We start from the raw sequence: 141,884 nt of genomic DNA on the forward strand, positions 1-141,884 counted from the left end.
GGTGAGATGTTCCTTGGGCTGGTCAGTCTGAGGACCCGAGGTCATAGGTGGATCTTTCTCATGGGGCAAAGAGCAGGAGGACAGGGGATTAATCTCCCAAGGGAGGTCCCCCGATCCGAGTCATGGCACCAAAATTTCACTCACATCCGTGTGAAGAGACCACCAAACAGGCTTTGTGTGAGCAACAAGGCCGTTTATTTCACCTGGGTGCAGGTAGGCTGAGTCCGAAAAGAGAGTCAGCGAAGGGAGATGGGGTGGGTTTTATAAGATTTGGGTATGTAAAGGAAAATTACAGTCAAAGGGGGGAGGTTGTTCTCTGGCTGGCAGGAGTGGGGGTCACAAGATGCTCAGTGGGGGAGCTTTTGAGCCAGGATGAGCCAGGAGAAGGAATTTCACAAGATAATGTCATCAGTTAAGGCAGAAACAGGCCATTTTCACTTCTTCTGTGGTGGAATGTCGTCAGTTAAGGCAGGAACCGGCCATCTGGTTGTGTACATGCAGGTCACAGGGGATATGATGGCTTAGCTTGGGCTCAGAGGCCTGACACTAACCATTGTCTGAGCATTAGGGCCATTCATTTCCCCCTAAAAATCATTGAATATCACGCAAATTGCCATATTTCCCCCATGTCCCCTTCCCCTGTGAAAAAGGCTATAGAAGTATCTGTACCCCATTGGGTTATTGGGTAATCATTCTCCTCTGAGTCCCCTGGGCAATGCACATTAAAAATACATTTATATGGCCAGGTGTGGTGGCTCATGCCTGTAATCCCAGCACTTTGGGAGGCTGAGGCAGGTGGATCACGAGGTCGGGAGATCGAGACCATCCTGGCTAACACACTGAAACCCTGTCTCTACTAAAAATACAAAAAAAAATAGCTAGGCGTGGTGGCGTGTGCCTGAAGTCCCAGCTACTTGGGAGACTGAAGCAGGAGAATGGCGTGAACCTGGGAGGCAGAGCTTGCAGTTAGCGGAGATCGTGCCACTGCACTCCAGCCTGGGCGACAGAGTGAGACTCTGTCTCAGAAAAAAAAAAAAAATTGTATGCCTTCTTCTACTAGTCTGCCTTTTGTCACTTCATTTTCAGTGAACCTTCAGAGGGTGACTGAGAATGTGTTCCCTCTTTGCCCCTACACAGCCAAAGTGGTTAACATCTCCCCCAAAATCCTTTACAGGCATACAAAAATCATACTACAAACCCTCTATTCCACCCCCAGTTCATACCCCAGCCACCTCCTCTATCTGACCCTCACGCATCAATCTGCCTAAATCCCTTAGGGCCAGGTACTGGACCACTGAAGACCAGCTGTGCATTCTCGAGCCTCTGACATCATTCAAAGCGGCCAATCCTGAGCTGTTTCCCCTTCCCTGCCTTGCCTTATAAAGGCCCTGACCCAGTCTTTCCCTCTCTCTCCTGCGTGCTGACCGAACCTGGTGCTTTCCCCTGCATGGCGTTGCATGCTCCCGTCTCTCAGGGAGTGTAGGTAATCAATTATCTTTCAATGCTATCAACTTCACGTTGTCACTCAGTCACTTCCAGAAGATTAAATCTCCTAAAGGCCGGGCGCGGTGGCTCACGTCTGTAATCTCAGCACTTTGGGAGGCCAAGGTGGGTGGATCACTCCTGAGGTCAGGAGTTCGAGACCAGCCTGGCCAACATGGCAAAGCCCCGTCACTACTAAAAATACAAAAATTAGCCAGGCATGGTGGCACGCACCTATAGTCCCAGCTACTTGGGATGCTCAGGCGGGAGAATCGCTTGAACCCAGGAGACTGAGGTTACAGTGAGCTGAGATCATGCCACTGCACTCAGCCTGGAGCTAGACTCCGTGTCAAAATAAACAAATAAGTAAATCTCATGAGAAGAACTGAGACAACTCCCACCTTCCTCTCAGCATCTGCTCCCTGTAGGAGACAAGCTGATCCGAGAGATTGATCCAATAAGTAATCATATTAAGGATAACAGAAACCCGGGTTAAAACTATAAAGGCCAGGCCAAGTGCAGTAGCTCACACCTGTAGCACTTTGGTAGGCTGAGGCAAGAGCATCACTTGAGCCCCAGAGTTTGAGACCAGCCTGTGCAACATAGTGAGACCCTGTCTCTACGAAAAGAAAAAGTATAAATTAGCCAGGTGTGGTGGCATATGCCTGTGGTCCCAGCTACTCAGGAGGCTGAGGCAGGAGGATTGTTTGAGCCCAGGAGGTCGAGGCTGCAGTGAGCCGAAATTGCATCACTGCCCTCCATCCTGGGAGACAGAGTGAGACCTTGTCTAAAAGAACTTTAAATTATGTGATGTGAAATGTTTAAAACAGTTTCTGGCACATAATCTTTCAATGAATTGGAGATATTAGTATGTAAAATCAAGCTACTGGTGCTGGCTGTGGTGGCTCACACCTGTAATCTCAGCACTTTGGGAGGCCAAGGTGGGCGGATCACTTGAGGTCAGGAGTTTGAGACCAGCCTGGTCAACATGGTAAAACCCTGTCTCTACTAAAAATACAAAAATTTGGCCGGGTGCTGTGGCTCACGCCTGTAATCCCAGTGCTTTGGGAGGCCGAGGAGGGTGGATCACCTGAGGTCGGGTGTTCAAGACCAGCCTGACCAACATGGAGAAACCCCGTCTCCACTAAAAATACAAAATTAGCCGGATGTGGTGGCGCATGTCTGTAATCCCAGCTATTTGGGAGGTTGAGGCAGTAGAATCACTTGAACCCAGGAGGCGGACGTTGCGGTGAGCCGAGATCGCATCATTGCACTCCAGCCTGGGTGACAAAGAACGAAACTACGTCTCAAAAAAAAAAAAATTCACTGGGTGTGGTGGCACCCGCCTGTAGTCCCAGCTACTTTGGAGACTGAGGCAGGAGAATCACTTGAAACTGGGAGGCAGAGGCTGCAGTGAGCCAAGATCGCGCCACTGCACTCCAGCCTGGGCGACAGAGCGAGACTCCGTCTCAAAAAAAAAAAAAGGAAAAAAAAAAGACAAAGAAATCAGACTACTAAAATATGTAGCCAGTGTGACCTTCATATGTAAGTATAGTATCAGAGTCTTCCTAATTTCTGCCACGAGAGGGCGTGTCAGGCTTAGTTAGGGCTTGGCTGCCAGCAGCTCCCAAATGATGGTCTCAGAACTCCTTAATTTTATTATTATGATTATTATTAGTAGTATTATTTTGAGGCAGGTTCACGCTCTGTTGCCCAAACCAGAGTGCAGTGGTGCAATCGTGGCTCACTGCAGCCTCAAACTCCCGGACTCAAACGATCCTCCCACCTCAGCCTCCCGAGCAGCTGGACTATGCTGCGTAAGCCACCACGCCGGCTAATTTTTTCATCCTTGATAGAGATGGAGGTCTCACTATGTTGCCCAGGCTGGTCCTGAACCCTTGGCCTCAAGAAATCTTTCCACTTTAGTGTCCCAAAGTGCTGGGTTTACAGGTGTGAGCCACCGCCCCCAGCCGTTTGGATTTTTGAAGTGACATATCTGCTGGGCACAGTGGCTCACACCTGTAATCCCACTACTTTGGGACGCTGAAGTGGGAAGATTGCTTGAGCTCAGGAGTTGGAGATCAGCCTGGGTAACAGAGCAAGACCCTGTGTCTACAAACAATTTTAAAAATTAGCTGGACGTCGTGGCGTGCACCTGTAGTACCAGCTACTGAGGAGGCTGAGGTAAGAGGATCACTTGAGCCCAGGAGGTTGAGGCTGCGATGAGACATGATCACACTGCGCCACTGCACTCCAGCCTGCGAGAGAGTGAGACTCCATTAAAAAAAAAAAAAAAAACCACATGTCTATGGCACATATAATGTAACACCCCAACTGGGTTCAGGATAGTTCCTGGAATCAAACACATCAACATTTATGCAATGAAATGAGGGCTATTCACAGAAACAAGGAGTAAATACAGAAGATTGCCAAAATAGCCTTCTGTTAGTTCAGGTCAAGTTTTGCCACCAAATAAGTTATACAACAATTTCTCCCTTTTCAGTTATTTGGACCTTGGAATTGTGTGTGGGTGGGAGGGGTGTTTGTTTTGGTTTGTTTTGTTTTGTTTTTTGTTGAGACGGAGTCTCACTCTGTCGCCCAGGCTGGAGTGCAGTGAGTGGCGTGATCTCGGCTTACTGCAACCTCCGCCTCCCAGGCTCAAGCGATTCTCTTGCCTCAGCCTCCCAAGTAGCTGAGACTACAGGCGTGCACCACCATGCCTGGCTAAATGTCATATTATTAGTAGAGATGGGGTTTCACCATGTTGGCCAGGCTGGTCTCAAACTCCCAACTTCAGCTGATTCACCCGCCTCGGCCTCCCACAGTGCTGGGATTACAGGCATGAGCCATCACACCTGGCTGGAATTGTGGTTGATGAAGAGTGAGCCTCTAATTTCTCATAGATAAGAGGTGTCCTGCCAGGTCAAAGCTTGAATGCAGTTCTGCTCACAGACATACAGAGCCAGATATCCCTTCTTTTGATGAGTTAAAAGTTTGTATTTAAGGTGAATAAGACAATATTCAGTCAAAAGTCTGTTTTTCTTTAGAGTCAACATTTTGAAATAAGAACTAAATAAGAGCATTCCTATGTCTACGTAGACTACGGCAGAAGCAAAGCTGAGTGATCAGCATAGATCATCTGAGATTCAAATACCATGAGAGGGGTACACGTGGGCCATACAATTCTCTGGAGAACTTTCCCAATACCAGCTTCTGCCCGAAAGAGGGTGCTATGTTCCTTTGATCCATGTGTAACAGTTGCTTTCCCAGAAGTCAGAGTATATTAAAATGCTACAGGCCAGGTGCAGTGGCTCATGCCTGTAATCCCGGCACTTTGGGAGGCCAAGGCAGGTGGATCACTTGGGGTCAGGAGTTCGAGACCAGCCTGGCCAACATGGTGAAACCTCATCTCTACTTAAAAAAAAAAAAAAAATTAGCCAGGCATGGTGGCGGGTGCCTGTAATCCCAGCTACTGAGGAGGCTGAGGCACAAGAATCACTGGAACCCAGGAGGCAGAGGTTGTAGTGAGCCCATATCGTGCCACTGCACTCCAGCCTGGGCAACAGAGCAAGACTCCATCTCTAAATAAAATCAAATAAAGTAAAATAAAATAAAATAAAATGCTGTAGCCAGGCACAGTAGCTCACACCTGGTAATCCCAGCATTTGGAAGGCTGGGGCAGGAGGGTTGCTTAAACCTAGTAGCTTTGTTTATTTTCTTTCTTTAAGACAGCAGAAAAGGTGATTTATTTATTTTTATTTATTTATTTGAGAACTACAGGTGCAGACTACAGGAGCGCAGCACCACGCCAGGCTAATCTTTTGTATTTTTAGTAGAGATGGGGTTTCACTATGTTGGTCAGTCTGGTCTCAAACTCCTGACCTTGTGATCTGCCCCCCTCGGCCTCCCAAAGTTCTGGAATGACAGGCGTGGGTCACCACGCCCAGCCTATTTTATTTATTTATTTATTTTGAGACAGAGTCTCACTCTGTCACCAGACTGGAGTAAAGTGGCATGATCTCAGCTCACTGCAATCTCCACCTCCCAGGTTCAAGCAATTCTCTGGCCTCAGCCTCTCGAGTAGCTGGGACTACAGGCATGCACCACGATGCCTGGCTAATTTTATTTTCTTCTTCTTCTCATGCTTGTTTCCTATCAGCTAATTTTTGAATTTTTTGTAGAGACAGGGTTTTGCCGTGTTGCCCAGTCTGGTCTCCAACTCCTGGGCTCAAGTGATCCACCTGTTTCGGCCTCTCAAAGTGCTGGGACGACAGGTGTGAGCCATCAGGCCCAGCCAGAGCCTAGAAGTTTAAGTCCAGCCTTGGCAACATAGTGAGAACCCATCTCTACAAAAAAACAATTTAAAAATTAGCCTGGTGTGATAGCATGCATCTGTGGCCCCAGCTACTCTGGAGGCTGAGGCAGGAGGATTGCTTGAGCCCAGGAAGTTGAGGCTGCAGTGAGCCATGATCACACCACTGCACTCCAGCCTGAGTAACGGAGTGAAAAAAAAAAAGGTGCAATGTTCTTGTTGTTTCTATCTAAGATGGTCTGCCATGATTGTTAACAGATTCTTCCTGTACAAGAGGACTTGAACAGGATACAGGAAACCCCTCCTTGCCAGAGCTATGCAGTGCATCGCACAATGCCTGGAGTCCCTGGCTTCAGCCACTAATTACTGGAAGTTCCATAAGTTTGCAAATACCTCCCAGCTTCCAAGAGCTACTCACTGAGCCCTAAGAAAGGTGCCTGCAGGAGAGGTGAGGGTGCAGGGCCCTGGGAGGGGCCCCTTGGCCACCCAGAGTCTGGAGAGAGTTTCTCCTCCTAGGAGATGCTGAGGCCACCAGCAGGGGACTAGGGCCACAGTCTCCGTCACACCGCTGTCCAGAGCAGTCACCTGCCTCAGCATCAAGTAGACATCAGCATCTGCACAGGGAACCATGATATATACGAGATCTTTGCATACATGCATGTGATGACCATAAACATGAGTTCAGCTTTCAAGGTTTGTTTGTTTGTTTGTTTTTTGAGACGGAGTCTTGCTCTTTGCTCTTGTCACCCAGGCTGGAGTGCAGTGGCATGATCTCGGCTCACTGCAGCCTCCACCTCCCGGATTCAAGTGATTCTCCTGCCTCACCCTCCTAAGTAGCTGGGATTACAGGTGTACACCACAACCCCCAGCTAATTTTTGTATTTTTAGTAGAGACGGGGTTTCGCCATGTTAGCCAGGCTGGTCTCAAACTCCTGACCTTGTGATCTGCCCACAGCGGCCTCCCAAAGTGCTGGGATTACAGGCGTGAGCCCACACCCAGCCCAGCACTCATGTTTTATTAATGGAAGCTGCTCTTCTGTAAAGAACCCCAGTGTGTACAGGTGTCAGTATCAGTCACTATCAGCACCAACATGCGTCCACGTGCCGTCATCGGTAACCATGCTACTATCAAGGCACGCCTAAGGCTAAGACACAGATCTTAACACGATGACATGTACTGACATGTGTAGTTGTCAGAATTCACATAGGTGGATACTGACTTGCGTGTTGATGGCAGCTAGTGACATGACACCTGCCTGTGTGCCATTGACACATGCACGGGCATATATAGATGTGGGCACACACATCTGCACTGGCTGTGAAAGCATCCATCTGAGCCCCATCCATCCATCCTCCAGGCTGGAGCCCTTCGATGGGCTGAGGCCATTCTGATTAAGTTGTGTCCCGGTATCTGGCAGAGAACAGACGCATCATAAACACTTGAATTAGGGCCAGGCTTGGTGGCTCACGCCTGTAATCCCAGCATTTTGGAAGGCTGAGGTGGGCGGATCATGTGAGGTTGGGAGTTGGAGACCAGCCTCGCCAACATGGTGAAACCCCGTGTCTACTAAAAATACAAAAATTAGCCAGGCGTGGTGACAGGCGCCTGTAATCCCAGCTTCTCGGGAGGCTGAGGCAGGAGAATCCCTTGAAGCTGGGAGGCAGAGGTTGCAGTGAGCTGAGATAGGGCCATTGCACTCCAGCCTGGGCAACAAGAGCAAAACTTCATCTCTAAAAAAATAAATAAATGCTAGAATGAGGCTGTGTGCAGTGTCTCACACCTGTAATCCCAGCACTTTGGGAGGCCAAGGTGGAAAGATTACTTAAGTCTGGGAGTTTGAGACTAGCCTGGGCAACGTAGTGAGATATCTTCTCTATCTAATAAAAAAAATTAAATGCTTGAATGAACGAATAAATGGCAACAAATACTTTGAACAGACCAGGGCCAGGCACTGTGATAAGCACTCACATGCCTGATCTAATTAATCCATACCACAGTCTCTATGGGTAAGAACTAATGATCCCACTATACAGATGGGAAAAACTGAGTCATAAAGACAGGGTGTAGCTTTCCTAAAGCCATATGCCATGTAGGTGACAGAGCCTGGATTTGACCCAGGTCTCTCAAACTCAAAAACTAATGTTCTTAATCACTGCCCCATCCTCGTTATGATGGGAAAACCCTCTCTCCCAATTCCTGGGACACACCACTAAACTCCTTCCAGTGCAGGCGCTCAGCAAGCTACAAGAAAGTAAGACAGCCTTTCATCAACAAAACAGAGGAGGCCAGGCACGGTGGCTCACACCTGTGGTCCCAGCACTTTGGGAGGCCGAGGCGGGCGGATCGCGAGGTCAGGAGATCGAGACCATCCTGGCTAACACGGTGAAACCCCGTCTCTACTAAAAATACAAAAAATTAGCCAGGCATGGTGGCAGGCGCCTGTAGTCCCAGCTACTTGGGAGGCTGAGGCAGGAGAATGGTGTGAACCCGGGAGGCGGAGCTTGCAGTGAGCTGAGATTGCGCCACTGCATTCCAGCCTGGGTGACAGAGCGAGACTCCGTCTGAAAAAAAAAAAAAAACAAGAGAAAAGATAGAAACTTTAAACCCAACGAAGCTCAGAAGTTCTGTGTCAGGGCTGGGTGAAGTGGCACATGCCAGTTATCCCAATGCTTTGGAAAACCAAGGTGGGAGGCCAGGATTTCAAGACCATCCTGGGCAACATAGCGAGACCCCATGTCTACAAAATAAAAATTAAAAAATTAGCCAGGCCCAGTGGCATGCACCTGTAGTCCTACCTACGTGGGAGGCTGAGGTGGGAAAATCACCTGAGCCCGGGCAGTGAAGGCTGCAGTGAGCCATGATCACACCACTGCACTCCAGCCTGGGCAACAGAGTGAGATACTGTCTCAAAATGATAATAATAATAAAGAGCTACCTGAAAAAATAAAAATTAAAAATTCAGTTCCTCAGTCACACTCACCACATTACAGGTGCTCAGTAGCCACATGGACAATTTAGATACAGATCATTTCCATCATCATAGAAAGTTCTGTTGGACAGCATGGTCTAGCATGGGTGTCCAACCCTTTAAATGCAAGGACTCTTTTGCTTATCTTTTGTTTATTTGTCTGTTTTTTGAGACAGAGTCTCACTCTGTGGCCCAGGCCGGAGTGCAGTGGCATGATCTTGGCTCACTGCAACCTCCGCCTCCCGGGTTCAAGTGACTCTCCTGGCTCAGCCTCCTGAGTAGCTGCCACCACAGGCATGCGCCACCACACCCGGCTAACTTTTGCATTTTTAGTAGACAAGGTTTCTCCATCCTGGCCAGGCTGGTCTCAAACTCTTGGTCTCAAGTGATACACCCACCTCCTTTTTTGCTTATCTGTGGTAGTAGATATCACGAAAATTATACACAGACCTTTTGAGACAGAGTCTTGCTCTGTCACCAGGCTGAAGTGCAGTGCCGCGATCTCGGCTTAATGCAGCCTCCACCTCCTGGGTTCAAGCAATTCCCCTGCCTCAACCCTCAACCTCCCGAGTAGCTGGGACTACAGGTGCGCACCACCACGCCTGGCTAATTTTTGTATTTTAGTAGAGACAGGGTTTCACCATGTTGGCCAAGATGGTCTCCATCTCCTGACCTCAGGTGATCTGCCCGCCTTGGCCTCCCAAAGTGCTGGGATTACAGGCATGAGCCACCACGCCCAGCCATGGACCTTTTTTTTTTTAAGCTATCACCTATCATCAGTGTATTTTATGTGAGATCCAAGACAATTCTTCTGCTTCCAATGGGGCCCAGGGAAGCCAAAAGTTTGGGCACCCGTGATAGTCTACCCCAGTCTATATATAATCGATTCTTCTTTATGGCATTGTTTAACATATTCCTGTGTTCCCTGCCTTTCCTGTACACCAGTAGTTACAGGTGGAAGCCAAATAAATTCAGGTTCAATTATTTTGGTGAAAATACTTCCTAGGTCTGTGTCCCTCCACCAGGAAACACATCAGGTCTCGTCTTTATTGTGTGAGACACATCCTATTGGCCACAGGAAGTCACATGACCAAGCCTGACATCAGTGGGTCAGGGAATGTATTTGACATACTCAAGAAGACCTGTAAAGTCACATGGTACAGTCATGGATGTATAATTCTATAACAAGGAGGAAGTGGAGATTTGGAAACAATAATTCAAGCTACCATGAGGGAGTTTTTGTTTTTTTTTAATCAAATGCACTTTTCAAAAATGACTTGGCCAGGTGTGGTGGCTCACGCCTGTAATCCCAGCACTTTGGTGAGGCCGAGGCGGGCGGATCACCTGAGGTTGGGAGTTTGAGACCAGCCTGACCAACATGGAGAAACCCCATCTCTACTAAAAATACAAAATTAGCGGGGCATGGTGGGGCATGCCTGTAATCCCAGCTACTCAGGAGGTTGAGGCAGGAGAATCGCTTGAACCCAGGAGGCAGAGGTTGCAGTGAGCTGAGATCGCAGCACTGCACTCCAGCCTGGGTAACAAGAGCAAAACTCTGTCTCAAAAAAAAGAAAAAGAAATGACTTATGCCTGTAATCCTAGCACTCTGGGAGCTGAGGTGGGAGGATCACTTGAGCCCAGGAGGTCCAGACCAGCCTGGGCAACACGGCAAGACCCTGTCTCTACAAATAATTTTAAAAATTAACTGGGTGTGGTGGTCTGTGCCTGTAGTCCCAGCTACTCAGGAAGCTGAGGCAGGAGGATCACTTGAGCCCTGGTCAAGGCTGCAGTGAGCTGTGTTCATGCTACTGTACTCCAGCCTGGGGAACAGAGCAAGATCCTCTCTCAAAAGAAGGAAATAAGCCGGACGCAGTGGCTCACACCTGTAATCCCAGCACTTTGGGAGGCCAAGGCAGGCAGATCACCTGAGGTCAGGAGTTCGAGACCAGCCTGGCTAACATGGTAAAACCCTGTCTCTACTAAAAATACAAAAATTAGCCAGACATATTGGCGCACACCTGTAATCCCAGCTACTCGGGAGGCTGAGGCACGAGAATTACTTGAACACGGGAGGCAGAGGTTGTAGTGAGCTGAGATCGTGCCATTGCACTCTAGACTGGGCAACAGAGTGAGACTCCATCTCAAAAAAAAAAAGGAAATGAAGGAAAGAGGAAGGAAGGGAAAGGAAGAGAAGGGGAAGGGAAGGAAGAGAGACAGAGAGAGAAGGAGAGGAAGGAAGGAAGGAAAGAAGGAAGGGAGGGAGGGAGAGATGGACGGACGGACGGACAGAACTAACTCTATGAGTCACAGAGAGGTTAAGTAACTTGTTCAAGGTTATGCAGCTGGTAAATGATGGGATTAGAATGTAGGCAGCCTGGCTCCAGAGCCCAGGATCCCAACTACTACACTATAGGAAAACATTGGAGCCCACTTAATGGGGCTGTTGTGACATTCCAATGTGAACAGGAATGCCAAGGGCTTAGGACAGTGCTTGGCACAGGACCTGTGCATCATGCTTGGAACTGGTGCTGTTTATTTCCATCACCTGATTCCGGGTTGGCCTTGGCTTGGGTTTGGAGGGATTTTCTGCCCCTGGCAGTGTTCCAGGGGTGGCAGCTGGACTTTTTAAATCCAAGGACCTTAGTCAGAGTTGGGCAAGGGGAGACTGGAGATAAAATCTGATCACAAGAGGTAGCTATGAATAGGTCAGGAGCAATTCTCCCCAGCCTTGAGCAGTAGGGAGGATGAGTCGACAGAAGTGAACTCACCCTTCCTCCTTGTTATAGGATTATACATCCATGACTGTACGATGTGACTTTACAGGTCTTCTTGAGTATGTCAAATACATTCCCTGACCCACTGAGGTCAGGGTTGGTCACGTGACTTCCTGTGGCCAATAGGATGTGAGTCACACACAATAAAGACAACCAGACCTGATGGTAAGTAGAATATCCATGAAGATGTGCAGGAGACCATGGCCAGAAACACTGGCTTGTCAGAATTGGGTTCATGCACAGTTCTGAGTTTTTGTTGCTGAACCGTCTTTCCCTGTTGATGAGACAAGCATTTATTCCCCAGTATCCCAAGGCCGATGACTCCACCTCCAGGCTGCCGCTCATAGGTGGCGCTCACCTGGCACCTGTGGCTGGAACATCTACTTATCACCTTTCCATGTGGCTCCTTGGGCTTCCTCATATCATGGCAGCTAGGTCCCAGGGGCTACGGGACCTAGCTAGATATGGTGCTTCATAGCTAGATACGGTGCTATGAAGAGTGTGGCAGATGACATTTCCTGGAAATGGTCACAGTAATATTTTGAGTCTCACATGCTCTCCCTTGTGGTAGCTTGCCCCTCCCATCAAAAGGCAGAGTATTTTCCTCTTCTTGAAGCTGGGCAGAACTTTGTGATTGCCTTGATAGAGGGAAAAAAGGCTTGGGGGGGCAGAAGTGACACTGCATGCCTGCGTGACTTCCAAGACTAAGTCATAAAAGCAGACACAGCTTCTGCTTGTCCTTTTCCTTCCCTTCCCTTCCCTTCTGTCTCTCAGCCTCCCTCTCCCTACCCCCTCCCCACCACTGGCCTCTGGGACCTAGCTGCCATGATATGAGGAAGCCCAAGCAGCCACATGGAAAGGTCACAAGTAGAAGTTCCAGCCACAGGGCCCAGGTGAGGTCCCAGTTGATAGGCAGCATCAACTGCCAGACAGGTGAGTGAGAAAGCTTCAGATCATTCCAGTCCACAGCCTTTTAAGCCACCCCAAGGGGTGTCAAGTGCAGCAAAGATGAGCCATCCCTGCTGAGCCCTGCCCAGATTGCAGATCTGTGAGCAAAGCAAATCTTTTCATTGGGGTGGTTTGTAAACTAGGGAAGTTCCAGCTGTTTCCTAGTTGAAGACTTTTCCCTTCATTAAAACCTAACTCAGGCCGGGCACAGTGGCTCATGCCTGTAATCCCAGCACTTTGCGAGGCCAAGGCAGTTGGATCACTTGAGGTCAGGAGTTTGAGACCAGCCTGGCCAACATGGCAAAACCCCATCTCTACAAAAAATAAAAAAAAATTAGCTGGGTGTGATGGCGCACACCGGTAGTCCCAGCTACTCAAGAGGCTGAGACAGGAGAGTTGCTTGAACTGGGGAGGTGGAAGTTGCAGTGAGCCAAGATTGAACGACGGCACTCCAGCCTGGGCAACAGAGTGAGACTCTGTCAGAAAACAAACAAACAAACAAAAAACACCTAACTCAGATGTTGCTTTCCTGCTTAAAAGCCTCCCATGTTCCCATCTCCTTCAGCGTAAAAGCCGAAGTCTATACTTAATCTAAAAGATCCTTCCTACGTGATCTGCCAATACCACAGTTTCCTGTCAACATTGACTCTTTGACCTCTTATCCCACTCTCCCCATCCACCCCTCTGCTCCAGCCACACTGGCCTCCTTGCTGATTCTTAAACTTACCAAGCAAGTCCCACCTCAGGGCCTTTGCACTTGCTATTCTCCCAGCTCAGAAGGCTCTTCCCCCAGAACTCTATATAGCTCCCACCTCATGATCAGGTCTTTGCTCAAATGTCACCTTCTCAATAAGCCCTTCCATGACCACACTATTTAAAATTACAACTCCCCCTCCCTCCCCACAAAATAAATCACTTCCCATCCTTATTCCCTGGGTTCCATTTCTGCAGAGCATTTAGCATAATCTAATGCATTGCATAGTTCACTTATGTTTCTTGTGTATCATCTGTCTGCCCAACTACAGTGTAAGTTCCATGAGGGCAGGTGAGGGATCTCTATCTGTCTTGGTCACTGCTGTATCCCCAGTGCCTACAACAGTGCCAGGCATATGTTCACCACTCTGTGAATATTTGTTGGTATAAATGGAAGGAATGAATGGATTAATGGGTGCATATATTGTTGGAAGAATAGATCCAAGGGAAAGGAAAGAGGAGGGTAACAGGAAAAGAGCCCAACTCACCTTAAAAACATGAAGGCTTCCATTTGCCAAAGGCAGAAGATACTTAAAAAAAAATCTTATCTCCACAACCAAATGATCAATCAACTAATCAATCACTCTCCAAACCATGTCCCTCTTGCCTCCTAAACATTTCTTGTTTCTTCCAACATTTTATTATGAGCAATTTCAGACATGCAGAAAAGTTGAAGGATTTTACAATGAACACCCTTACCCCAATCACCTAGACTCCACTCTAAACATTTTACTGTATTTGCTTAATTATATTTCTATACATTTAGCCATCCCTCCATCCCTCCATCCATCCATTACTCCATCCATTCATCTCTCCTTCCATCCATTACACCACCCATCCATCCATCCATCCATTACACCATCCATCCACCCAACCATCCATCCATCCATTTATCCATCCCTCCATCTATCCCTCCATCCATTCATCCCTCCATCCATCCATCCATCCCTCCAGCTTAGTTTTGATGCAGTTCAGTGAAAGTTGCAGACACAAGTACACTGCCCCCTAAGTCCTTCAGAGTGTCTATTGGTATTTGTTTACCATTCTTTATTTTCTATTTTGAGGTAAAGTTTACATACAAGATGTGCAAATCTGAAGTGTGCCATTCACTGAGTTTTGACAAATTCATATACCCATATAACGTAAACTTCTGTGAAGTTAAAGAAGCACTCCCCTGATGTTTTTTCCACTATACATGAGCCTTACTTGTTCTGGAACTTGATTTAAATGAAATCGCATAATACATTCTTTACTGTGTCTAGCTTCTTTCGTTCATCATAAGGTTTTTGAGAGTCATCCATGATATATGTGTATCAATACTTCATTATTTTTTTCTTGCCGATAGTATTCACTGCATGGGCATACCACAAGTTGCTTATCCATTCTACTAATGATGAACCTCAGTATCTCTTCAATCCATCCCCTTTCCTTCATCTCCATGGCCCCTTCCCTGGCCCAGGCATCTCTTCTTTACCCCAGCCCAGCCCCCTTCTTGTTCTCTGATCTCTAATCTCACTCCCTCTCATCCACCTTCCAGAGGAATTTGTTTTGTTTTGTTTTGTTTTTTAATACAGGGTCTCTGTCACCCAGGCTGGAGTAAATGGCAGGATCACAGCTCACTGCAGCCTCAACTTCCTGGATTCAATCAATCCTCTTCCCTGAGCCTCCTGAGTAGCTGAGACTACAGGTGCATGCCACCATGCCCAGCTAATTTTTAAATTTTTTAAAGAGATGGGCTCTCACTATGTTGCTCAGGCTTGTCTCAAACTCCTGGCCTCAAGCAATCCTCCTGCCTTGGCCTCCCAAACCTGGGATTACAAGTGTGAACTACCACACCCAGCTCCCAGAGGAATCCTTATCAGGCACATGCTGTTTTCTGTCCTGCTCAAAACTCGGCCATGGCTCCCCAGTGCTCCCTGGGGAATGCCCGAGATTCTTTAATGGCTTTCAGACTTGGTTTGATGTCACCCCGACGCACCCCTCCACCATCACTTCCCATCTCCCCTCTTTATACTCCAGGCTGCAACCACAGTCTACCTGTCAGTTCCCTCAATGTACCAAGCTCTCTTTTGCCTCCAGACTGTTGTATTATCTTCCCTTTGCCTATAATACGTTTCCCCCAGCCCTCTCATTCATGTATTTATTTATTTTATAGATGAGGTCTCACTCTGTTGCCCAGACTGGAGTGCAGTGGCACAATCATAGCTCATTGCAGCCTCCAGCTCCTGGGCTCAAGCAATCCTCCCGTCTCAGCCTTCCAAGTAACTGGGACTATAGGTGTACATCATCATGCCTGTCAAAGTTAAAAAAAAAAAATTAAGAGATAGAGGCTGGGCGCAGTGGCTCATGCCTCTAATCCCAGCTCTTTGGGAGGCTGAGATGGGCGGATCACCTGAGTTCTGGATTTTGAGACCATTCTGGCCAACATGGTGAAACCCCGTCTCTACTAAAAATACAAAAATTAGCAGAGCGTGGTGACGGGCGCCTGTAATCCCAGCTACTCAGGAGGCCGAGGCAGGAGAATTGCTTGAACCTGGAAGGCGGAGGTTGCAGTGAGCCGAATCGCACCAATGAACTCCAGCCTAGGCAACAAGAGCAACACTCAGTCTCAAAAAATAAATAAATACATACATAAATAAAATAAAAATTAAGAGATGGGATCTTGCTATGTTGCCCAGGCTGGTCTCAAACTCCTGGCCTCAAACAATCCTCTCCCTTCAGCCTCCTGAGTCATTGAGATTACAGGTAAAAGCCACTGCACTTGGGTGTCCCCAACCCTCTCTCTGCTTGCCTCATTGTTATTCCTTCTTAAGTCTGCATCCAAATGCCCCTTCCACAATAAACCTTTCTGACAACCCCGACAGGGTGGGTGAGGCGCTTCAACCAAGCTCCCACAGTTCCTGACAGCTCAGACCACTCTACATTTTAATATTAAAAGGTCTTAAATTCCCACTTAACTTCAGTTCCAGGTACAAAACTTGTCTCTTCAGACAAACAAGAATACATCCTTTAGCAAAAATTGGAAACCATTTTAACGGACACATTTCCCTTATTGCCTTAGCTGCTGGGAACCTCTGAGCGAAGTTTAACGCTAACCTACATCATAGAGAGACACCTGTTGCCTCTCTATATATAAAGTGTTAGTTCCATTTTAATGTTTGTTGAAATAGTGCCAGCTTTTGGGCACTGTAAATCCCTCCAATTGGCTCTCTGCTACGACTCCCTCATACCAAAATCAATGAGTTCTTCTCTTCCACTGAATCTATCATCCAACTACTGCCCCCTCCAAACTCTTCCAACACACTCACTGGAACGCTCATTGCCTTGTTAACAACCACTCCCCTTCCTCAGTTTCTCCCTTGAACATTTCTTCTACCCCATGTCCTTACCTAAACCCTAAGAAGCTCTAAGAACAATGCTTCCTCTGCAGCCCCTTCTACTATTTATTTATTTATTTAGAGACAGAGTCTTACTCTGTCACTCAGGCTGGAGTGCAATGGCATGATCTTGGCTCACTGCAACCTCTGCCTCCTGGGTTCAAGCGATTCTCCTGCCTCCGCCTCCCGAGTAGCTGGGATTACAAGGGTGTGCTACCACGCCCGGCTAACTTTTGTATTTTTAGTAGGGATGGAGTTTCACCATGTTGGCCAGGCTGGTCTTGAACTCCTGACCTCAGGTGATTTGCCCGCCTCAGCCTCCCAAAGTGCTGGGATTACAGGCATGAGCCACCATGGCCGGCCCCCCTTTATAATTCAGACTGCTCCTTTTCTAACATCTCACGTGCCTCCACACTGAGGGTTGAGAGCCAATTTCTCTATCAAGATTCTTTTGGGTGCAAGTATCTAAAATCCATTCAAACAAATCTAAGCACAAAGCAAATACGGCAATAGTGAATGAAGCAATATTTGACAAAAGCAACAGCAAAAAAAAAAAAAAAAAAAAAAAAAAAGCCCATTGTGGGTTTTATTTGAAAATCCAAGCATTAAACTGGATTTCAGGTATGGCTGGATCCAGGCACTCAAGTGCCGGTGTCAAAACTGCCTTTCACAATTGTTCATTTCTGCACAATCTCTTTTGCACTGAACCTCATCTCATAAAGCCTCTCCTCTCTTTGTGGCACTGTGAGCCCCATCTGCTCCATCTGCTCGGCAATTCCAGCAGAAATAGAAAATCCTTTTTCCTAATGGTTGCAGCAAATGTCTCAGGGTTGATTCTCATTGGGCTAAATTAGGTAACATGCCTTCCCTGAACCAATCACTGTGGCCAGGGAAGCAGACTCAACTGATTAGCCAGGTCTGGATCCTATGTCCATCCCCGGAGCTGGTGAAGACAGAGCAGTGGCCAAGCCCTATTCAAATTAAATAGATGAAGAGGAGAGGGAAGTGGTTTCCCAAAAGAAAACAGAGTGGGGAACTGGGGTGAGCCGGGGAGCCGTGTGGATTCCTGGAGGAAGAGTGTTCTAAGCTGTGGGAACAGCAAGTGCAAAGGCCCTAAGGTGAGCAATTTGCCTGGCAAGTTCAAGGTTCAACAAGGCCACTTCTGCTATAGTATCCTCTTCCCTGACGACCAAATCCACAATAGTGGTCCAACACACACACACACACACACACACACACACACACACTCTGTTCCTTATCCAACTGTAATGCTTTCACCCTTGCTTGGTAACTTTGTACTTCTCCCTTCATAGTTGACTAGTTTAAAAAATATATATTTCTCGGCTCTTTTTTAAAGTAGGTGTGATTGAGTTAAAACGTATTTACTTGACATAAGCTTAATTATTCATCAACGGGAACCTGAAAAGGGAGTCAGAGAGGCCAAGAGGTTAGGGTGGAGTAGAGGGGGTAGGGAAGGTAAGCTCGGGTGCAGAGGGTGCAGACTGGAGGAATGGGGGCGAGGTGAGGTATGGGACTGGGGTGGCAGGGAGGGGCTGGGGAGTGAGAGAGAAGGGTAGGTGCCAGAGGGCCAGGGATTGTGGAACTGGGGTGGGGTTGGGAGTTGGGGGGTGGGGAGGGGAAGTGGGGTACTCTGTGAATACCTTAGAAGGTATAGAGGAGGCAGGGCTAGGGGGTTGGAAGGGGTGGGATTGGACGTCAGAGGGGCCCAACTGGGGTTAGGAAATGGAAAGGTGAGAAGAGGTGGGGGTTAGAGGCTGGCGACTGGGGTTCAGAAGAGTACTGGCGTTGGCACTTCAGAGGCTGGGCTAGAGAAGGCGCAGCCAGCCGGCGATGCGGGCTACACTGCCGAGGAAGTCAGCGGCGAGGGGCGTGGTTGGGGGGTGTGTATTACACGGTATCCCCCTCCTTGCCTTTCCAAGTCTTTTCCTCTGGTTCCGCCTCCTTTTCAGGAGTGACATATCTTCGTCCAATCAGAGCCGCGGACCTGGCGCGGCACAGCCAACCCCGCGGCGTGGGGAGGAGCTGGGGAGGGGGCTCGCAAGGCCAGGGGAGGGGGCTAGGGGCCTCCGAGGGCTCCGGAGCGGCGACTGGCGAGCCATGGCGCTGGGGCTGCAGCGCGCAAGGTACTGAAGTTCGGGGGCAGGAGTTCTGGGAATTGGGGGTCTCTCCTCCTGGAGACCCTTGAGCTGGATTGTGTGGGGGGGTTCGCGGGTACGAGCCAAGAACGCCCCGGGGAGCGCAGTTGGAGGCACATCGCCGCCGCACTCTCCAACCTTAGGGACTGCAGGGGTGGGGGATTCCCTACGTCTCCGGCTGCCCCGCCCCTCTGGCCAAGAGCGGCTTCGGGGTTCCCGATTTCTCGCTACCCAAGGCTCGGTTACCCTCCTGGTTAGGGGTGGAACTTGGGATTCCTGATAAATTAGGGGTGATTGCATTTGAGCAGTCCCCAGGCTTCTGCGGGAGATATTCGCCCTCCACATATTTATCCCTCTGGCCTCTGAACCCCCCAAATTGAGAGTGTTCTTTGCCACCAGGTCCCTGGGATCCTAGGTGATATGGGATACCCCTAAATGGAGCCTTCCCACATATAGGGAGTCCCTTGGAATGGCATTCAGCTCCTGAGTTCAACAGAGGAGAGATCTCCTCTGGATAGTACCCTTCCTGACACAGTCTCCTAAACGTTGGGTTTCCCTAGAAATGGGCAGAGGGGAGCCCCTTTCAGAAGCCGTCTGGGACCCTTCCCAAGAGACTTTTTGTATCCTTTCAAAAGCCAGAGTCACCCCCTTAAATAACAGGGAAACAAGCTGGACCCACTTCCCAAAGTCCAGCCCCTCATCTCACCCCTGCACCCCCATCCTGAGAGACAGGAGAGCCTCATCCAAGCTTTATTTTGGGGAGACTCCATGGCGGGGTGCTGTGAGCCTGCAGGCTGTGATGGGAGCGCCCCCTGCCGCAGTACTCAGCTGGGGTCATCCCGAGCAGAGGGTGGGTTTCTGGGTTCACCTCCCAGCAGGTGCAGCTCTGCTGGAACACAGGGGAACCTGTGCCCTGGGGCCGCTGCCAGGGGGTCTTATCTGGCCATGTTCTTATGGGACCCTGGAAAATGTTCTAGGTCCTCAGCTTTCCCTGTCCAATGTGAGGCACCCAGTAAGCCTCACCCCCTTCCCTCCTCCCTGGCTTCTCAGGCCTGATTGGATCTGTGCACACCCCATGTTTCTAACCACCCCCCGCATCCTTCCCCCGTCTCCCACTCTATTCCAGGCCCTGGCTCTGGGCCTACCAGGGAACTCTATCCCACCCCTTTTGGGCCAGCTGTCGTCCCGCCCCTCTCAGCGCCCCCTCCTGGCTGGGTGGGGGCCCCTCTTGGCTGAGCTGGGGTGCCCCCCCTCCCCACCCAAGGCCGGCCCTTTCCTGTGGAGTCATCTCACCGCCCTGCGCACCCACTCGTAACTCGCACCCGGGTCCTGGCTGCGCCGCATCCTCTCCTGCACCCCCTGGATGGCCCTTCAGCCAAAGGGGGCCTGGGTGATGGTGAGTGGGCCCCCCACACCCCCTTTCCCCCTTCCCCCTTCCCTTCCTCTAGCTGGGGCTGGCTGCCATCCCACTGTGGCCAAGGATGCTCTTGAGAAGTCCCTGGTGGGTACGGCTTGCAGCCCAGAATGCCCAGTGACGTACAGTGTTCCCGGAGAAGATAGGATTTTGGGGACCAGCACCCTACCGGATTACCATGTCCTTGGGAGCAGGCAAGAGTCGGGGGGCAGAGAGACTCCCCCAGACCCCCATGCCAAGTCCCTTTGCAAACCCAAACCCTGCCTCTGGTCTCTCAGGACGCCTCTCTGCAATGCCAAGAGGCATCCTTGCCCAGCTACAACCTAAGCCCCCACCCACCAAATCCTCTGTGCTTTTCGTAAGACCCCCCCAATACCCAGCTGGGTGTCAGAATAGAAAAGCCCAGAAGTAGCCCTGAATGTGGGCAGGGACTCCCTGCTTTTATTATGCCTTCCTTATTGGTGGCAAGTTCTTCAGGGCAGGGAAGAGGTGAACTTCTCTCCTTCCTGGTTGGAGGGGGGCACTGGGCCCCAACCCCCATTCTCAGGCCTCACCCTGAGCCCGCCAGGCCCTGGCCCCACCCCCTGTTCTTGGCTGGAACACGGAGGAAGGGTGGCAGGGTTCCAGCTGCACGTCCCAAGCTGGGCAGAGTGCCAGGGGGCTGGACCAGGGCTGGGCATGGGGCCAGCTGGGGCGATCTGGAGGCAGCAGGGGTGTGACGGGGGAAGGGACCGAGGCTGGTAGGCAAAACAGGGGCAGGGCAGGGGCCTCTTGGGTGGTGGGCACACCTGCCAAGAGCACAGGCCCCAAAGACAGGGTTCAAATCCCATCTCACCCACTTCTTGGTGGTGTGGAATTGTGTCAGTGACTGCCGCTGTGAGCCTCAGTTTCAGATCCTGGAAATACGGGCAGGCCGGGCGCGGTGCCTGAGGCCTGTTATTCCAGCACTTTGGGAGGCTGAGGTGGGCGGATTGCTTGAGTTCAAGACCTGCCTGGGCAACATGGCAAAATCTCATCTATACTAGAAATACGCAAATTAGCCAGGCATGGTGGTGAGTGCTCAGGCCACCGCACTCCAGCCTGGACAACAGAGCTGGACCTTGTCAAAAAACAAACAAACAAACAAACAAACAAAGAAAACTGGGTATCACGCTCCCTTTCCACCACCCCAGATCAAGATGAGGAGCCAGTAGTGAGGAAGCAGACGGTGGGGGGCGGGACACCCAACAGGTGTGCCACAAACTGAGTTCAAGTCACAGTAGACAGACCTGGCTTGAATCCTGGCTGTGCTACTAAAAGCTGTGTGGCTTCAGGCAAGTTTCATCACCTCTTTGGACCTGCTTCCTCATCGGGAAAATGGGGAAAGTCATTGTAGGAACTTGGTCGGATTCACTGAGAAGTGGTTGAACATAGTTCATAGTTCAGTGTCGATGGAGGGCGCTGGGTTACTTGGGCTGGGGATGCCCTTGCTCCGAATCTCAGTTTCTGCCTCTTTAAAGGGAGAGATCACTTCTCCTGCTCAATAGGGTAGTAGTAAGGACTTAATGGGTTCTCTAGCTCCGTGAGTGTTCAACACACCAATGCTATCATTATTACAGTATCACTGTTATTTAGTCCTCCTTTTAAGATGCTTGTGTAAAAACCATGTATGTAATTGCATGCACACACCACACTATGGGGCGTGTAGAGTAATCCACAGGTTACTCTAAAGCCCAAGAAGCTCCTAAGCCCATGCTTTCCATCTCTGATACGCACAGAGGCAGAACAGTAATTCTAACCTTGGCTGGGCGCGGTGGCTCATGCCTGTAATCCCAACATTTTGGGAGTCCGAGGCAGGCGGATCACCTGAGGTCAGGAGTTCGAGACCAGCCTGGCCAACATAGTGAAACCCTGTCTCTACTAAAAATACAAAAATTACCCAGGCGTGGTGGCAGGAGCCTGTAATCCCAGCTACTCAGGAAGCTGAGGCAGGAGAATCGCTTGAACCTGGGAGGCGGAGGTGACAGTGAGCCAAGATCGAGCCACTGCACTCCAGCCTGGGCAACAGAGCAAGATTACATTCACACGGCTTATAAGCAGTCACACAGCTTATAAGTAGTGGAGCTTGTAAGTAGTAGCTTATAAGTAGTAAAGTTTATAAGTAGTAGAGTCGGGATTGGAACCCTGAGCCAGAGGAACTAGCCCCCAGTCTGTGTAATGGGAAAGACCCACACTTCCCAGTAGAACATCCAGAGGGCAGGCTGGGAGCTGGAAGGAGGGAGGGTCCCTCTGCAGCCACCAGCTGGCTCCTTCTATGGAAGAAGCAGCCCAGCCACAGAGGATTACAGAGCCCAGCTGCCTGGGAGGTGGGGCGCTGGCCCCACCTCCCTGCCAGTTCCCACTCCCTGTTCCCTCTGTCGGGCCCCTAGCTCCGTGAGGCCCTCTCGCCTCCACCCTCTGGGCAGGAAGACAAACAGGGCTGGAACAGAACAGGACGGAATGTCCTCTCAGGCAGGCAGGACTGAGGCCCCTGCCCCCACCAGCCAGGAGGGAGGGGATGGGGACAGGGGCCGTATCTCCCCTGCTCCAACCCTCCATCCAAACTGCCCCGTTCTGTGCCTCCCACCTGGCCGTACTGAGGATTTTATTTTCCTTCTGCCTCCAGACAGGAAAATATCCCCTTGTCCTGGGGGGTGGGGCCGCAGGTCTCTTGCCTGAGGCTGGGGTTGATGCCATCCCAGAAGCACCCTCTGCTCTTGAATTTAAGAAGGGACAGTGTCCCCTCCTAGAGGTTCTGCTTCCCTCGGATGGGTCCCAAGGAGGGGATGAGAAAAAGCCTGAAGACTGGAAACCCACCGCCCAGATTCAAATCCCAGCTCGGCCAGTTGTTGGCTTTGGGACTTCTTGGGCAAGGACTTCACCTTTCGGAGCTCAGTTTCCCCATTGTAAAGTGGAAGTTTAAAATGCCCCCCTCCGCCGGGCATGGCGGCTCACGCCTGTAATCCCAGCACTTTGGGAGGCTGAGGTGGGCAGATCACTTGAGGTCAAGAGTTCGAGAGCAGCCTGGCCAACATGGCGAAACCCAGTCTCTACTAAAAATACAAAAATTAGCCGGGCGTGGTGGCAGATGTCTGTAATCCCAGCTACTTGGGAGGCTGAGGCAGGAGAATTGAACCCGGCAGGCGGAGGTTGCAGTGAGCCAAGATCATGCCATTATACTCCAGCCTGGCTACAATGCGGGACTCTGTCTCAAAAAAAAAAAAAAAAAAAAATTAAAAATTAAAAAATAAATAAAAAATAAAATGGCTCCCTCCTAGGGGTCCCCTGAGGATTGGATGAATACATGTAGAATACATAGTACAGTGGCAAGCACATAAATGCTTAGCAAATGACAGCTGCCTATTACTAATGGTAATATTTATCAATATAAATGCAGATGAGACTATATATACCATATATTACACTAGATTATATATACAATATAGTAGATGTAATACATCATATAATAATTTTTTGTCTATTTTTGTTAATTTGTTTTTTGTCTTTTTTTGTTTTTTGTTTGTTTGTTTGTTTTGAGACAGAGTCTCACTCTGTCGCCCAGGCTGGAGTACAGTGGCGCGATCTTGGCTCACTGCAACCTCCACCTCCCAGGTTCAAGCGATTCTCCTGCCTCAACCTTTCGAGTAGCTGGGACTACAAGGTGCCCACCACCACGCCCAGCTAATTTTTTGTATTTTTAGTAGAGACGAGGTTTCACTGTGTTAGCCAGGATGTTCTCGATCTCCTGACCTCGTGATCCGCCTGCCTCGGCCTCCCAAAGTGCTGGGATTATAGGCGTGAGCCGCTGCGCCTGGCCTGTTTTTTGTTTTTTTTTTAGAGACAGAGCCTTGCTGTGTCACCCAGGCTGGAGGGCAGGGGCACTATCATGGCTCATTGTAACCTCGAACCTGGGTTCAAGTGATCTTCCGTCTCACCCTCCCAAATTATAGCCGCTTCCAGCTGTAATTTTGTATGAAAGTAAAGAGGCTGGGCGTGGTGGCTCACACCTGTAATCCCAGAATTTGGAGAGGCCAAGGTGGAAGGATCACTTGAGTTCAGGAGTTCAAGACCAGCCTGGGCAACAAAATGACACACTGTCTCTACAAAAAATACAAAAATTAGCTGGGCATGCTGATACACACCTGTGGTCCCAGCTACATAAGAGGCTGAGGCTGGAGGATGGCTTGAGCCTAGGATATTGAGGCTGCAGTGAGCCATATTCATGCCATTGCACTCCAGCCTGGGCAACAGAGCGACAGCCTGTCTCAAAAGAAAAGAAAGAAAAGAAAAGAGAAACTTTGGGTTCAGACAGACCTGGAGTTTGAATTTGAAGACAGTGGCAGAAACAGGGAGAAGAGCTAAAATTCTGGACATAAACCTAGGCCCATAGAGAGAGAGAACATTTCAGAATTTAGGTAGACCATTGTTTAAAGGCAGGCTTCCCTATTTGTGGGCAGGCACTGCACCTCTCTGAGCCTCGGTGTCCTCATCTATTCAGTGGGACGTTATCAACTTCCTTCTGGGTTGCCTGAGCATTAGGCGGGTTAATATAAGTTTCGCACTTGGCACTGGGAGTGACAAAATAGTAAAAGCTGGATAAGTGGCAGATATTTCTGATAAAACGACACTTATTCTTCCAACCCCACGTGCAAAATGTAGGTATTTGAAGTGGATTACAGGGCAGGGTGAATGGTAAACAGAACAGGTGCTTTGCTGTGTCACCCTGGCGGGTCCCTGCCCCTCTTAGGGCCCCTGTTGGTGGTTCGTCGTTAGACTTTGAGATCTATGTTCCAAGATTCACAGGACGGCTCAGTTGAGGGAAAAGGGCAGAGGAGGAGATTCTGGGAAACTGCAGGGCAGGGGGCCTGGGAGGCTGTAGGCCTCTCCTTCGTGGGCCCTCCCTCCTCTGGCCCCTGGCCAGCTCAGCCAGCCCCCTCCCAGCAGGGGCCCTCCCTGTCCCCCAGGCGTCCCTAGCCCGGGAAATAAACTGCAGATAAGTCAGGGAGGGGACAGACCGGCCCTAGGCGCGCCACAGAGAGGAGCGAGGCGCCGGAGGCACCATGGACTGGCAAGACCACAGGTAAAATCAGGGCTAGGAAGGGCTCCACAGTGTAGCCCTTCCAGGCCCAGGGAGCGCCGCGAACTCGACAGGGCCACACATCGAGGCCTGCGCAGCCGTGGCCCAGCAGTCCACGAGCCCCGGCCCCACGTGGCAGCTCCCCACGTGCTCGTCCCGTCCTCCTTTTGTCTTTCCCGAGTCACCACCAGTGAATGCTGCCCATGCCCTCAGGTCGACCACCGAGCTGCGGAAGGAAAAGTCCCGGGATGCGGCCCGCAGCCGGCGCAGCCAGGAGACCGAGGTGCTGTACCAGCTGGCTCACACGCTGCCCTTCGCCCGCGGCGTCAGCGCCCACCTGGACAAGGCCTCTATCATGCGCCTCACCATCAGTTACCTGCGCATGCACCGCCTCTGCGCCGCAGGTGAGCCGCGCCCGCGGGAATTCCCGGCTTGGTCAGGCCCCGCCCACGGAAAAACTACATCCCAGGGAGGCCCCTCCTCCGAGAAGCCTTATTCCGACAAAGCCCCGCCCCCTGGTGACAACTTTTCGGCGGAGCCCCACCCCCCTGGAATCTACTTCCCAGGGGAGGTCCCGCCCCCTTTGAGTTCCTGGCGGGCTGGGAGTCCCGCCCCCTTCAGTCTATCACTTGTGAGGCCCCGCCCCTGGAACGCGCCCTTTGGAAGCCCCGCCTCCTTAGGACTCAGAATCCCCTAACCCTTCAACTTACGATTTGGTCCTCTAGGAGACTCTCCCAGATGGATAGGCCCTGGTCTCTCATAATATATCCACTGGGAGGCTGCGCCGCCCAACTTTTCGTTACTGTACATGAGAGTCCCTTGTCCCTTCCCCACCCCTCTAGTTCTACATCACTTGTTCTCTTAGTAGGCATCTCCTTGAATTTCCACCCAGTTAGAATTGCATCCTGCAGCCGGCTTTGCCACGCACGTGCATGCGCGCGTGCACACACACACATACACTCACACATAAACCCCGTGGAATCCCAGGACCCTGAAAGCGGGGGAAGTAGCGTTATTCTCTGGGAGGCTCTGTCCATTTGACTTCCCTGCCCCATAGAATTTTACTTTTCTTGGAGGCTTCACCCCCTTAGAAGTCTGTTCCCTGGGAGTCCCTGCCTCTCTAGAGTTCTGTCCCTCTGGAAGGTCCTGCCCTCCATGAGTTTTGAACCCCTTCGAGGCTTCCCCCTCAGCTCTATATTACAATTCCCCTTAGTCCCTGGCCCCGTCATATTTTGACCCTGGGGAGTTCCATCCACTTAGAATTCTGTCCTCCTAGGAGGCCCACCCACATCCTTAGAATTCTGTTCCCTTGGGAGACTCCTACTTCCTTACGATTCTGCCACCCTGGGAGGCCCTGCTTCTAATTCCAGTGCTTCTTGGTCCTGCTTTCTTCCTTGGGAATCCAGGTCACTAGGATGTACCCCCACTTCCTTGGGGGTGCATGTAAGTTTCTCTGAATGAGGAAAGGCAAAGGGAGGCTAGCCCAGGGTCAGTCCATAATTCAGTCCATAACTGACTAGAGATGCCCCATCCCCCTGCCCCGGGTACCAGGGGAGTGGAACCAGGTGAGAGCAGGGGGAGAACCACTGGATGCCTGCTACCTGAAGGCCCTGGAGGGCTTCGTCATGGTGCTCACCGCCGAGGGAGACATGGCTTACCTGTCGGAGAATGTCAGCAAACACCTGGGCCTCAGTCAGGTGAGAGGAGCTCCTTGCTCTGTGCCTGGCCCTGTACTGGTGATGCTGGGGATACAGTGGTGACCAGGACAGCCATAGCCCTACCTTTATGGGACTCACAATACAAAGGGGATATAGGTATGTCACTAGACAGGAAGACCCAGAATGGTCAGGGCTGGGATGGGACAGTCTAGGGGGCTGTGAGAGCACAGGGGTGGGGTATACCTGACCCAGCCTGGGTGGGAATGGAGGGCTTCCTGGAGGAAAAGACATCTGAGCTGAAATCTGAAGAACTTAGCCGGTCAAAGGGGTATGGAGAATGGATGGGATCAGTGAAGATCAGGAATGTACATGGCAGAGGGAACAGAGGAGGCAAAGGCCAAGAGGTGAGAAAAAAAAAAAACCAGAATAATTTGGGAAAATAAAGAAGTTGGCCATGTGCGGTGGCTCACACCTGTAATCTCAGCCCTTTGAGAGGCCAAGATGGGAGGATAGCTTGAGTTCAGGAGTTCAGTGTTTCACCTGGGCAACATGGCAAAACCCTGTCTCCACCAAAAATACAAAAAATCCACCAGATGTGGTGGCACACGCCTGTGGTCCCAGCTACTTGGGAGGCTGGGGTGGGAAGATCACGTGAGCCTGGGAGGTGGAAGTTGCAGTGAGCCAAGATCGCACAAGTACACTCCAGCCTGGGTGACAGAGCAAGACCCAGTCGCAAACAAACAAACAAACAAACAAATAAAATAAAATGAAAAGTTTATCCTAGGTGCAGAGTGCAATAGGAGAAGCTGAGAGACAAAAGGCTAGAGAGGTCATCAGGGTAGCCTGTGGCCAAATTTAAGGCCAAATTATCTTTATCTCCAGGGCCCCGGGGAGCTATAGAAGGATTTTAAGTAGTGGAGAGGTTGTGCCAGAAAGGTAGAATCAGATTTACATTTTTGAAAGATCCTCTAGGTACGGCATGGAGGTAGATTTGCAGGGAGTGAAATCAGAAGTTGAAAGATCAGCAATGGGTGGATGCCAATCTCAGGTGGGAGAAGAAGAATAGGGGCAGGGACCATGGGGATGGAAAAATAGGAACAAAAGACATTTAGAAAGTAGAACTTACTTTTTTAATTAACATGGAAGGCTTCATGCATTTGCATATCATCCTTGCGCAGAGGCCATGCTAATCTCTGTATGCTTCCAATTTTTAGCATACATGCTGCCTAAGCAAGCATAGAAAGTAGAACTAACTTTAATTCATCCTTACAGCAAGGCCTACAAGAAAGTTCCCATTCTTTTTTCTATCTCACATAAATGGGCTCCATAGTTGCTATCTGTTCCTTTTCTCTGCCTCATTACCCCACTCCTGGTACCAATTTCTCTGTTAATGTGAGTGAGCTTTTTGGACCCAGAGAGATGAATGTCCCGAGATCCCAAAGCCAGGAAGTGGCACAGCCAGGATTCGACTCCAGCTACAAGAGATGTTGTCAGAGGAGCGAGATCTCCCTCTTTCCCTATTCACCAGCACCAGCACCATTCACATGGTGAGCCAATAGGGTCCACCTTCATCTGTGTCCCCTCCTCCCAGCACCAGGCTCATTCCTAAATTGAAATGAAGAGTTGGGTTTTCGGCCTGCCAGAAAAGTGTGATTTGAATGGAGTCTCATCTCAGGGCCTTGCGCTTACTGTTGTTCCCTCTTTCTAGAATACTCTTACTCCAGGGGGCCATAAGGCCACCTCACTTGCTTTGTTCAGCAGTTTTTTAAAATGTCACCTCTTCAAAGAAACTGTCTAGACCACTCTGTCTAAAGCAGCCTCCCATCATTGTGTCACCTTGTACTGCTTTTGTTTTCTTCATGTTACTTGTTATATTGTTGTTATTTGTTCTTTCATTCACTGTCTGTCTCACCCCACTGGCCAGTAAGTTCTTCAAGACAGGGATTTGTGTGTGCGGTCACCGTGTCCATACCATTTAGAAGAGCCAGGTGCTGCGGCTCCCACCTATAATTCCAGTACTTTGGGAGGCCAAGGTGGGAGGATCGCTTGAGCTCAGGAGTTTGAGACCAGCCTGGGAAACATGGTGAGACCCCCATCTCTACAAAAAAAATTTTTTTAAATTAGCCCAAGAGCTGGATGCGGTGGCTCACGCCTATAATCCCAGCACTTTGGAAGGCCAAGGTAGGCAGATCACTTGAGGTCAGGAGTTCGAGACCAACCTGGCCAACATGGCGAAACCCCGTCTCTACTAAAAATACAAAAACTAGCCAGGTGTGGTGGCACATGCCTGTAGTCCCAGCTACTCGGGAGGCTGAGGTGGAAGAATCGCTTGAACCAGGGAGGCGGAGGTTGCAGTGAGCCAAGATCGCGCCATTGCACTCCAGCCTGGACAACAGAGTGAGACTCCATCTCAAAAAAAAAAAAAAAAAAAAAAGCCAGGTGTGGTGGCATGTGACTGTAGTCCCAGCTACTGAGGAGGCTGAGGTGGGAGGATCGGATCACTTGAGCCCAGGAGGTTGAGGCTACAGGAAGTCATGATCGCACCACTGCACCGCTGCATTCCAGCCTGGGCAACAGAGCAAGACCTGTCTCTAGATAGATAGATAGATAGATAGATAGATAGATAGATAGATGAGGGCCTGGCACTTGGTATGTGCTGAATAAATGCTTTCTCAGTGGGTGGATGGATGGATGGATGGACAAATGGATACATAAATGAATGGGGAGACTGGTGAAATCATCCAGGCTCATGAATTGGAACAGGGGAATGAGGATGGGATGGAGGAGATGGGTCAGAAGCCCTGGTAGACCCCCACTCCTCTCATCCCTGGCAGCTGGAGCTCATCGGACACAGCATCTTTGATTTCATCCACCCCTGTGACCAAGAGGAGCTTCAGGACGCCCTGACCCCCCAGCAGAGTGAGTTCCCTGGAGGCCTCTGTCCCCACCATACAGAGGAGGAAGCTGAGGCTCCACCCCTCCCTCAGCATATCCCCACCTCCTGTGGAATACCAGACTAAGACAAGTAGGAAGAGGAGAGAGAGATGACCCTGCCCTGGGGTCTGTGGGGACAAAGACCCTGCCCTGGGGGGGTCTGAGGGGACACAGCCCTGCCCTGGGGGGTCCGAGGGGACACATACTACCCCTGGGGGACCCTCTCTGGTTCCAGGTCCCAATTGTTGGGATGGAGCTGGGGAGGCCTGAGCAGCCAGGGTGCCGGAGGGCACTGGGCCTGTGTGTAGCTGCCTGTGACCTGCCCCCTGCCCCCGGGCCTCCCCAGCCCTGTCCAGGAGGAAGGTGGAGGCCCCCACGGAGCGGTGCTTCTCCTTGCGCATGAAGAGTACGCTCACCAGCCGCGGGCGCACCCTCAACCTCAAGGCGGCCACCTGGAAGGTGCGCAGGGCCGGGCCAGAGGAGGGCGGGGACGCTGGGGCTGGGTGTGAGCCCCGAAAGATCTCGAAGGGTGCTGGAGCCCAGGCATCTCCTGGGCTGGGGACCCTGCGGGACTGACTCAGGTCAGGTCTAGCGGGTCCTCAGGGCATCGAGGAGCATGGGTGTCTGTGGAGTTGGGACCTGGGGCTCCTGTAAGCTCTCTTGGGATGGGTTCCTATGGGCCTGGGGCTGGGGATCCTCAGTCCCTTTGAACCTGGAGTCTTCACAGGGTTGGAATCTCAGCTCCCTGATGGGCCCTCAGGAAGCATCTTCCAACCCCATGGGTGGTCTCAGGCCCAGAGGCACCACTGCCTTGTCCCCTCATCTCGGCCCCCAGGTGCTGCACTGCTCTGGACATATGAGGGCCTACAAGCCCCCTGCACAGACTTCTCCAGCTGGGAGCCCTGACTCAGAGCCCCCGCTGCAGTGCCTGGTGCTCATCTGCGAAGCCATCCCCCACCCAGGCAGCCTGCAGCCCCCGCTGGGCCGAGGGGCCTTCCTCAGCCGCCACAGCCTGGACATGAAGTTCACCTACTGTGACGACAGGTGGGCAGGGGCCCCCTCTTCCCTCTGCCCAAGTTCAAGTGCTGTTTCCCTGCCCACCTCCACACCCCCACATTTCTCTCTCTCCTTCTCTCTCTCTCTCTCACTTCATCCATCTCTCTCTCTCTTTGTGTGCCTGCCTGTCTCTGAATTTTCTACATGTCTTTTATATCTTTTCTTTTTTTGTAAAAACGCTGTCTTGCCATTTGCCCAGACTGCTCTCAAACTCCTGGGCTCAAGCCATCCTCCCACTTCGGCCTCCCAAAGTGTTGGGATTACAGGTGTGAGCCACCGCACCTGGCCTCCTTTTATCTTTCATTCTCTTTCTGTCTCTGAGTCTTTCTCTTAGTGTCTATCTCTTTTTGTCCCTTTTCTTAAATGAATCAATTTGTGTCAAGCAGTTAGTATGGTGCCCAGCACACAGGAAGCATTCAATAGATTGTCGTTAGGCCAGGCATAGTGGCTCACACCTGCAGTACCAGCACTTAGGGAGGCCGATGCGGGAGGATTGCTTGAGACCAGGAGTTCAAGGCCAGCTTGGACAACATAGGGAGACCCCGTCTCTACAAAAAAATTAGCCAAGCGGGGCCGGGTGCAGTGGCTCACACCTGTAATCCCAGCACTTTGGGAGGCCGAGGTGGGTGGATCACCTGAGGTCAGGAGTTCAAGACCAGCCTGGCCAACATGGTGAAACCCCATCTCTACTAAAAATACAAAAATTAGCTGGGCGTGGTGGCGTATGCCTATAATCCCAGCTACTCGAGAGGCTGAGACTGGAGAATTGCTTGAGCCCGGGAGGCAGAGGTTGCAGTGAGCCGAGATTGCATTCCAGCCTAGGCGACAGAACAAGACTCTGTCTCGAAAAAAAAAAAAAAAAAATTTGTCAGGTGGGTGGCATATGCCTTTAGTCCTAGCTATGCAGGAGGCTGAAGCAGGAGGAATAATTGAGCCCAGGAGGTTGAGGCTGCAGTTAGCCATGATTGCACCATTGCATTCCAGCCTGGGCAACAGAATGAGACGCTGTCTCTAAAAATAATAATAATAATAAATAAAATAAACTGTTATTATTTGTTCACCCTCTATCCTTCCTTTCATCTCTTTTTCTCTCCCCCTCTCTTCCTTCTGTCCTTCTCTTCCTTCTTCTGTCTATTCCCTCGCCCTTGTGTCATGCTTAGGAACGGTGACTCTGGATTCAGCCTGCCTGAGTGTCAGTCTTGACTGTGTGTCCTTAGCCAAATGACTTCACCTCTCTGTGCCACAATTTCCTCACCTATCCTGTGGAATCATAACAGAACCTGCTTTGTACGGTCGTTCTGAGCAGCTCAGTGAGTTTCCCGGTGCAAAGCACAACTATCTAATTTTTAAATCATTATTGTCATCATTATTTTGTTGTTGTTGTTGTCGAGGTGGAGTCTTGCTCAGTCGCCCAGGCTGGAGTGCAGTGGCAGGATCTTGGCCCACTGCAACGTCCAACTCCCGGGTTCAAGTGATTCTCCTGCCTCAGCCTCCCGAGTAGCTGGGATCACAGGCGCCTGCCACCACGCCTGGCTACTTTTTGTATTTTTAGTAGAGATGGGGTTTTACCATGTTGGTCAGGCTAGTCTCGAACTCCTGACCTCAGGTGATCCGCCCGCCTCGGCCTCCCAAAGTGCTGGGATTACAGGCATGAGCCACCGCACCCGGCCTCTCATCCTCATTACTTTTTATTTATTTTCATTCTTCTCTTTCTTTTTGTGTTTTTTTCTTCCCCTCCTATGTCATGCATGTTGTCTCTTTTTCTGTCTTTTCTTAGCTCTTCTTCCCCTCTCCACCCCTTCTCTTCCCTTGTATTAGTTCCCTATTGCTGCTGTAATATATTACCACACAAACTCAGTGGCTCCAAACAACACAAACTCACTGTCTTACTGTTCTGGAGGTCAGAAGTTTGAAATGAGGCCAGGCACTGTGGCTTACGCCTATAATCCTAGCACTTTGGGAGGCCAAGGCAGGAGGATGGCTTGAGGCCAGGAGTTCCGGATCAGCCTGGACAGCATATTGAGACCTCATCTTAAAGAAATAAAAAGAAATTAGAAATGAGTTTTACAGGCCAAATTAAGGCTGTGTTCCTTCTGGAGGCTCCAGGAAAGAATCTGTTTCCATGCCTTTTCCAGCTCCTAGAGTTGGGCCCACCTGCATCCATCTCCCCATACCAAGACTAACGTTAGGCAGGCTGGGCGAGGTGGCTAACACCTGTAATCTCAGGACTTTGGGAGGCTAAGGCAGGAAGATCGAGCCTGGGAGTTCAAGACTAGACTGGGCAACATAGTGAGACCCCCATCTCTACAAAAAAAATGCAAAACGTAGCCAGGCAGGGCACACAACTGTAGTCCCAACTACTCAGGAGGCTGAGTCAGGAGGATTGCTTGAGCCTGGGAGGTCAAGTCTGTGGTGAGCCATGATTGCACCACTGCACTCTAGTCTGCGTGACAGAGCGAGAGCCTGCCTCAAAAAACAAACAGCAAAACAAACAAAAAACTTCTAATGTCATCATATCTACAAAGTCCCTTTTGCCATGTAAGATACCATATCTACAGGTTCCAGGAATTAGAATGTGGACATCTTTGGAGGTCGTTATTCAACCCACCACACTCCTCTTGTTCTGTTTCTTACTCCTTTTCTCTCGATTCCAATCCTTCTTGACATCTTGCTGGCTTTGTTCCTGTGTCCTCTGCTGCTACTTCCCTCTACCTACCCTCCCTCTCATCCAGTAGCATCCTGACCAGACCCCACTCCGCCCCACCCCCAGGATCGCAGAAGTGGCTGGCTATAGTCCCGATGACCTGATCGGCTGTTCTGCCTACGAGTACATCCACGCGCTGGACTCGGATGCGGTCAGCAAGAGCATCCACACCTGTATGTATCCCATTTCCCCAGGTGTGAAGCCAGCTGCCGCATGGCCCCCAGCTGACACCAGGACCCCCCAGCTCCCCACACCCCAGGATGCACTGCCTCCCCACCTCAACACCAGCTCCCTGCTCCCCAAGCCCCAAGGAACTGTCTCCTTCCTTGCCCCCTCATACCCAGTCCCCAGGTCTTTCTTTTCCCATTCACCCCCTTGGCGGCCCTGACCCCTCCCGATCCCCCTCCTCAGTGCTGAGCAAGGGCCAGGCAGTAACAGGGCAGTATCGCTTCCTGGCCCGGAGCGGTGGCTACCTGTGGACCCAGACCCAGGCCACAGTGGTGTCAGGGGGACGGGGCCCCCAGTCGGAGAGTATCGTCTGTGTCCATTTTTTAATCAGGTAAGCAGGAGGAGGGGTTGGGGTGGCTGTGTGTGGGCCTGATCTGCACGTGTGGACAGGTGTATGTGTGTGTGTGTGCATACGAGCATGCATGCGTATCATGCATAAGTGTATGTGAGGGAGTGTGCATGTGTACACATATGAGGAATGTGTGTCACCATGTCAATGCCGGTGTATGTGTCTGCATGGACACAGGTATGTGTATGGGTGTGTAGACTGTTAATTTTTTTTTTTTTTTTGCATGAACCTCTGCTTAAGTGGACTGTTAATTCAAATTAGAAACGGCTCTTTATTTGGCCTGGCATGGTGGCTCATGCCTGTAATCCTAGCACTTTGGGAGGCTGAGGTGGGCGGATTGCCTGAGCTCCGGAGTTCGAAACCAGCCTGGGCAACATGACAAAATGCTCTCTCTACCAATAATACCAAAAATTAGCCGGGTGTGGTGACACATGCCTGTAATCCCAACCACTCGGGAGGCTGAGGCACGTGAATCATTAGAACCCAGGTGGTGGAGGTTGCAGTGAGCCAAGATTGCGTCAGTGCACTCTGGCCTCGGTGACAGAGTGAGGCTCTGTCTCAAACAAACAAACAAACAAAAGGACCCTATATTCTAGTTAAAATAAGAAGTGTAACAGAATCATGGGGTCTTTTTTGCTTTTTAAAATTTGATGTGGCTCACGCCTGTAATCCCAGAACTTTGGGAGGCCAAGGGAGGAGGATTGCTAGAGCCTCGGGGTTCAAGACCAGCCTGGGCAAAGTGGTTAGGACCCATTCTCAAAAAAAAAAAAAAAAAAGCCTGAAAACAAACCAAAAAAAAAACCACACACACAAAAAGACATATGGTTTGCATACGGTAAATTCTCTTTGTGGTACACAGTTCTGTGAATTTCTGACACATGCATGCAGTTGTGTAACCACTATCACAATCCAGCTACTGACCAATTAGTGTGATTATAATAGTGGTTACACAATTACCACGATTTTTTTTTTTTTTTTTTTTTGAGACAGAGTTTTGCTCTTGTCACTCAGGCTGGATTACACTGGCACGATCTCGGCTCACTTCAACCTTTGCCTCTCAGGTTCAAGCGATTCTCCTGCTTCAGCCTCCTGAGTAGCTGGGATTGCACGCAACAACACGCCCAGCTAATTTTTATATTTTAATAAAGAAGGGGTTTAACCAGGTTGGCCAGTCTGGTCTCGAACTCCTGACCTCAGGTGATCCACCCGCCTCAGCCTCCCAAAGTGTTGGGATTACAGGCGTGAGCCACTGCACCCGGCCCATGTTGTGGTTTATGTCAGTAGTTCCTTTGTAAATAGTGAATAGTATTCCATGGTATGAATAGAGCACAGTTTTTTTATCCATTCACCAGTTAGAAGACGTTGGGCTATTTCCAAGTTTGGGTGATTGCAAAAAAACAGCTACTGTAAACATTCTCATACAAGATTTTACGAGATCACATGTTTTCATTTCTCTTGGGTAAACAGCTAGGATTTGGAATGGATGGGTTATATAGTAAGTGTGTATTTAATCTAAGAAACTGCCGTGGCTGGGCAGTGGCTCACGCCTGTAATCCCAGCACTTTGGGAGGCCGAGGAAGGAGGATGGCTAGAGCCTCCGAGGTGAAGACCAGCCTGGGCAAAGTGGTTAAAACTCAATCTCAAAAAAAGAAAAACAAAAAACCTGAAAACAAACCGAAAAAAAAAAACACACACAAAAATATATATGGTTTTCATGCAGTAAATTCTCTTTATGGTACACAGTTCTGTGAATTTTGACAGATGCATGCAATTGTGTAACCACTATCACAATCCAGCTATTGACCAATTAGTGTGGTTACACAATTACCACGATTTATTTATTTTTATTTTTATTTATTTATTTTTTTTTTTTTTGAGACAGAGTTTTGCTCTTGTCACTCAGGCTGGAGTGCACTGGCACAATCTCGGCTCACTTCAACTTCCGCCTCCCGAGTTCAAGCAATTCTCCTGCTTCAGCCTCCCGAGTAGCTGGAATTACAGGCACCTGCCACCAAGCCCAGCTAATTTTTGTATTTTTAGTAGAGTCAGGGTTTCACCATGTTGGCCAGGCTGGTCTCGAACTCCTGACCTCGGGTGATCCACCCGCCTCAGCCTCCCAAAGTGCTGGGATTATAGGCATGAGCCACCACACCCGGCCATTACCACGATTTTTCACACAAAAATATTCTCTTGTAGTAAACCCCTCCCACACTCCCATGTGCCTGGCAACCACTGTCCTCAGACCCCAGAGTTTTGCTTTTTCCAGAGGGTCACATACAGGGAATCGTACAGTATGTAGCCTTTTGGGCCTGGCTCTTACTTAGCTTGATATATTTAAAATTCCTCCATGTTGTGGTTTTTCTTTCTTGTTTTTTTTGTTTTGTTTTGTTTTTTGAGACAGAGTCTCATTCTGTTGCCCAGGAGTGCACTGGTGCAATCTTGGTTCACTACAGCCTCCGCCTCCCAGGTTCAAGTGATTCTCCTGCCTCAGCCTCCCGAGTGGCTGGGATTATAGGCGCGCACCAACACGCCCAGCTAATTTTTATATTTTTAATAGAGAAGGAGTTTCACCAGGTTGGCCAGGCTGGTCTCGAACTCCTGACCTCAGGTGATCCACCCGCCTCAGCCTCCCAAAGTGTTGGGATTACAGGCGTGAGCCACCGCGCCTGGCCCATGTTGTGGTTTATGTCAGTAGTTCCTTTGTAAATAGTGAATAGTATTCCATGGTATGAATGGAGCACAGTTTTTTTATCCATTCACCAGTTGGAAGACGTTGGGCTGTTTCCAAGTTTGGGTGATTACAAAAAAACAGCTACTGTAAACATTCTCATACAAGATTTTATGAGATCACATGTTTTCATTTCTCTTGGGTAAACAGCTAGGATTGGAATGGATGGGTTATATAGTAAGTGTATATTTAATCTAAGAAACTGCCATGGCTGGGCACAGTGGCTCACGCCTGTAATTCCAGCACTTTGGGAGGCCGAGGAGGGCAGATCAGTTGAGGCCAGGAGTTTGAGACCAGCCTGGCCAACATGGCGAAATACCATCTCCACTGAAAATACAAAAATTAGCCAGGTGTGGTGGCACATGCTTGTAACCCCAGCTTCTTGGGAGGCCAAGACATGAAAATCACTTGAACCCGGGAGGTGGAGGTTGCAATGAGCTGAGATCACACCACTGCACTCTAGCCTGGGTGACAGAGTGAGATTCTGTCTCAAAAAATTTAAAAAAAAAAGAAAGAAACAGCCAGGACAGGGTGCGGTGGCTCATGCCTGTAATCCCAGCACTTTGGGAGTCCAAGGTGGGTGGATCACCTGAGGTCAGGAGTTCAGGACCAGCCTGGTCAACATGGTGAAACTCTGTCTCTACTAAAAATACAAAAATTAGCTTGGCGTGGTGGTGCATGCCTGTAGTGCCAGCTACTCAGGAGGCTGAGGCAGGAGAATCACTTGAACCTGGGAGGCGGAGGTTGCAGTGAGCCGAGATCACGCCGCTGCACTCCAGCCTGGGTGACAGAGGGAGACTCCATTTCCAAAAAAAGAAAAGGAAAAAAAACAGCCAAACTCTTTTCCAAAGTGGCTGTATCATTTTGCATTCCCATCAGCAATGTATGGGGGTTCCAGTTGCTCCACATCCATGCCAGCATTTCGCATTGTCTGGGTATTTGGGTTTGGTGTTACTTTTAGTCATTCTAATAGATGTGCAGTGGGAAAATCACGATGGGGCTTTTTTTTTCCATCATGTGTCATAGAAGCTTTTCACCATTTAGAAATGCAGAGGTATCCATGACAACATTATGAGGCAGACTTAGAATTATAGCTTTTCGGTCGTGTGCAGTGGCTCACGCCTATAATCCCAGCACTTTGGGAGGCTGAGGCAGGCAGATGACTTGGGGTCAGGAGTTCAAGACCAGGCTGACCAACATGGTGAAACCCCATCTTTACTAAAAATACAAAAATTAGCTGGGTGTGGTGGCGTGTGCTGTAATCTGAGCTACTTGGGAGGCTGAGGCAGGAGAATCACTTGAACCCGGGAGGTGGAGGTTGCAATGAGCAGAGATCAGACCACTGCACTCCAGCCTGAGCGACAGAGTGAGACTCCATCTCAAAAAAAAAAAAAGACAGAAAGAGAGAAAAGAAAAAAGAATTACACCTTTTCTTTGAAGGTTATCTTATAGGACATGCACCAGTTTTCTAAAGCCTTAGGGGTTTCTTAGGGGTTTTTCTAGATCTGGAGGAATGTTCTGAAATATAAATCAACATATACATATGTATATAAATTTTTTTTGAGATAAAGTCTTGCTTTGTCATGCAGGCTGGAGTGCAGTGGCACAAACAGGGCTCACTGCAGCCCTGACCTCCTGGGCACAAGCAATCCTCCCACCTGAGCCTCCCAAGTAGCTGGGACTATAGGCACCCACTACCATGCCTAATTTTTTTTGTCTTTTTTGTAGAGATGGAGTTTCATCATGTTACCCAGGCTGGTCTTAAACTCCTGAGTTCAAGCGAACCACCCGCCTCGGCTTCCCCAAGTGCTGGGATTACAGGTGTGAGCCCTGATACCCAGCCTATAATTTTTTAAAAATAGGGATGGGGTCTCACTGTGTTGCCCAGGCTGGTCTCAAACTCTTGGGCTCAAGTGACCCTCCCGCCTTAGCCTCCCAAAGTGCTGAGACTGCAGATGTGAACCACCATGCCAGGCCTACAAATCAACTTATGCCTCATGTCTCTACCCTTCTCAGAGCCCTTCTAAAGCTCGCCAGTATCCTCAGGAGAAAGGCCAAGGGCGTTGGCGTGGCTCACCAGGCCTTGTGAAGCTCCTGCCTCCCTCCCCTTCTCACTCACCCTCCAAATCTCAGGGCCTTTGCACAGGCAGTCCCTCCTTCCCAGAATGCTCTCTTCTCTTCCCTCCTCCATTTTCTCCTGAGTCATGCCTGCTCATCCTTCCAGTCTCAGCTCAGACATCACTTCTGGAGACCCTCTTTCCTGAGCCCCTACATGAGCTCAGGTGCCCCCCATCCCCATTTTCTCTCCTGGTATCCTGTACTTTTGCACCAGAGCACTTAAAACCATTTGTAATTATCCTATTAACTTGTGTGTTCAGCCAGGCCTTCTTCGATCACCCTTTTCAAAACTGCAAACTCCCATCACTGCTTTATTTTCTCCGTAGTACTTAATACTATCTTTTTTTTTCTTCTTCTTTTTTTGAGACAGAGTCTCATTCTGTTGCCCAGACTGGAGTGCGGTGGCACAACCTCAGCTCACTGCAATCTTAGCCTCCCGGGTTCAAGTGATTCTTCTGTCTCAACCTTCCAAGTAGGGATTACAAGCACCCACCACCACACCTGGCTAATTTTTGTATTTTTAGTAGAGATGGGGTTTCACTATGTTGGCCAGGCTGGTCTTGAACTCCTGAGCTCAAGTGATCCACCCACCTCAGCTTCCCAAAGTGCTGGGATTACAGGCGGGAGCCACTGTGCCTGGCCCTCCCTAGTATTACCACTGTCTAACCCAATGTTGTCCAATAAAAGCATGATGCCAGCCACATATGTCATTTTGAATTTTTTTTTTTTTTTTTGAGACAGAGCCTTGCTCTGCCACCCAGGCTGGAAGCACGTTAAAAAGGTAAACAGAATGCTGGGCTTGGTAACTCACACCTGTAATCCCAACACTTGGGGAGGCCAAGGCCAGGAGTTTGAGAATAGCCTTGGCAACATAGAGAGACCCCATCTTTACAAATAATTTAAAAATTAGCCCAGCATGGTGGCATATGCCTGTAGTCCCAGCTACTCAGGAGGCTGAAGCAGGAGGATCACCTGAGCCTGGGAGATTGAGGCTGCAGTGAGCCGAGATCGCACCACTGCACTCCAGCCTGAGCGACAGAGTGAGATCCTGTCTCAAAAAAAAAAAAAAAAAAGTAAACAGAAGCAGGTGAAATTAATTTTATTTATTTTTTAAATTTCATTTTATTTATTTATTTGTTTGTTTGTTTGTTTGTTTGTTTTGAGACGGAGTCTCACTCTGTCACCCAGGCTGGAGTGCAGTGGCATGATCTCGGCTCACTGCAGCCTCCACCTCTGGGGTTCAAGTGATTCTCCTGCCTCAACCTCCTGAATAGCTGGGACTACAGGCACATGCCACCACACCCAGCTAATTTTTGTATTTTTAGTAGAGATGGGGTTTCACCATGTGGGCCAGGCTGATCTTGAACTCCTGACCTCAGGTGATCCACCCGCCTTGGCCTCCCAAAGTGCTGGGATTACAGGTGTGAGCCACCGCGCCTGGCCTAATTTTAATAATACATTTTATTTTCATATTCAAGATCACACCACTGTGTAAGTAGCAGAGCTGGGATTTGAACCCAGGCCACTGACTACAGAGTCCTTGCTATGAACCACTACACAGTAGTGCTTGATGAGGATATATTTGTGGAATGATGAATGAGTGAACTGAATGTGTCACATGTGCACATATTTGAGCCCAAGTGTATGGAGCATGTGAGCATATGTGTCCCTGTATGCACTCAGGTACATGGGAGCGCTCCTGTTTGTGCCTGTGTGTACCGAGTGTGTGTACAGGTTCGATTGTGTGTGCTTGTATCTTTCAGGGGAATAAGGGTGGCTTTGATCCAGCCTAAATTGGGATGTTTCCAGCCCAGGGAGGGTTTATTGAGTATGGGGAGAGGTCATAGCTTCTCAAGGAGCTGGTGGGAAGACCAGGCCCACCTGCCTCCTGTCCTGAAGGGGGTTATGCAGATGAGATACAAATGAGGGCCTGATCCTCAGCCCCACCCAACTCTCCAAAAACCAACTTGCCCAGCGAGCATTTAGATTGTCTCTGCAGCCAGAGACTGTGTGAAGGGAGGTGCCGGGGACATAAGGATGTATTTCTAAACCTGTTCCCTTGAATATGAAAAATATCTATGAATAGAAACAGCATAAATAAAATCTTATTCATAAAAATTACAGCCCTATGAATTCTTCCTATTTGGTCATGTAATGAAGACTATGTTAAAATATTTTTTTCATCAATACCTTTCTAAGACTATGTTTATAAGTAAAAATCTATAAAGAGAATATTTAGGTATTCTGAAGCCATTCGCTCACCCCATCTTTGCCCCTGGGCCTCCCCTCTCTGTTCCTAGGTCTCCTCCCGCTTCTGTCTTTCAGTGCCGCCCCCCCCCCTTCCCTCACTCTTCCTCCTCTCTGCCCAGGCTGTGCTAAATGCCAGCTCTTTTTTCTGCCTTTCCTTTTACAGAAGGAGCTTGGGAAGGGACAAACTTAACTTTGTTTTAAAGATGCTGTCAGAATAGGCCAGGCGCAGTGGCTCATGCCTGTAATCCTAGCACTTTGGGAGGCTGAGGCAGGTGGATCACCTGAGGTCAGGAGTTCAAGACCAGCCTGGCCAACATGGTGAAACCCCGTCTCTGCTAAAAATACAAAAATTAGCCGGGTGTGGGGGCATGCACCTGTAATCCCAGCTACTCGGAAGGCTGAGGCAGGAGAATCTCTTGAACCTAGGAGGCGGAGGTTGCAGTGAGCCAAGATCGCACCACTGCACTCCAGCCTGGGCGACAGAGTGAGACCTTGTCTTAAAAAAAAAATGCTGTCAGAATAAAAAGCAGTCAACAAAAATGAAACCCTTATAGGAGACAAATAAATGTGGGCAATTATTTTCTGCAAAACGCACTCCAAGCCCCTGGGCGCCATTGCCTTCTGTAATAGGACATCACCTGAACAGGCTTTCTGGGCTGGAGCCAACGACCCTCCCTGACTCCCACCTCCCTTTCTGCCTTGTACCCCAGCCAGGTGGAAGAGACCGAAGTGGTGCTGTCCCTGGAGCAAACAGAGCAACACTCTCGCAGACCCATTCAGCAGGGCGCCCCCTCTCAGAAGGACACCCCTAACCCTGGGGACAGCCTTGGTATGGGGCAGGGCTGGGGCCGGGAGGGGTTGTGTCCCTAGGGCCCTTGGGAGAAAGCCCAAGCACCTTAACATGGCTCACCAGGCCCTGTGGGACCTGCCTCCTGCCTCCCTTCCCTGCATACTCAGCCTCCAAAACACACAGCCTCCTAAGAGCCCTTGGAACACTCCAGCCTCGTGCCTCAGGGCCTTTGCACATGCAGGTTCCCCAGAATGCTTTTCTCTCTCCTGTCCTCCCTCCCCTTTTGTGGCTATGGCGCAGTTGCTTCAGTCTCTTGCTGGCCTCTGCTCTAAATCCTGCTGTGGCTCCACATTGCCCCCACGCTTCTGCCTCTTCCCTGTTCTGGCTTTGCTGCTCTTTGGCTTCCAGTAATCTCGATCCTCCTAAGTCTGGCTCCTTTCTCCCTCTTCCTTCACTCTCCTGCCATCCTGGATGAGCCTCCCTCCCAGTCTGTCCTTCAAGACCTTACCTTCTCCAAGCTGTTGCTGGCCACCCATGCTCCTGGGTGTGGGGTGGGATTGCTGATATAATATCCTTTCCTTTTCTGGCTCAGAACTGGCTCTGGGCCTTGTCTTAACCTCTGGGGACCTTACAGCCTCCTTGAGGGCTTGGGGCCAGTCTTTTCTCCTAAGGTGAAAGCTCCCCAGAGCTGAATGGCCAAATGCTGTTCTGAGCCACCAATCCCTTCCCCTGGGACCTTTCAGAGCCTCACCACAATCTGGCCACTGAAGTTCATTCCCGGGTTGGGAGCAGTGGTTTATGCCTGCAATCCCAGCACTTTGGGAGGCCAAGGTGGGCGGATCACTTGAGGTCAGGAGTTTGAGATCAGCCTGGCCAACATGGTGAAACCCTGTCTCTACAAAAAATACAAAACTTAGCTGGGCATGATGGCAGGCACCTGTAATCCCAGCTACTCTGGAGACTGAGGCAGGAGAATCGCTTGAACCCAGGAGGCAGAGGCTGCAGTGAACTGAGATAGTGCCACTGCACTCCAATCTGGGCAACAGAGCAAGACTCCATCTCAAAAATAAAAATAAAGTTTACACCTGGCCCAGCAGGGGTCCTCCAGGCCCCTTCCTTACCCTCACACTAAGAACAGTGGCCATCCTGACTTGCTGAAGATGTCAACTGCGTTCCTGGGGTTGGTATGGAGGGCTCTGGCCCTCGGCCCTCAGTCACCAGCCCATGTCCTCCCCATCTCCATGTGTCCTGCAGATGCCCCTGGCCCCCAGATCCTCGCCTTCCTGCACCCCCCTTCCCTGAGCGAGGCTGCCCTGGCCGCTGACCCCCGCCGTTTCTGCAGCCCTGACCTCCGTCGCCTCCTGGGACCCATCCTGGATGGGGCTTCAGTAGCGGCCACTCCCAGCACCCCGCTGGCCACGTGGCGCCCCCAAAGTCCTCTTTCGGTAAGCCATCCCACCCACGTGAGCCCTCAGCATCCAGTGCTCAGTCCTTCAGGTGGTCTTGGCCTGTGACTTAAACCTGACTGTTCTCTGGGCCTCAGCTTCTCTGTGTAGTGGGGAGGTTGGGATGAGATGGGGTTGAGCTTCCTTTAAGACGCAGATCCAGATTTTTCAATTGTTAGACTTCCAGAGTCTGGCTCTGTTTAGGGAAAAACTCTCTCAAGCTATGTTTTTCCTCTGCTCTCCTAACAATGCAACAATCAATAACACAGAAGAAGACTTCTGTGACCAAATGTGGGCAGGTTTTCCCACACACCAAGCAGCAGACACCAGCTGGGTGTCCTCCAATTCAATTCCGGCATCATCTACCTGGAGATAGTGTCAGATTTCACAGGTTGGGCCTCAGTCCCCAAGACTGCTCCTTGCTCTTCAGACACCAGTCACAAGTCTGGGCCTCCAGAATTTCTTTTTTATTTTTATTTTTATTTTTGAGATGGAGTCTCACTCTGTCACCCAGGCTGGAGTGCAGTGGCGCAATCTTGGCTCACTGCAACCTCCACCTCCGAGGTTCAAGCAATTCTCTTGCCTCAGCCTCCCAAGTAGCTGAGATTATAGGTGTGTGCCACCACACCTGGTTAATTTTTTGTATTTTTAGTAGAGACAGGGTTTCACCATGTTGGCCAGGCTGGTCTCGAGCTCCTGACATCAAGTGATCTTCTGGCCTCGGCCTCCCAAAGTGCTGGGATTACAGGTGTGAGCCACTGTACCTGGCTCTTTGGGTTTGATTAATTTGCTGGAGCAGCTCACGGTAATCAGGACAACACTTATTTAGGTTTACTGGTTCATTGTCAAGGATATTGCATGGATACGGATGAAGGGATACATTGAGTGAGGTATGGAGGAATGTAGGGTCTTGGAACTTCCATGCCATCCCTGGGCACCACCCTCCAGAAACCTCTATGGGTCAGCTATCTGGAAGCCCCTCCAACCCAGTCCTCTTGGGTTTTTATGGAAGCTTCATGATGTCAGCATTCCTTCCCCCAGGGTATCAGGCAGGACCCTCTCTGGGGACAGTCTTTTTTTTTTTTTTTTTTTGAGACGGAGTTTCGCTCTTATCGCCCAGGCTGGAGTGCAATGGCATGATCTCAGCTCACCATAACCTCCGCCTCCTGGGTTCAAGCAATGCTCCTGCCTCAGCCTCCCAAGTAGCTGAGATTACAGGCACACACCACCATGCCCAGCTAATTTTTTTATTTTTAGTAGAGACGGGGTTTCACCATGTTTGTCAGGCTGGTCTCAAACTCCTGACCTCATGATCCGCCCGCCTCGGCCTCCCAAAGTGCTAGGATTACAGGCATGAGCCACCATGCCCGGCCTCTGGGGACAGTCTTATGACCCACAATCAAAAAGGCAGAGGAAGATTAGAGACCTGCCTTTGGGCAGGTGAAAGGAGGGCAGAAGAAGGCTGGAGAGGTTCTGTTTCCTGAGGCCTAACACACCCAGTGTTCTAACAAAAGACTGTTAGAACTATTTTATTAGACTGTTCTAATAAAAGACTGTTCTAACAAAAGACAAGGGCCATGAGAGTTTGACCCAGGAACCATGCACAAAATCATATATATATATATGTGTGTATAAAATAACACCACAGGCCCTGTATTAGTCCGTCTTCACGCTGCTGCTAAAGACATACCCAAGTCTGGGTAATTTATAAAGAAAAAAAGATTTAATGGACTCACGGTTCCACATGGCTGGGGAGGCCTCACAATCATGGCGGAAGGTGAAAGGTACGTCTTACATGGCGGCAGGCAAGAGAGAACGAAAACCAAGCGAAAGGGGTTTCCCCTTATAAAACCATCAGATCTCATGAGACTTATTCACTATCACGAGGACAGTATGGGAGAGACCACCCCCATGACTCAATTATCGCTGACCAGGTCCCTCCCACAGTGTGTGGGAATCATGGGACTATAGTTCAAGATGAGATTTGGGTGGGGACGCAGCCAAACCATGTCAAGCCCCTAACCTGGGATGTCTGGAACTGGCACAGATGACCCTCCTCCCAATCCAGCTTGTGACTAAGCATCCAGTTCTCTGAACTTTGACCTCAAAGAGTCAAAATGTCTAATATCCTGATTTATACAGACCTGGATTCAATCCTAAATCTGCCATTTATCAGCCACGTTACCCTGGCTGGGCAAGCAAGTTCTTGAGGCCTTAATTTCTTCACCTATAAAAGAAAGATAATAACATGTCACCACATCATTGGTTATTCTGAGCATTAAGTGAGAGTATTCATGAGAAGCAATCAGTAGGGGACTGGCACCTATTGGTGCTCAATAGATCATACCAGTTACTATCACTATTTGTTGTGAAGATAGTCTGACCTTTGACCTCAGTGGGTCCATATTATCCAGTGTTGACTGTCTTCATCCCCACTCTCCACCCCAAGAAAATATCCTCTCTCCAGAGAAATACAGACTGTGACCTTTGACCTCATCCTTTACCCCTGAGACAGCTGAACTCTCCATTGTTTCCCCGCTAAACTCCAGGCTTCAAGACCTTTAACCCCAGAGGATTTGTTTGAAAGTCTTGGCCTCAGGCTGGGTGCGGTGGCTCATGCCTGTACTCTCAGTACTTTGGGAGGCTGAGGCGGGGAGATCATCTGAGGTCAGGAGTTCAAGACCAGCCTGACTAACATGGTGAAACCCTGTCACTACTAAAAATACAGAAATTAGCCAGGTGTGGTGGTGGGTGCCTGTAATCCCAGCTACTTGGGAGGCTGAGGCAGGAGAATCACTTGAATCCAGGAGGTGGAGGTTGCAGTGAGCTGAGACCACGCCATTGCACTCCAACCTGGGTGACAGAGTAAGACTCCCTCTCAAAAAAAAAAAAAAAAAGTCTTGGCCTCAAGCTCATGTGTATATATATATATATATATATATATACACAGTGTGTGTGTGTGTGACAGAGTCTTACTCTGTCACCCAGGCTGGAGTGCGGTGGCATGATCATAGCTCACTGCAGCCTCAGCTTCCCAGGCTCAAGCCATTCTCCTGCCTCAGCCTCCCTAGTAGCTAGGACCACAGATGTGTGCCACCACACCCAGCTAATTTTTGTCCTTTTAGTAGAGACAGGGTTTCACCATGTTGGCCAAGCTGGTCTCAAATTCCTGACCTCAAGTGATCCACCCACCTTGGCCTTCCAAAGTCCTGGGATTACAGGTGTGAGCCACCGAGCCCGGCCAGGCTCTGATCCTTCTAACTGGAACTTCCATGTTTGCCCCGTCCATCTACATACACCCAGGCATTCTGAGTTTTGAACACCCAGGTTCAAAACTCATCTGCATTTGCCGTTGGACCCCCTTTGTGCCCCAGATGCCTGGCATTTGATCTCCATTTCTACCCTCGAGCTGCAGACTGTCTTACTGTTGATAGTTCCCAGACTCAAGATTTCCTGAAGTTTCTACTCCATCTCTCCACAGGCTGATCTCCCAGATGAACTACCTGTGGGCACCGAGAATGTGCACAGACTCTTCACCTCCGGGAAAGACACTGAGGCAGTGGAGACAGATTTAGATATAGCTCAGGTAAGGGCTGGCATGGAAGGAGTAATCCTCAGCCCTGTGTTCTGGTGATTCACATATGTGGCTTTAGAGAAGGGTAGTGGGATGGTTAAAGGAATGAATGGATGGATGGATGGACCGTTGTATTCATTAGGTGGATGATGGTGGATGAATGGATGAGGTTTAGGCAGATATTTTAATGGATGGGTAGATGGGTGGGTGGGTGGATGAATGTTTGGATGGATATTTTGATAGCTGGATGAAAAATGGATGGGTGATATTTGGACGGATGATTTATTGAGTGCATAAAATGACAGCAGCATGATGTATTAGTTATCTATTGCTGTGTAACAAATTGCCTAAAAACTTAACACCTTAAAACAACAACTATTTATTATGTCACGTGGTGACTGAGTATCAGAAATTCAGGAGCACCTTAGCTGCTGGTTTTTGCTGAGTCTCTCATGAGGTTGAAGTAAAACTCTCAGTCGGGGCTACAGTCATCTGGGGTTAGAGGGTTTTCTTCCAAGCTCACACACATGAGGTTGTTGGTAGGCCTCAGTCCCTCACTTTGCTTTGGCTGGGGGCCTCAGTTCATCATCATGTGAACCTCTACATAGACTCCTAAGTGTCTTCACAACATGGCAGTTGGCTTCCCTAAGGCAAGCAATCCAACAAAGAGAGAAAGAGACAAATGGGGAAGCAGAGAGACAGAAAGAACAAGTCCCAGACTGAAGACAGTCTTTCATAGCCTAATCTCAGAAGTGACAAACCATCACTTCTGCCATATTGTTTTGGTCATATAGCTCAATCCTGCACACTGTGGGAGGCAGTAACATAAGAGTGTGAACATCAAGAAGCAGGGATCATTGGGAACTTCCAATGATTGATGTCTCTCCCTCATGCAAAATACACTCACCCACCTCTCAAGGCCCCCCAAGGTCTCCTGTAGTTTCTTCCCATTACAGCATCAGCTTGAAGTCCAGAATCTGATCATCTGAATCTGGTCTTGGTGCTGGGGAAGCTCCTTGAGTACAATTCCTCTCAACATTTTGGCTTGTGGACTAATGGAGACAAGTCATCTGTCGCCCACATACTCAATATACAGTGGTGAGACAGGAATAGCCACTACTATTCAAAAAGGAGGGGGAAGAAGGGCATGCATATATCCCTGGTCCATAGCAGTTTTGAAATCCATGTGGGCAAATATCAGAAGTTCTTTCATTAGGACTTAAAAAAAAAATTGGGGGCCGGGCGTGGTGGCTCACGCCTGTAATCCCAGCACTTTGGGAGGCTGAGGCAGGCAGATCATGAGGTCAGGAGATCAAGACCATCCTGGCCAACATGGTGAAACCCTGTCTCTACTAAAAATAAACATAAAAATAAAATTAGCTGGGCATGGTGGCACATGCCTGTAATCCCAGCTACTCGGGAGGCTGAGGCAAGAGAATCACTTAAACCAGGGAGACAGAGGTTGCAGTGAGTCGAGATTGTGCCACTGCACTCCAGCCTGATGACAGAGTGAGACTCTTGTCTCAAAAAAAAAAAAATTATAAAAATAGAGACAGGGTCTCAGCCCAGGCTGGTCTTGAACTCCCGGGCTCAACCTCCCAAAGTGCTGGGATTAGAGGTGTGAGCCACTGTGCCTGGCCCGAGGGTGCTCTTCATTGCTCTGAGACCATTTTTTTTTTCCTTTTTTTTCTTTTTTTTTGAAATGGAGTCTCACTCTGTCACCCAAGCTGGAATTCAATGATGCAATCTTGGCTCACTGCAACTTCTGACTCCCAGGTTCACGTGATTCTCTGGCCTCAACCTCCTGAGTAGCTGGGACTACAGGTGCCTACTACCATGCCCGGCTAATTTTTTGTATTTTTAATAGAGATGGGGTTTCACCAGGCTGGCTCAGAGACCACTTCTTAATGTTAGCATCATTTGCCATCTGGAGGGCTCCTGCAGTCAGCCAAATTCAAGGTTAATGGCATGGTTCTCCAGACTGCCAGGTCTGCCCGAGACTTCTTACATCAGACACAAGTTTGAGGGTCCCCAGGGCCACCCTTACTTTAGACCAGCTGCCTACTAATGTGGAGATTCCCAGACTCCTGTAGACTCCCTCAGATTTGATAATTTGCTAAAAGTGTTCATGGTACTCAGAAAGTGCTATACTTAAGATTGTAGTTTTATTATAATGAAAGAATACAAATCAGAAACAGACAAAGGAAGATATTCATAGGTGGAATCTGGGACTGGAGGGTCCCAGATGGAAAGTTTTCTTCTCCTCAGCGACATGTTGTCCTCCCAGCATTGATATGTAGCAATATGTGCAGAGTAATGCCAACTCAGAAAGCTCACCAAAGCATCAGTGTTCAGAGTTTTTATTGGGGTTTCATTGCATAGGCATGATTGAGCAAATCACTGCCCATGTAATTGAATTCAGTCTCCAATGCTACCTCTGCCTTCCCTGGATCTGGCTGATTTTGTGTGGGCCAAAGCCCCAACCCTCTAATCACAATGGTGGTTCTTTCTGCATGGCCAGCCTCCATCCTGAGTTATCTCATTAGCAAAAACTATCTAGGGGCTCACCATGAGTCACCTGGTTAGCACAAACTATCCAAAGGACCCACAGTGAATAGCAAAGACACTGCTATCACTCAGAAAATTCTGAAGGTTTAGAGGTTACCTTCCAGGAACTGGGACAAAAGCCAGACCTCTCTTTGGGTAAAGTTAATTATTCACTACACAAGGAGGTTTAGAATCTTCAAAACCTTCAAGTACTGTCTCCTTCATGTTTAACATTTCTTCCTTTAGGAGAAATATTTTTTTATCTCTCTCTCCTCTTGCCTTTTACTATAAGTAACAAGAAGAAATCAGGCAGCCCTTTCAACACTGTGGCTGGGAATCTTAGCTGGATCACCTAGTGTATTTGTTATATTTTCTACTTTCCACATAACTGCAGGCAACAGTGTTGCTAAACTTTCAGCCACTACAGGAAAAAATTCTCTTTCCTCTGGTTTCCAATGATATGTTTCTCACTTATCTCTAAGCCCTCACTGAGTCTTCTCAATGTTCAGATTTTGACCAATGGTTTCTTTGAGGCATTTAGGTTTTGTTTTTGTTTTGTTTTGTTTTGTTTTGAGACAGTATTTCACTCTGTCACTCAGGCTGGACTGCAATGGTGTGATCATGGCTCACTGCAACCTCAAACTCCTGGGCTGAAACAATCCTCCCACCTCAGCCTCCTGAGTAATTAGAACTACAGGCATGGGCCACCACACCTGGCTAATTTTTTTCCTTTTTTGTGTAGGTGGGGGTCTCATTATGTTACCCAGACTGATCTCTAATTTCTAGCCTCAAGTGATGCTCCCGACTCAGCCTCCTAAAAGCTCTGGGATTACAGGTGTGAGCTACCATGCTTCTGACCCAGTTTAGGATTTCTCTAACGTGTTCTTCAGGGAGTCCTTATACCCATTTTACAGATGAGAAGACTGAAGCTCAGACTGTTGACCACAGGCACAGAACTCAGAAGTGGTGGTGCTGGGACTTCAGCCAAGGTCCCCCCAAGTCCAAGGCTCATCCTTTTACCTCCCTCCTGCTCTCCGCAGGATGCCGATGCTCTGGATTTGGAGATGCTGGCCCCCTACATCTCCATGGATGATGACTTCCAGCTCAACGCCAGCGAGCAGCTACCCAGGGCCTACCACAGACCTCTGGGGGCTGTCCCCCGGCCCCGTGCTCGGAGCTTCCATGGCCTGTCACCTCCAGCCCTTGAGCCCTCCCTGCTACCCCGCTGGGGGAGTGACCCCCGGCTGAGCTGCTCCAGCCCTTCCAGAGGGGACCCCTCAGCATCCTCTCCCATGGCTGGTGCTCGGAAGAGGTGAGCCACGGTAAACGGGGGACATCAAGGCAGCATCGCCTCACCCCGTCTTGCTCCTGCCTCCTGCTTCAGCCTCATCCCTCACTATTTCTCTAACCCTAATCTCTGCTCCAGCCAGGTCCTCAGTGGGCTCAGCACATGCCAAGTTTGTGCCAATCTCTATGCCTTTGCCTAGGCTGTACACCCCTCCTGGAGTGCCCTCCACTGCTCTCACTGTTTATCCAAATCCCACCTGTCAACCAGGGCTCTCTCCTTTGGAACATAGTTATATCTGATCTGGTGACAATTTTTGTCAGAGTTTAGAAGACATTACCGCAGTGTCAGAGAAACTATCTAAGCCGGGTGTGGTGGTGCATGCCTGTAGTCCCAGCTACTTGGGAGGCTGAGGTGGGAGGATCTCTTGAGCCCAGGAGATCGAGGTTGCAGTGAGCTGTGCTTGTGCCACTGCACTCCAGCCTGGGCAACGGTGAGACCAGAAAAAAAAAAAAAAGATAAAGAGAGAGAGAGAGTGGAGAGAGAGGAAGGAAGGGAGGAAGGAAAGAAGAAAGGAAGGAAGGAAGGGAGGGAGGGAGGGAAGGAAAGGAAAAAAGAAAAGAAACTGTATAGAACTAAATTGCAAGCATGTGCTTATTTCGAATCCAGAGTGGTCTTATCCCTTTGGATACATCTTGGTATCTCCCAAGGCTCCCAGCTTGGTACTGGCTATAAAGTGGGTACCTGATAAATACTTATTAAATGAGGGAGGGAGGGAATTATTAATGAATATAGTTGGCACTTTAATGGGTGGACGGGTGGATGGATGGATAGGTCGATGGAAGGACAGATGGATGGATGTGTAGGTGAAAGGGTGTATGTATGTATGTGTGTATGTGTGGATGGATGGATGGATGAATGATAGATGTCTGGGTAGACAGAAGGATTGATGGATGGGTCAACGGATTGATGGGTGGCTGAAAGGAAGGATAGATGGTGGATGGATGGATGAATGGATGGATGGAGGGATGGATGAATGGATGGATGGATAGTTGGATGGATGGCGGATGGATGGCAGATGGATGATGGATGGATGGTGGATGGATGGGTGGATGGATTAATCAATGGATTAATGGATGGATGCATGGATGATGGATGGATGGCGGATGGATGGATGGATGGATGGATGGATGGTGGATGGTTGGCAGATGGATGGTGGATGGATGGCAGATGGGTGGATGGATGGCAGATGGATGGATGGATGAATCAATGGATTAATGGATGGATGGATGGATGGTAGATGGCAGATGGATGGCAGATGGATGGATGGGTGGATCAATGGATGGATGGATGGATGGATGGATGGATGGTGGATGGCTGGCAGACAGATGGTGGATGGATGGCAGATGGATGGATGGATGGATGGTGGATGGCTGGGTGGAAGGATAGATGGATAGATGGAGGACAACTAGGTGGATAAATAGGTGGATGAATGGATGGATGGATGGATGGTGGATGGCTGGCAGACAGATGGTGGATGGATGGCAGATGGATGGATGGATGGATGGATGGTGGATGGCTGGGTGGAAGGATAGATGGATAGATGGAGGACAACTAGGTGGATAAATAGGTGGATGAATGGATGGATGGATGGTGGATGGCTGGCAGACAGATGGTGGATGGATGGCAGATGGATGGATGGATGGATGGATGGTGGATGGCTGGGTGGAAGGATAGATGGATAGATGGAGGACAACTAGGTGGATAAATAGGTGGATGAATGGAAGAATAAATGGATGGAGGTTGTTTGGGTGGGTGGGTGATGGATCATTGGATAAATGAGAAGATGGATTGGTGGATGGATGGACGGACTGGTAGGTGTATGACTAAAGGAATAAATAGGTGCTCAGGAGAGTGAACAAATGCTCATCACCTGCTTACACTGTTATCCACACTTGCCCAGGTTTGCTGTGTCCTGAGATTCTTTCCTGTTTTCCTCCAGGACCCTGGCCCAGAGCTCAGAGGACGAGGACGAGGGAATGGAGCTGCTGGGAGTGAGACCTCCCAAAAGGTCCCCCAGCCCAGAACACGAAAACTTTCTGCTGTTTCCCCTCAGCCTGGTGTGTTGGGGGATTAATGGGATTCTCTAGCCCTCATTACCTAGCTGGCTTAAACCTACTGTTTTATAGATAGGAAACCAGAGAGGGGCAGGGGCTGGTTGAGGGTCATACAGAAAGTCAGTGGGCCAGCTGAGACTAAAGCCTGATCTTCTAGTTTCACTAATGGGTATTAAAAACCTCTGCAGTGAACTGAGATTGCGCCACTGCACCCCAGCATGAGCGACAGAATGAGACCTTGTCAAAAAAAAAAAAAAAAAAAAAAAAACGCTGCAAATACATGTAAGACGGCAGTAAGTCAGCTGGGCGCGGTTGCTCACGCATGTGATCCCAACACTTTGGGAGGCCGAGGCAGATGGATCACCTGAGGTCGGGAGTTTGAGACCAGCCTGGCCAACATGGAGATACCCCATCTCTACTAAAAATACAAAATTAGCCAGGCATGGTGGCGCATGCCTGTAATCCCAGCTACTCAGGAGGCTGAGGCAGGAGAATCGTTTGAACCCGGGAAGAGAAGATTGCAGTGAGCTGAGATCGTGCCACTGCACTCCAGCCTAGGCAACAAGAGCGAAACTCCGTCTCAAAAAAAAAAAAAGGCAATAAGTGCAAAGAAGGAAAAATTAAGCAGCCTAAGGGGAGAAATGGCATGCGGCTGGTATCTGCAGGGATCTTCTCTGCTCCCATGGGACCCCCTCCCCAAATTAGAACAGGTCTTGGCCTTGGATTACTAGTGCAGAGTTCAAAGTGCAGACACTAGAATCAGACTGACCTGGGTTCAAGTCCCAGGTCTGCCACCCAGTAACTGCCACCTGACCTTGGGCAGGTGACATCACCACGTGGAGCCTCAGTTTCCTCACACATCTCACGGGACTGCCATGAGGATTAAAGGAAATTAGGCCCTTAGCTGACACTCAGTGGGCTGACCATAAATGGTGTATAAAAACAAACCAAAGAGCCAGACGCGGTGGCTCACGCCTATATTCCTAGCACTTTGGGAGGCCGAGGTGGGTGGATCACCTGAGGTCAGGAATTCGAGACCAGCCTGGCCAACATGGTGAAACCCCATCTCTACTAAAAATACAAAAATTAGCCAGGCATGGTGGCAGGCGCCTGTAATCCCAGCTACTCTGGAGGCTAAGACAGGAGAACTGCTTGAACCCGGGAGGCGGAGATTGCAGTGAGCCGAGATCCTGCCACCGCACTCCAGCCTGGGTGACAAAGAGCAAAACTCCATCTAAACAAACAAACAAAAGCAGCCTCCCCGCAGTATCCCTCCTCCAGTCTCTCCCCAGCTATTCATTCTGCACAACAGCAACCACAATACCCTTTTCAAAAGCCTAGGCCAGGTGCAATGGTTCCCGCCTGTAATCCCAGCACTTTGGGAAGCCAAGGCAGGAGGATCACTTGAGCCTAGGAGTTCGAGACCAGCCTGGGCAACATAGTGAGATGCTGTCTCTACAAAAAAAAAAAAAAAATTAAAATTTAACCGGGTGTGGTGGCATGTGCCTGTAGTCCCAGCTACTCAGGAAGCTGCGGTGAAAGGATCACCTGAGCCTGGGAGGTCAAGGCTGTAGTGAGCCATGATCGTGCCACTGCACTCCAGCCTAGATGACAGCACAAGACGCTGTCTCAAAAAAATAAAAATAAAAAAGCCAGCCTGGACTATGTCACTTCTGCAAGGCCTCCCTCTAGGAACTTTCGTGGTTCCCTAGTGCTTACAGCAGTGCCCTGGTTCTTCACTCTGCAAAGGGTTGTTTGAATATGAGATATGGTTGATAATATAACAGTTTACAGGCCAGACGTAATGCCTCACGCCTGTAATCCCAGCACTTTGGGAGGATGAGGCGGGAGAATCACTTGAAGTCTGGAGTTCAAGACCAGCCTGGCCAACATGGTGAAACCCTGTCTCTACTAAAAATACAAACATTAGCCGGGTGTGGTGGTGCACAACTGTAGTCCCAGCTAAGGCACAAGAATAGTCTTGAGGCTAAGGCACAAGAATTGCTTGAACCTGGGAGGCAGAGGTTGCAGTGAGCCAAGATCACGCCATTGCACTCCTGCCTGAAGGACACGGTGAAACTCCATCTCAGAAAGACAAAAAAACCTCTCTCTCTCTATATATATGTATATGTGTGTGTGTGTGTGTGTGTATATATACGCATATACGTATACATATGTGTATATACATATATGTATGCATATACGTATACATATGTATATGCATATACATATGTATATGTATATATGTGTATATATATGTGTGTATGTATACACACACACACACACATATATATAATAGCTTACACTTATTAAGTGCCTACCATATGCCAGACACTGACTGCACTAAATTCATTGCATGATTAGCTTATTTAATCCCCACAACTACTATTGAAATGTTCTCGTTACTGTTATACACACTTACACAGAAGAAGTTAAACAACTGTATCAGAGTCTGCACAGGAAAGGTAGCACACTCAGAGGGAGTGTTGAGGAGAATTTAATAACAGGACTGTTGAAAAAGGTGTTAACATAGTGTAGGGAAATCAGCAAGGCTGGTGCAGTACCTTGGGGCACAGCATGGGAAGTGGGCACCAGCCCTGGCCTGAAGGTGCAGGGCGGGGTGGTCACCAGATCCTGCAGCGAGTGGAGTCCAGCTAATGAGGGCTGAAACTTTCCATGGAGGGACACCGCCAACTCACAGAGAAGAATAAATACCCTACCTGCTGGTGTCTCCAACCAACAGGAACACACGGAGCAAAGTTGCACGCTGTTACGGTCCCTGTGCACAGGTCCTCGGGCGAAGGAGGAAGGAGAAGGGGGAATGAGGCTCTGGAGGAACACAAGTAGGATGACTGGACAGGGACTGACCCAAAGTCACATCACGAATGGATGGCCACTGGACCCCAGCAGCCCTTAACTACTGCACCATCTTGTCTTTGGATATATATTTTTTTTCCTTTCTTCCTTCCTTTTTCTTTCCTTTCTTTCTTTTTTTTTTTTTTTTTTTTTTTGAGACGGAGTCTTGCTCTGTCGCCCAGGCTGGAGTGCAGTGGTGCGATTTCAGCTCACTGCAAACTCCGTCTCCCGGGTTCACGCCATTCTCCTGCCTCAGCCTCCCGAGTAGCTGGGACTACAGGCGGCTGCCACCACACCCGGCTATTTTTTTGTATTTTTAGTGGAGACGAGGTTTCACCGGGTTATCCAGGATGGTCTCGATCTCCTGATCTCGTGATCCGCCCAACTCGGCCTCCCAAAGTGCTGGGATTACAGGCGTGAGCCACCGCGGCTGGCCTCTTTTCTTTCTTTTTTGAGATAGAGTCTCACTCCAGCCAGGCTGGAGTGCAGTGGCACGATCTTGACTCACTACAACCTCCTCTTTCCAGGTTGAAGCAATTCTCCTACCTCCGCCTCCCAAGTAGCTGGGATTACAGACATGCGCCACCACACCCTGCTAATTTTTGTATTTTTAGTAGAGATGGAGTTTCACCATGTTGGCCAGGCTGGTCTCGAACTCCTGACCTCGAATGATCCGCCCATAGCCTCCCAAAGTGCTGGGATTACAGGCGTGAGCCCCCATGCCCAGCTTATTTCATTTTTTAAATTTTTTGTAGAGATAGGGTCTCGTTATGTTGCCCAGGCTGATCTCAAACTCGTGACCTCAGGTGATCCTCCTACCTTGGCCTCCCAAAGCACTAGAATCACAGGCATGAGCCACTGCACTTGGCCTTATTTTTATTTTTATTTTTTTTAGAGATAGGGTCTCTGTCACCCAGACTGGAATGCAGTGACATGATCATAGCTCACTGCAACCTCAAACTCCTGGTCTCAAGGGATCCTCTCACCTCAGCCTCCTAAGTAACTAGGATTACAGGCTCATGCTACCACACCCAGCTAATTTTTAAATTTTTGTAGAGATGAGATCTCACTATCTTGCCCAGGCTGGTCTCAAACATTTGGGCTTAAGTGATTCTCCCAATCCTCTGTCCTCAGCCCCCCCAAAGTGCTGGGATTACAGTCATCACGCCCGGCCATTTCTTGGATACTAATGATGATAATGATGATGGTGGTGGCTTTGTCTCTCTCCCACAGAGTTTCCTTCTGACAGGAGGACCAGCCCCAGGGAGCCTGCAGGACCCCAGCACCCCACTCCTGAACCTGAATGAGCCCCTGGGTGAGTAGCAACCTGGGTATCCAGAGCCCCAGGGCACCCTCTCCCCTGGGAGGTGCGAGAGGGATGGAGCCATTCCAAAGGTGCTGGGGGACTATCAGTGCTTGGAGATGACCTTGGTGGAAACGGCAGCTCCTGTTTCTTCTCTCTTCTCATGGGCACTGTGGAGGAGAGAGGAAGAGAGACCCTAAGGGCGGCAGGGGCTCTCCAAGGCTGCCCTTTGGGGTGGAAGCTCGAGCCTAGGTCTCTGGAGCCTGCACGCCTATGATCACATTTATTTATTTATATTTATTTATTTATTTATTTTTTGAGATGAAGTCTCACTCTGTCGCCCAGGCTGGAGTGCAGTGGCGTGATCTCGGCTCACTGTAACCTCCGCCTCCCGGGTTCAAGCGGTTCTCCTGCCTCAGCCTCCCGAGTAGCTGGGATCACAGGTGTGCGCCACCACACCTGGCTAATTTTTGTATTTTTCATAGAGACGGGGTTTCGCCATGTTGGCCAGGCTGGTCTCGAACTCCTGACCTCAGGTGACCCGCCCGCCTCGGCCTCCCAAAGCTTCTAGGATTACAGGCGTGAGCCACCGCACCCGGCCTAAAAATGTTTTTAGATGAAAAAAAAAAAATGTAAAGGAAATTTGTTCCCATGTTGCTATGGTGGTGATGCTGCTTCCCACAGCCCCTCCACGGAGCATGAGACAAGCTGTCATTTTCCAGTGCAGCTGTCAAAAGCCATAGCTTCATTTAAAACCTCCAGGTATCAGCCAGAGGGATCTTTTCAGAGCCTGGGTCTGATCCTGGCCCTCTTCTGCTCAAAACCCTTCTATGGCTCCCTAGTGCCCTTCAAAGAAACATCAAGCTCCTCACTTAGACTCAGATCCCTGCAGGGTCTGGTCTCTGCCACATCTCAGAGCACACTGTGCTCCACACCCTCTGTTTCAGCCACAGTCACTGTCGTTCGCTTTATTCTTTCCTTCGTGCATGTAACAAATATTTATGGAGCACGCAGTAAGCACCAGGCATGGTTCTAGGGGCTGGGGACTCACTGTGAACAAATTGTATAGAAATCTCTACCCTTGAGGAGCTGACATTCTAGTGCAGGAGACAGACCATAACAAAGAAACGAGTATGAGAAAGAGTGCAAGAGGGAGGCTGGGCACGGTGGCTCATGCCTGTAATCCCAGCACTTTGGGAGGCCAAAGTGGGAGGATCACTTGGGGCGAGGAGTTTGAGATCAGCCTGGACAGTATAGCGAGACCTTGTCTCTACATTGCCCTGTCGCCCAAGCTGGACTGCAGTGGTGAAATCTTGGCTCACTACAGCCTCTACCTGCTGGGTTCAAGCGATTCTCCTGCCTCAGCTTCCCAAGTAGCTGGCACATGCCACCATGCCCGGCTAATTTTTGTATTTTTAGTAGAGACGGCGTTTCACCATGTAGGCCAGGCTGGTCTTGAACTCCTGACCTCAGGTGATGTGCCTGCCTTGACCTCTCAATGTGCTGGAATTACAGGTGTGAGCCACTGCACCTGGCTGAAATTTTTTTTTAATTGGCCGGGCATGGTGCTGCATGCCTATAGTTCCAGCTACTCTGGAGGCTGAGGCGGGAGGATCACTTGAGCCTGGGAGTTCACGGCTGCAGTGAGCTATGATGGTGCCACTGCACTCCAGTCTGGGCAACACAGCGAGACCCTGTCTCAAATAAAAAAGAGTGCAAGAGGGCGGGGTGAGTGTTTCATGCCTGTAATCACAGTGTTTTGGGAGACTATGGAGGGGAGGATCACTTGAGACCAGGGGTTCGAGACCAGCCTGGGAAATATGGCAAGACCCTGTCTCTACAAAAAATTTTTAAAAACCTGGTGGGTGTGGTGGCACGCACCTGTTGTCCTAGTTACTTGGGAGGCTGAGACGGGAGGATTGCTTAAGCCCAGGAGTTCGAGGCTGCAGTGAGCTATGACTGCACCACTGTACTCCAACCTGGGTGACAGGGTGAGATCCTGTCTCTATTTATTTATTTTCTTTCTCTCCTTTTTTTTTTTGAGGCAGAGTCTCGCTCTGTCACCCAGGCTGGAGTGCAGCTGCACGATCAAGGCTCACTGCAGGCTTTGCCCCTGGGTTCACGCCATTCGCTGGCCTCAGCCTCCTGAGTAGCTGGGACTACAGGCGCCTGCCACCTCGCCCAGCTAATTTTTTGTATTTTTAGTAGAGACGGGGTTTCACCATGTTGGCCAGGCTGGTCTCAATCTCCTGACTTCGTGATCTGCCCACCTCAGCCTCCCAGAGTGCTGGGATTACAGGCTTTCTCTTTTTTTTGAGAAGGGTCTTGCTCTGTCACCCAGGCTGGAGTGCAGTGGTACACTGTCAGCTCACTGCAGCCTGTGTGTCCCCAGGCTCAAGAGATCCTCCCACCTCAGCCTCCCAAGTAGCTGGGACTGCAGGTGGGCACCAGCACACTCGACTTTGTGTGTGTGTGTGTGTGTGTGTGTGTGTGTGTGTGTGTGTGTGTGTGTGTGTGTTTAGTAGAGACAGAATTTCACCACGTTGCCCAGGCTGGTCTTGAACTCCTGAGCTCAAGCGATCCACTCATCTCAGTTTCCCAAAGTGCTGGGATTACAGGCGTGAGCCACCACACCAGGCCCCTGTCTCTATTTAAACAAACAGGACAGATGCAGTGGCTCATGCCTGGAATCCTAGCACTTTGGGAGGCTGAGGCAGGCAGACCACCTGAGGTGAGGAGTTCAAGACCAGCATGGCCAACATGGTGAAACCCTGTCTCTACTAAAAATACAAAAATTAGCCAGGCATGGTGGCAGGCGCCTGTAATCCCAACTACTCGGGAGGCTGAGACAGGAGAATCACTTGAGCTCAGGGGGCAGAGGTTGCAGTGAGCTGAGATCACGCCATTGCACTGCAGCCTGGGCAACACAGCAAGACTCTGTCTCAAAAAATAAAAATATAAATATAAACAAATGAACAAAAAAGAGTGGGAGATGAAAATAAGTGTAACAGGGGGAAATAATGCATGCAAGCAAAAAGGGTTTGGAGTGGGGGATTTCAGTTTTAAACAGTATGATCAGGGTGGTTTCATTGAGAAGGTGATAGTTGAGCAAAGACCTGGAGTGAGTCCTGACGATATCGGGGGGAAGACTGTCCCAGGCAGAGAGAACAGCAAGTACAAGGGCCCTTAGGTGGAGACTGTATCTGTCTTTTTTGGGGGTGGGGGGACAGGGTGGGTCTTGCTCTGTTGCCCAGGCTGGAGCACAGTGGTGCAATCAGAGCTCACTGCAGCCTTGAACTCCTGGGCTCAAGCGATCCTCCCATCTCAGTCTCCCGAGTAGCTGGGACTACAAGTGCGCTTCATCACGTCTGGCTAATTTTTTAATTTTTGTAGAGAAAGAGGTCTTGCTATGTTGCTCAGGCTGGTCTCAAACTCCTGGGCTCAAGTGATCCTCCTGCCTCAGCCTCCCAAAGTGCTGAGATTGTGCCTGGCTGTCTCTGTCTTATTTGGGGAAAAGCAAGGCCAATGTAGCTGAAGCAGAGAGGAGAGAAAGGTGAGGGCTGACTGCATGGAGCCTCTGTGGGGCATTGTGTTGGCTTTGAAGTCACCTTGCTTGAGGAGGCTGCCTCAGGGCCTTTGCATATCCTGATCCTGCTGCCTGGAATACTTTTCCCTCTGTTCTTCGCCATGTTACCACATCCTTTAGATCTGAAACCAAATATTACTCCTTACACAAAGCCCTCCCTGACTTCATACGCTCATGGTTTTTAACACTCCATAATTACACAGGCCTTTGTGTCATCATTTGATGACTGTCTGTCTTCTCCTTTGGGTATGAGACCTTCAAGGGAAGGGGCCAGGGCTGTCTGAGTCCCTGCTGTTCTCTTCTTTGTGCACATGGGTGGGCGGTGGCTAAGCACAGAGGAAGTTCTCAGCACATATTTGTGAATGAGGAGCTAAGATTCACGCACTCACGCCGTGCCTAGCTTTGTGCTAAATCCTGTGTGCACCTGATCCAATTGGCACTTCTCACTGGAGTGTCGGCCCCATAAGGGCAGGGAGATTCATCCATCCTGGTCACTGCTGTGTCTCTAGCACCTGGCACAGTGCCTGACACAAAGTAGGTGCTCAGTAAATGTGTTGGGTTTTTTTGTTGTTTTTGAGATAGGTTTTCCCTTTGTCACCCAGTCTGGAGTGCAGTGGCACAAACACGGCTCACCGCAGCCTCGACCTCCTGGGCTCAAGTGATCCTCCTACTTCAGCCCCCACAAGTAGCTGGGACTACAGCCATGTGCCATCATGCCTGGCTGATGTTTGTATGTTTTGTAGAGACGAGGTTTCACCATGTTGCCCAGGCTGGTCTTGAACTCCTGAGTTCAAGCGATCCACCTGCCTTGGCCTCCCAAAGTGCTGGAATTACTGGCATGAACCACCACACCCAACAGAAAATATGTTTTGAATGAATAAACTCTCATAAATGAAGTACATGTGAGTATCCTGGTTTCCCAAGTAACAACAGCTGACTTAACTGCTTTCTCACCAGTACTAGTTATGGTTCAAAACACCTTCCATGGATTTACTCATTTATTCCTCACAACAGAGGAGTAAATCAAGAGGGAGATGCTGTTATTAGCCCGTCTTACAGATGAGGGAACTGAGGCACAGAGAGGTGAAGCCACCTGCCCCAGGTCACACAGCAAGTAAATAGCAACGCCTGGATTCAAACTAGGGCAGCATCTGACTCTGGACTCGGGTTCTTCACCGCAGCCCTGAACACCCCAGAGAGGTTCAGAGAGCAGAACGTGCCCAAGATGTCACTGCCATTTGAATCCAGGCAGGCCTGCCTCGCCACCCAGGCTTTTAACTGCCAGGAAGGGGAGACGGGTTGGTGTGGGATATGATGAGGTTCCTCCTCAAATAATCCGATCAGTCTTTTATTCTTTAATTCATAGTACCCCCCACCTTTTTCCCTTTTTCTCCTTTTTTTCCTTTTTGCCTTGGTTAAATGCCCAGACACGCCACAATACCAGGCATTATCAATACCAGCTCACATTCCTTTCCTTATTTAAAAAAAGGACTAACTTTCTAACTCATTACAGACACCCCTTCCCCTTTCCTCTCTGCTTTCTTTTACGTGCCCACCTTATCTAAAAAAAAATCAAATGTTTAGCCAACCGAAATTAGTTTAAATTGTATAACCCGACCCCAGCCAATAAAAAAAAAGTACAAAAACAAGACTTGCGTCAAAAAATAAAGGCTTTTGTGCCCCTTTGTTCCAGTGTGCTCTCATGGCAACTAGCCAAAGAGGCACCCCTCTGCGCAAAAGTAAAATTACTAAAAATCCTTTGTTCGAGTGTTCAATTTCCTTAAGATTTTAAACATTATTCCTAACATTGGGGTTATGGTTGTCCTCTGATTTATCTTTTGTCTTTTACCTTTCATTTATCATTTATCTTTCATCTTTGCAGGTCTGGGCCCCTCACTGCTCTCTCCGTACTCAGACGAGGACACTACCCAGCCCGGGGGCCCCTTCCAGCCAAGGGCAGGCTCAGCCCAGGCCGACTGAGCCAGCTCCTCTCCCCATCCGCCTTCTCCTCTCCGAGAAAGGACCTCAACCACACTCCAAGCCGGCAGCCAACGCACAGGATGGGGGCGCCAGGAGAGGGGCCCCTCTCTCCTCTATGTGCCCTCTGCCCACCTCGGGCCTACCTCAGCCCTCACCCCTCTTCCTGCTCCCAATCTGGGGGCTCTTTGGGGTGGTCTCAGCTCAGTGACCTCTGGGAGGGGGTCCCTGGCCCCCTCCTCCTTCTCTCAGGATTTCTCTTGGGGTTCTCAATACTTGGTTACCTCATTATCCCTTTCTCTGCCTCTCTCGGCTTTATTTCGGGGAATCAGGGGTGGGGAGGGTTGGGGGAGTCAGATCTGTGTTTCCAGGTTCTGGGGAGAACAATGATCCACAGGTCAACGTGATCACGTTTCCTTCTATCCTTCTTGTATTATTATTTTTATTTTTGTCAATTTCGTGATATGGTTTTTAATCATGATGAATTGCCTGGGGTCTGTAAGAATGTGGGACTCTGATCTTCCCCCCTCCTCAGGTGTCAGTGCGGGGAGGCTCTGGGCCAGACCTCACCCCCAGCGACTTCCCAAGCTGCCCGCCAGCTCTGCCTGCCCCTTGCGCTCTGGGCTTCCTGCTGCCCCAGCTTTGCCTGGACACTGACTTCATTCATGGTCCTCCTACTTCAGGGGCAGCCTCCCAGTTCCTTTGCTTCCAAACTGTGCAACCTCCAACCTGCTCCAGTTCCAGATTGTATAACCTCTGACCTGCACTGGTTCCAGACCACACAACCTCCAATGTGGTCTGCTTTAGATCACTTTCTTCTTCTTCCTTCTTCCTCTTCCTTCTCTTCCTCTTCCTCTTCCTCTTCTTCTTTTTTTTTTTGAGACAGAATCTTGCTGTGTCACCCAGGCTGGAGTGCAGTGGTGCGATTTCAGCTTACTGCAGCCTCCGCGCCCTGGGTTCAAGTGATTCTCCTGCCTCAGCTTCCCAAATAGCTGAGACTACAGGCATGTGCCACCATGCCCGGCTAATTTTTGTATTTTTAGTAGAGATGGGGTTTCACCACGTTGTCCAGGCTGGTCTTGAACTCCTGACCTCAAGTGCTCCACCTGCCTCAGCCTTCCAAAGTGCTGGGATTACAGGCGTGAGCCACTGCACCCGGCTAGAACTCACGTTCTCCAAATCCCACTGCTTCAAATTTCACCATCTTCAGCTCTTTCTAGTTCTGGACCTCACCAGCCTCTCATTCTGCCTGTTTTCAAACCTCACGATCCCCAAAAATTGTCTGGTTCTGGGCCCCACAACCTCTAACTCCCTCTGGCTCTACAGTCTATGACTACCAGATTCTTTTGGTTCTAGAATTCACTAACTTCCTCTGATTCTAGACCTCTTCCTATAAATTCATCCCTCTTGTTTTAGATCTCACACCCTCCAACTCCCTCTGGTTCCAGATCTTATACTCAGTGATTTCCTCTGGTTCTGGACCCCACAACTCCAAGCTTCCTGTTGGTTCCAGTTCTCCTGATCGGTAATACATTTGGTTCCAAATCGAGACCTCTTAATCTCTCTCTTTTTTTTTTTTGAGACACAGTCCCACTCTGTCACCCAGGCTGGAGTACAGTGGCGCAATCTCGGCTCACTGAAGCCTCCACCTCCTGGGTTCAAGCAATTCTTGGGCCTCAGCCTCCCAAATAGCTGGGATTACAGGCGTGTGCCACCATGCCCAGCTAAGTTTTATATTTTTAGTAGAGACAGTGTTTCACCATGTTGGCCAGGCTGGTCTTGAGCTCCCGACCTCAACTGATCCACCTGCCTCAGCCTCCCAAAGTGCTGAAATTACAGGAGTGAGCCACCATGCCTTGCCAGACTTCTTAATTTCTAAATCACTTTTGTTTTAGACCTTATGAGGCTCAGCTTATTCTTCTGCAGTTCTCTATAACCAAGACTCATTTTCTCTCATCAAAGACAAGTACAGAGAGTTTGATGTGTTTATCTTTGTTTCTTCTTCTTCTTTTCTTTTTTGAGATGGAGTCTTTCTCTGTTGCCCAGGCTGGAGTATAGTGGCGCCATCTAGGCTCACTGCAACCTCCGCCTCCTGGGTTCAAGCGATTCTCCTGCCTCAGCCTCCTAAATTGCTGGGATTACAGGAGCCCACCACCACATCCTGCTAATTTTTTGTGTATTTTTTAGTAGAGACGGGGTTTTGCCAAGTTGGCAGGGCTGGTCTTGAACTCTTGACCTCAGGTGATCCACCCACCTCAGCCTCCCAAAGTGCTGGGATTACAGGCATAAGCCACCGTGCCCGACCCTGTCCTTATCTTATAATAATCAGTTCTTCTAGAACCAGACGACGCTCTAGTTCTCTTAGATTCTGAACCTCATGACCTGTATCACTCACTAGTTCCAGACTACACAACTTCTAGAAGGTGCATCTCCAGGGTCCTCTGATTCAAGATCTGGTGATCTGCTGTTTCTCTGGTTCTAGAACTGACTTACAAGTGCCTTCTGATTCTAGACCTCATTCCGTAAGTTCCCTTGGCTCTAGACTTCATCATTTCCAGCTCCTCCTCACTCAAGATCTGACTCCAAATTACCCTGGGTCTAGAATTCAGACTTCAAATATCTTCTGATTTTAGACTTTGCCTTATACATTTCTCTGGTTTTAGATCTTACCACCCTCAACTCCTTCTGATTCTAGATCTTATGGTTCCAAAATCTCTCTGGTTCTAGAATTCAGATTTTAGGCTTTTGTTTTTCCTTTTTTTATTAAAAAAAAAAATAGAGACAGGGTTTCGCCATGTTGCCCAGGCTGGTCGCGAACTCCTGAGCTCAAGCAGTTCTCCCTCCTTGGCCTCACCAAAGTGCTGGGACTACAGGCATGAGCCACGGAGCCCAGCCAGGCTTTTTCTAATTCTATGCCTTATTCTATAAATTCCTCTGCTTCTAAGCCTCACAGCTTCCAACTGCCTTTGATTTCAGATCCAAATTCCTCTGATTCTATAATTCAGCCTCCAAATGCTTCTGATTCTGGAATCTAGACTTTTCCCTAAGGATTCCTCTGGTTCTGAATCTTATAACCTCAACTCCCTAATTCCAGACCCCACCCTCCTAAATCTATTCTGGGCTTCCCACCCCACTGAACTTACCCAATTCCTTCTTTCAGTCTTAAGTCTTCCCATTCTAGACCCCTACCCTCTAGGCTGCGCTGCTCCTGGTCTTCATGCCTCTCCATTCTCATTGCCTACAATCTCTGTGCCCCAGAACCCCTTCCACTTCCCACCCCAGCCCTCCAGACATGCACTTACCTTGACTTTACCCCACATGTTTGGGGCACCTGGGGCTCCCTCACCCCTTGGGTGGTTTGCAATCCGAAGACTTCTCCAGCTGCACAGGCACATGCACAGGCACGGCACTGTCTGCATATTGCCGGGTGAGGAGAGAGGCCAGGACCGCTCAGCTCTCTGCCACCATCTATGTGCCTCCCTTACCCCCCAGCTTTCTTTCTTTCTACAAATGGTGCTACTCTTGGTCTCCCACAGGAAAAGGCCTCTCCCTTCTTAGCCCCATTTACCCCCTTTGTGGAAGGCACTGCTCACTCTGTTTTGTCAGGGGGTGGCCTATCCAGATCGGTGCTATGGGGGGGTCCAACCCCTCCCTCCTCCCTCTGGAGGTGATGTGGGCCCTCAATGGAGGGAATTGTGCTGGGCTAGGGAAAGGGGAGGGACTAGACCGGCCACACTGGCTGTGAAACTCACCAATCTCTATACACCATAAAGACCTCACCTTGGTAGGCACCAGAGCTCTGTGTGTTGACTCATCTTTTGGATCTCCTCTGGGAGTGTGGGTGCACTGGTGGCTGAGTGTCTTTTTTTTTTTTCTTTCTTCCTTCCTTCCTTCCTTCCCTCTCTCTCTTTCTTTCTTTTCTTTTCTTTTTTTTTTCTTGGAGTCTCACTCTATTGCCCAGGCTGGAGTGCAGTGGCACAATCTCTGCTCACTGCAACCTCCACTACCCAGGTTCAAGCGATTCTCCTGCCTTGGTCTCCCAAGTAGCTGGGATTTCAGGCATGTGCCACCACACTCAGCTAATTTTTGTATTTTTAGTAGAGACGGGGTTTCACCACGTTGGTCAGGCTGGTCTCAAACTCCTGAACTCAGGTGATCTGCCCGCCTCGGCCTCCCAAAGTGCTGGGATTGCAGGCATGAGCCACCATGCCAGGCCCTTTCTTTCTTTCTTTTGAGACAGGGTCTCACTATCTCACCCAAGCTGGAGTACAGAGGTGTGATCACGGCTTACTGCAGCCTCCTGTGCTCAAGCAATCCTCCCATCTCACCCTTCCCGGTAGCTGGGACTACAGGTGCATGCCACCAGGCCCAGCTAATTATTTTCATTTTTTTGTAGAGACAGAGCCTTTCCATGTTGCCCAGGCTGGTCTCAAACTCCTGGGCTCAAGCGATCCTCCTGCCTCAGCCTCCCAAAGTTCTAGGATTATAGGCTTGAGCCACCGCGCCAGCCCCATGTTACTTTCTGATTCTGTGTATCTGTATGTGTGTGTGTGTGCACGCACATTGTCATTCTGTGTATGTGTATGGGTCTTCGTGACATTCTGTGAACCTGTGTTGTGGCGGGTGGGTGGGGTTGTGATTCCTTCTACAAGTGCACATTAGTATCTGGGTGAAGTGATTCTTCCTTATGTGTGTTTCTGGTTATTTTGGGTTTCTGTGTTTCTGAGTGTGGAAGGTGCTGTGATTTTTTTTTTTTTTTTAACCTATGTATGTCTGTGTAATGTGATTCTGTGTACATGTGTGGGACTGCTTGATGCTGTAATTCTGGGTACCAATGTGTGTCTGTGTGACATGATTCCCCATAGTTAAGTGAGCATGTGTGTGCAAGAGTGTGTGTCTGTGGACTCATGTGCAGGTGGGTGCATCTATTGTCATGTACATCACTCTCATAACCCCCCATACAGGGTTGCGCGTAGGAATCTCTTCAAGGGAAGAAAAACACTCTCGAGCCTTTGCACTTCCTGTTCCTTCTGCCTGAAATGCCTGTCTCCCTTCCGCTCTCCCCTCAACTTGGTTACCTCCTACTCATGTTTCACATCTTGGTTTAGGTACCAGCTACTCCAGGAAGCCTTCCCTGCCTGCTCCAATTGGGTAAAGTGCCCTTAAAAGCTCGCCTTGGAAGCCCCCTCCCATCACAGCACTAGGCACTCTGCCCAACTCTGAATATTTGTTTGGTTTTGTTTGTTTGTTTTTTGAGACTGAGTCTAACACTGTAGCCCAGGCTGTCGTGCAGTGGCGCAATCTTGGCTCACTGAAGCCTCCACCTCCTAGGTTCAAGCAATTCTCCTGCCTCAACCTCCCTAATAACCGGGACTATAGGTGCGCACCATCATGCCCAGCTAAATTTTTGTATTTCTGGCAGTGATGGGGTTTTTCCATGTTGGCCAGGCTGGTCTTGAACTCATGACCTCAAGTGATCTGCCTGCCTTGGCCTCCCAAAGTGCTTCAATTACGGGCATGAGCCACCGTACCCAGCCCACTTTGAGTATTTGTGATGGAGTGAATATAAAAGTACTACTCTGTGTCAGGCTCCCTGACAAATGCTGTACTCATGTTATCAAACTCTTCTCTAAGCCTGTATGATGGGGATAATTATTATCCACACTTTACAGAGGTTGAAACTGAGGCTTAGAAGAGGGTGATCACTTGCCCAAGGTCACAAAGTCAGGAAAGGATTCCGCTGGACTCAAACCCAGAATTCAAATCCATTATGGCAGCTCCTTTTCCCCCAACCCCAAAGCAAACAATACGAACAAACAAAAGAAAAATGTACTAACCCACCAAGATGGGCTCTGGCACCTACAGAGGCAGTAGAGTGGCAATGAAGGACATAGGAATTAGTTGGGATTCCTGATCCTGGCTCTGTCACCTTCTTATGTTGTTGTGACCTTGGTCAAACACCTCTGCAAATCTGTGTCTTTATCTGTAAAATGGAGATGATACTAATATCTGCCCTTTAGGGTGATTGTTGGTTGTGCTGGGGGCCAGTGGGAGAGATGGGGTTGGACTAACAAGAGGTTTGGGAGTGGGATAGATAGGTTTGGGAGTGTGCTTCCAGGAGGGGATCCAGAGCCTTACAGGACTTAGTGCTACATGAGGGCTTAGAAAGGACAGACTGGAAGGGTGTACGGCAGGTGGGGGTTGGCAAAGGGGTGGAATCTGGATATTAGACTATTCAGTCTGAGGTTAGACTATTCAGGGTCTCCTAATCAGGAGTTTGGGTTTTCTCCTAAGGGTGCTGGGGCCATGGAAGGCTGGGAGCGAGGGTGTGCCATGGTTTTATCATGTCTTAGAAAGATCCCTCGGCCGGGCGCGGTGGCTCACGCCTGTAATCCCAGCACTTTGGGAGGCCGAGGCGGGCGGATAGCTTGAGGTCGGCAGTTCGAGGCCAGCCTGGCCAACGTGGTGAAACCCGTTTCTACTAAAATACAAAAATTAGCCGGGCGTGGTGGCGGGTGCCTGTAATCCCAGCTGCTTCGGAGGCTGAGGCAGGAGAACCGCTTGAACCCGGGAGGCAGAGGTTGCAGTGAGCCTAGATGGCGCCACTGCACTCCAGCCTGGGCGACAGAGGGAGACTCCCTCTCAAAAAAAAAAAAAAAAAAAAAGTGAAGGGTAAACTGGAGGGAGGCAGAGTGCATGCAATCAATGCTGTGATCTCAGACGAGAATCTGTAAAAACACAAACAGGAGAGTTTATTTGAAGATTCAGGATTTGGGAAGCTGAACACAGGAAGAAAGGAGATGGTGCAACACACTTCTAAGCCTTGCTCCGGACTTGAAATCCAGAGTGCCTTCAGTTAAAAACTCAAAAACACCGACCCTCAAGGTTGGACCCTTTTTGGCTTGAGAAACCACCCATTTTTCAGAGATGGGTAACTGAGGCCCTAGAGAGGAAGTGAAGATTTGTTCAAGGTCACACAGGTAGTTGACAATAGGACTCGACGCCCGGGTCCGGCTCCGCGTAGGGCATGGCGCTGCCTTGCAAAACAGCCACACCCGCCAGCGACATTCACAACCCACCCCCCAACCCTAGAGGACAGCGGGGAAATCCCACTTTAAGAACCGAGAAACTTTTTACAGCCTTGGAACACGGTAACTTTGGGAGCAGAGGCTACACCAGGTCTGTTTCCCCGCGCGCCCCTTCGCTCATTCCCTATTGGCTCTCTCTACCAGGGGTACCGTCTGGGGACCCTCTGGTCACCTTGTCCTCCGCGCGCTCTATGGCGAAAGGGACCTGCGCAGGCGCGTGAAGGGCGCCTTCAGGGCCCGCGCTTTACGACACTTGTGCGGCAGCGGCGGCGGCCACCCGGTGCTCCTTCGCGACGGTTCGGCCGGGTGCCGCTGGCGGCCGTTGCCAGGGTAGGGGTCGCTTTGCGGCATGGCGATGGCGGAGGGCGAGCGGACTGAGTGTGCTGAGCCCCGCCGGGACGAACCCCCGGCTGATGGCGCTCTGAAGCGGGCAGAGGAGCTCAAGACTCAGGCCAATGACTACTTCAAAGGTGCGCCCGCCTGGCAGGGAGGGTGGACAGTGGCCCAGGCTGAGGGGTGCCGGGCCCGCGCGGAACCATGGCAACGCGGAGCTGCAGCCTGGGCGCGGGGCAGACACTACCAAGTGACCGGGCGTGGGAAGGCCCAGGATGGCGCTGCCAAGGGGCGACATAGGGGGCTTCGGAGAGTGATACCTAGGAGTGGCGTGCGGAACGGGTGCTACTCAGTGGAGAGACTGAGGAGGGCGCCACCAATTGTGGGGCGAGAGGGGGACTGGAATGAGGACGCTACCAAACGTGAGGCCTGTAGAGGGCGCTACCAGGCAGTGACATGTGGTGGGGGAGTGAGTGATGGCGCTACCAAATGGGGAGTCCTGGGGTGGGTGCCGCCAAGTGGGGGATAGAGGAGGGACAGTCCCAATAGAGAAGGCAATCGTGGGGGTGGGGAATGGATCATTAGATGGGGGGAACAAGGAAGTAGGAGATTTGAGCTGACCTGAGAAAAAGGAATGTGATGGTGGGGGCCTTGGGAGTAGGGGTGGGGATCCCCAAGAATAGTATCACTTAGAATATTGAGAGTCAAGTGTGGGGCACCCATTCATTCATTAATTCAACAAATATTTATTGAGTACCTGTTATGTGCCAAGGACTGTGCTTGACTTTGGGGATATAGCAGTGAATGAGACAGATGTGGCCCTGTCCTTAGCTTGTAATTTTGCAGGTGAACCAGACATGGAAAAAAAAAAAAACATGTAAATAAGTAAAATACTTAAATTGTGATGAGTGCTTTGAAAACAAACCAGCAGTGTGATGAAGTAGAGAATAAGGGTTGGAGGCTACTTTAGATAGGGTAGTGAGGGAAGGCCTTACTGAGCAGGAGGCATTTAAGCTGAAAGTCGCAGAGGGAGAACTGGAGAGGAGTGTTCTACGGAGGTAAAGCAGCCTGTGCAAAGGCCCTGGGGTGGGGAATGAAAGGATACTGGCATGGCTGGGGCTTTGCCTACTTAGGGGGAGACCAATAACAAGATGAGATTAGGACAGAGGCCAGATCATGCAGGGTCTCCCTGAGTCATTGCAAAGACCAGTTTGGAATTTTTTTTTTTTTTTTTTTTTTTTTGAGACGGGAGTTTTGCTCTTGTTGCCCAGGCTGGAGTGCAATGGCGCAATCTCGGCTCACTGCAACCTCCGCCTCCCTGGTTCAAGCGATTTTCCTGCCTCAGCCTCCCGAGTAGCTGGGATTATAGACGCACACCACCATACCCAGCTAATTTTTGTATTTTTAGTAGAGACAGGGTTTCGCCATGTTGGCCAGGCTGGTCTCGAACCTCTGACCGCAGGTGATCCGCCCACCTCAGCCTCTCAAAGTGCTGGGATTACAGGCATGAGCCACCACGCCCAGCCCTGCAAGAAGACACATTGAATAAGTAAATGGGCCAGTCTGGACTGGAGAAGAATTTGGGCGTGATCAAACTATGGTTGGGAATGGATGAGATCATCTAGTAAGAGGGTCTAAAGAGGGGACTTAGGACAGAACCCAAGTGGAAGAGGGGGAGGCTAAGGAGGAGCGCTTAGTGAGGTGGAAAGGAAGCCAGGAAAGGTGTCGGGAAGGCTGAGAGAAGAGAGCGCTTCTAGAACAAGGAGCTGGTGCCTTTAGTCCGATGCTGCCAAGGCAAGCACTGGCCATTGGCTTTGACTCCATGGATGCTGCTGGTGATGTTGACAGAAGCAGTTGTTGGGGAATGATGGGGGTGATGCAGCCAGGAGGTGCTGAAGAGTGAATGGGAGGGGAGGAAGTGGAGACAGCAAATGTTAAGTGTTAGGAGTATTGGTTCTGAAGGGCAGTGGAGAAATGGGGGAGGGTGGTAAGAAGAGAACGTGCACAGGAGTTCGAGACCAACCTGGCCAACATGGTGAAACGTCGTCTCTGCTAAAACAATTAGTCGGGTGTGGTGGCACACACCTGTAGTCCCAGCTACTCGGGAGGCTGAGGCAGGAGAATCACTTGAACCTTGGAGGCAGAGGCTGCAGTGAGCCAAGATCACACCACTGCATTCCAGCCTGGGCAACAGACTCCGTCTCAAGAAAAAAAAAAAAGAGAGAACATGCAGTGTCAGGGAAAGATGGATTTTTTGTAAGGATGGAAGAGAGTAGAGTCCAGTAGAGATGGAGAATTGATTCTGCACAAGAGAGTGGAGACTTGCAGCAGCAAAACCCTGGAGAAGGTGGAGGTGGGAAGGATCTGGAGCCCTGGAAGAGAGTTGGCCTCCAGCGGGAGCAGAAGCAAAGTGTGGAGAAGTTGATCGGGTGGGAGCCGTGAGAGGGAGTTAGGACCGGTGAGAGATGAGGCCAGAGTTAGAACCTTGGAAGTCAGATTGGGGAATATGGGTGTCATCCTGAGGGTGGTCGATGCCATGGGAAGTTTCAAGAGCGGGGTGCCGTGGTTCAGTTAGTGTTCAGAAAAGATCCCTGGCTGCCATGCAGAGACTGGACTCCAGGGTAAGACAGGAAGGAGTCTAGATTAGTGGACAGGTGAGGAGGGGTGGTGATCGCCAGCCAGGCTGGAGGGACAGAAATAGATTCAAGAAGTGTTTCAGGGAGGAAGTAAGAGTGGCTGCCTGGAGAGAGGGTGGACGGTACTCCAGGCAGGGAAAAAAAAAACAAAAACAGGTGGCAAAGGCCCAAAGGTGAGCAGAGCCTGGCATGGAGGCCATGAGTGGGGCCGCAGTGTAGGAGGCTGGAGGAGGTTATGATGAGGTTGCGGGGAGCAGATTGCGCAGGGCTGTGGGAAGGAGCCAGGGCTTTCTGGGGTGGGGTGGCGGTGGAGGGTGGGGCTCTGGGGAGCCCTGGGAGGTTCTGAGTAGGGAAAGGGCAGCGTCAGGTTTGTGCTTTAGGAACACCCCTCTGGAGGGGCAGGACAAGAGGCTGCGAGGCCAGGTGGAGGCTGAGCCAGGAACCTGGGCAGGAGAGGCCAGACCAGGGCTGGGTGGGGCTGGAGGGTGAGAAGGGAGTGGCTGGATCTGAGAGATGTTCAGGAGGCTGACTTGGCAGAAGAAGTGAAGTGACTGCCGGGCTTTGGGGGCTGAGGGGTGGAGAGGAGTCCAGGATGAGGCTGTCTCAGCTGGGTGATGGGGTGGAAGGTGGACTTCCCTGGGATGGGAGCAGCCTGCATGGGGGTTGCTGCTGAGGCCGCGTCAGAATTCTGGGCCACAGCAGCCATTGGGAGGAGCCCATTGCCCCCCAGGACCTGGGATCCAGGCTCTCAGGAGTCCTGGGGCTGGGCAGGCAGCCAGAGGGGCCTGGCACTGAGCTGGCACGGAGGAGAACGGCCCTGCTGGCCCAGGCCCCTCGCTGTCTGGCAGGCAGTAGCAGGCACAGAGCCCCAGGCTCCAGGGCTGTGGGAATAACAATAAAAAGAATAATGACAGCTCACCTTAATTGAGCCTTGGGGTGGCCAGGTACACAGTGGGGTTTAATCCTCCCCGGGGGCTGGGAGATGGCTAGGAGTGGCCCTGTTTGTTTTATAAAGGAAGCAAGGCTCAGAGAAGTGAAACCACTCGCCCAAGGTCAGAGTGTGTGAGCAGCAGGGCCCGGATATCCCCTTCCTCACTGTGTGCTTGGCTCCCACGTTCAGGTTCCTCCCAGAGCCGTAGTGGCCCTGTTGAGGAGAAGAGGGGCCCCAGCAGGGAGAAGAGAGGTCCCAGGGCTCAGAGGACCGTCCCCTCAACTGTGGCTGGTTGCTCTGTAAGTTCAGGCTTATTCCAGAAATCCTGGGGGCAGAGCCTCATCCCCCATCTCATGTCTGAGTCCAAGGGAAGTGTCTCAACTGTCTTCCCCTCTCTGTGGGCCTCAGTGCCCCGCTTCTATAAAATGGCGGGTGGGGGCTTATGCTGAACCCCTAAGGAGGCTCCAGGTCTAAGAGCTTGTGGGGACGAAGCAGGCCATGGTTGAGAGCTCAGGCTGCCTGGGTTCAAACCCTGTGTCTTCCTCTACCTGCTTGATGATGCCTGGACAAATGACTTAACCTCTCTGGGCCTCTGTTTCGTCTCATCTAAAATAGGGAATGTCTTGAGGCTTAAATATGGTCCTGTTTGTAAAGCGCATAGAACAGGGCCAGGATATGGCATGTGGGTCTACCCGTGGAGTACAGGCTCCTCCCATTTCCTCTTGTTCCCTTCACTTCCTCCCTTCATTTAGTCATTCATGCATTCACTTCTTTTGCCTGGTTCTTTTACTGCAGCCAGTTTTCTTACACAAGTTCGTAAAACCCTCACAGCCACCCAGTGAGGCAGAGCTCAGAAAGAGGAGGCTGTTTGCCTGCAGCCTCGAGTTAGAGATCTGCAGAGCAGGGTGGCAGGCCCTGAGACTCCAGGCTCCCCTCCCTGTGCCACTGGAGTAACAGTTGCCCCATCAGGAGCGTGGGCCAGGCAGCCTCTGGACCACAGCCAGGAGGCCTGAAGGAGTCCTCGAAGGCGCTGGCATTCCAGGGAGGGTCGGTCAGATCTGGGCTGCCCGGTTCTGCCCTTGCTTGTTTTTGGGAAGTCCCGGGCCCTGCCCTCCTGGGGCTTACAGCTCTGGAGGGACACGCTTATTACCTAACAGTGACAATGAGAGTGGACAGGGCTGGCACAGGAGAGCCCAGGGGCTGGGGCAGCCCAGTCGGGGGCCTGACCCAGCCTGGGGGTAAAGGAGGGCTTCCTGGAGGAGGGGACATGAGCATTTGAAAGATTGCCAGGAGTTAGCCTGGCAAAGAGGATTGTTGTTAGATTGTTGCTGGCCACATCCCCAGGACCCGGCTTCTCCCTTCTGTAATGTCAGTCCCCATCTCTCTCTGCGTCCCTCTTTCCTTTTCCTCTGGAGCCACTCATGGAGCCTGGGACTCTCTTCTTCCATCTCTTCACCCAACTGACTCCCATCCTCCAGGGGTCAGCCCCAGTGTCCCCTCTGAGCTGCCCCAACCCTAAACGCTGGGCACCACTGTCTAGGCATGGATCTGTCTCCTCCACTGGATGGTAAGCCCTGCCTGGGAGGGCAGGGCTGTGGGTAGAAGGACTCTCGGAGTGCTCTTGAGAACATTAAAATGGGAGTGAGGGTGGGGACTTTGTTCAGGGCTGCTGGTAGAAGGACTCTAGGAAACCCTAGTCCACAGGGGGTTCCTCAGTAGCCCAGGGATACCCAGGTAGTAAGAGGCAGAGCTAGGGACTGGGCCCAGGCCACCTACTCTTGCCTCTGTGCTTACCCCTGTGCCACGCTCCTGCCCAGAGGTCACCATGGCATGGGGCGTGAGAGTGGGAGCCTTTTGGTCTTGGCCTGGCTCAGAAGGCCCACTTGTCGGCTGGGCGCGGTGGCTCATGCCTGTAATCCCAGCACTTTGGGAGGCCAAGGCAGGAGGATCACGAGGTCAGGAGATCGAGACCATCCTGGCTAACATGGTGAAACCCCATCTCTACTAAAAATACAAAAAATTAGCCGGGTGTGGTGGCGGGCGCCTATAGTCCCAGCTACTCAGGGGGCTGAGGCTGGAGAATGGCATGAACCTGGGAGGCGGAGCTTGCAGTGAGCGGAGATCGCGCCACTGCACTCCAGCCTGGGTGACAGAGCAAGACTCCATCTCAAAAAAAAAAAAAGGCCCGCTTGTCACCTGCTGTGTGACCTTGAGCACCGGCCTTTCTTCCCTGAGCTTCAGTCCCCAGATTTGGAGACGGGGGTTAATGCAGTGTCCCTGGGCTTGTGAGAGTCCAGTGAAGGGGGACCTGTGTACTAAAGCCCTGCATGGCTCTGGTACATCACGGCCCCCAGTGGGGACAAGCCTCTAAGGCTGTTTAAGCCTTGGCTCTCCTGCCTGTCAAATGGGCACGAGGGAGGGATCAAGCCTGGCTCTGCAGGTGCAGACAGGGCATTTGACCTTGAGCAAGACCTCCATGGCTTGTCTGTAAAGTGAGCACCAGATGGTCCTTACTCCCGTGGAGACATGAGGATTCCACAGGTCACGAGGTAAAGTGCAGGGCACAGCTGTAGCTCATCTCAAATAAAATCCGACCTCTCCTCCTTGGCCAGATGTCACATCCTGTCACTCCACACTTAGAACATCAGTGTCCAGACCTCGCTGTGGCTGCCCGGGGCCCAGGGATCTGTCCCACCAGCCTCCCTGCCTCATCTGTCCTCCCCCTGCCCACTCCACCCAGCTGCCCCAGCTCTCACTGGCCCTCAGACGAGGCTCAACCGCCTCTGGGCCTCTGCACCTGCTCTTCTTGCTATCGGAGTGCTCTTCCCTCAGTCTGCTGCTAGTGCCCAGCTTGGGGCTGGAGGGGTGGGTGGGCGGGTGTGCGGGGTCCTGGAGATTTCAGCCGAGAGGACGAGCCCTGAGCTAGGTTGGTTGGGACAGGCAGGAGGGGCAGGCTGAAGAGATGTCTCTGGGCTCAGGGTGGCCCTCAGCTTCCCCATCTGTGAACAGGGAGACTGGGCGTCACCCAGCCCAGGGCCTGTCCTTGTGGGGTTGGAGCACTGCCTCATGGCTCTTCCTCCATCTCCGCAGCCAAGGACTACGAGAATGCCATCAAGTTCTACAGCCAGGCCATCGAGCTGAACCCCAGCAATGCCATCTACTATGGCAACCGCAGCCTGGCCTACCTGCGCACCGAGTGCTATGGCTACGCGCTGGGAGATGCCACGCGGGCCATCGAGCTGGACAAGAAGTACATCAAGGGTTATTACCGCCGGGCTGCCAGCAACATGGCACTGGGCAAGTTCCGGGCCGCACTGCGAGACTACGAGACGGTGAGCTGGGGAGTGGGCCAGGCCTGGCACCTGAGCCAGGCAGATACTGAGGGCTGGGCTGGCGGGGACGGGTGTGAGGAGCCGTTCACTCCTCTACTTACCTCTACTTAACCAGCAAGTGCCTGCAGGGCCTTGGGCCCAGGCCAGAGTGCCCAGGCCACAGCTCTGCTCAGCCATCTCACATTTTGTGACCCTGAGCCAGTTACCCTGCCTCGCTGCACCTTCCTTTCCATATCTGTGCAATGAGGGGAACAAGAGGATCAGCCAACCTCAAGGGTAGCTGTGAGGAAAAGTGAGCTTTTGCTTTTCACACGAGTAGACCAGTACTTGGCCCAGGGTCAGTGTCCTGTGATGGTTCACCTGATGGTTACTGTCATTGTTAGTGCTGGTGCTGGACAGGAGCCACACAGCCTCTTTTCTTCTGGTGGAGCTTGTCTTTCAGGGGCAGGCAGAAAACCCACCACTGAATAGGTTAGCAGAATAATTGCAGGTGAGGATCTGTACTTTGAAGAAAAGAGGAAGGGCAGTCAGGCGCCAGTGGCTCACGACAGTAATCCCAGCACTTTGGGAGGCCAGGGTGAGAGGATTGCTTGAGCCCAGGAGTTTAAGACAAGCCTGGGCCACATAGGGAGGAGACCTCATCTCTACAAAAAATACAAAAATTAGCCAAGCGTGGTGGCACACACCTTTAGTCCCAGCTACTCAGGAGGCTGAGGCAAGAGGATTACTTGAGCTCAGGAGCTCAAGGCTGCAGTGAGCTATGCTCTCACCACTGCACTCCAGCCTGGGCGACACAGTGAGACCCTGTCTCAAAAAAAAAAAAAAAAAAAGAGAAACAAAACAGGAAGGGTGATACGCTGCCAGGGACAGCAGACAGGATATGTGTGATATGCTGATGAGGGAGGGGACCTAGGGCACAGTGAGAATTCGCTAGTGGCCTCACCCACCCAATGAAAATCCTGATGGTATGAGGCTCTGCAGAGCGAGCACACACCTTCACACCAGGTGTGCTCTGCATCTTCCTTCAGGGAGGCTGGCTGAATCATTGCAGCACCCTGGGACGTGGGAACTGGGATTACTCCCCTTGCACAGATGAGGAAACAGTTCCTAAGGGGTGAAGTCACCTGCCCAGTGACCCGCACCTGGTTAGTGGCAGAGCTGGGATTTGAACCTAGGAGGCCTGGCCCTCAGGGCCTTATCTCTCCCACCTCAGAGTTCGCTCCCTGAGACGGGGACGTGTGCTTGTCCTGCATTTGGGGCTGGTGCAGCAGGGGCTTGGTCAGTGTGTGTTGAGAGGATTGTTATCCTGCCCCCACACACAGACACACTTCACTCCCTCCTTCCGTTGCAACCATCACACTTGGAGCTGCTTCTGTCGTGTAGGGAGGGGCAACCAGGGAGCTGGGAGCTGCGAGTCTGCAGTTGGTTGGGGGCTGAGAAGCACGAGTCTGCAGTCGGTGGAGCCAGCTCAGACACTGGACTGGCTGTTGGCCGCTGGCCTGGGGTGGAGGGTGGACTTCAGGCCAGGTGAAGGTTTGAGCTAAGCATGAGTCCAGGGGACACATGTTAGGATGGGGGCAGAGATGTGGTGGGGGGTTAGGGTGACACCTAGAAGGGTGGGGGCAGGGGCAGCAGAGCAGAGGCCTTCCCAGCTTGGGCTCTCAAGCCATTCTTGGCCAAGCCCCTCCCTCATTGTCTCTTGGTGTCCTAATCTAGAAAATGGTGACAAAAGGAGTGGCCGCCTCCGGATGGCTGTGGCTGTGATGACGTGGTTGAGTAAAGGTCACGAGCTGCAGGGCTCAGTAATGAGTAACCAAGGACAGTTGGTGTTGGGTTGGGGCAGGGCTCCAGGTGGGAAGGGGGCCTGGGGAGACAGTGGGGCAGAAGAGAGGAGCCCCAAGGACAGGTTTAGGGCAGGGTCTTCATCTCGTGTGGGGCTGCAGGAGCATCTTTCCCCAGGGTAAGGAGCAGGGGCTGCAGGCAGGGTCTTCATCAAGTGTGGGGCTGCAAGAGCGTCTTTCCGTAGGGTAAGGAGCAGGCTTTTCAAGGCTCTGGCCCAGTTTAGGGCCCAACCCTGCATACTCCCTGAGGCTGGGCTGGTTGGCTTCAGCCATCTTGTGGGTGTGCCACATCTGAGCTGTGTCCCAGACCTGGCGGATGGCAGGGAGGGTTGAGGGGGTGGGGAATTCAGAGCCTTTTACAGAATACCCAGCACCTAAATTGTCATGGCCCATTTCCCCATGGGGGCTCTCCCAGCAGCATTGGGGACCCCCACATGAACATGAGGGCTTACCTGTCATCAGGCCATCCATATGCCTGCAGGCCTTCTGCCTTGCTCCTTTCTGCGTAGTTCTTCAGGCTCCATGTGCCCTGGGGCAGTTCATCTTCCCAAGACTCTACCTCTTGCTTGCTGGATGCTAGAGTTTCCTCCTAGACCAGGAGCTTGCCAGGGAAGCAGAGCAAAGACGTGACCTTGGCCTTGGGCGGGGGAGCTCCCCTTAGCCTCGATTTCCTCAGCTGTCTGCTCACTCTGGGCCCAGCACTGCTGGGAGCCCTTTGTGCACCTGAATTCAGCCTGAATTCAGACTGAGGCCTAGAGAGGAGATGTCCCTCCTGCAAGGTCACCCAGCAGGGAAGTGGCAGAGCTGAGACTTGAACCCCTAGTCCATGCTTGTAACTGTTTCTGGGCCACAATCAGTTGAATAGCTTCAGCACTTTTGTCCTCATCAAATAGGGAAGAAAAAACGGTTCATTGTTTGGAGGAAGTGTGTATAAATATTGTTTTGTGGAAATGACTTTTCATTTACACAAGTACAGATGAGTGTTGGGTGTGATATAAAAATCCCTGTTGTACATGTGGGCTACAGGCAGAGAGTCTGCGGTCACCAGTGCAGGGGCTAGATGGGGCAGGCTCTGGGCTCAGGACGCCTAGGTTCACAGCCAGCTCAGATTGGGTAGCAGCTGCATGGCTCCTAGTGTCTTTTTTCTCAGCCTCAGTGTCCTCATCTGTTAAAGAAGGTGAGAATATAGGAATAACAACCAAAGTGTTTTTTCTTTGTTTTTTGTTTTTTGTTTGAGAGAGAGTCTTGCTCTGTCACCCAGGCTGGAGTGCAGTGGCACAAATCTTGGCTCACTGCAACGTCTGCCTCTTGGGTTCAAGCGATCCTCCCACCTCAGCCTCCCAAGTAGCTGGGGCTACAGGCGTGTGCCATCAAGCCCGGGTAATTTGTGTAATTTTTGTGGAGATGGGGTTTCACCATGTTGCCCAGGCTGGTCTCAAACTCCTAGGCTTAAGGAATTTGCCAACCTTAGCCTCCCAAAGGGCTGGGATTACAAGCATGAGCCACAGCACCCAGCCCCAAAGTGTTTTTTCTATTCTCTCAGTCAACAATTACACAGAAAGTTTCTGTGACCACTGGTCACGAAAGGGAGTGGAGGTTTCTCCCTACCGGCAACCAAGCAGTCGATTCTGCAGTGGACACCAGCGGGGTGTTCTCTAATTGAATTAATTCTGACACTATCTGTCTAGAGATAGCATTAGATTCCACAGGTTGAGGACTTAGTCCCCACTTGTCCCTTATTTCTGATGCTGATCACAAGACCTAGGTTATTTTGCCAGTGATTCTGACTGACTGGCTGTTAATTAGGGTTCCTGTGACCCACTCCTTGGGTTCAATTAATTTGCTAGAGAACTCCCTCATGGAATTCAGGGAAACACATTTACCAGCTTATTATAAAGGCTGCTACAAAGGATACAGATGAGATGCGCAGAGTGGCATGTGGGATGGAGTGCAGAGCTTCCGCACCCTCTCCTGGAGCACCACTCTTCAGGAACCTCCGTGTGTTCAGCTATTTGGAAGCTCCCTGGACCCAGTCCTTTTGGGTTTTTATGGAAGCTTCATTATGTAGACATGATTAATTATACCATTGGCCATTGGTGGTCAACTTAACCTTCAGCCGTTCTCCCCTCCCGGAGGTTGGAGGGTGGGGCTGAAACATTCCAACCTTACAGGCCCACTTTGGTCATTGCAGTGACCAGCCCCCATCCTGAAGCTACATAGGGGTGGCTAGCCATTAGTCAACACATGAGCATGCAAAAAGACACATCACTTTGGAGATTCCAAAGATTTTAGGAGTTGTGTGCCAGGAAACAGTACATGATGAATATCAAATGTGTATTTCACAGTACTGCTGGCCACCCGTGGTCTTCAAACACAGTTCCCTCATATCCAAAGAATATACAACTCAAAAGGTACTACTGGCCAGTTTGTTACTAGAACTCCATTAGGTCATTAATAATTAGTTCATCATATTATATGATTATGTCTCCCAGGGTGAGACCAGTCAGATTTGCAGGTTTCTATTCAGTCTTGCCAATTTCCAAAAGCAGGTGTGATCTCAGCAAATATATGGCTTCCCCCTTTCAGGCATTAGGTATAATTGAGATAAGAGACAATGTCACCTCTTGCTCTGAGCCTCTTTCAAAGTGTTAATGTAATACTGGAGATTTCTTAATTCATAACTCATTTATTCATTTGTTTACCCTCATAAATGTTCCTCCGTTTCTTCATTTATACCTGTTGTCCTAAGGGAAGAAACTGAGGCAAAATTAATATAAGTAGAGATTTTATTTGGGCCAAGGTTGAGGACCAGCCTGGGAGCCTCAAGTTATCATGGGAAGTGCTCCAGAGAACAGATAAGCTCAAGCGTTTAAAGACAAAAGGATAAATCGGGGAGGAGTGATTACAAAGGGTGTTTTTCAGGAATTCTCATTGGTTTAAAAAATAACATTGATCAGTAATTGGCTCTGCGTTATTAAATTACAGGGTGTAAGTGATGGCATCTGTGTATGGCATTGTGAGGTTGATGTGTAGCTGTCTCTGGACTCTTACTCTTGAGTCCACAGGGTCCGTGGCTTCGGGGAATGAGTTTTTCTCAAGGTGGGGAGTGGGACATGACTGCTCCCTCATTCCAGTTCCTCTCTAGGCTCAATCATTTAAAGGGGGTTTGCATTACTCAAGGAAAAGTTTCTTTTCTTTCTCATTTTTCCCTTTTGGTCAAAATCTTTCTTTTTAAAAGCATTGATCAGAGTCTGAGTGTCAGAGTGTCCCTCGTCACTAGGAAGGCTCACTTTAGGGCAGGCCTGTTCTATGTGGGGGAGGGGGAAGGAGATGGCTCAGTGAGGAATTTTCAGTGTGTCCAGAAGCTGAAGTAGGATGGCCTCACAGAGTGGCAAAAAGAAGACCTGAATCAAGTCACTGATTTATACAGCTGCGTCTGCGTGTCCAATCATCTCTAGTCTTCAGAATACCATGATTTTCATTTTCTTGGAAGTAAAACAAGAAGATTAGTAATTTAAATAGTAGAAATATAATGCACATAAGGATTATAATGAAAACAAGAATGTATACGCCAGAGTGAAAAAAAGAGCCTTTTCCAATTAGGGAGCCAACTAAAAACATCATGAGGAAAATGAAACCCAGCTTCTGCTTTGGGGACTTACTGTAGCCAAGATAGAATTCAAGATTCAGTACAAACTGTAGGCAAGTAATAAAAACCCAAAAACAGTGGTCAGGGCTAGAATCTAAACACAGATGTGCCACTGAAGTATCATTTTTCCTCTCCAGTCCCCCAGTTTTACTAAAGACACTAATAATAGCAAGACCAATTTATTCTCAAAATAAGTTTTAGTGTTATACTTTATTTGCATAAAGTACAGCAAGATTAGTGACTGACCATATAGACTCCTTTTAAGTTGGCTTTCCGGGAAAATGAGGAATTTCAGATTAGACTTTTTTTTTTTTTTTTTTTTGAGACGGAGTTTTCCTCTTGTCGCCCAGGCAGGAGTGCAGTGGCACAATTTCGGCTCACTGCAACTTCCGCCTCCTGGGTTCAAGTGATTCTCCTGCTTCAGCCTCCTGAGTAGCTGGGATTACAGGCACCTGCCACACGCCTGGCTAATTTTTGTATTTTTACTAGAGATGGGGTTTCACCACGTTGGCCAGGCTGGTCTTGAACTCCTGACCTCATGTGATCCACCTGCTTCGGCCTCACAGAGTGCTGGGATTACAGGCCTGAGCCACTGCGCCCGGCCTGTAAGATACTTTTTGAGAAGAATTAAAACAATAATTGCCTGTGTATGACAGAGGACTTAGAACAGCCGTGGTTAAAGACTCAATTGACCAGGAAATTTGGCTATTTCTGCAGCATACAATTTAACATAATAATCATAATTAATAACTGATAACATATACGAGGACATAGTTTCTTTTTTAGAACTCTGTACAGTTTTGGAACATATATTAATGAGACCCATACAAATATAACAAAAAAGATCAGCACCATGTCCTACGTGACAATACTTCCCATATGGTTTTTAACATCCCAGATAAGCCTAATATGTCTCTCTTGGTCTTCTGGGGTCCCTGACATCCAGAAGTTAGTTCGAGGTCAAAAAGACTTAATTTTAGAATTTGAAATTAGATTTTTCTTTCTTTTTTGGAGACAAGGTTTCACTGTGTTGCCCAGGCTGGAGTGCATTGGCACTATCTTGGCTCACTGCAACCACGGCCTCCTGGGCTCAGTTGATTCTTGTGCCTCAGCCTCCCAAGTAGCTGGGATTACAGGCATGTGTCACCACACCCTGCTAATTTTTTTGTATTTTTTGTAGAGACAAAAAATATGTTGCTATGTTGGCCAAGGTGGTCTTGAACTAGCCTCAAGTGATCCGCTTCAGCCTCCCAAAGGGCCAGGATTACACGTGTAAGCCACCACGCCCAGCTCTGAAATTTGGTTTTGTAAACCCTACAAATGCATCAAAGGTTTGAAACACTTAATCATAATAGGATCACACATCACTGTGAAATAATATAGTCATTCATTTAGCCAAAGTGTTAATTAGAAGATTTCAAAAAGCAAAAACCTTTACTCTTTGGTAGAGAGGAGACTCAGTTTCCCAAATAATCAAAAGACCTAATAAAGACAGCATAAGAGCAACGGAATCTTTCTCTCCCTCTCCCCTTTTTTGTTTTTTCTATGTTGTTTGTTTGTTTGTTTTTTGGGATTTTTGTTTTGTTTTATGTTTTGCAATTTACCCAAAAGATAAATGAATTTTTTTTTTTTTTTTTTTTTTGAGACGGAGTCTCGCTCTGTCGCCCAGGCTGGAGTGCAGTGGTGCAATCTCGGCTCACTGCGAGCTCCGCCTCCTGGATTCACCCCATTCTCCTGCCTCAGCCTCCCTAGTAGCTGTGACTACAGGTGCCTGCTACCACGCCCAGCGTATTTTTTGTATTTTTATGAGAGACGGGGTTTCACTGTGTTAGCCAGGGTGGTCTCAATCTCCTGACCTCGTGATCCGCCCGCCTCGGCCTCCCAAAGTGCTGGGATTACAGGCGTGAGCCACTGCGCCTGGCAGAAAAATCTTTTATTATCTCTTACTAATACTACACCAGCCGGGCATGGTGGCTCACGCCAGTAATCCCAGCACTTTGGGAGACTGAGGCAAGCGGATCATGAGGTCAAGAGATCGAGACCATCCTGACCAACATGGTGAAGCCCTATCTCTACTAAAAATTAAAAAAAAAAAAAAAATTAGCCGGGCTTGGTGGCATGTGCCTGTAGTCCCAGCTACTTGGGAGGCTGAGACAGGAGAATCACTTGAATCCGGGAGGTAGAGGTTGCAGTGAGGCAAGATCGTGCCATTGCACTCCAGCCTGGCGACAGAGCGAGACTCCGTCTCAAAAAAAAAAAAAAAAAAAAAACTGTACCAAAATCTTGTTCAAAAGAGAAAAACAAATTCTTCCTTTGCATCAATGTATTATTTATGGTAAAGCTAATTTTAATAAAACCTTATAAACAAATCTATCCAATCTCAATCAGCTTTGACCATACAAAATAAGATTTCCATGAGTCTTTTATAACTTACAAATTTTTCCATTCTTTTTTCTCCCTACTTTCCATATCTATTCAGTTTATCTCATTTTTTCTTTCTTTTATTCCTTCAATTTAATACAACCTTTACCTCTAAACTAAGTAAAATTACTTTTCCTTTAACAAAACCATATTCTCTGTCTTGTGTATAACCTTCCTTACCAAAACCACATCTTAGACATTCTGTATATAGAATTGTTTCTCTTGGTTATCCCATATTAGAATTTTAACTCTTAGTAACCATAATTCATAGCAAAAACCTAAGAAGTAAGCAGTTTTTAACTGTCAGTCATGTAGCAGTAATTTATGATGCCGTCTTTATAATTTTTAGAAATATAGGGTTTCTAATGGAATAATTTTTCAATGGAACAGGACATTTTTCCTAACAGATCTCAGTATCTTTTGTTTCTCTAAAATAAGAAGCCAAAAGCCATATTTAGTAGTTACTGTCTTAGCATCATCTCTTATTTGGAAATGATCTAGATAGTCAATGAATATTTGTCATTAATTTAGCTTAGTAAAACCCTAAGGGCATAATTACCAAAAGATTTGAGAAACGTTTTTAAGTAGGCATATTATAAAACATAATTATTATTAAAAGTTCATTTATAAAGTTGATTCTATTTATATGTATTTAATTTATTCATTTTTAGCGATTTTTGGGAAAATTTCATGAGACAGACAAATCCAGCCATCATGTCAAGTTAAATTTTCTATTAACCATTTTTTATTATTGTACATTAGGCAAGTATCATAGAAGTAAGAACCTTAAAGTTAGATACATACATATTTTGCTGGTAACTCAGAAAACATCTTTTTATTTATTTATTTATTTATTTATTTGTATATTTATTTGAGACGGGGTCTCACTCTGTCACCCAGGCTGGAGTGCAGTGGCGCGATCTTGGCTCACTGCAAGCTCTGCCGCCCAGGTTCATACCATTCTCCTGCCTCAGCCTCCTGAGTAGCTGGGACTACAGGCACCCGCCACCACGCCTGGCTAATTTTTTGTATTTTTAGTAGAGATGGGGTTTCACCGTGTTAGCCAGGATGGTCTCGATCTCCTGATCTCGTGATCCGCCTGCCTCGGCCTCCCAAAGTGCTGGGATTACAGGCATGAGCCACTGCCCCCGGCCGCCGACATAGTTTTTATTAAAACAACCATTTTAAACTAGTTTTATTTTCCAAAAGATTTACTCAGGTCACGTGAACTTGGAAAATATTTGGGCTTACTTTCTTTTTTTTTTTCTTTTTGAGACGGAGTCTCACTCTGTTGCCAGGCTGGAGTGCAGTGGTGTGATCTCGGCTCACTGCAATCTCTGCCTCCCGGGTTCAAGTGATTCTCCTGCCTCAGCCTCCGAGAAGCTGGGATTGCAGGCGCGCACCACCACACCCACCTAATTTTGTCATACTTTTAGTAGAGATGGGGTTTCACCATGTTGGCCAGATGGTCTCGATCTCCTGACCTTGTGATCTGCCCCCCTCGGCCTCCCAAAGTGCTGGGATTACAGGCATGAGCCACTGCGCCTGGCCTCGGCTTACCTTCTAATTTGTGAGCGCTCGTTTGTCTTTAATTTTGTACCATGTAGATAATATACAAAAACAGGTATAGACATAACATATATTTAGACACAACATATAGCACACATGTTGTACACGTGTATGTATCGACAAGTTACAGAGATCAAGGAGTTCTATGTAAAAGAGAATAGAGCTTTAGACCTGAGAGGATCCTGTTTACCCACAATGCTTGGGGCTCCATGAGGATAAACAGAGGTTCCCTCATGTGATACCAAAGGTGACAAGAGGAAGGAGGGACAGACAGCAGTACATCAAAGAACAGGAGTTAGAGGAGCCAGTCAAGGAGATCTTGTTTTCCATAAAGCAATTAGGTTTACATTATCCTTGGCAAAAATCATGTCAACAAGAAGAAAGAGGGATTGTGTATAGTTAGGAGCAGTTTGAGAAGAGAGGAAGTCAGAGAGAAGAGAGGCATCAAAAAATATATATATACGTGTGTGTGTATGTGTGTGCATACATATATAGCCAAATATCAGCTTTTAATTAAGTCAGCTTTTGACTGTAGAGCTCTTTAAAAACTTTTAATCAGGTTTTAGCCAGGCAGATAGTAAACATTCGGCTAGATGCGGCGGCTCACGCCTGTAATCCCAGTATTTTGGGAGACCGAGGCAGGAAGATCACTTGAGGCCAGAATCCTGGGCAACGTGGCAAGACCTATTCTCTAGTCTCAAAAAAATTTTTTTAAAGAGATAGCAAACCTACCTGTTTCTTGTCTTTCCCTTTCTGAAATTCACATCAAGGAGTTTGCTTTGGGAGGTGGGGCGTATTTGTTGATTAGAGGTCTAGGGTAATCATTATTTAAAGCTATTTGTCTTTTGTAAATCTTGCAGCAAAGTTCAGCAGACAGTTTGAGCATTTAAAGGGTTTTCTGGGGGAGTTTCCTAAAAAAAAAAATAATTGTACCTTTCAAATCTCTTATGAGATTGCAGCCAGGACAAACAGGAAGTAGGTCTCCATTTGATTTGTCTGGTTCTAAATCCTGCCTTTTCCAATTGTGTGCACAAATACATTAATTTAGGAATTTCAAGACCCTCATTTGGGCCATTGCACTTTGGGGTATCTCACGCCGCTGGGTCCATTTACCTAGGTATTTGCAGGATGGAGCTCCGTAGGTATTAGACATAAATCCAGCTGGTGTTTCGGGGCCGGGGCCGGGGGGCTGTCCCTTAAGGCAAAGCTCAGTTTCAATGAGCAGTTTCCTATAATTTTATTTATTTATTTGAGATGGAGTCTCGCTCTGTCACCCAGCCTGGGGTGCGGTGGCGCAATCTCAGCTCCCTGCAACCTCCGCCTCCTGGGTTCAAGCAACTCTCTTGCCTCGGTCTCCCAAGTAGCTGGAATTACAGGCATGAGCCACCACACCCAGCTACTTTTTGTGTTTTTAGTGGAAACGGGGTTTCATGATGTTGGCCAGGCAGGTTTTGAACTCCTGACCTCAAGTAATCCACCCACCTCGGCCTCTCAAAGTGCTGGGATTACAAGCGTGAGCCACCATGCCCAGCTAATGTTTGTGTTTTTAGTAGAGGCGGGATTTCACGATGTTGGCCAGGCTGGTTTCAAATGCCTGACCTCAAGTGATCCACCTGTCTCGGCCTCCCAAAGTGCTGGGATTACAGGCATGAGCCACACACCCAGCCTCCTATAATTTTAGAATTTCCTTCTCAAAAGTGACCAAGGCCAGGACAGTATATTGGGTCGAGGTGTGCCGCTTTGTGGGTGTCACTCTTCCAGGTGTCACCAGTGAATCGTGAGGCGTGTTCTTATGTGTCTTGGAATCTCTTATCACCTTGTGGCAGCAGAGTGCTTCAGGTATCAGAGTGACCAGTCCCTTATTCATACCTTTCCAGCTGAGCAAGAGTCCTTACTGGTCTTCTTCCTAATGGGAGGCCCTTTAAGACTCCAACACTTCATGCATGGAAAAACGTCCCCATACCTCTGCAAAGTCTCTGGTTGCCTAAAGAATCCAGTGGGTCAAAGGGGGCAATTTTCTCTTCTCTTTGAGGCAAGAGGACTTACCCTCATGCAGCTTAGTCGGAAGCAGCTGCAATTTAAAAAGCATGCTGTCTAATTTCAGCCCAGAAGTGCAGCCACCAGTGCCAGAATGCCAGTACTGTGACTCGGGCCTCCTGCTGTGAAGCAGCGGTGGAGACGGCAGTTTTCTTTTTTTCCCCCTGAAACTCGAATCCCTTGCTCATAGACAAAGATGGAAACGTTCATTCTAGAAAAAGAGAGATAGAAAGAACCACTCAAATAAAGTCTAGACCTCATCTGACAAGAGAGGGGGTCCAGATTCAGGAGCACTCACCCTTTTGCCTCCAGTGAACCTGGGGAGTTGGAGGAACACAGTGGGTTTGTTCTGGTACTGAGCATCGAGTCTAGGGGCACCCAGTGTCTGAGTGGGTAGCTCTGAACCCTGCTCACAGGGCCAGAAAACAATGACATAACCGAAGAAACTGAGGCAAAATTAACATAGAGTTTATTTGGGCCGAGGTTGAGAGAATTGCAGCCCTGGAAACACTTCAAGTTACCTTGGGAAGAGCACTGGAGAACAAGGAGAGGCTTGTGGTTTTTGTTTTTTTTTTTTTAGAGACAGAATCTTTCTCTTGTCACCCAGGCTAGAGTACAGTGGCACCATCATTGCTCACTGCAGCCTCAAACTCCTGGGCTCAAGTGATCCTCCCACCTCAGCCACCCAAGTAGCTGGGACTACAGGTGCATGCCACCGTGCCTAGCTAATTTTTTTCTTTATTGTAGAGATGGGGTCTTGCTGTGTTCCCCAGGCTGATCTCGAACTCCTGGACTTCTGCCTCAGCCTCCCAAAGTGCTAGGATTACAGGTGTGAGGCACCATGCCTGGCCTGCTTGAGCTTTTAAAGAAAAAAAGGACAAATGAGAAGAGGGGTGATTATAAAAGGGGTTTTTCAGGAAATATCATTGGTTTACAGAAATAACATTGATTAATAATTGCCCATCCATTGTGGAACTAGAGGGTGTGAGTTACGGTGTCTGTGGTTGGTGGCAGTCTAGAGTCCACATAGCACGTGGCTTCAGGCGATGAGTACTTCTCTTAAGTGAGAAGTGGGATATGACTCTGTCCTATTCCAGTGCCTCTCTGGGCCTGATCATTTAAAGGGGCTCACCAGATAACTTTTCTTTCTCATACCCACCCTTTTCGAAGGGACATTGGAATTGGCCACTGTGCTGGGTCTAGGTCGTAGGCAGCAAACTAATCTAGCACATGCCTCCCCTTAGATCACTTCCATTCAGATAGGGTATGGTTACATAGGTGCGGGACTAGTGGGCTATTTTTACCAGCAGGCTATATAACTGCATTCACTGTTAGCCCCAGTTTCGCCAGATGGTGTGAAAGCACAACCCACTCCCATCCGGCCCTTGGGAATTCTGACAGAAGGTTTAAAAACATAGTTACGGTTTCTTAGGAATTATCCCTGCTTCCAGCACTGTAGATAGAGCCTTGGTGCTAGGACCACTACATTAGGTAGAGGAAAGAAAGAGAGAAATAAAATTTATAATCACTGTACCAGCGTATTTCTCCCTTGGCTAGAACTGCAGAGTCACACCAACATCTTCCCCAACCCCTCTTCCCCAGATTCTGCATGTAATGTTGCTGCTCGGGGAGTTTGAGAAGATGCTGACAGTTTGAAACAGGGATCAGAAGGCGGCCCACCAGGAGTGAGCTGGAGATGCCCGGTCTCTCTTGGTTTAACATAGAGGACGGGGAATCAAAGTCTTAGGGAAATTGGAATGCTTGAGTGGATTTGTAACTTAAAACCCACTCACCCACACTGGAGGGTCCAGAGAACACACCTTTCACCAATACTTTGAGAAGCAGATTTACGAGGGGGCCCCGGCAATCCCTGCTTGCTCCTCTCTGCAAGCTGGACCTTACGGTGGGAACCGCAGTCACTCAGTTGGAAAACTTACATGTAGTGGGAACAATTAGATCCTGGAGAGGCAGAGACCAAGTGTCAGCACTCAGCTGCTGAAGGCAAGATGTCTGTCATGGACACAGAAGCAAATCCACAATTAGAATAATCTGACTGTTGCGCCCTAGCCAGAATAAGGGCTTATGGGGGCCTGGTGATGAATGGAGTTTTAGCTCAGGCCCGACTCTCAGTGGGTTGAGTGGGTCCCTGGACCCCTCTTGTGGTTATTTCCCCCGTTCCAGCTGCACAATTGGAATAAATGTACTCAGCAGCTGGCGGAAAATCCCCACATTGGTTCCCTAAGCTGTGGAGTAAGGGCCATTATAGTGGGAAAGGCTAAATGGAAGCCATAGAGCTGCCTCTACCTAGGAAAATTGTAAATCAAAACAGCAGCACATCCCTGGAGAGATTGTAGAGATTAGTGCCACCATCAGAGACTTGAAAGCTGCAGGGGTGGAGAGCCTTACCAGACCCCCACTTCACTCTCGTTTGGCCTATGCAGAAGACGGCTGCATCCTGGAGAATGGCAGGGGATTATCGTAAGCTTCACCAGGTGGTGACCCCAGTTGCAGCTGCTGTACCATGCGGTTTCATTGCTTGAGCAGGTGAACGCATCTCCTGGACCTGCCATGCAGCTACTCATGTGGCAAGTGTCCTTTCTCCATCCCTGTCCTTAAGACCCACCAGGAGCAGTTTGCTTTCAGTTGGCAAGGCCAGTGCCACACCCTTGCTGCCTGCCTCAGGGACATATCAGTCCTTCAGCCCTGGGTTACAGTTTCCCTCACAGGGATCTTTTCTTTTTAAAAAATTAATGAAATTTTTATTAATTTGTTACCTTTTCATTTGAATAGCTTTTGGGGTACCCGTGGTTTTAGTGGCATGGATGAACTGTATAACAGGGATGAACTGTATAGTGGCAGAGTCTGAGATCTTAGTGCACCCGTCACCCGAGTACTGTACCCTGCACCCAGTACATAGATTTTACCCCTCACCCCCACCCTCCCCCTTCTAGGTCTTCAGTTTCCATTATACCACTCTGTATGCCTTGCGTACCCATAGCTTAGCTTCCACTTACAAGTGAGAACATAGAGTGTTTGATTTTCCATTAGTGAGTTATTTCACTTAGAATAATGGCCTCCAACTCCATCCAAGTCTACAAAAGACATTATTTTGCTCTTGTTTACGGTAAAGTAGTATTCCTTTATGGGGATCTTGATCACCCTTCCCTTCTGCAGGCTATCACACTGGTCCACAACACTGATGGCATTTTGCTAATTGGACCTAGTGAGCATGAAGCAGCTACTCTGTACTTATTGGTAAGACAGTGTGGAGTGAGGCAATTCTCCTAATAAACACTCTCTCATATATATCCACATGCATAGGTACAGTCATGCATTGCTTAACAAGGGGTAGTTTTTGAGAAATGTGTTGTTAGGTGATTTCATCGTGTGAGCATCATAGAGTGTGCTTACACAAACCTAGATGTTACAGCTTACTGCATACACACCTAGGTTATGTGGCATGGCTGAGTGCTCCTAGGCTACACGCCTGTACAGCATGTTACTTTACTGAATGCTGTGGCAACTGTAGCACAACAGTAAGTATTTGTGCATCTGAACGTAGAAAAGGGATGGTAAAGTCGTGGCTTACACCTGTAATCCCAGCACTTTGGGAGGCCGAGGCGGGTGGATCACGAGGTCAGGAGATCAAGACCATCCTGGCCAACACGGTGAAACACCGTCTCTACTAAATATACAAAAAATTAGCCGGGTGTGGTGGCAGGCGCCTGTAGTCCTAGCCACTCTGGGGGCTGAGGCAGGAGAATGGCGTGAACCCGGGAGGCAGAGCTTGCAGTGAGCGGAGATTGCGCCACTGCACTCCTGCCTGGGCGACAGGGCGAGACTCTGTCTCAAAAAAAAAAAAAAGGCCGGGCACGGTGGCTCACGCCTGTAATCCCAGCACTTTGGGAGTCTGAGGCGGGCAGATCACGAGGTCAGGAGTTCAGGACCAGCCTGGCCAAGATGGTGAAACCCCATCTCTACTAAAAATACAAAAATTAGCCAGGCGTGGTGGCATGCGCCTGTAATCCCAGCTACTCAGGAGGCTGAGGCAGGAGAATCGCTTGAACCCGGGAGGCGGAGGTTACAGTGAGCTGAGATCAACCCATTGCACTCCAGCCTGGGCAACAGAGCGAGACTCCGCCTGAAAAAAAAAAAAAAGAAAAGATAAAATCTAGTACACCTGTTTAGGGCACTTACCATGAATAGAGCTTGCAGGACTGGAAGTTTCACTGGGTGAGTCAGTGCGTGAGTGGTGAGTGAATGTAAGGCTAGGACAGTAATGTGTGTGTCTGTAGGCTTCATAAACACTGTACACTAGATTATACTAAATTTATTTTAAAAAATTTTTTGTTCTTCAATAATAAATTAACCTTAGCTTACTGTAACTTACTTTATAAACTTTTTAATTTTTTAAAACTTTCTCACTTTGTTGTAATAACACTTAGCTTAAAACACACATATACACCTGTATAAAAATATTTTCTTTATATCCTTATTCTATAAGCTTTTTTCTGTTGAAAAAATATTTCTTTTGCTTTTTAAACATTTTTGTTAAAAACGAGACACGAACGCAGACATTAGCCTAGGCCTACGCAGGGTCAGGAGATCAGTATCACTGTCTCCCGCCTCCACACCCTGTCCCACTGGAAGGTCCTCTGGGGCTGTCACACGCATGGAGCTGTCATCTGGGGTGACAGTGCCTTCTGGATAGCCCTGAAGGACCTGCGTGAGGCCCTTGAGAAGGTGTGGTTCTTTTCAGGAGAACGTCCGTGGTGGTTCGCTTGGCTGCTTTCTTCATCATGGATTTGTGTGAGTAATGGCGTTGCGCTAAGACATTCCCATGGCTGTGCTGTCACTAGGCAATAGGACTGTTTCAGTGTGTGTATCTTCTGGGACCACACTCGTATATGCGGGCCACTGTTGACTGAACATCATTATACAGCTCATGACTGTGTGTATGTCTCTCTCTTTTTTTTTTTTTTTTTTTTTTTTGAGGACCATCTTGCTCTGTCGCCCGTGCTGGAGTGCAGTGGTGGGATCTCGGCTTACTGCAAGCTCCGCCTCCCGGGTTCACACCATTCTCCTGCCTCAGCCTTTCTAGTAGCTGGAACTACAGGTGCCCGCCACTGCGCCCGGCTAATTTTTTGTATTTTTAGTAGAGATGGGGTTTCACTATGTTAGCCAGGATGGTCTCGATCTCCTGACCTCATGATCCGCCCGCCTCGGCCTCCCAAAGTGCTGGGATTACAGGCGTGAGCCACCACGTCCAGCCTGTGTGTGTGTGTGTGTCTCTCTCTCATTGGTTCTGTCTGTCTGGAGAACCCTGACTCTCATGATGGATCTGCCCCTCACTGGGTCCTTTTCCGGAAGACACCACCTATGTTCTTCTTTCCTGTCTATGCTTGGAACTTGGGTGCAGACCTAGGCCGGATCTGGGGGACTCCCTCTGCGCTCCCTAGCCCTTCCTGGGATCTCCTGGTTTTTGTTCTGTGGCTTTGGGTTCCTTACATCAGAGTCCAGCATAGTCAGTTAGAAATGCGTGTTGCCTTGCAAGTGGATACTAGTGCCTGTACACCTACAGCATGGATCTGTGAAAGTAACAGGAATAGTCACAACCACTATTTCATCCAGCGCTCGCCATGGCCCAGGTTGTGACCTTCATGCAGTAATAACTCATTTCATCTTCACAGCTACCCTGCATGGTGGAGACTTTCTTTATCCCTGGTTTATAGGTGAGGAAACCAAGGCCCAGAGGGTAGTTCACTCCACTGAGGTTGCACAGCCAGGAGGTGGCAGCTCTGTCCCAGAGTCAGGCCATAAGCAGGGCAGGTGCAGCGGGTCCGAGTTTCTCGGCACAGCACTCACCCTTAGCTCAGGCAGTGCACCTTGGTGGTCTCTCCTCTGATTTATTATACAGAGAATGCTGGGTATGGCTTGCCAAACTCATTCACCAGAAACTAACCCACTAGGGTAAAAACCCTCATGTCAGGCTTCAGGCTGTCACTGGCAGCGGCATTTCCTGCCCTGGAAACCTGACTTCCCCCAGCTGCCTGCATGCCTCAGGCGGGCACGGCTCCCTTCTGGGCTGCTGCTCATTGTCTGCATGTTGGAGATATTCAGAGTGCCCTGTTACACCTTGTACTGTGGGTCCACTCCACATGGGATCTTGATGCTGTTCTATAATCCCTCACCCTCAGTTTTAAAACCCAAGCAGTTCTGAAGAACAGTTGTTCTGGTAAGTTTGGGCAGCTCGTTCAGTGGCAAAACCTGACCTGAACTACTAAGAAGCTGCTGATGGTCTTGATTACTCTCCAGTGGCATGTCTGGAGGTTTTGCTGCAGAAATGGCCGTGTGTGTGCTTGTGATTACTAGGTACTGCCCTGGACCTGCTGGGGGTGTCCTATGGTAGAGCATGTACACCAAATCATGTGGGTTTTTTTGTATTGTTTTGTTTTGGGTTTTTTTGAGACAGAATCTCACTGTGTTACCCAGGCTGGAGTGTGATGGCACAATCATGACTCACTGCGGCCTTACCTGGGCTCAAGCAATCCTCCCACCTCAGCCCCCCAAAGTAGCTGGGACTACAGGCATGCACCACCACACCTGGCTAATTTTTTTTTTTTTTTTTTTTTTGGTATTTTTTTCTAGAGATAGGGACTCACTATCTCTAGATAGTGGCTGGTCTTGAACTCCTGAGCTCAAGTGATCCTCCCACCTCAGCCTCCCACAGTGGTGGGATTATAGGCGTGAGCCACCGCACCCGGCCATCTACCAAGTCACCTTACTAAAATCCAAAAAATTCCCAATCCCCAAATACACGCAGCCCCCAGGGCTTCTTCAGGGATTGTGAACCTGTGTTACCATTTCACCAGCTCCAGACATCATTACCCATGAGTACTCGCCGCCGAAGGTAATGCTTTTAGAAACAACTTGTTTACTTAGCACTGTGGATTCACCTGCAGTTGTAAGAAGTAATGCAGAAATCCCAGTTTTCCCTAAAGGTATATCTGGCATAACTACATAAATATCACAGTCAGAATACTGACCTTGATACAATCCAAATGCCACTTTAAAAAAAAAAAAAAGTTCAGTGTGAAGTTCTGACCCAGTGGGCCTTCAGGAGCTGAGTCCCTTCTGGTCTGGACTGAATGACCTTCCTCAGGAGCAGGAGCCCAGCAGGGCATCTTCACTGTCCCAGCTAGACTTTGCGCGTTGCAGCAGCTGCAGTAGCAGCAGGCCTTGGGATGAGCACTTGCCTGCTGCTGCCTGGCATTAAGTTCTCACGACAATCCTCCAGGGGGTGCTGGCACCACCCCTACTTTCTAGAAACTGAGGGAGGCTTGAGACGTGAGGCCGCCTGCCCTGGCAGGCCTGGATTCAGACCCAGGAGGCCTAGTCCCAGAGCCCAGGCTCATAACCACTTCCCCACGCTGCCTCCGTGGAGGGCATGCAGTGTACCCCGGGGATGAGAGGCCCAGGCAGGGAGGGGAGGTGGCGGAAGGGGAGCCCCTCCCAGCGTGCATGGTGGAAATCAGGAGCCTGGGCTTTGGCACAGTTTTACCTGGGAGAGAAGGGAATCCTGGCTTCCTGGGTGAGTGACTTCACCTCCCCAGGCCTTGGTTTTCTTGTCTGTCAGATGAGGATTGTGAAAACACTGCCATGCAGAGGTGCATGGGGGATAAATGAGCAAGTGAATTGCTCACACGATATTAGGCACATAGTAAATGCTCCAGAAGTGAGCTGTGTATTATTATTGTTACCGCTGCCACTGTTGGTATTCCCACTCCCTTTCTCCTCCCTGCACTGTCATTGTTTGCCTTCATCTGCCTTCCCAGCCCGCCCGCCCCCGGAGAACAGGAGACTGGCGGGGAGGAAATACTCAGTCACTCATTCATTTCTTTGGAGAAAGGGGGGAAGGGAAATTCATTGACTGCTGCATGCACAGCTATGGCTGAGCCTCAGCCCTGCCCTCACAGGGCCACCTTCCAGTGGGGTGGACAGACTGGTTCCCAACAGGGCTCATGGCTGGAACAAGGGAGCCCAGGGGCCTTTGGGAGCCCAGAAAGGGTGCCTGACCCAGCCTCTGGGGCTTCCTAGAGGAGGGATCAGTGGGCCTGAGACCTGGAGGAGGAGGAGGTGGAGGTGCGAATGAGGTGCTCTGGGCAGAGGCAGCCTGCACAAAGGCCCGGAGCCAGCATGCTGGGGACATGAGTGGTCTGGCTGGGAGGTATAGAGGGGTGGGAGGAGCCGCATGGGCCAGGCCACATGCTGGTTTGGATGCCAGCCGGGTGTGGGCACATAACCACTCCCCATTGGGAAGGATGCCAGGGGCTGCCTGGCGCTGTCTTCCTCCCATGCCTTACACCCACCCACAGCCCAGGTGGAGCTGCCTGGCAGGGTGCCCTGGGCCTGCCCAGACAGGGAGAAGGCCATGGCCTGCTGGGCCTGGGCTCTTCTCACCCCGCTTGGCGCACACACCTGTTTCCAATATGGATGAGCCTCACCCCCTGCTTCTGTCACACCAACCTGCAGGGGTCAGTGGGTGTCTCTGTGGAGGTTTCAGAGTCACGCTGCCAGGCTTTCCACCAGAGGCCACCCCTGCTCCTTGAGGGCCGGCCCTGGGACCTCCCAGTCTGTCTTCTGGCACAGGAGATATGGGGGTCTGCTCCTGGGGAGGCTAAGGATGGTGGGCAGGTCAGACGGGGTCTACATGACTAAACTGAGACTCAGAGGTGAAGTCACTTGCCCAAAGTCACATGGCAAGTAAGTAGCAGAGCCAGGATCTGAATCCAGCCCCCAAATCCAGTCTGCTTTTCAGGTTAGAAGATCAGAGTTTGCAGGAAATCGGGGTAAATAAGGTGGGGAGAGGGGAGGGGATAGGGCTCCTTTCACTGGGACTTGCTATGTCCCAAAGCTGAACGCCCCATGCCTATCATGTATGATCTGGTCATCCGCACAGCAGCCCCAGAAGGGGGACCATGAAGAGCAGTGGGCGCCCACGTGGAGTTTCCTTTCACCTGGTACCACTGTGCAGGGTTCACAAGCATTCACCCATGCAGCTCTCCCAGTGGCCCTCTTGAGGGAGATATGGTTCTCAGTCCCACCTCAGAGGGAAACTGAGCCACAGAGAGGCAGACTCACCTGCCTGAGGTCACCCAGCTCATGACTTGCAGAGCTGGGATTTGAACCCGGTCTCCGGGATCTGTGACCCTCAGTTCCTCTCTTCAGTGGGCAAAACAGGGAAATCTTTTGTCCTGGGCCTCCCCAGAGCATGAGGGAGGGAAGTGACAGCACTCGGTGCTGCTGCCTGCCTGCCCCTGCTGCATGCCGGGCCCCCTGTGTTACTTATTCCTTCCCACAGCCCTGGCAGGGGAGCCCTGTGTCACCTCCCTGTTAGAGATGAGGTAACCTGGGCTCGGGGAGTCCATGTCGTCCAGCAAGTCACTGGCCCTTTGCGTGAGTCTGGGCTGTTACTGTGACCATAGACTCAGCCGGGCCCTTCCTCTCATGCTCCGCCACCTTGGTAGTCACCATAGTAGCATCAGGACCTGTGCTTGGGACGCTGCTCACCCCACAGGGATTCTCAGAGGGCACCCGAAGCTGAGCCCGCAGTCCTCAGACAGGCAGTTGTTTGATTTTAGCACACTCATAGCTAAGATTGATGAAGTGCACCCATGCGGGCAGCTTTGCTGTGCCCAGTTTTGGGGTGCAGAAACCAAGGCTCGGCAGTTAAACATGTCTGGGGTTGCACCATCAGCACCTGGCACCCGGGCGGTCTGACTTCCACGTTCATGGAAGCCAAGGCTGGGCAGCCTGGGGGCAACCACTGTGCCCCCACCTCAGCCTCAGTGTGCACGCCCCTTCCCTCCCACCCAGGTGGTCAAGGTGAAGCCCCACGACAAGGATGCCAAAATGAAATACCAGGAGTGCAACAAGATCGTGAAGCAGAAGGCCTTTGAGCGGGCCATCGCGGGTGACGAGCACAAGCGCTCCGTGGTGGACTCACTGGACATCGAGAGCATGAGTGAGTCAGGCCTGGATGCTCCACGCTCCAGCCCAGAACATTCCACACAGGCCTTCTCCATTCCCTGGGGGTGGGGGTGGGCTCAGGGGTAGCCCCTTGTTCTGCCCCCAGGCTGCTGTCTGTCGCTCCTCTGCCTGTGTTCCCAGGGCGCTCCATTCGCAGCCCAAAGCTGGGCCTCACGCTTCCCAGTGAGCAAGATTGGAGAGCCATGGACCCCCTGTCATTTCACGGGCCCTCCCTCCGGGTAGTAGCACAGGCCCCACAGGCTGTGTCTGATTCACCTCTAGGTGCTGAGAAGATCCAAGGGATTGTTCTGGATCATCCCACAGATGATTATTGAGCATCTCCTATGTGCCAGGCACTGTCCTAGGCACTGGGGGTACAACTATGAACAAAACCCTTCCTGTCCACATGGAGTTGATATTCTAGGAGGGAGATAAAATGATGAACAAGTCACGAAATGAATAGTGCTAAGTGCCATAAAACTGAATAGGGTAAAGGGGGGTGGGTGAAGGAAGACAGGGAGGTCAGGAAGAGGCCTCAGGGCCAGACCTGACCCAGGAGGGGACTCTTCACTTGCTCTGTCCCTCTCTCGACCTGTGTGTCCAGAGCCAAGTTTGCCCCATCCCTGGGAGCGAGACCCCCTTCCCCCTCACGGTGGCTGTGGTCACTGACTCTCGTGTCCCCTTGTTCATACCCTAGCCATTGAGGATGAGTACAGCGGACCCAAGCTTGAGGACGGCAAAGTGACAATCACTTTCATGAAGGAGCTCATGCAGTGGTACAAGGACCAGAAGAAACTGCACCGGAAATGCGCCTACCAGGTAATGCACCTGTCAGGTACCGGGCATCCGGGAACCCTGGGATGGCATCACAGCACTGCCAGCCACAGGCACTGAGCAAAACAACAGGAGAAGGGCGGCCATGACAGCCAGCACCGAGCAGGAGTCGTGTGCCGGACACTGTGCCGAGGGCTTACCACATGATCTCATCTCGTCCCACAGCAGTTTGGGGAGGTGGCAGGCAGTGCCATTTGACAGATGCAGGGACAAAGGGCCAGAGAGGTCAGGTGACTGGCCCAGGGTGAAAGGTGAAGAAGCAGTAGAGTCCATTGCTTTGAGTTCTCATCCCAGGCTCTTGGGCGTCTGTGGCTGCTGGTTGTTCCAGGTTGTTTGGGACCTGATGGTTGCTCCTAGTCCTGAGACCACCCCCTCCCCGACCCAGGAGGGCAGCTGGCCACAGGGTGTTAACTGGTTGAGTGAGACTCAGGCTCTGGTATCCCATCTGGACAAGGCCCCCTGCCCTGACCTCTCAGGGCTACAGGGACCTTACCATAGTTTTGGGGAACTGCTGAGATCCACCACCTCCTGGGTTGGTTATGAGGATGTGAGACTTCTTGTGAGTCAGGTTGACAGGCAGGTGACTCTTACAGGAGTGTGCAGGCAATATGGGAAGCCGCCATTTGATAGGTCCTAGAGAGCCAAGTGGCCTGGGTTCAAATCTCTGCCTTCCCACATACTAGCTGTGTGCCTGTGGACAGGTGGCTTCACCTCTCCGTGCCTTGATTTCCTCCTCTGTACAGTGGAGATAATCATCCCGTCTCCACCAAGGGCTGTTGTAAGGAGTAACTGCGTGTAATCCACATCAGTGCTTCAAATAGTGCCTAGCACATGGTTAGTACTCTGTATGGGTTAGCTGTTGATGACCACGTTGTTAAAGGTGAGACAAGAGGAGGAATGTCCACATTCCTGGTTGTTTTTAATTGAAGTATAATTAATGCACAATAAAATACACAAATCTGAAGTGTCCTGTTAGATGAGTTTTTAGAGTTTTATGTGCCCACTGCCCAAACAAGTTACAGAACATTTCCATCAACCAGAAAGCTCCCTTTGACCCCTTTCTAGTCAGCCCTCACTCCCATCCCAGGGGCAACCACTGATCTGATTTTTCACCACTGTAAATTAATTCTGCCTGGTTTTGAATTTCATGTCAATGTCGTATGGGCTTACAGCGTTTAGTGTCTCTTGTTTCATGTGGCACAATGCGTGTGGGATTCATACATGGATGTTGTGTATATTAGTAGCTCAAGTCCTCCATTGTCTGAACAGTCCATGATTTGTTTATGCAGTCTTCTTTTGAGAGACATTTGGGTTATTTCTACTTTGTAGCTTTTATAAGTATAAGCTGCTATGAACTTTCTTGGACAAGTCTTTTTGTGAACATGTTTTCATTGTTCATGTTGAATTTCTCTATTGATTGTCTTTTGTTTCATTGATTTTTCATTCATTATTCTCTATGCATGCTTGAGGCTTCATTTGCTTTCTTCTGGCTTCTGAAGATGGACATTAATGCTGTTAATTTTACATCTTTTCTTCTACACAAAGCACTTAAAACTAAATTTCCTTCCAGGCAGTAAGTGAGCGCGTCCCGTGGATTTTGATGTGTCGTGTTTTCATTACCATTGAGTTCGAATTGTTTTCTAATTTTCTTTATGGTTTCTGATTTTATCCACAGGGTACTGAGAAGGGTATTGTTTAACTCCCAAATATTTGGGGACTTCTAGATGGTACTGTTACTGATTTCTAATTTGGTCAGACAACACACTCTGGATGATTCCATTGGGGCTATTTTTAGATCTGTCTTGGCAAACATGCAGTATGTACTGGAAAATAGTGTGTATTTTGCAGTCATTAGTCATAGGGCTCTATAAATGTCAATTAGTTCAAGATGGTTGAGACTGCTGTTAAAAATCTTTTATAGCCTATTTTTTTCTAATTGCTCAATCATTTATTGAGGGGGGCTGTTAAAAGCTCCGACTATACTTGTAGATTTGCCTGTTTCTCCCTATAATTCTCAGTTTTTTGCTTCCTGTATTTTGAAATTTTTATTAGGCACACATTTAGGATTGTTATGCTTTCTTGATGAATTGACTCATTATAATGAAGTGACTTCAGTACTTTTTGGCTTGAAATCCATGTTTTCTATTAATATAGTTAAACCAGATTTTTACACTTAATATATTTGCATGCTATAACTTTTCTACCCTTTTGTATTTAACCCATTGGTATCTTTGTATTTAAAATGTTTTTCTTATAAACAGCATATACTTGGGTCTTGCCTTTTTATCCAGTTGGACAATCTTTACCTTTTTTTTTTTTTTTTTTTTTGAGATGGAATTTCGCTCTTGTTACCCAGGTTGGAGTGCAATGGTGTGATCTTGGCTCACTGCAACTTCTCCCTCCTGGATTCAAGCAATTCTTCTGCCTCAGCCTCCAGAGTAGCTAGGATTACAGGCACACGCCACTATACCCAACTAATTTTTGTTTTGTTTTTGAGACAGAGTCTAATTCTGTCACCAGGCTAGAGTGCAGTGGTGCAATCTCAGCTCACTGCAACCTCTGTGTCCCAGGTTCAAGTGATTCTCCTGCCGCAGCCTCCCGAGTAGCTGGGACTACAGGTGTGCGCCACCATGCACAGCTAACTTCTGTATTTTTAGTAGAGATGAGACTGTACCATGTTGGCCAGGATGGTCTCAATCTCTTGACCTCGTGATCCACTTGCCTCAGCCTCCCAAAGTGTTGGAATTACAGGCATGAGCCACCATGCCTGGCCTAATTTTTGTATTTTTAATAGAGACAGGGTTTCACCATGTTGGTCAGGTTGGTCTCAAACTCCTGACCTCAGATAATCCACCTGCCTCGGCCTCCTAAAGTGCTGGAATTACAGGTGTCAGCCACCATTCCCGGCCAATCTTTACCTTTTAATTGGAGTGTTTAGTTCATTTATATTTAACTATCAGCAATCATATGATTGCATTTCAATCTACTGTCTAAATATCTCTTTTCTGTATGTCCCATTTGTTTTTTTTTTTCCCCTGTTTCTCCTTCTTTGACTTTCTTTTGTGTGAATCAGTAATCTTTTAGCATTTCATCTGTTTTATTGAATTTTTTGTTATACTTTTGAACGTGTGTGGCGAAGAGTGGAGTGTTACGTGGTTGCTCTAGAGCAGCCCTTCTCAGCTGAGGCTCTATAGAGAGAATTAAGCCCTAACTCCCTTAGGCATCCATTATATCCGCAGTGAATTAACTTCTCTCCTGTGAATCTGTGTGCCCGCCTTGGGAGAACTGAGCAGATATCACTGAAAATATTTTTTGTGGGGCTTAATCATTTCCCGGAACCCTGGATGAAAAAGGCTGCTCCAAAGATTACAATGTGTAACTTTAACTTGTGCTATTCTACTTTCAAATAATAATATGATACTCAACGGACAATATAAGAATCTTACGGCCTGGGGCAGTGGCTCACGCCTGTAATCCCAGTAGTTTCGGAGGCCGAGGCAGGTGAATCACTTGGGGTCAGGAGTTCCAGACTAGCCTGGTCAACATGGCAAAAACCCCATCTCTACAACCCTGTCTCTACTAAAAATACAAAAATTAGCCAGGCGTCGTGGCATGCACTTTTAATCCCAGCTGCTTGGCAGGCTGAGGCAGAAGAATCACTTGAACCCAGGAGGCGGAGGTTGCAGTGAGCCAAGGTCGTGCCACTGCACTCCAGCCTAGGCAACAGAGCAAGACTCCGTCTCAAAAGAAAAAAAAAAGAATCTTACAATATTGTGATTGCTTTTATTTTCTCCCAGCCTTTGTGCTCTTGTCATGCTTATGCATCTGCTATAAATACATTGTTGTCATTTCCTTAAATAGACACTAGTCTTCTAAAGAAATATAGGTATGAATACACGGAAAATGTCTTTTATATTTACCCTTTCTCTTACTCCTTGTTTCTTCTTCCATATGTGGGTTTCTGTCTGGTATCATGCCCCTTCTGCCTGAGTACTTTTAGCATTTCTTACAGTGCACGTCTGCGGTAGACTAATTCTCTCAGCTTTGGTCTGCCTGAAATTGTTTTTATTTTGTTGTCATTTTTAGCGGTGTCTTTGCTGGATGTAGAATTCTAGGTTGACATTGTTTGTTTCAGTGCTTTAAATGTGTTTTTTTTCCATTGCCTTTTGACCTCCATTGTTTCTGTGAGAACTCAGCAGTCATTCCTACCTTTGTTCCATATAGTCTGTTTTTTTCTTCACTGGTTTTAAGATTTTATCTTTGGTTTTTAGTAGTTTGACTATGATGGGTTTTGATGTGCTTTTTTTGAGTCTATCCTGTATTCACTGAGCCTTTTTGATCTGTGGGTTAATACCTTTCATTAGTTTTGGAAAGTTCTTAGCCATTATTTCTTCTTATATTTCTTCCCATTTCTGCTCTCCTCTCCGTCTGGAAAGCTAATAACATGCTCTTTGATACTATTTGTTACTATTCCTTAGATCTTAATGACCTGAATTTTTAAAATTCTTTTCGTGATTTTTCCTCTGTGTATTTCAGTTCAGATCATTTCAGTTGTCCTTATGTTCACTGATTCTTTGTAACTGCTGTTAAGCCCAACAAATGAATTATTTATTTCTTATATTGTATTTTTTATTGGTAGCATTTTCATTTAGTTGTGGTTTTTTTAATAGACTTTTCATCTCTGTGTCTCATGTGTTCATGCATATTGTCAACCTTTTCCACCCAGTCCTTTCACACATTTACCATGGTTATCTTAAGGTCTCTGTCTGATAGTTCCATCATCTGGTTCATCTCTGAGTCTGCTTTGTTACCAGTTCTTCATGTGTCTTATAATTTTATTGTATGCCAGGCATTTTGTATAAAAGAACATTAGAGACTGAGGTAAATAAAGTTTTTCCTCAGAAAATGGCACACTTAGGCTGGGCACCATGGCTCAGGCCTGTAATCCTAGCACTTTGGGAGGCCAAGGTGGGCAGATCGCTTGAGCCCAGGAGTTCAAGACCAGCCTGGGCAACTTGGAGAAACCCCATCTCTACAAAAAAAATACAAAAATTAGCCAGGCATGGTGGTTGGCACCTGTAGTCCTAGCTACTTGGGAGGCTGAGTGGGAGGATCACCTGAGCCTGGGAGGTTGAGGCTGCAGTGAACTGTGATCGAGCCACTGCACTCCAGCCTGGGTGACAGAGTGAGACCCTGTCTTAAAACAAATAAACAAATAAGAAAATGGCTCACATTTCTCCTGTTGAGCCACAAGAGGGAGGGGCTGTGTGAACCTCATCTGTAGTTTAGCGGCAGCTTTTGTTGGAGGTTCTTTACCACCGGCTTTAAATGTGTTCAGAGTAGAATTAGGACTTTCCCTTCAGCAGAGCTTGGGATCTTAGCCCTGGAAGAATTCCAGGGATGTCTTTATGTTTTAAAGTCACCAGCTTTTGGAACTGTGGGAGGCCTCTGGTATTCAGCCCTGCCGCCAGACTGTGGGGCCGCTGGGTGCTCTCCACTCTCCGGTCTCGCCTCCGCTTCTGTACTTCAGGAGGTTTCTCTGCACCTCACTCCCTCGCGGCCAACCTTCCATGAAGCCCGTGTGGGGGAGTTGGCAGGGGGCAGAGGCGGGCTGTGCTGGGGCTCCCTGGAGTCCTCATCTGTCACGCCAGTCCCCACACGGTCATGAACTTCCACTCATTTCCCCTCACGCAGGGCATCCCGCCCTCCTGCCACGCACCAGGATGAAAGCTATGGGCTCCTTCCCCAAGGAAGGGATCGTCCTCTCTGCATTTTGATTAATTTAGGTCCCTTTGCATTGCCAGCTCTCAGATGGCTTTAAATTTGATTTTGTTGCTTGTTTGGCTTGTTTTCATCTTTAGGGTGAGACAGTCTTGTAACTTTTCTACCTTCTGACTAGAAGTGGATGCCTCCTGCATTTTCTTAACACCTCTTCCCCCAGCTTATTTTGGAAATTGTCAAACCTACAGAGAGCTGAAAGACAGTACAGTTAACATCTGTTCACCCTTCACCCAGATTCACCACATGTGAACATTTTAATGCGTTAACTTTATGTGCCTGTCTACTTATATATGCATTTGTATGTGTATACTTTTTTCTTTTTTTTTCCCCTAACCCATTTGAGAGTAAGTTGCAGCCATCATAACCTGGATCTCGCAAAAACAAAGACGTCCTCTTGTATGACCACAGTTGAATTGTCCTACCTTAGAAATTCATCATTGATGTGATAATACTGACTAAGACAGTCCACAGGCCATCCGGAAAATCTGGAAACATTGACAAATATGCATGTCATTGTCAAGGTCATCTCCAATCTGTGAAAAATAAATCATCTGCATTTCTAGACATCTATTAATATTTTAATTCTCCCCAGCTTTCCCCAAAACATCCTTTTTAGCTGCTTTTAAAAAATTCAGGGTCCATTGAAAGCACCAGTGTTGCCTATGACCTGCCTTTCTACCTCTTTTTACCTAGAAAGTCTCACTTCTTTTTTGGGAGACTCTTTTATGACAGTGACATTGTGCTGTGTCCAGGCCAGTTCTTTTATAAAATGTTCTACGATCTGGATTCGTGCATGTATTTCCACATGATGCTGAGTGTTTTAAGATAATTCAAGAATCAGGTTTTCATATGAAACAATCGCAATGCTTCGGCACTGCACAGGCCACAGAAGCCTGCAGCTGCCTCCGGCCCCGCCTGCCCCCGCTCCCCCAGGCCCGCCCTGCCCTTTTTCTTCTCTCCCTGCTTCTCCCTCGCCCTCAGCCCAGCAGCGTCTCCTGGCCAGTCCAGGCTTTCGGGGCCGGATTGGGCAGCAGCCCCTGCAGCCGGTCCCACTGAGTCTGCCCTGCCTTCCAGATTCTGGTACAGGTCAAAGAGGTCCTCTCCAAGCTGAGCACGCTCGTGGAAACCACACTCAAAGAGGTGCGCGTTGTGGGGCAGTGCGGGGAGGGCCAGCGGGGGTGGGCTCTCTGGCTGGGGAGGGGCCACAGAGCTCAGGAACTCACGGATCCACCTCCCTCTCTCCCTCACACCCCTACCCCTGTGCCTTTCCTCCTGAATATCCCATTTCGCTCCTGGCCTCTTGGTCCCTGTTCCACCCTCTTGGTTTGTGTTCCCTGCTTGTGTCTCTTGCATGATTCTTCTCGGTCTACTGTGAACTCTTACCCTTCCCCTCACCTCTGCCCCCTCCCCACGTCTCTCTCTGGGCCCCTCCCTCTCCGGTGGCCTCTTTTCTTTCAGACAGAGAAGATTACAGTATGCGGGGACACCCATGGCCAGTTCTATGACCTCCTCAACATATTCGAGCTCAACGGTTTACCCTCGGAGACCAACCCCTATGTATCCTTCTCAGCAGAGCCACCCTCTCCCCACCTCCACCCCCAGCCCCAGCCTCAGATCTGCACAGAGTGGGAGGAGCCCCTGCCAGGGAAAAGATGTGACCTTGGAAAGGAGAGGCCTGGCCATGCTGGGGCACCAAGGTGTGGGTGGAGCTGCAGGCTGGCCATGCACCCCAGGCTCCAGGCTCGGGCAGGCCTGGGCCAGCACCCACCTGCTGTGTGACCTGAGCTGGTAGCTCAGTCTCTCTGGGTCCTGGCTTGTCTTCGTCTGCCTCAGGATCGCATTTGAATGGCACCTGGCACTGGCCACACTTGGGTTCCATCCTGGCTTTGCCACTTCCCAGCTGTGTGACCGAAGCAGGTTACTTCACTGCTTGGTGTCACAGTTTCCCCACTTGCAAAGGGGGATAATAATATGTGCAACCCTGTTACTCAACAGTTACTGAGAGGATAGGTTAAGAACAGGGCCTGGCCCACACTTGATGCTATCTAAGTATTTCCCCATATTATGGTATTTGCTTGATGAATGGCCACTTGGAGGGCCACTAGGCCTATGCATTGTTGAGTGGGAGGGCCCGTGTCCCATCTCCCCCATGGCTCCAGGCCTCTCTGAGGAGAGCTGAAGCAGGTGGACTGACTAGTCCCCGCACCCCCCCGCCATTGGCTTTCCGGGAGACAGGAGGCAGGTCCTCAGTGCCATACTACTGAGGCTCAGCAGCCAAGTGAGGAAACGATTAGAAACCCAGACCCCTTGAGCCCTGCCAAGTCCTCACTCCTTGGGAGGTGCTGACAGGAGCCTTGAGGCCAGGCAGGAGCAGCCCATCTGGCCCATATTCTGCCACCACCCCCCACCCTACCCCTCCCCTCCCTCTCCACGCTTGCCATGTTTTCCTCAGCAGGACAGATATTTAATGGTGACTTTGTGGACCGAGGCTCCTTCTCTGTAGAAGTGATCCTCACCCTTTTCGGCTTCAAGCTTCTGTACCCAGATCACTTTCACCTACTTCGAGGTGAGCTGGGAAGTGACAAGGTTTGGGTTTATTGTGGGGTCCTGGGTGGGACACTCACTCTGCAAGGATAATAGTTGCAGCTGTATTTATTTTGTGGACTCAGAGATCATGCACAGGGCGGCCTTTTAAGATTGAGTATGTTGTGCACTGCACAATAGTATCACACCAAAGGACGCGTTTACATCATAGATAGTGTAGAAATGGATGTTTTCTCTGACCATTTTTCAGCAGATGGCAAACAAGGGTCTGAGGATGGGCCCCTTTTTCTAATTTGCACAAGGGCATGAAACAGGCTCTTGGGTGGCCCTAAATCTGGCACTAAAGTCAAGCTGAGTGACTGAGTGAACAGACCAGGGCCTGAGGGTGGGAGTAAGGAGACTGTTGATAAAGCAGCTGTGCCCCCTCAGATTCAGGCTTGGTGTCAGATTTGGGTTCTCTTGATTGAAGTAGAGCCTGGAGCTGAGTGTGCTGGTTCACACCTGTAATCCCAGCACTTTGGACAGCCGAGGTAGGAGGATCACTTCAGCCCAGGAGTTTGAGACCAGCCTGGGCAACACAGTGAGACCTTGTCTCCAGTAAACATTTTTTAAAAAGGCCGGGCACAGTGGCTCATGCCTGTAATCCCAGCATTTTGGGAGGCCAAGGCAGGTGGATCACCTGAGGTCAAGAGTTCGAGACCAGCCTGTCCAATGTGGTGAAACCCCGTCTCTACTAAAAGTACAAAAATTAGCCGGGCATGGTGGTGCACGCCTGTAATCCCAGCTACCTGGGAGGCTGAGGCAGGAGAATCGCTGGGACTCAGGAGGTACATGTTGCAATGAGCCGAGATTGCGCCACTGCACTCCAGCCTGGTCGATAGAGTGAGACTTAGTCATAAAAAAAGAAAAAAAAGCCAGGCATGGTGGCACCGTGCACCTGTAGTCCCAGCTTCTTGGGTGGCCAAAGTGGAAGGATTGCTTGAGCCCAGGAGTGTGAGGCTGCAGTGAGCCATGAGCACACCACTGCAATGCAGCGTGGGCAACAGAGGGAGACCCTGTCTCTTTGAAAAAAAAAAAAAAAGTAAGAAACTTGAAGTAGAGCCCAGAGTATTTGCTGGAGGAACAGACACAGGTGTGAGACAAAGAGGGAACGAAAGGGGCCCTCTAGGGTTTTGGCCGGAGTATCTGGAGGGCTATGGCTGCCAGTGACGAAGACGGGGAGATGTAGAGCAGGGTGTGGCCAGGAGCTAAGGAGCTCCCCTTTGGATGTGGCTGAGACTCAGGAGACATGGGATGTGGGTGGGGTTCCGAGGGGTGTTAAAAATGTAGGTTTCTTGGTGTCCAGATGAGATTAGACAAGAGGAGCTCACCGGGATGTGAGGGCCACACAGGGGAGGCCCTGCCCATGGCGGGGTTGGGGTGAGTTGGGAGGTGAGTGATAGGCTGGGGCGAAGCCTGCATGCCCGTGTCCCTGGGCTCACAGGGTTCACGCGGCAGTGTCCAGCACAGGGTCAAAGCTCAGGAAGCCCCTACTGTGGGCCTCGTTGCAGGAGGCAACCAGCGCTCAGGCCAAGGAGTTGGACAAGCAGAGCCTGAGCATATGCGAGACTGGGCAGCCTTCTCCTTGACCCCAGGCTCTGGAAGGGAAGAAGGAGGCCAGGTGCTTGTGTCTGAGACAGAAGGATGGAGCTGAGGGTGGGGTGGGCTGGGGCACGTGTTTTGTAGATGGGCCTGCTTTTTGGTTTTGAGACAGGGTCTTGCTCTGTTGCCCAGGCTGGAGTGCAGTAGCATGAGCATAGCTCACTGCAGCCTCCGCTTCATGGGCTCAAGTGATCCTCTGGCCTCAGCCTTCCAAGTAGCTGGCACTACAGGCATGCACCACCATGCCCAGCTAATTTTTAAAATTGTTTTGTAGAGAGGTCTCAGCATATTGCCCAGGCTGGTCTCAAATTGCTGGGCTTAAGCAGTTCTGCCTTGGCCTCCCAAAGTGCTGGAATTATAGGCATGAGCCACGGTGCCTAGCCATGGACCTACTTTTGTCAAGATTCCCCCCTTGGTACCTCCAGTCTGGAAGGCACCGCAGTGGGAAGTGCGAGGCCCATGGAGGCAGGGACACGTGCACAGTTCTGGGCCTTGAGGGTGCCGGGCTGGAGGACACTGATGTACCTGGAGGCTGAGCTTTCTCTTCTGTCCCCATGTTGGCCAGGCAACCACGAGACAGACAACATGAACCAGATCTACGGTTTCGAGGGTGAGGTGAAGGCCAAGTACACAGCCCAGATGTACGAGCTCTTTAGCGAGGTGTTCGAGTGGCTCCCGTTGGCCCAGTGCATCAACGGCAAAGTGCTGGTGAGGACGGCGCGAGCCCCGAGTGTGGGTTCCCCACCCAGCCACACCTGGGCAGATGGGCTGGTGAAGGAAGTTGGGGCCTGTGGGTGGGTGGCACCTTCCCTCACAGCGGCATCCCCCATCTCCCCAGATCATGCACGGAGGCCTGTTCAGTGAAGACGGCGTCACCCTGGATGACATCCGGAAAATTGAGCGGAATCGACAACCCCCAGATTCAGGTGAGCAGCGTGGGGCCGGGTGTCTCCAGCAGAAAGGGCAGCCTGGGCTGAGCGCTCTCCTGCAACCCGGCCCTGCCTAGAGGATGGGCTTTGTGCCCTTGGCAAGAAACAGCGGGTCTGAGCCTCAGTTGCCTCACCTGCAACCTGGGCCAGTGCACCTCCTTCACGGGGCTGTGGTGGCAAGCACGGTCGTGACCATGGTGCGGGCTGAAGGCACGGTGACCGCCGAGCACAGCTGTCCTTATTTATTTGTGAGTTCAGCTGTGGACCCCTGGAGGGTCTTGGGGTTCCTGTGCTAGTGATGGGCACACTTCAGAGAGTTCACCCACAGGTGCACACGCACATGCACACTGTGAGTGCTGCAGAGGACGTGGATTGGGTGGGCTGGTGCTGGGTGCTCGGGAAGGCCTCTCCAGGGAGGCGAGGTTTGAGCTGACACTGCAGGAAGCAGAGGCACCTGCCGTGCACAGAGCCTGGCGAGCATATTCCAGGCTCGAGGAGGGTTCCCAAGGCAGGGAGAAGTTGGCGGGTGGGCAGGGCTGTGCTTTGAGGGCTGACGTTGGACGTGGGGTTCACTGGGCCCAAATCCTATGGCACTTTACAGGCCTCAGTGAGGAACTTTGTTCCTAGGGCAGCGCGGAGCCACCAAAGGCTTTGAGTGGGAAAGGGGCCTGATGTGAATAGTGACGTTGAAAGCTCTGTCTGGCTTCGGGGCCACGGGATTGAATGGGGTCTGGAGGGCAGATCAGCAGAGAGGGTGGGGGTGGCTCAGAATTACAGTCACCTGTCCCCTGCCCAACACCCGGCCAGGCCAGGAGGTGGCCTGTGAGTGACCACCCCCGGGGAGGTGGACGGGTCTCTAATGTTTCCCTCACTCCCCACCAGGTCCCATGTGTGACCTGCTCTGGTCAGATCCACAGCCGCAGGTGAGTCTAGGGTGGGGTGCAGGGCCGGCGGGTGTGGGCTGTGGGCAGCAGGTGGAGGCAGACAGTCACTCTGAACCCCTCTCTCTCCCATCTGCCCACCCTCAGAACGGGCGCTCGGTCAGCAAGCGGGGCGTGAGCTGTCAGTTTGGGCCTGACGTCACCAAGGCCTTCTTGGAAGAGAACAACCTGGACTATATCATCCGCAGCCACGAGGTCAAGGCCGAGGGCTACGAGGTGGCTCACGGAGGCCGCTGTGTCACCGTCTTCTCTGCCCCCAACTACTGGTATGTCTTTGCCTTTCCCGCCCAGGGCCTTTACCAAGCCATGGGTTTTTGTCTTGGTTTTTGTTTTGCCTTTTTATGATGGAACATTTCAAAGACAGGCAAGAGCAGATAAAAGAGCATGACGAACACCCCCGTGCGTGTTGCCCACCCGTGCAGCACCAGTGGGGCCAGCCTGCAGGTGCTGACCAGCCACCCCATGTTACAGCAAGCCGTGGGCACTTCACCTTTCTCCCATTGATTGCCCTGCACGTTTCAGAAGGAAAGGGATCTTTTTCTTAATCACAATATCACGTTTACACTTTTGAGTGCTGGCTGGGCATGGTGGCTCATGCCTATAATCCCAGCACTTTGGGAGGCCAAGGCAGGCGGATCACCTGAGGTCAGGAGTTTGAGACCAGCCTGGCCAACATGGTGAAACCCCGTCTTTACTAAAAATACAAAAATTAGCTGGGCATGGTGGCGCACATCTGTAATCCCAGCTACTCGGGAGGCTGAGGCAGAATTGCTCAAACCCAGGAGGTAGAGGTTGCAGTGAGCCGAGATTGTGCCACTGCACTCCAGCCTGGGCGAGAGTAAGACTCCATCTCAAAACACACACACACACATGAGTGCTGATCCCTCGCGCATACACACACACACACACACACACACACACACACACACACACACACACACACGAACGAGTGCTGATCCCTTGCCCCCACCCGAATCACTCCATCTCAAAACACACACACACACGAGTGCTGATCCCTCGCGCATACACACACACACACACACACACACACACACACACACACACACACACACACACACACACACACACACACACACACACACACGAACGAGTGCTGATCCCTTGCCCCCACCCGAATCCTGCCAAGTTCTCTTTCTCCTGGTCTCTCTTAAGTGTCTTTTCCAGCTGACTTCTTCCAGACAGGACCTAAACAAGGACCCCATTTTCAGTCTCTTTGCCTGTGAGTTCTGTCTCTCCCCACCCGCATCATTTATTTGTTGAAGAATAGGCTGCTGCCTGCTGTACGAGTCACCTGTGTCCTGGACTAGGCTGACTGCGTCCCCGTGGTGCCGTGTGACATGTTCCTCTGTTCCCTGCATCTCTGTGTGGGCAAAGCTGGAAGTGTGGTCAGATTCCTAGTGGGGTCTGGCGAGTGTCCACCTCCATGAGCTATGCCCTGCCCCTTCCTGCTCCTGCTTCCCTCACTCCCACCCTCTTTTCCCCATCCCCATCCTTTCCCCTTGATTTCTGTCTTTCCCGTCCCTATCTCTCTGTCCCTTCTTGCCCAGCCCTTCCTTCTCTTAACCCTCCAGCCCCGCCCAGCCCTGACCACACTGTCCACTCTGCTCCTGTCCCTGCAGCGACCAGATGGGGAACAAAGCCTCCTATATCCATCTCCAGGGCTCTGACCTACGGCCTCAGTTCCACCAGTTCACAGCAGTGGTGAGTCACTCCTCAGGGCCCTCGCCCCTCCCATCCTGGCCTGGGGACAAGGAGGCTGAGACCCTGGTAAGGGGCAGGGGTAGGTTCCACCAGTGGGTGCTCTGGGGCTGTGTTCTGACTTCTGTCCATCCTACCTGCCCTGGTTCCACAGCCTCATCCCAACGTCAAGCCCATGGCCTACGCCAACACGCTGCTGCAGCTGGGAATGATGTGAGGAGGCGGGCGGGGCGGCCTGCACCCCAGGGACCCTCCACTCCCACCGGACCTGGGCCCTGGGCCCGGGGCAGAGCAGGCCCCGCCCCAGGGCAACGTTGGACCCCCTTTTACTTTGTAAAGTTTGTATTTATTCCCCTTTAGGTTTGCAGAGGGGGTAGGGGCAGAGTCAGGGGCTGGCCAGAGGGTCTGCTCCCTGGACAGAGAGGAAGGAGGTGGAGCAGCTGGGGCTGGGGGCACAGCCCTGGCATTCTGTAGGGAGGCCATCCTCGGGGTGGGGTGGGGCTGAGTGGCTGCCCTGCCCCCCTCGTTTGCATGGCTCCTCCCCCACTCAAGCAATAGGGCCCTGCCATAGAAAGACCCCCAGAGAGAGGGTCAGCAGGGGGGCCCCGCCTGCGCCTCCCCTCCTATAGCCCCATGGTGGGGCTAGGCTGGGGCTCACCCCCCTCCCCAGCTATTTTATGTCTGTAATTAAATATGTTAAAATAAAGTCATTATCGGAAGTCAGCTTGTCTCTGGATGGTGGAACCGCAGGAACTGCCCGGGTTGGGTTACTGCCTGCTCAGGAGATCCGGAGGGTGGGGAGGCCGCAAAGTCCCACTGGCCAGGCCCACCCAGCTCTGGGCTGACCGCCCAAGTGGCCCCTGCCTCTGCCCAGCACCGTGGGCTTGCGGGGAGAGTTCTGCCCCCTGGTTGGAGCGATGAAGCCAGCACTGAGTGGAGCAGAGCGGAAGCTGAAGCAGCTCCTCATCCTTTGTGGGCTCCAGCAACAAGCATGACAGTGCCACTTCCTGCTCCCTGCTCAGGGTAGGCCCAGCAGTGGTTCTTGACATCACACGATGAGGCAGGCATCTCCAGTCATCCAGGGAGACCAGAGGACCCTTGTCTCACCCCCAGTCGGCTCTTAGTCATGGGCAACATTGGATTCCATTCAGGCTGCCCTGCCAGGCCTTAGCCCTCCAGAGAGATTGTATTTTCAAGTTTGAGCTCCTCTGGACTCAGCTTTCTCCGGTGGTATGTGGCACTGGGGGATGGTCTACAGCAAATGACTCCTGCAGGGCCGAGTCCGGGAGTGTTTGGCCCTTTGGAGGCCTCCCAGGCAGACATGAGGCGTCCCGCGGTCCTGATTGCAGCGTAGGCACTGGGGAGGTGTTCTCTAAGGCCCATCAGCCTTACAGTAAGTGCACCCCCTTCTGGGGGCAGGTGTGCCAGGGTCTCATCAGCCTTACAGTAAGTGCACCCCCTTCTGGGGGCAGGTGTGCCAGGGTCTCATCAGCCTTACAGTAAGTGCACCCCCTTCTGGGGGCAGGTGTGCCAGGGTCTCATCAGCCTTACAGTAAGTGCACCGCCTTCTGGGGGCAGGTGTGCCAGGGTCTCATCAGCCTTACAGTAAGTGCACCGCCTTCTGGGGACAGGTGCACCAGGGTCTCATCAGCCTTACAGTAAGTGCACCGCCTTCTGGGGACAGGTGCGCCGGGGTCCAGAAGCCAAGTACACATGGCTTCGGGAAAACAGGCACGAGGCCCAGGTTGCCAGTGCCATTCATTTCCCCTGGGAAAGACAAAAACAGCCACCATGGCTGTGGGAGGGTGCTTCAGACCTGCTGGGAGTCAGCCAGGCGGGCAGCTGTGAGGCTCTCAGACTCACTGGGTGTCGGAGTTCCCTGCCGCTGCAGTTCAGGAGGTCTCCCAGGACCCAGTATGGCCATTATCCTCACAGGGCCTATTATAGTGACAATATGGGGATGAGAATGAGCAGAGGGAAGAGGCGGGTGTGAGCGTCCCGCTGCCCTCTCCCGTGGAGCTGTGCGGACAGCGCTAATTTTCCCCGCATGGATGCGACAGCGTACTACAGTGTGGCCACCTAGGGAAGCTCACCCAGGCCTCTGCATCCAAGGTTTTCTTCAGGGGTTGGTCATGGGGACTGCTCACCCCGCGTGGCTGACCATAGCCTCCAGAGACCCACAGCCCCCACCCTAAATCACATCCTTAGCATAGACTGTCCACTGTGGCCCAGGGCCCCAGATAGAGACATTCCTATCAGGGAGGACACGCCAAGGGCTCCCAGGTGACCTCCCAGGAGCCAGCCTTTTCTTTAGTCAAGGCTACAGCCATGCTGCACAGCTGCATAACGAACACCCTAACCCTCACCCGCTTAAACAATGAATGCCTTTGCTGTCTTCCTCAGTTGTGTGATGGGCTGGGCTTGGCTGTGCAGGGCGCACCCGAGGGCTGAGGCATTTGTGGTCGGGGCATTTGGGGCTGGAGGCATCTGAAGACTCACCCGGCTGGACTCCATGGGGGCTCACTCCCGTGACTGCAGTTGCTGTGGGCTGTTAGCTGGGCCGGCACTGGAACGCCTCCGTGTGGCCCTCATGTGGCCTGAGCTTCTCTCAGTGTGCCAGCTGGGTCCCTCAAGGGAGCATTAAATGTTTATATTTAAATCAACCAACTGCATTCCAGCTGTGGCACTTGCCTCAGCAATGTCCTGCCACACATTCAATTGTTTCTTTCATTTCCTTCAATCTGGAACATTTCCTCAGCCCCTCTTTGTCTTTGACATGGACGTTTGTGATGATCACGCTCCTCCTGCTCCCCGTGTCTGAAGAGTGCTCCCTGACTGGCTGCCGTCTCCTCCCTGTCGGGTCTGGCTGGGCTCTCCAGAGGGAGTGCCGCGGAGGGGACAGCAGAGGCCCCATGCTTGTGATGTATGTTGCAGATCATTTTCCCCCATTCTGTCCTTTTTTGTTAAATTGTGGTAAAAAGCACATAACATAAACTGTACCACCTTAACCATTTGAAAGTATATATCCCAGACTGTCTTTTATCTTTAGACTTCACTTGTCGTTTGTTGCCACGGTACAAGTCTATTTTTATGAAGCCAAATGTATCAGTATTTCTTTAATTGTGCTGGCGTGGGAGTCCGTACTTCTCCCTGCACCCGGGTTTCAGGGAAGTTCCCTCGGGTTTCTTCTGGTGTTTGTATGGTTTTCTTCTTTATGTCAAGATCTCCAGTCTATTTGGAGTTCCTTCTTGTATGTGATGTGAGGAATGGGTCTAATTTTATCTTTTTCCAAGTGGCTATTGGAGGAAGTTTTTAAACGAGAAGAGAAATTCAGAAGATGCTGCAAGAGATGGGACCTTTACGGCGATCAGTGTCTCAGTAAAGTCAGAACAAAGAGACTCAGGCACACCTACCACAAGTACCAAAACTCTGAGCAGATCAACGCCACAGAGCTGGGCTCGGGGAAACGGAAGGGCCGTGGGAAGGAGGGAAAGCATTTAATGGGGGAAGGTCTGGGTAAGCTGATAAGTTTTGGGGAATCAAGGGGGATAAATACACATGAGTAGGGCTCTGAAGTTAGAGGCAATGAATTGAACCAAAAAGAAACAGTAACTTCCAAAAGGGAGTGTGACGGAGAGATGCCCATAGAGGCAGGTGATGAACATCCAGGGCTGGCCGGGCACGGGGGCTCACGCCTATGATCCCAGCACTTCGGGAGGCCGAGGCATGTGGATCGCTTGAGCACAGGAGTCTGCTAAAGTAGGGGACACCACTCTAGTTACAGTTTGGATCAGGGTCATCACGCTGGGGACGTGCCAGGCACGCGGAGGTGGGGGAGATGCTGGGGGCAGGTGTGGACACTAAGCAATGGTGTTGGAGGCTGCTGGGGAGTCTCAGGGTCTGGCAGGAGCAGATGTGGACTCCCAGGAGTCGTGGACATGAATTAGGGGTCCTAAGAAGCCTCGCCACCGACAAAGGAAGCTGTGAAGGAAAAACCAGAGAACCGGAGGTGGGGGGGTCTTAGATGCTATCCACCAGGATGGACTCAGGCATCCACCCAGCTGGATGGAACAGAGACTCCAAGGCAGGAAGGACCCGAATTCTGTCTCCGTCGTTCTCTTGGTCCCTTTCACGCTGTCTTCCCCCACCCCCATCTGTCAATGGCCATGATTAGGTCACAGACGCAAGCTCTGGCCACCAGGGCAGGCAGAGATGACCTAACCTCCATAGCACCGGGTGGGGCCCCTGCTTCCCACCTGTGGGGGGTATCAGTTGCTTGCAGCCAGAGGGACAGAGGCCACCACCCCTCCCCTCCCCACCAGCACCACAGATGGAGAAACTGGGCCCATGGTTCCCTCTGCCCACACCCTCCCCGTGGCTCTCATCTCCGTGGTCCAGCGGATGGGCAGAGCCAGGTTGAGGAATTTAGACACTGGAAAATGGGTGGAAGCAGTTAAAACCTGAGGGGACCAGGAGGGGTGGGGTGGGCACCCATCTGAGGATGAGTCGAGGAGCAGCAGGGTGATTTTCCATGCCCGGCCCCTTGGCTCTGTTCTAAGAGTTTACACGCATTAACATTTCATTCTAACTCAGTCAGACACTTTTCAGGTGACCAGTTTTACACATAAGCAAGTTGAAGTACAGAGAGGTTAACTTACATGCTCAGAGTCACACAGCCAGCAAGTGGCAGAACGGGACTTGAGCACCAGCTGACTGGCTGCAGAGTCTGTGCCCTGAGCTAGTTCGCAGTAGCATTGAGCACTTTATGTGTCAGGCGGTTTACAGGCACTTTGGGTCTTCACAACAGCCCCATTTTACAGATGACGAAACTGAGGCGCAGAAGCAGCAATGTACCTGAGGACACACAACTAGGAAGGAGGAAAGCGTATTCGGTGGGAGATAATAAAACCTTTGATATCAAATGCTAAAATAATATTTGGGGAAAAGCTTTTGACCCCTTTTAGCAAACAAAAATTTTATGATGGCAAGAAATTATCCTGCCTGGTTAATCTGATTTTTCCCTTTTTAGTACATGGGTGTTCCCTAACCTTACCCCTGAAGAGAAAACTCACGACTTCCCCCAGAGCTGTGCATTCTCAAAGTTTTTGTTAGTTTGTTTTTTCCCTGAGATGGAGTCTTGCTCTGTCACCCAGACTGGAATGCAGTGGTGCAATCTCGGCTCACTGAAGCCTCCGCCTCCTGGGTTCAAGCCTCCTAAGTAGCTGGAATTACAGGCGTGTGCCACCAGGCCCAGCTAATTTTTGTATTTTAGTAGAGACAGGGTTTCACCATGTTGGTCAGGCTGGTCTCGAACTCCTGACCTCACGTGATCTGCCTGCCTCGGCTGCCCAAAGTGCCGGGATTACAGGTGTGAACCACTGCGCCTGGCCTCAAAGCATTTTTGTTAGCGGTCTTTTTAAGATTTCTCCACCGGGCGCGGTGGCTCACGCCTGTCATCTCAGCATTTTGGGAGGCCACGGCGGGCAGATCACGAGGTCAGAAGTGTAACACCAGCCTGGCCAACATGGTGAAACCCCGTCTCCACTAAAAACACAAAAAAATTCGCTGGGCATGTTGGCACGTGCCTGTAATCCCAGCTACTCAGGAGGCTGAGGCAGGAGAATTGCTTGAACCGGGACCCAGGAGGCAGAGGTTGCAGTGAGCCGAGATGGCACCACTGTATTCCAGCCTGGGCTACAGAGCAGGACTCCGTTTCAAAAAAAAAAAAAAAAAAGATTTCTCTTGGAACTGTTCTGTGACTGTCAACTGTATGGCGCTAGGGGGCGCTGCAACACCACGGTGTTTTATAGTCATTACAACACTCTTCCAGCAGATGGCGGCAAAGTGTTGGGGAAAAAGGGTGCCTTTTTGCCAATCCCCATATATTTTTCTAATTTTCATTTGTATGGTATGCAGACATTTCCAATTCTCAAAATTTGGTCTCAGCTACCATTCTAACTATTTGAGGCTTACGGTTCTATGTTTCCCCTCCACTCTGGGCCGAAGTCTTCCTGTCAAACAGGGATGTTTAAAGGAGTTTTCTTGGGGCCCCTTTCCCAGAGCTGCCCTGATGACGCATTTGGGGCAGTTTCTCTGTTTTTGGAGCGTGGAGCTGCTCTTAAGGCCCTGCCTGCTGGATCCTCAAATAGCATGGTGGACACTCCCCTCCAGACCTCCTCTATGGGCCCACCCTCTCCTCTCTCAGCACCTTGGAGTTCCCACCTCTTCTGGGCCCCAAAGTCCTGTCTCTAACTCAAAGACAGTTATCTGTGTTAAAATAAAATAACATGGGCCGGGCGTGGTGGCTCACGCCTGTAATCCCAGCACTTTGGGAGGCCGAGGTGGGTGGATCACCTGAGGTCAGGAGTTCGAGACCAGCCTGGCCAACATGGTGAGACCCGATCTCTACTAAAATTATCAAAAAATAATTAGCCAGGTGTGGTGGTGGGTGCCTGTAATCTCAGTTACTCGGGAGGCTGAGGCAGGAGAATCGCTTGAACCTGGGAGGTGGAGGTTGCAGTGAACGGAGATCACGCCAGCCTGGGTGACAGAGCAAGACTCCATCTCAAAAAATAAATAATTTTTAAAAAATGGAGACCAGGACTGAGAATTCCCCAAAGCAGACAAAAGCAGTTAGGCCATTAAACAAAACTTAATCTAGTTTGACTTCTGAATGTGAGTGAAACTTAGCTTATTCCCTGTAAATAAATGCTGCTAAGAATCATAAACAAAGCTGAAATCGCCTTCCAAAAGGATGTAAGACAATCACTTTTAACCGATCCCTTGCCATATGGAAGCCCCCCCCACCATCATAGTCGGTCATCGTGAAGGTGAAGCCACCTCCTGGGTTTTTTTTTTTTTTTTTTTGAGATGGAGTCTCGCTCTGTCGCCCAGGCTGGAGTGCAGTGGTGTGATCTCGGCTCACTGCAAGCTATGCCTCCCAGGTTCACGCCATTCTCCTGCCTCAGCCTCCCGAGTAGCTGGGGCTACAGGCGCCCGCCACCACGTCTGGCTAATTTTTTGTATTTTTAGTAGAGACGGGGTTTCACCATGTTAGCCAGGATGGTCTCGATCTCCTGACCTCATGATCCACCCGCCTTAGCCTCCCAAAGTGCTAGGATTACAGGCGTGAGCCACCGCACCTGGTCTTTTTTTTTTTTTTTTTTTTTTTGAGATGGAGTCTCACTTTTGTGGCCCAGGCTGGAGTGCAGTGGTGCGGTATCCATTCACTGCAACCTCTGCCTCCTGGGTAGCTGGGACTACAGGCACCCGCCACCATGCCTGGCTAATTTTGTGTATTTTTAGTAGAGATGGGGTTTCACTATGTTGACTAGGCTAGTCTCGAACTCCTGAACTCGTGATCTGCCTGGCTCGGCCTCCCAGAGTGCTGGGATTACAGGCATGAGCCACTGTGCCCAGCCGGTTTTTGCTTTCTAAACCGTCCTACACCAGCCTGCCTCTGAGTTGCGTACCGCTCAGACTGAAGTCTCCTGGATCATGATTCGTGCTTTTTGCATGACAATAAACTTTTTTTTTTTTTTCCTAATTGGAGCCTATTTTATTCTGGACATTTTGGGGGAATTAGAAGTGAGATTCAAAGAAGATCCCACGGAGCCCTGACTGCAGTGAGTAACCAGGCGTGGGCACCCACAGAGCCAGCTGTGGGGACTGCTTTCTTGCTAACCTAGGGGTTTGGGGTAAGTCTTTTTCGGATCTGAGTTTCCTTCTCTTCGCCTTTGAGCTCTCCGTTTGTCACACAAAAGGGGGCGATTCTGTTTGTTTCTGTCTGGCTGTCTGAGTTTGAGCTCGGGTAAGTCATTCTTTCCTGTTCAATAATGGAGGAGGATCTGTGTTTCCCTGCATCCCAGAATGGTAACCCCCTGGCTAGACACCCCATAGCTTATTTGGCAGAGTCTCAGAGGAAACAAAGGCCAGGGTGTGTTCAGAACATTCCAGTATTCTCCATCTAGAACTCTACCTGCTTATATGTTTAAGAACTATGGCCGGGCGTGGTGGCTCACACCTGTAATCCCAGCACTTTGGGAGGCCAAGGCGGGGCGGATCACTTGAGGTCAGGAGTTCAAGACCAGCCTGGCCAATATGGCAAAACCCCATCTCTACTAAAAATACAAAAATTAGCCGGGCATGGTGGTGGGAGCCTGTAATCCCAGCTACTCCAGAGGCTGAGGCAGGAGAATCTCTTGAACCCAGGAGGTGGAGGTTGCAGTGAGCTGAGATCACGCCACTGCACTCCAGCCTGGGCGACAGCCAAAATGGTGTCTCACAAAAAAAAAAAAAAAGATAGATAGATAGATAGATAATAGATAGATGATAGATGATAGATGATAGATATAGATGATAGATGAGAGAGATAGATGATAGATAATAGATAGATAGATGACAGATGATAGATGATATAGATAGATAGATGATATAGATAGATAGATAGATAGATAGATAGATAGATAGATAGATAGATAGATGGATGGATGGATAGATTTTTATGGATCTCTCTGAGATCCCTGACACTCTACAGGCCCTCTTCTTCCACAGATGTGGGCAAAATAAAAAATGCTGAACCTAAGAAAATTCAGATTGATCTTTCAAAACCGCTGTCGAAGTTGTCTCAGTACCCGCTTTACAAAAAGCCGAACATGTGCAAACTCCTACAACAGAAGATTTAATGAAACAGGGGCTAATTATTTCTTGTAATGTTCCTATCCTGTTTTAAAAAATGTACAGATGAGGATGGATATTTGTACAAGATCTCCATCTCCATGGGATCTTTACTACATCCATAAATAAAACATTTAAAAATGTCCCGTATACATATGTAACAAACCTGCACGTTGTGCACACGTACCCTAAAACTTAAAGTATAATAAAAAAAAAAGTCCCATAGCGCCCAACCCCAACACCCTATTGACAAAGGAGCCAAATGATTCCAAATCGAATGGTTCACAGGAGTGGACATATGCTGTCTGTGCTTTCTTTTTTTTTTTTTTTTTAAGACAGAGTCTCGCTCTGTCACCCAGGCTGGTGTGCAGTGGCGGGATCTTGGCTCACTGCAACCTCCGCCTCCCAGGTTCAAGCAATTCTCCTGCCTCACCCTCCCGAGTAGCTGGGATTACAGGCGTGTGCCACCGCGCCTGGCTCCAACCTGCATTTTCATTGGTTGCAGGGATAAAAGGCAAATCCCACTAGAAAATCAATGCCAACCAGGAACTGAGGGTGGCGGTGTTCAGTCTGTTTCCAGGGTTTTGAGAACTGGTACAGTGCCTAACAAGCACACACGTTCACCTTAGTAAGGAAATATGGTTAAGAATGAAATTAAAAAAAATTGTTTTCTTTCAATTTATGTGTCTATATATTTTCATTTTTTATATTAATAAAGACAAGGTCTCGCTATGTTGCCCAGGCTGATCTCAAACTCCTCAGCTCTACATATTTTCAAATGGCTACTAACTTCTTAGGACATAAGAGCTTAGGTTGTTTAGACTTCACCAGATGAGAATGGAACTGTTAGGTATTTCTTTGGGGGCGCTATGGAAAAAACTGAATTACTAAGGTCTGGTGCACCAAGCAAGTCCAGGACCACCTGCACGAGGGCACAGGGGTTGAGAGCCTGGGTTCTGGGGTCAGAAGACCTAGGTTTGCCACCGCACTTTGCCATTCTTGGGCATTGTGTGACCTCTGCACCTGTAAAATGGGAATCGTTAACAGTCGTAGGATTAGTGACAAAGCCCACAGAAAACATTCAGACAGGCCGGGCATGGTGGCGGGCGCCTGTAGTCCCAGCTACTCGCGGGAGGCTGAGGCAGGAGAATGGGGTGAACCCGGGAGGCGGAGCTTGCAATGAGCCGAGATCGCGCCACTGCACTCCAGCCTGGGCGACAGAGCAAGACTCTGTCTCAAAAAAAAAAAAAAAAAAAAAAAATTCAGACAATCCCTGGCATGTCTTAGCAGGCAATAAATGTTAGTTTTATAAATTTATTTATTTAACCAAAATGAACTCATTCTACATACATATTTCTACCATTTTTTTCCCTTACTTATTATCTGGACATTTTTTTCCTAGGCAGGCCTATTATACGGATTCTTTCTTTTCTTTCTTTTGTTTTCTTGTTTTTTTTTTTTTTTTTTTTTGAGACAGGGTCTTGCTCTGTCACCCAGGTTGGAGTGCAGTGGCACAATCTCAGCTAACTGCAGCCTCCATCTCCTGGGCTCAAGCTATCCCCTCTTACCTCAGCCTCCTGAATAGCTGGGAATACAGGCACGTGCTACCACGCCCCACTAATTTTTTGTAGAGACAGGGTTTCCCCATGTTGCCCAGGCTTTTCTCACTCCTGAGCTCAAGCCATCCTCCTGCCTCAGCCTCCCAAAGTGCTGGAATTATAGGCATGAGCCACTGCGCCTGGGCAACTGTTCTAATAGCCCCCTAGTCTGCATCCTTCAGGGACTTCTTAAAATAAGAACTTCCGGCCAGGCATAGTGGCTCACGCCTGTAATCCTAGCACTTTGGGAGGCTGAGGTGGGCGAATCACGAGGTCAGGAGATCAAGACCACCCTGGCCAATGTGGTGAAACCCCATCTCTACTAAAAACACAAAAATTAGCCGGGCATGGTGACACGTGCCTGTAATCCCAGCTACTCAGAGGCTGAGGCAGGAGAATCGCTTGAACCAGGGAGCTGGAGGTTGCAGTGAGCCGAGATTGTGCCACTGCACTCCAACCTGGCGACAGAGTGAGACTCCATCTCAAAAAAAGAAAAAAAAGAAAAGAACTTCCAAGACTTCAAGGTTCCCCTGAAGCTTGGATGCAAACATAAAGCCAGACCTATCCTCATTGAAAAAAAAAATAGGCCCTTATTCTCCCTTCCCTTTCATTACTTCCCTCCTCATAGGAAGGTGTTCCATTTCTTCATCCTGGCATTCGAGGCCTCTGCCTCTGTGTCCTGCCCTGGCTAATGCCCCTGCCTGTGTCTCCACCATGCCTTGTGACCCTGGAGAGTTCCCTCAATTCCCTGAGCCACAGTTTCCTCATCTATATAATGGGGATAATAACAGAAGCCGCATCCCTGGGCTGCTGTGAGAATTGCAGAGTTCAACCCCCAAGGCTATGACGAATCTGCCCGTAGTAAAGAGTGAGGCGGGGGGCGGTGGCTCACCCCTGTAATCCCAGCACTTTGGGAGGCCAAGGCAGGTGGATCACTTGAGATCAGGAGTTCAAGACCAGCCAGGCCAACATGGTGAAACCCCGTCTCTACTAAAATTACAAAAATTAACCGGGCGTGGTGGCAGGAGCCTGTAATCCCAGCCATTAGGGAGGCTAAGGCAGGAGAATCGCTTGAACCTGGGAGGCAGAGGTTGCAGTGAACCGAGATTGCTTCACTACCCTCCAGCCTGGGTGACAGAGCAAGACTCTGTCTCAAAAACAAACAAACATAAAACCAAACCATTCCCCTGAACTTGTTTTTTTGTGGCAGCGGGTGGCAGCTGGGCCTGTCAGATAGAGGCTAATTTGGAATCAAGACATCGGTCTTTTGGGGCAACCATTCAGATTCTGTGAGTTTGAAACCACAAATGCCAAAGTTTAAATTGGGAGACTGAGCCCTGCAGGCACTATTTAAATCCTTTTTGCGTTACAAATAGTAAACCCCCCCTGCTGCCATCTGTGCCACTAAAGTGTCCATTCCACATCTGAGTCCTGGGCGATTCTGACGTGGGATCCAGAGGACAGAGATACTAATAAGTTGGCTCACGCCTGTAATCCCAGCACTTTGGGAGGCCGAGGCAGGCGGATCATGAGGTCAGGAGTTCGAGACCAGCCTGGCCAACATGGTGAAACCTCGTCTCTACTAAAAATACAAAAAATTAGCTGGGTATGGTGGCGGGAGCCTGTAATCCCAGCTACCGGGAGGCTGAGGCAGGAGAACCGCTTGAAACCAGAAGGTGGAGGTTGCAGTGAGCTGAGACTGCACCACTGCACTCCAGCCTGAGCAACAGAGCGAGACTCCGTCAAGAAAGGAAGGGAGGGAGGGACGGAGGGAGGAAGGAAGGAAGAAGAAAGAAAAGAAAAGAGAAAAGAAGAAAAAAGAAAAGAAAAGAAAAAAAAAGTTGGGTCCATTCACGGGTCAAACTTAGACTCCGGGCCTCTTTTCCCAGCTGCCGCCAGGGGGCGCACCGTGGCGCATTGTCTCCAAAAAACAGCCGCTGTCAATTGTTCCCTTCCCCGTATGCCCCTGGTACCTCCCCCTCGTCAAGAGGTGAAGTCTATTTCCCTTCCGCTTGAATCCAGACTAGCCTTATGACTTGGTCTGACCAAGAAGTTGAGTCCCATTGAATGACTACTCTTCTCCTCAAATCCTCTAATGGCTTCCTATGTCGCTAAAGGTCAAAGCCAGAGTCCTTATAACAGGGTCTAGACCTGTTCAGTGCAGCAGCCACTACTGACATGGGGCTATTTTAATTTCAATGTAACTAAATACAATTAAACATCCACATCTTGAAGTCACAGTAGCTACATTGCAAGTGATCAAGAACCACACGTGGCCAGTGGCTACCACATCACGCAGTGCTGGTGCGGGACACTGCCACCATCACACGCAGTTCTCTTGCACAGCTCAGGTCTACACACTCTACCCCCATCTCACCCTCTGCCTTGTTTCCCACTGCCCTGTATCACCTGTGGCTTCAGCCACCCAGGTCTCCAGGTCACACCAGGCATATTCCTGCCTCAGGGCCTTTGCACTGCTGTTCTCTTTCTTCAAATGTCACATTCCCAGCGAAGGCTTCCCTGACCACCTATAAAAATGTAACCCAGGCTGGGCGCAGTGGCTCACACCTGTAATCCCAGCACTTTGGGAGGCTGAAGCGGGCAGATCACCTGAGGTTGGAAGTTCAAGACCAGCCTGACCAACATGGAGAAACCCCATCTCTACTAAAAATATAAAATTAGCCGGGCGTGGTGGTGCATGCCTGTAATCCCAGCTACTCAGAAGGCTGAAGCAGGAGAATCACTTGAATCCGGAAGGTGGAGATTGCGGTGAGCGGAGATCGCGCCACTGCACTCCAGCCTGGGCAACAAGAGCGAAACTCCATCTCAAAAAAAAAAAAAACCCTAGCCTGGCTCGGTGGCTCACGCCTGTAATCCCAGCACTTTGGGAGGCCGAGGTGGGTGTCAGGCCTCTGAGCCCAAGCCAAGCCATGGCATCCCCGTGACTTGCACGTATATACCCAGATGGCCTGAAGTAACTGAAGATCCACAAAAGAAGTAAAAATAGCCTTAACTGATGACATTCCACCATTGTGATTTGTTCCTGCCCCACCCTAACTGGTCAATATACTTTGTAATCTCCCCCACCCTTAAGAAGCTTCTTTGTAATTCTCCCCACCCTTGAGAATGTACTTTGTGAGATCCACCCCCTGCCCGCAAAACATTGCTCTTAACTTCACCGCCTATCCCAAAACCTATAAGAACTAATGATAATCCATCTCCCTTCGCTGACTCTTTTTGGACTCAGCCCACCTGCACCCAGGTGAAATAAACAGCTTTATTGCTCACACAAAGCCTGTTTGGTGGTCTCTTCACACGGACGCGCATGAAATCTGGTGCCGTGACTCGGATCGGGGGACCTCCCTTGGGAGATCAATCCCCTGTCCTCCTGCTCTTTGCTCTGTGAGAAAGATCCACCTACGACCTCAGGTCCCCAGACCGACCAGCCCGCGAAACATCTCACCAATTTCAAATCCGGTAAGCGGCCTCTTTTTACTCTCTTCTCCAACCTCCCTCACTATCCCTCAACCTCTTACTCCTTTCAATCTTGGCGCCACACTTCAATCTCTCCCTTCTCTTAATTTCAATTCCTTTCATTTTCTGGTAGAGACAAAGGAGACACGTTTTATCTGTGGACCCAAAACTCCGGCGCCAGTCACAGACTGGGAAGGCAGCCTTCCCTTGGTGTTTAATCATTGCAGGGACACCTCTCTGATTACTCACCCACATTTCAAGGGTGTCAGACCACGCAGGGACACCTGCCTTGGTCCTTCACCCTTAGCGGCAAGTCTCACTTTTCTGGGGAAGGGGCAAGTACCCCAACCCCTTCTCTCCTTGTCTCTACCCCTTCTCTGCTTTTCTGGGGAAAGGGCAAGTATCCCAACCCCTTCTCTCCGTGTCTCAACCCCTTCTCCTTCACCCTTAGCGGCAAGTCCCGCTTTTCTGGGGGAGGGGCAAGTACCCCTCAATCCCTTCTCCCTCACCCTTAGCAGCAAGTCCTGCTTTTCTGGGGGAGGGCCAAGTACCCCTCAGCCCCTTCTCCTTCACCCTTAGTGGCAAGTCCTGCTTTTCTAGGGGGCAAGAACCCCCAATCCCTTATTTCCACACCCCGACCTATTATCTCTGTGCCCCAATCCCTTATTTCCACACCCCAACCTCTTATCTCTGTACCCCAATCCCTTATTTCCGTGCCCTGACCCCCCTTTCTGCTTTTCTGGAGGGTAAGAACCCCCAAACCCCTTCCCTCCGTGTCTCTACACTGTCTTTTCTCTAGGTTTGCCTCCTTCACTGTGGGCAACCTTCCACCCTCCATTCCTCCTTCTTCTCCCTTAGCCTGTGTCCTCAAGAACTTAAAACCTCTTCAACTCACACCTGACCTAAAACCTAAATGCCTTGTTTTCTTCTGCAACACCACTTGGCCCCAATACAAACTTGACAATGGCTCTAAATGGCCAGAAAAGGGCACTTTCGATTTCTCCATCCTACAAGACCTAAATAATTCTTGTCGTAAAATGGGCAAATGGTCTGAGGTGCCTGACGTCCAGGCATTCTTTTACACATCAGTCCCTTCCTAGTCTCTGTGCCCAGTGCAGCTCGTCCCAAATCTTCCTTCTTTCCCTCCCACCTGTCCCCTCAGTCCCAACCCCAAGCATCGCTGAGTCTTTCTAATCTTCCTTTTCTACAGACCCATCTGACCTCTCCCCTCCTCGCCAGGCCGAGCTAGGTCCCAATTCTTCCTCAGCCTCTGCTCCTCCATCCTATAATCTTTTTATCGCCTCCCCTTCTCACACCTGGTCAGGCTTACAGTTTCGTTCCGTGACTAGCCCTCCCCCACCTGCCCAGCAATTTACTCTTAAAAAGGTGGCTGGAGCCAAAGGCATAGTCAAGGTTAATGCTCCTTTTTCTTTATCCCAAATCAGAAGCGTTTAGGCTCTTTTTCATCAAATATAAAAACCCAGCCTAGTTCATGGCTCGTTTGGCAGCAACCCTGAGACGCTTTACAGCCCTAGACCCTAAAAGGTCAAAAGGCCATCTTATTCTCAATATACATTTTATTACCCAATCTGCTCCCGACATTAAATAAAACTCCAAAAATTGGAATCTGGCCCTCAAACCCCACAACAGGACTTAATTAACCTCGCCTTCAAGGTGTACAATAATAAAAAAGTTGTAATTCCTTGCCTCTACTGTTAGACACACCTCAGCCACATCTCCAGCACACAAGAACTTCCAAACGCCTGAACCGCAGCAGCCAGGCGTTCCTCCAGAACCTCTTCCCCCAGGAGCTTGCTACAAGTGCCAGAAATCTGACCACCAGGCCAAGGAATGCCTGCAGCCCAGGATTCCTCCTAGGCCGTGTCCCATCTGTGCGGGACCCCACTGGAAATCGGACTGTTCAACTCACCTGGCAGCCACTCCCAGAGCCCCTGGAACTCTGGCCCAAGGCTCTCTGACTGACTCCTTCTTGGCTTAGCGGCTGAAGACTGACGCTGCCCGATCGCCTCGGAAGCCCCGTAGACCATCACGGACGCCGAGCTTTAGGTAACTCTCACAGTGGAGGGTAAGTCCGTCCCCTTAATCAATATGGAGGCTACCCACTCCACATTACCTTCTTTTCAAAGGCCTGTTTCCCTTGCCTCCATAACTGCTGTGGATATTGACAGCCAGGCTTCTAAACCTCTTAAAACTCCCCAACTGTGGTGCCAACTTAGACAATACTCTTTTAAGCACTCCTTTTAGTTATCCCCACCTGCCCAGTTCCCTTATTAAGCCGAGATATTTTAACCAAATTATTTGCTTTCCTGAGTATTCCTGGGCTACAGCCACATTTCATTGCCGCCCTTCTTCCCAACCCAAAGCCTCCTTCGCATCTTCCTCTCGTATCCCCCCACCTTAACCCACAAGTATAGGACATCTCTACTCCTTCTCTGGCAGCCGATCACATGCCCGTTACCATCCCATTAAAACCTAATCACCCTCACCCCGCTCAACGCCAATATCCCATCCCACAGCACGCTTTAAATGGATTAAAGCCTGTTATCACTCGCCTGCTACAGCATGGGCTTCTAAAACCTATAAACTCTCCTTACCATTCCCCCATTTTACCTGTCCTAAAACCAGACAAGTCTTACAAGTTAGTTCAGGATCTGTGCCTTATCAACCAAATTGTTTTGCCTATCCACCGCATAGTGCCAAACCCATATACTCTCCTATCCTCAATACCTCCCTCCACAATCCATTATTCTGTTCTGGATCTCAAACATGCTTTCTTTACTATTCCTTTACACCCTTCACCCCAGCCTCTCTTCGCTTTCACTTGGACTGACCCCAACACCCATCAGGCTCAGTAACTTACCTAGGCTGCACTGCCGCAAGGCTTCACAGACAGCCCCCATTACTTCAGTCAAGCGCAAATTTCTTCCTCATCTGTTACCTATCTCGGCATAATTCTCATAAACACACACGCGCTCTCCCTGCTGATCGTGTCCGATTAATCTCCCAAACCTCAATCCCTTACAAAACAACAACTCCTTTCCTTCCTAGGCATGGTTAGTGCGGTCAGAATTTTTACACAAGAGCCAGGACCGCACCCTGTAGCCTTTCTGTCCAAACAACTTGACCTTACCGTTTTAGCCTAGCCCTCATGTCTGTGTGCAGCGGCTGCCACGGCTTTAATACTTTTAGAGGCCCTAAAAATCACAAACTATGCTCAACTCACTCTCTACATTTCTCATAACTTCCAAAATCTATTTTCTTCCTCATACCTGACGCATATACTTTCTGCTCCCCGGCTCCTTCAGCTGTACTCACTCTTTAAGTCCCACAATTACCATTGTTCCTGGCCTGGACTTCAATCCGGCCTCCCACATTATTCCTGATACCACACCTGACCCCCATGACTGTATCTCTCTGATCCACCTGATATTCACCCCATTTCCCCATATTTCCTTCTTTCCTGTTCCTCACCCTGATCACGCTTGATTTACTGATGGCGGTTCCACCAGGCCTAATCGCCACACACCAGCAAAGGCAGGTTATGCTATAGAACAAGCCACTAGCCCGCCTCTCAGAACCTCTCATTTCCTTTCCATCGTGGAAATCTATCCTCAAGGAAATAACTTCTCAGTGTTCCATCTGCTATTCTACTGCTCCTCAGGGATTATTCAGGCCCCCTCCCTTCCCTACACATCAAGCTCGAGGATTTGCCCCTACCCAGGACTGGCAAATTAGCTTTACTCAACATGTCCCGAGTCAGGAAACTAAAATACCTCTTAGTCTAAATAGACACTTTCACTGAATAAGTAAAGGCCTTTCCTACAGGGTCTGAGAAGGCCACCGCAGTCATTTCTTCCCTTCTGTCAGACACAATTCCTCAGTTTAGCCTTCCCACCTCTATACAGTCTGATAACAGACCAGCCTTTATTAGTCAAATCAGCCAAGCAGTTTTTCAGGCTCTTAGTATTCAGTGAAACCTTTATATCCCTTACGGTCCTCCGTCTTCAAGAAAAGTAGAACAGACTAAAGGTCTTTTAAAAACACACCTCACCAAGCTCAGCCACCAACTTAAAAAGGACAGGACAATACTTTTACCACTTTCGCTTCTCAGAATTCAGGCCTGTCCTCGGACTGCTACAAGGTACAGCCATTTAAGCTCCTGTATAGACGCTCCTTTTTATTAGGCCCCAGTCTCATTCGACACCAGACCAACTTAGACTGTGCCCCAAAAAAACTTGTCATCCCTACTATCTTTTGTCTAGTCATACTCCTATTCACCGTTCTCAACTACTCATACATGCCCTGCTCTTGTTTACACTGCCGGTTTACACTGTTTCTCCAAGCCATCACAGCTGGTATCTCCTGGTGCTATCCCCAAACTGCCACTCTAAACTCTTGAAGTAAATAAATAATCTTTGCTGGCAGGACTATGCTGAATCTCGTTAGGCACTCTCTAATCAGATGTCCTAGGTCCTCCCAATTCTTAGACCTTTTATACCTGTTTTTCTCCTTCTCTTATTCCATTTAGTTTCTCAATTCATCCAAAACCGTATCCAGGCCATCACCAATCATTCTATATGACAAATGTTTGTTCTTCCATCCCCACAATATCACCCCTTACCACAAGACCTCCCTTCAGCTTAATCTCTCCCACTCTAGGTTCCCACGCCACCCCTAATCCCGCTTGAAGCAGCCCCGAGAAACATCGCCCATTCTCTCTCCATACCACCCCCCAAAAATTTTCGCCGCCCCAACACTTCAACACTATTTTGTTTTATTTTTCTTATTAATATAAGAAGGCAGGAATGTCAGGCCTCTGAGCCCAAGCCAAGCCATCGCATCCCCTGTGATTTGCACGTATACACCCAGATGGCCTGAAGTAACTGAAGATCCACAAAAGAAGTAAAAATAGCCTTAACTGATGACATTCCACCATTGTGATTTGTTCCTGCCCCACCATAACTGATCAATGTACTTTGTAATCTCCCCCACCCTTAAGAAGCTTCTTTGTAATTCTCCCTACCCTTGAGAATGTACTTTGTGAGATCCACCCCTGCCCGCAAAACATTGCTCTTAACTTCACCGCCTATCCCAAAACCTATAAGAACTAATGATAATCCATCTCCCTTTGCTGACTCTCTTTTCGGACTCAGCCCGCCTGCACCCAGGTGAAATAAACAGCTTTATTGCTCACACAAAGCCTGTTTGGTGGTCTCTTCACACGGACGCGCATGGAAGTGGGTGGATCACTTAAGGTCAGGAGTTCGAGACCAGCCTGGCCAACATGGAGAAACCCCGTCTCTATTAAAATATACAAAAATTAGCCACGCGTGGTGGCGCGTGCCTGTAATCCCAGCTACTCGGGAGGCTGAGGCACGAGAATCGCTTGAACCCGGGAGGCAAAGGGGCAGTGAGCCGAGATCGTGCCACCGCACTCTAGCCTGGGTGACAGAGCAAGACCCCGTCTCAAAAAGAAAAAAATGTAACCTTTTCTGCACTTGCTCGCTGTATTTTTCAGAGCTCTGATTGCCCCTGGTTCACTCATTTGTTTCTCAATAGCAGGCCGACTTGTCAGGGAGATTAATAGAGGAAATTGGTGACATGGACATTGCAATCAGGAAGTGCTGAGAGTAGGAAGTCAGGTGGGCTCACCACTAGCAATGCAGGGAGCTGCTCGCTCGTGAGGACTGGAGGAGCCACGTGGAAAATGCTGCTGCCCGGAGCCCAGGTGGTTGCGCTAGCCAGGCAGAAGCCCCTGGTTGGCGGCGGTGGCCGTCACTGCTGCTGCTGCTGCTACCACGGCCCAAGCATCCCCCAGGTGGCGTCCCCTTCCTCTGGCTTCCTCTCTCATAGCAACAGCAGTCCCTGCAGAGGACTCTGGAGTGGTAGTTGCGGGGTCCTACCCCGCAGGGGGCAGGTGGGCGTGGCGAGGAGAGGCAGTAGAGTCGCTCAGGGTCAGCTCTGACCTGTCCCCGCGGTGTTCCCGGCCCCAGCAGCTGCTCAGTTATTTGTCGAATGCTGACGGTCGGTCGGAAGAAACCACCCGGACTGGGGAAGGCCGACCCCAGATGCGCCTAGTTAGGAATGTGCTGGAAAGATACGCCCCCTGGAGGGAGTGCGCCCAGGCAGTGGGGAGGAGCGTTTGAGATCGAAGGAGTGGCCGCGTAAAGGTCCTGAGATCTCGCAAGGAAGGGTCCCGGGGCGTCCCAGGCCCTGTTCTAGGTGCAAGAAACAGGAACCTCCTGGAGCGAGCATGCGGTGGGGAGGCAGGGCGTACGCCTCCTAGATGAGGAGGAGATCCATGCATTAGGAAGTGAGGCCTGCTAGGGACAAAAGTCTGGTAGGCAGGGCCCGAGGAGGGCCGGGGCAGGAGAGGGTTTGCAGTCATCGTAAACGGGGCGTCATGGAAAGCCCTCACTGAGAAGGTGCCAAAGACCCCAAGGAGGTGAGGGGTTGCGGCCGGCAGATGCCTGGGGAAAGCGCATGACGGGAGGCGCGGGAAGAGCCAGGCTAAAAGCCCCAAGCCAGAGTGTGATAATAGGGGGCTATTAATGTGTGACTACTGCCCCTCCCGTGCCAGGCTCGGTGCTGGCGCAGGGGAGGCAGTGGGGCCAAAGAACGTCACCTGCCTCCATGGTGGTCGCTGTCGGGTTGGATTTCCACGTGCCTGGGGTTTAAAAGTGAGGCAGCCTGGAAATGAGCTTGCAGAGTTCGCTGGGGGCGTGGGAGAGGTTTGGCCCTGTAGACTTTCAGAGAGCCGGCCCAGGCAGGGACCTCGATCCTGAACCCGCCCCCGCCCCCCGATCCCGGAGCCAGCTGAGACAAGGGCGCCCTAAAACTCCTAGGGACATGACCCGGTGCTGGAGGGAGGGAGAAGTCTGGGTTCCGGGGACAGAAAAAGACACTCCCTACCGCCAACAGGTTCCCCAGACCCGGTTTCCACTGAGGCCCCGCTTTCCCCAGCGCAGTCTTCGTCCCTTGCATAGGAGGCCACATCTCCTACACGTAGATATGCAGAGAGCGTCTCAACGCGCAAGAGCTGCAGCGCCCCATTTAACCACCAAGAGGCGCTCCAGGGCCGCTGGTTAAAATCGTGCGGGAAGAGATAGCTTGACGCCAGGAGTTCAAGACCAGCTTGAGCAAAATAGTGACCCACCCCCAACCCCCGCTCCCCGCCTCTCGTCTATACAAAAATAAATATAAATAAATAAATTAAATTAAATAAGCAAATAAATATTACATCGTGCCGGCGATGGTGTTTCCCTGGCCTTTGAACGCTAGACTGCAGAAAGCGGCAGGACAGCGGTTCTCAAAGTCAGGTTCTGGACCAGCTGCGTCAACGTCTCCTGGGAACTAGACAAACATTTTCGGGCCCACCCGAGACCTACAGAACCCCTTTGGGCAGGCAGCCCAGCAAGCTGAATTTTCGAAGGACCCCCCCAGGCATCTGCGATACCGGACCAGTTGGAGAAACGGTCCGGCATCACAGTTTGAGACCTCAGCTGTGGGGTCTGATGGTCTCTAGGATCCCTAGGGTCACAGTTGTCAGCCCTGGCTGCCCATTGCTGGGAATCACCTGGGAAGTTTTAGGGACTGTTGCTGCCCCAGCGGAGCCCTGCACCATCCCAAGATTCCGAGAGTGGGTCCTGTGTGCATGCTGGACATGGGCTCCGGGTCATTTTAGGGGCAGCCGGGGCGGGGACTGCTGCCCTAGGGTCTCTGTCAAGGCCGACATGTGCAGTGAAGAACTGGCCGCTGCTGATACGTAGCAGGAATAAGACAAGATGACGTCTCCTAGGGTTGATTTGAGCACGAACATATCACACCCTTTTCAGTACCCTGAGCAATGCTGGAAGGAAAGCTCTGCTATGATCCCCCTTGCCCACGAGGACATGGAGGCACAGAGAGGTCAAGTAACCAGCCCAAGGTCACACAGCTTGCAAGGGGCGGTGCTGGGGGAGCCTGGCAGCCGAGCTCCAGATTTCTCTCCTGTCACACCCTGTGGGCCTGGGAGGGGGACCCACAAATCAGAAATCCTTCTATCCCCATGTCTTTTTTTTTTTTTGACAGAATCTCGCTCTGTTGCCTAGGCTGGAGTGCAGTGGTGCAATCTCGGCTCACTGCAACCTCCGCCTCCTGGGTTCAAACAATTCTCATGCCTCAGCCTCCCAAGTAGCTGGGATTACAAGCACCTGCTACCACGTCTAGCTAATCTTTGTATTTATAATAGAGACGGATTTTCGCCATGTTGGCCAGGCTGGTCTCAAACTCCTGACCTCAAGTGATCTGCCCATCTCGACCCCTCAAAGTGTTGGGATTACAGGCGTGAGACACTGTACCCAGCCCCTCCACCCCCATGTCTCAGGGTGGCATCCCTCCCCTCCATGTCTGTGTTCTGGAATCACCTGTGGCCTCTTATGTTCCTCTTTGTTAACAATGAGGAGCAGCTGGGCGGGGCGCGGTGGCTCACGCCTGCAATCCCAGCACTTTGGGAGGCCGAGGCAGGCGGATCACGAGGTCAGGAGATCGAGACCATCCTGACTAACACAGTGAAACCCCATCTCTACTAAAAATACAAAAAAAATTAGCCGGGAGCGATGGCGGGCACCTGTAGTCCCAGCTACTCGGGAGGCTGAGGCAGGAGAATGGCGTGAGCCCGGGAGGCGGAGCTTGCAGTGAGCCGAGATTGCGCCACTGCACTCCAGCCTAGGTGACAGAGCGAGACTCCAACTCAAAAAAAAAAAAAAAAAAAAAACCAACAACGAGTAGCAGCTGGACTGGTCCTGATGAAGGCTGATTCAGAGCCCCATCTCTGGTTTCCTGGGCTTCCTCTTGGAAACCTTCGTGCATTTGAAACCACACCCCAGAAGCATCAAGGGACTGACTGGCCCTGCAGGTGCTGTTTGAAGGCCCCTGCGATTAAATATAATAGCAAACACCCTGTTCTGTCTCAGTTACTAGAGGGCTCCCCCTATCTGTGGGGCCTGCCTGAATGCTCACGGTGGGGATACCGGGAACAGGAGTTCAGAAAAGGTTGTGTTCACTCGAGGGGGAACAGATTTTGACTCAGTGGGGGATAGACTTGCCCAAAGCCTCGGGGCCACCCAGAAAGGCTGTGCAAATAAGACCCAAGGATGGCCGGGTATACAAATAAGACTCGGGGGTATACAAATAAGACTCGGAGGGCTGAGAATTGCTTGAACCCAGGAGGCAGAGGTTGCAGTGAGCTGAGATCGCACCACTGCACTCCAGCCTGGGTGACAGAGACTCTGCCTAAAAACAAAAACAAAAACAAACAAACAAAAAAACCCAGGGAGACGGTCTGAAACTGTTTCTTTTTTCTTTTCTTTCTTTTTTTTTTTTTTTTTGAGACGGGATTTTGCTCTTGTTGCCCAGGTTGGAGTACAATAGCGCAATCTCAGCTCACTGCAACCTCCGCCTCCTGGGTTCAAGTGATGCTTCTCCTATCTCAGCCTCCCGAGTAGCTGGGATTACAGGCATGCACCATCACGCCCAGCTAATTTTTTGTGTTTTTAGTACAGATGGGGTGTCACCATGTTGGCCAGGCTGGTCTCGAACTCCCGACTTCAGGTGATCCACCCATCTTGGCCTCCCCAAATGCTGGGATTACAGGCGTGAGCCACCGCACCCAGCTGTAAAACTGTTTCTGCAAGCCATCTGTGTGTCTGTGACTGCCTGGCTTTTGAGTTTCTGTGTGGTAACATGTGACTGTGCCCATCTGGCTGAGGGAATCAAAGTGTCCAACAGCATCTAGCAGTGACGGGTCCTGAGTGGGTGAACACGTTGACATTTCCAAGTATGTCAGTGTTTGTGTGAATGGGTCTGTGAGTGTGTGGCGGTCAGCTTCCCGGAGCACAGTGGGTCTGTGTGCCTCTGTGAGTACATGTGTGTGCACTACATTTGTGTGTCCGTGTCTGTGTCTATGTATGGGCAGATTAATCATGTCTGTTGGTGAATGTGGGTCTGCCAGTGGTGCCTGTGAGCATACATGAGTCGGTGGTATGTGCTGTGCCTGCGTGCCTGGATCCGAGTGTGCATGTATATATGTGTGTGTACACACGTGTGTGGCAGTGAGAGAGACTGACCCAGTGTTGCCTGATGTCTGTGAAATCCACGCAGTTCCACGTTTAAATCCATCTTGCCACTTGTTTGGGGTCCACACCACTTTCCTTCTCATGGGCCCCCAATGTTTCCCCGAGACCCCCCATAGCTCTGGACACTGCAGAGAGGAGGAGCAGAGAGACTCGCTCTGAACCTTCATTTTCTGCATTCATGCCGTCGGCTCCTCCAGTCTCCGAATCCCTCCAAACATCTGTCTCTGCTGTTCCTTTTTACCTTCCAGCTCCTCAGGCAGGCCAGGTCCCCATGGTCACGAGACCTCTGCCCTCCGAGGTGGGCAGCGACAAAGGACAGCCTCCCTCCCCACCACCAAACAGAACCTTCCCACCCAGCCTCTCTTCCTCCCCGCACCTGCAAAGCCTCCCCTCCAGGTGAGGTCCACAGCTTGTATTTCTTCCAAACCTCCCAGGGCCTCATTCTTGCCAGGCTGTGAGCCGTGGACTACACGGCCAAGTATCCACCAGCATGCACAAAGGGGCTCTAGCAAGGTCATGCGGGGCGCCAGGCAGCAAGCAGCACCAGCAGTAACCACTCCATTCAGAAAAGAGCTGGGGTGGGACACGGTGGCTCACTTCCATCGTCCCAGTGCTCAGGGAAGCTGAGGCCAGAGGATCGCTTGATCCCAAGAGTGCAAATGAGCTGTGATTGCCAACACCCCACTCCAGCCTGGGTGACAGAGCCAGACCCTGTCTTGAAAGAAAGAAAAGAGAGAAAGAGAAAGGAAAGAAGAGAGAGAGAAAGGAAGGAAGGAAGGAAAGAGGAAGGGAGGGAGGGAGAAAAAGAGAAAAAGAGGAAGGAAGGAAGAAAGGAAGGGAAGGGAGGGGAGGGGAGGGAAGGGGGGAAGGGGGGAAGGAAGGAAGGGAAGGAGGGAGGAGTGTGGAAGAGAAAACAAAAGGAGGGTGGTGGGATAGAATTCTTTACTTTCCAGAGAAAAAAAAAACAAGAAACTCAGGCCAGGCCTGCAACCCGTTAGGAAGACAGACCGGCCCTTGGACCTCCATGAACTCCCTTTTCTCCTGCCCTCAGCAAGGCTAGAGTGTGGTCATTTGCTGTTTTTCACTGCTGGCGGTTGCGGGGACACAAGGCAATACAGAGAGAGTCCCCCAGCTTCCTCCTAACCTCCACAGGGCTTTAGCAACCCAATGTCTTCCCAATTATAGGAAGCAGTTGGCCAGGCGCAGTGGCTCATGCCTGTAATCCCAGCACTTTGGGAAGCCGAGGTGGGCGGATCAGTTGAGGTTAGGAGTTCAAGACAAGCTTGGCCAACATGGTGAAACCCCATCTCTACTAAAAAATACAAAAATTAGCCAGGTGTGGTGGCACACACCTGTAGTCCCAGCTACTCGGGAGGCTGAGGGAGGAGAATTGCTTGAACCCGGGAGGCGGAGGTTGCAGTGAGCCAAGATCATGCTACTGCACTCCAGCCTGGGAGACAGAGTGAGACTCCACCTCGAAAAAAAAAAAAAGAAAAAAAGCAGCAGCAGCAATTAATGCACGATACATAATACACACAGGCTTTTTTTTTTTTTTTTTTTTTTTTTTTAGACAGAGTCTCACTCTGTCACTAGGCTGGAATGCAATGGCACAATCTCGGCTCACTGCAACCTCCACCTCCCAGGTTCAACAGATTCTCCTGCCTCAGCCTCCTGAGTAGCTGGGACTACAGATGTGTGCCACAAGGCCAAGCTAATTTTTGTATTTTTAGTAGAGACGGGGTTTCACCATGTTGGCCAGGATGGTCTAGATCTCTTGACCTCATGATCCACCTGCCTCGGCCTCCCTAAGTGCTGGAATTACAGGTGTGAGCCACCGCGCCCGGCCAACCACAGCCCCTCTTTTGGGCTTTTTCCTATTGCAATGATTTTTCAATGTGTCCAGTGGCTGAGTTGCCCAGATGTTTGTGGAGCTTGATGCAAACAAAATTCAGAGCCACACAGGCACCGCTAGCAAATCCACATCTCTGGTACCGAGGGCCCCAGAATCTGTGTTTTGAATACATTTTTTCAGACGCTTTTACTGTACCTTATAACCAAGATTGGGTGAGGTGTGCAAACCAAGGGCCCTGTCCCCTCCAAACCAGCAGAGCCCGGGGCATGAGGATGGCAAGCAAAGTGACAACATAAACACAGGTGTCTCCATCATAAAGGATGGGAGTGGAACGGACAGCAAGGGCCAGGTCACCCCCAGAGCATTCGTCAATTGTCAAGTCTAAAGCTAAGAAATCAGTTCATAAATGTTTCTTTATTTGCGTGTTGGCTCAAGCCCTCTTTTTAAGTCCAAGGAGGCAGTCCACATTAAGTGTGCAGGCAAAAAAGAGATGGGAAAAGGAGGCAATTTCTCTCCTGCCCTCGCTCTCTCCCTTTATCAAGCTGAGCACCTTGAGTTGCATTTGAGGAAATTAAAACTATAGCTGACGCAACCCCATTGTATGGAATTCTTTCTTTACATTTTTTGGGTTGCTACAAGGAATCAGTATTTTTTTTTTTTTTAAATCAGGTGGTGTGTGTGGTGGCTCACATCTGTAATCCCAGCACTTTGGGAGGCCAAGGCAGGAGGATCACTTGAGGCCAGAAGTTTGAGGCTGCAGTGAGTTATGATCATGCCACTACACTCCAGCCTGGGCAACAGAGTGAGACCCTGTCTCTAAAAAAATTAAAAAAAACAATCAATGCATGAACAAAACTTTAACAAGAGAATAAAGAGGGTTGTTAGGTGAAAATGTGGCCAGCACTCCACCTCCACTTTCAAGTTCAGAGGCAGAAAGAGCACCTCTCCCTCCCACACTTGGAGAGAGGGCCCGTGAGCTGTCTCTAGCCCTCGCCTCACAGCTGGTCTTCTTGCTCTCCCTGCTCAGCTTCTGCTCTGGCCTCGGCTCTCAGCACCCTGAGGTTCCTGGCCTCACCTGCCCTGGGGACTCTCTTGGGCAGGGTTGGCAACCGGGGAGTGTGCCAGAAGGTTCGCCGGCGCTTGCGAAACCACGAAAAGCGTCCAGGGGTCTGGAACCTCACTGTCTTGACCTGTTTCCGGGCCCTGGCTCCTGGAGCTGTTCCTGTGGCCCCTTGGGCAGCTGAGACTTCAGCTTCCTGGATACCCGGGGCCCCTGCCCTCTGATTATGTGTAGCCTCTGCCCTCTGGCCAGCCTGGGCCTGTGCCCTCTGATTATCTGCACCCTGGACAGCTGGGGCCCTTTCCCTCTGGTCATGTACGGCCTCTTCCCTTTGATTATCTGTAGCCTCTGACCCCTGGTCAGCTGGGGCCTCCGCCCTCTGATTATCTGCAGCCTCTTCCCTCTGGTTATCTGCGCCCTGTGGCCTCTGGTCAGCTGGGGCCTCTGCCCTCTGATTATCTGCAGCCTCTGCCCCCTCCTCAGCTGGGGCCCCTGCCCTCTGATTATCTGCAGCCTCTTCCCTCTGATTATCTGCAGCCTCTGCCCCCTGGTCAGCTGGGGCCCCTGCCCTCTGATTACCTGCAGCCCCTTCCCGCTGGTCAGCTATGGCCTCTTCCCTTTGATTATCTGCAGCCTCTCCCCCCTGATCAGCCTCGATGTCTGCCCCCTGACCTGTGGGCGCTGTCTGCTCCTTCCTGCGGTGCCGAAAGGAGGCCCAGTTGATCTTGGGCCTCCATCGCCTAGGGGAGGCCTGGGGCACACAAACATCTCCCGCGTTTCCCACGCGATCCCCCGGGCTGGTGCCCTCTGGCGCCGATGATAGCCCTGCGCTCTCCACTGCGGTGGAGGCCAGCCGGCCCTCGCCCACCCCGGGGCCCGCCCTCGGCGCCCAACCCTTCACCCTCCGCTTCAGCCTCCCCCAGGACACCTGGCTGACATACTCCCGCCACCTGTCCGCCTTGGACAGCTGAGGCCCCAGGTTGTCCTCAAACATGGGCACTGGCAGGTTGACGCGGCGGCGGGCAGGCGGCGCGCTGGGCTGCTTCTCCTGTCGTCGGAGGAAGGCCTCGACCAGTTCCTCATCATCCTCGCTCTCCAGGTCGCTTCCCAGGAACTTGCTGCCCAGGTAGCTGACGGGCATTTTGCGCACCTTCTTGCCCCGCCGCGGGCCCTGGCGGCTCTTGTCTCTGGAGGTCTCGAAGTCGCTGAACTCGCTGTCGCTGGCGTTGCTGCTGTCGTACGTGCCCACGACCAGCCGGGGCGGAGGAGTCACCATCTGCTGCACTCTCCTCACTCGGGGCTCCTTGGGCTTTTTGGGGGGCTGGGGCGGGTGCGGGGTGCTCTTCTCGATGATGCGGGCCACGTCCTCCAGGGTGCGGCCCTCTTCTTCCAGGAACTGGGTCAGCCGCTCCCGAAATTCTGCTTCTTTGGTGGCGGGTTTAGAGATGACTCTCCAGACGCCCCCGGCCAGCCTGACCTCCCGGGGGATGAGCAAATAGTCCACGTCCTCCCCGATCTGCAGCATCCCCACCGTGGAGTCCTCCTCCTTGCGGAACACCTTGCCGATCTTCTTAAATGTCCCCACGGGCTTCAGAGCTTCCACGAGGACGTCCAAATCCACATCTTTGCAGACATCGGGGACGCTCCAAAGAATGAGGCAGTCGGGGGACGGCAGGAAGCCCCAGGGGAACCAGCCCCCCACGTGGCTTTTCTCGAGAGTCTTTAAGATCTCCAGGGTGATATCTGGGGTGAGCGGGCAATGAGCCCCAACAAACTACTGTAGCCCTTAGTCTTGAGGGAGGGACTGGATGGGGGGAGTTCCAGCAACGCTGACCCGAGAGTCTCACCTCCCCAGCCAGGGACGAGCCAAACGCCTCCAATCTCTTCGCCTGCAACAAGTAGAGTCTTGACCAAGTCCGGCTCCCCCACCAAGGACTTGGGGGAATCAATTTCCAGGATGCCTACGTGAGCCGGGGGCGAGGTCAGTCCTAAGGCTCAAGGCCCACTCCAAGCTGGAAACGTGGTGTCCCAGCTCCAAGTTGGGGCGC

General features: G+C 50.3%; 3 protein-coding genes and 1 non-coding gene across 8 annotated transcripts in view; 2 read left to right on the forward strand and 2 right to left on the reverse strand.

Moving 5' to 3' along the window:
• The first annotated feature begins 18,678 nt into the window (after window positions 1-18,678).
• Window positions 18,679-66,581, forward strand: HIF3A (hypoxia inducible factor 3 subunit alpha). 5 transcript variants are annotated; one of them, XM_054540743.2, is made up of 16 exons: window positions 18,679-18,759; window positions 25,494-25,684; window positions 26,832-26,977; window positions 28,354-28,485; window positions 29,773-29,857; window positions 30,219-30,331; window positions 30,708-30,916; window positions 33,699-33,805; window positions 34,044-34,191; window positions 42,016-42,134; window positions 43,350-43,540; window positions 47,022-47,126; window positions 50,702-50,973; window positions 52,949-53,066; window positions 57,153-57,234; window positions 62,691-63,104. In XM_054540743.2, exons 1-16 carry the CDS (start codon window positions 18,734-18,736, stop codon window positions 62,786-62,788), a joined length of 2,142 nt encoding a protein of 713 aa, XP_054396718.1. In that variant the 5' UTR covers window positions 18,679-18,733; the 3' UTR covers window positions 62,789-63,104. The 5 variants fall into 5 exon arrangements, with proteins under 5 accessions (XP_054396718.1, XP_024092473.2, XP_054396719.1 ...); XM_024236705.3 differs by lacking the exon at window positions 28,354-28,485 and having other exon boundaries at window positions 62,691-66,581; XM_054540744.2 differs by lacking the exons at window positions 26,832-26,977; window positions 28,354-28,485.
• Window positions 28,072-28,176, reverse strand: LOC112130271 (U6 spliceosomal RNA). The gene has a single exon (XR_002912541.1). It is a non-coding gene; the product is annotated as a U6 spliceosomal RNA (small nuclear RNA).
• Window positions 66,582-70,217: 3,636 nt separating the features above from the next.
• PPP5C (protein phosphatase 5 catalytic subunit) lies at window positions 70,218-113,763 on the forward strand. The gene is given in 13 exon segments (NM_001133996.1): window positions 70,218-70,343; window positions 76,864-77,105; window positions 98,499-98,646; window positions 99,349-99,470; window positions 106,341-106,406; window positions 106,725-106,823; window positions 107,727-107,832; window positions 110,017-110,159; window positions 110,290-110,377; window positions 111,263-111,303; window positions 111,409-111,587; window positions 112,962-113,043; window positions 113,195-113,763. Coding segments are annotated over 13 exon segments (1,500 nt in total). The 5' UTR covers window positions 70,218-70,222; the 3' UTR covers window positions 113,258-113,763.
• A 25,408-nt stretch (window positions 113,764-139,171) lies between these two features.
• CCDC8 (coiled-coil domain containing 8) overlaps window positions 139,172-141,884 on the reverse strand; it is a 3,036-nt gene continuing 323 nt past the window's right edge. Inside the window, exon 1 of the mRNA XM_002829443.5 lies at window positions 139,172-141,884. This exon is cut by the window's right edge and continues 323 nt beyond it. Coding sequence (XP_002829489.3) covers window positions 139,772-141,361 — 1,590 coding nt within the window. The 5' untranslated portion in view covers window positions 141,362-141,884 and the 3' untranslated portion in view covers window positions 139,172-139,771.

The sequence above is a fragment of the Pongo abelii genome, chromosome 20 (genome assembly GCF_028885655.2).
Source record: "Pongo abelii isolate AG06213 chromosome 20, NHGRI_mPonAbe1-v2.0_pri, whole genome shotgun sequence".
Taxonomy (NCBI): domain Eukaryota; kingdom Metazoa; phylum Chordata; class Mammalia; order Primates; family Hominidae; genus Pongo; species Pongo abelii.

Bases quoted from the DNA above. Each gene is read 5' to 3' on its own strand.
- HIF3A (XM_054540743.2), top strand. From the start codon at position 18,734: ATGGCGCTGGGGCTGCAGCGCGCAAG. The intron at 18,760-25,493 runs GTACTGAAGTTC...CCATGCCCTCAG, and splicing joins CTGGGGCTGCAGCGCGCAAG to GTCGACCACCGAGCTGCGGA. The intron at 34,192-42,015 runs GTAAGCAGGAGG...CTTGTACCCCAG, and splicing joins TGTGTCCATTTTTTAATCAG to CCAGGTGGAAGAGACCGAAG.